At 41.3% G+C, this 144,179-nt stretch overlaps 1 protein-coding gene across 3 annotated transcripts; it reads left to right on the forward strand.

The window, feature by feature from the left end:
* Positions 1 to 33,076: 33,076 nt before the first annotated feature.
* ATP2A2 (ATPase sarcoplasmic/endoplasmic reticulum Ca2+ transporting 2) lies at positions 33,077 to 111,290 on the forward strand. Of its 3 annotated transcripts, none has more exons than XR_016312623.1 (21): positions 33,077 to 33,676; positions 36,318 to 36,335; positions 36,425 to 36,507; positions 40,226 to 40,330; positions 46,120 to 46,258; positions 66,902 to 66,982; positions 68,384 to 68,469; positions 68,588 to 69,052; positions 78,731 to 78,819; positions 80,041 to 80,143; positions 81,723 to 81,854; positions 82,059 to 82,178; positions 82,306 to 82,524; positions 84,381 to 84,716; positions 84,917 to 85,137; positions 85,448 to 85,650; positions 87,096 to 87,181; positions 89,826 to 89,959; positions 92,040 to 92,157; positions 92,249 to 93,843; positions 110,493 to 111,290. XR_016312623.1 is itself a non-coding variant. In XM_089676602.1 (21 exons), exons 1-21 carry the CDS (start codon positions 33,559 to 33,561, stop codon positions 110,504 to 110,506), a joined length of 2,991 nt encoding a protein of 996 aa, XP_089532728.1. In that variant the 5' UTR covers positions 33,078 to 33,558; the 3' UTR covers positions 110,507 to 111,290. The 3 variants fall into 3 exon arrangements, 2 of the variants coding, with proteins under 2 accessions (XP_089532719.1, XP_089532728.1); XM_089676602.1 differs by having other exon boundaries at positions 33,078 to 33,676; positions 92,249 to 92,369; XM_089676593.1 differs by lacking the exon at positions 110,493 to 111,290 and having other exon boundaries at positions 92,249 to 93,951.
* The last annotated feature ends 32,889 nt before the right edge of the window (positions 111,291 to 144,179 follow it).

The following is a 144,179-nucleotide window of genomic DNA, read 5'->3' on the forward strand; positions in this document are numbered from 1 at the left end:
TTCCTGTTGGATGTCTTCTCCCAAAGGTGGCCCAGAGGAAGCAGCCTTGCCAGATATCTGGATGATTGATATCGGGCTCTGCATAGCACCTCCTGGGGGAAGAAGGTGTAAAGATTCTAGGAGAGAGTGGGCCTCCTCCGGCGTGGCAACAGAGTGGCTGTGGCCCTGGTAGTTGAAGGTGAGGCAGAATGGAAAGACCCATACGTATTTAATTCTGTGATTCACTAGGAATTAGGATTCACTAAGGGCTTCAACTGGTGGCGCTTCTAAAGAGTGATCTTGGAGAGGTCCATGAAGAGCTGGTAGCGATGTCCCTAGAAGCTGAGGTGTTGTTTCTGGCCGCCAACAGGATAGTTTCTTTAGTGTGGTAATAGGTAAATGTGATGATAATATCTCTTGGGGGACCCTTTGGTCGTCTGGGACCAAATGCACAGTGTATGCGGTCAAATTCGAGTTGGTCAATGGGAATAGCGGGAGTCAGCTCCTGAAACAAAGCAGTAGCTGTTGAGGTGAGATCCGTGATGGTAAGCGTAGATTCCCGCAGCAGGAACTGTTCTCGAAATCGTCAAGTCAGTACAGCGTGTCCTCCAATTCTTTCTTAAGGTTGCACAGATTCTGTTTATGGCTGTCAATGACCGTGGCCACAGCATCCATTTTATCCTCAAGATTGTTCGTCTGGTTGCCTAACTCCCTAATTTCTCGTGAAATACATTCTGCCAGCTTAGAAGTAGCGGAGTACAATTCTGTCTGTAGCATGGACTTGAAGCATTCCAGGAGCTCAGCATGCCTCAGAGCTGGAGCGGGGGACTGCAGCGGTGCCTCTGAGGCAAAATCCACTTCATCAGCAGCATCCGGCTCACCCACGAGTAGCGGCAGCGGGGGATCCAAAATCAAGGCCGGGGCTTCAGTTGCAGCCTCTGGTGGGTAGGCCGAAAACTCTGGCACGGCCTGCTGAGTGTTGAAAGGCACGGGCGGCCCCCATTTTTTATGCCCATCTGGGCGGTGGGTAGCAGCGATCTGGGGGGGTAGGTAGTGAAGCTGGTGGCCCTCCCTGTGAGTCAGCAGGTCGGTCGATGTGTCCGGTGGGTGAGGAGAACGCCTACCGAGTGGCCATCTTGGATGCTGCTCACTTGCTGATAACTTTTAATACCATATCAGATCAGTCCAAACCATTTCTCCAATTTACCTTATTTACCACCTCTGCATTACTGTAGTAAGCTTTGTCCCCCCTCCCCCCACAAACACACTTTGTACAGCCCTACCATAAGTGTTAACGTTTTCAAGGGTTCAAGGTTTTTTACCTTCATGCATAAAGAAAAAAGGATAAAAACTCTTCTGTGCATAGCAGTTCCCCCACCCCCCACCACACTTACCTGAGCCCCATCCCAATCCAGCGATGTCAACAAGAGCTTCGGTTCTCTGGGGACTCTCACTCCTGATGGGCTGAGGCAGCAGCGGGAGCTGCTGTCAATTACAGCCAATGAGCCAATCAGGAGATGGAGGGGGCGAAGTCGAGCTTTGGCTCTGTGTGTGTTTGGACACACAGAACCGTGGCTCGGCAGCGAGCCTGCTCAGGTGCCCCCCAACACTTACCTGAGCCCCATCCCGATCCAGCGATGTCAACAAGAGCCTTGGTTCTCTGGGGACTCTCACTCCTGATTGGCTGAAGCAGCAGCGGGAGCAATTAGCTCCCGCTGCTGTCAATCACAGCCAGTGAACCAAAGAGGAGATGGAGGGGGCGGAGCCGAGCCTCGGATCTGTGTGTGTATGCACATGCAGAGCTGCAGCATGGGAGCAAGCCTGCTCAGGTACCCCCATAGCAAGCAGCTTGCTATGGGAGCACCGGACAGGAGGGAGGAGCCAGGAGCGGTGGTAGGGGACCCAATAAGAGGAGGATCTGGGCTGTTCTGTGCAAAACCATTGCACAGAGCAGGTAAGTATAGACTTTAGTATCACTTTAATTTTATGTAATATTACATGTTGGTGCTGCAGCCAGGTATTGTGTGCGCTGTTATATTATTTTTTGGTAGTATGGCCAGCAATTGTACATGTTATTAAATCATGTCATATGAAAGATATGTTTGTCTATTTATGTGTAGTGCACCCCCTAAGGAGCCCCTAGTGAATTTGGTCCTATTTTCCCCCTTACAGCACACACAGCCAGGCACACCTTTTTTCCACTGGTTCAGAAAAGAGTCTAGGGGCTCCTTTTAGGGTTTTTAATGAGAACAATTAACATGGATGCGGATAGGGATTGTGGTATACCCTGGAACTGTAGAACTGGATAACTTGAGGACTTTTCAATTTCTAGTTGCAATTCACAGAACTGCTGGCTGCACTGCACTGACTTCTGGCTGCACTGCCCAAATGACTGAAAGTCCCACAGGATCTCCTATGCTGTTGGTGACCTGTACTCCTTCCAGAGTTAAATAAAGCTACACACAGTCACTTTTCCTTCAGCACTGAGGGTCAACTACACACAGGTTTCATCGGTTGTCTCGATATCCACCAGTCACTTCCTAGTGAGGGAGATGTAGACCCGCGCCACTATAGAACAGCTGGATTCTTTTCCCCACCAGCTTCCCCTGGCTCTCTCCTCCAAGCTTCTCCAGATCCAACTTGATCCCAGGACTTGAACTTGCGAATAGGCCCCCCAGATAAGCCTAGATGGAACCTCAATGTCTTTACAAAGGCTTTAGCTTGACCCCAGGACTTGAACTTGTGAATAGGCACTTAGTCCAAGTTCAAACTATGCGGTGCAGGACACTGTATGTAATTCGTATGGTTTGAGACATACATCGCATCCACACAAAACCCTTTTTTAAATCTGCTCCCGAATCACATTAAATGGATGTTCTCACCCATGCGATGTGTTTTCTGACAATCGCATCTCGTTTTGCGATCTGTTTCGGGGTGTCATTAATTTATCATTGACACCCGCACCAGATTGCTTGAATGCGATGCGATTGCAATGCGGTGCGGGAATTGCACAGGATTCGCAATGTTTCCCGCACCGCATTGGTATGAACACAAAGCTTCTCTAGCACTCATGCCCCAGGGGCAGACCCCTGCACTGGAGTCTCCTCCTGCAGGAATGAACCCAGGAACACTGCTCCTTGGTGTTCAAGCATCAAACTACTGATGGGCTCTCTCACCACCTTCTGGACACACCTCATCAGGGTCTGGCTGGAGTAGCACAAATATTCAAGCTGCCTACACTGTCTTTCCTCCCACTAGGTTTCTAGCATCCTCATTAAGACAGGGAAGGTAACAGAGAAGCAGCCTGTGAAGCACTGAGCAGCCCCAATCAATCAATCTCCATTCCTCTGATTACAAGGGAGCAAAACCAAATTTTCCTAGGACCGTACTGTATTCTAGAAAGGTACTACATGTATATTGCTTAATGGCCTTCAGTTGGTGGTTGCATTTAGTCAAGACCTTGGACCTCGGAGAACTGAACCAGGACTTATAACGCCCTAGGTGTCTGGGACAACACTGTATGTTCATAGATTATCATTGTTATAACTGTAAATATTTTGCTTGTGCATTATAACCCACTGCTTACTATGGCCTATCACTTAATCAGTTAACCGAACACATTTGTATTCTTTTTATTGTGAAAATAATAAAAATATTGCAAAAAAATTTTGTTTGTTTAACAATTGTGGGTATAAATATTTTATGAGAGTAGTTGTTCTTTTCCCAAAACAAAGAATTCATTAAAAATCTAGGTAATCTATTCACTAATATATTATGTCGATTTTCAATTTATTAAGGCTATTTTTATTAAAACTATTTTTGCACATTTTCTATGTAAAAATGAAGTACCCTTAACAATGGGTGTCCCATTGGTTGGTGCTGATGTGTTAGATAAAAACTCTAATTTTCATTTATCCCAAGACCGCTGTAAGTGTAGAACCTTTGGCAATGAAAGTTACAGTTCCGGTTCTAGTACACTGCATACAGTGAAGGATAGTAGGTTGCTTGTGCGCAACCTTCTCCATTCAGGTTACTAGAGGAGGTAGAGCATGAACGACCCACTATTCTTCGTTGTATACAGCGTACTGGAGCCAGAAATGTAAGTTTCAGTGTTGGAGGTTTTTATCTAATGCAGAAGTACACACTACTGGGACACCCATTATTAAAATGGTAGTAAACTCTTTTTTTTTCTTCTTTTTTCTTATAATAAAGCTTACATGTAGGTAAAATGAATATTTCCTAAGCGTGCACCGTCGCAATGCACTCTTAAGGAACTGCATACCTGTGTTGTTCCTCTAGAGAACTGTGCCGTGGCGAGGGAGTGAGGTCATCGCGGCTCGGCCAGTCAGACGGCCAGAGCTCGTGAGCCCAGAAGGGAGATCAGGGAAGATGGAAGCCTCTGCAGTGGTGACAGCATGCCACTGGAGGGCTGTGTTTTAGGCTAAAGCCTTCATAATGTGCTAGTATACGCAGTGGTGTATCTAGGTTTTGTGCTGCCCTAGGCAGCTGCAGAGAGAGCCTGACACCAACCAACACCCCCCCGTGGAGAGAGCATAACACTGACCAACAACCCCCCAAAGGATAGAGCTTGACACCAGCCAACACCATCTCCCCCCCCCTTTACTGCCAAGAGAACCTTGCACTACCACCGCCTCCCCCATGCACCCGCCGCCACCCACCTCCCATCCCTGGCAAGAGGGAGAAAGAAACTCACAGATATTTACCTTCACAGCTCTGGACATCCATTGGAACGAGAGTCGGGATCTGCATACACTGTCAAGCAGCCTTCAGGCTCTCTTGGATCCCACCTGGTCCCCATGCGGTGTGTGTCCCTTCTTCTGGGGGGCTGCCCCCTGAAAAATGCCACCCTATGCAAATGCCTTGTTGGCCTTGTGGTAAATACGCCCTGAGTATACGCACATTATGATATTTCCTTGCAGGAGATGTTTTCTTTTTTTTTTTGTTTTACCTGCAGTTCACTATTACTTTAAGGGTAATTAACATTCACAAGCAAATAGGCAAAAAAAAGTTTGTTTTTCTGGAGTTCATCTTAAAAATCTACAGCTTTCATTAACCACTTCAACACTGGTACAATTCTGATACTTCTCACATATATGTAAAAAGTTACAATTTTTTGGTGGAAAATTGGTTAAAACACCCAAACATTATATATTTTTTATCAGAGGGCCTAAAGAATAAAATGATGGGTGCTTCAACTTTAATGAATTTAATTGCACACAAACACTTTATAATACCCAATTATTTGGTAAAATATAAAAGTTGATGTTACGCCGAGTAAATAGATATCTAACATGCTACTTTAAAATTGTGTATGCCTGTGGTACGGTGCCAAACTGCAGTTCCTAAAAACCTCCATAGGCAGCGCTTTAAACACCTTTACAAATTACCAGTTTAGAGTTACACAGGGGGTCTGGAGCTAAAATGATTGCTCTTGCTCGGACAGTCGTGATGATACCTCAAATGTGTGGTTTGATCACCATTTACATATGCAGGCAGGACTAACGTATGTATTTGCATTTGTCTGGGAGCATGGGGAGACAAGGGAAGCTTTAAATGTTTCCTTGTTATACTTATCATTTATTTTATTTAAAACCTTTTTTTTTACATTGTCTTTTTTTTTTTTTGCTTTGTTGCTATCAGAAGGGATGAACATCATCCCTTGTGATAGCATGGGCTTTGACAGGTCCTATTTATGGAGAGATCTGGGGTCTATTAAACCCCAGATCTCTCCTCTGGCCTCCACTGCAGCCGATCAAACACAGATAGGTCTGATCGGCTGCTTTCCTGGCCTCTGATGGCCAGGCAAACAAAGAGCCGAATCCGGAAATGACGAAATCCACGTTGTTTCAGGGGTCACAGAGAGAAAGGAACAACTTTAATTTTTCTCTCTCTCTGTAGTACTGCCGTCACTGCTGGTTGGAGCGGTAATGGGCTCAAGTAGAAGGGAGATCCCGGGCCACTCGAATCACTATTGCTTAACGCAATAATGAACCTAAAAAAAAAAAAAAAGGTGCAGGTTGAGGAGATATTAATTTTACCTACATGTAAGCTTTATTATAAGCTTTCCTGTAGGTAAAAGTATAAAAATTGAGTTTACTACCACTTTAAAAGCCCATTGCCAGCTGTAACTTTTGGTGCAGGCAACTTTCATTCCCATGACGTCATATGATGTCCACCCAGGTAAAGTGGTTAAAATAATAAATATTTCCTGCCATCAAGGTCCTCGTTCAGGCACTTCCTTTTTAATTGAATGATAATGCTCTGTCCCTGTCTCCCATTTCTGTTGCATTATTACCCTGTCAAATGGGTTTCCGATGGAGACTACAAATGGTCGTTTCAGCACACATTAGGTGGGCATTTTCCACTGTTGCCCCTTTCAGGAAATGCTATGCAGCCAACACTCAACCTTTTGCATGTAGACAGAAGGTTGCTGAAGGAGATCAGCAGCACTGAGATGTAACAAGGGATGAAAGCAAGTATATTTTATTTTTAAAAACTGCAGATGTTTATGACATACGTTGCTTTTGCAAATTACCCACTAGCCTACAGGGCACTTATACCCCCTTCCTGCCCAGGCCAATTTCCAGCTTTCAGCGCTGTCACACTTTGACAATTGCGTGGTCATGCAACACTGTACCCATATGAAATTTTTATCATTTTTTTGTGACAGATAGAGCTTTATTTTGGTGGTATTTAATCACCTCTGGGTTTTTATTTTTTCTTAAACAAACCAAAAACCACTGAAAAGTTTGAAAAAAACAAACGTTTTTTTCTTAGTTTTTATTATAAAATTTTGTAAATAAGCGATTTTTCTCCTTCACTGATGTGTGCTAATGAGGCTGCAGTGATGGGCACTGATAGGCTGCACTGATGGACACTGAAAGGTGGCACTGATGAGGCACTGTTAGGTGGCACTGATGGGCATTGACAGGCATCACTGATGGGCGCTGAAAGGCAGCACTCATATATGGCACAGATAGGCGGCACTGACTGGCACTGATAGGCAGCACTGACTGGCACTGTTAGGCAGCACTGATAGGCAGCACTAATGCACACTGATAGGTGGCACTGATTGGCAACACTGATAGATGGCACTGACTGGCATTGATAAGTGGCACTGACTGGCACTGATGGGTGACACTGAAAGGCAGCTCAGATGGGCACTGATATGTGGCATTGATGTGGCACTGATGTGCACTGAAATGTGGCACTGATGTGGCACTGGCAGGTGGCATGGGTGAGCACTGACAGCTGGCACTGATGGACTCTGACAGGTGGCACTGCTGGGGCTACACAGATCATCAGGGCACACTGATCATCAGTGCTCTGATGATCTGTGTACATGTCCCCTCCTAGGTATTCCGTTTACCAGCTCTCCTCTCCTCACGAGCTGTCAGCGTGACAGCTTGTGAGGAGAGAAATGCCGATAACCGGCATTTTGATGTTTACATGTGATCAGCTGTGATTGGACTCAGCTGATCACATGACCGAGCCGATATCTTTAGCTCTTTCCGTTGATCGGTGATCCGCTATGTCTGAGGGACACAGCGCACCGGCGATCGCCGTGCTGCGCACTCCCGGAGCTGCGCATGCGCGGTTAGAATGGGAGGACATCATATGACATTCTCCCAGAATGAGAGAACCGCCTTGTGCCCGTCATTGTACTATATGGTGGGCGGGAGGCGGTTAAATACCATTCAGTAGGGTTCATATCTACTTTAAATATTCTGTTAACAATTTCCATGATTTGTATAACCAGGGTTTTTTTCTTTTCAGAGAATAGGTGCCGGTACTCACCCCTTGTCTCCGTACCCTTACCCACCTCCAAGCATGATCCTCTGCAGCCAGGAACAATAGACCCCCTCCAGCAATGATAGAACTCCTCAGCAACAATAGATCCTCCTCCCCCAGCAATAATAGACCTCCAATGTAACAATACAGTAGGCATCCAGCATCCAAAGAACAAAGGTATACCTCTCAGGCAAACAATCCAGATCAATCCACAACAGGTGCAGGATCTGGCTCGCCCCCACACATGATGCAACAGGAAGAAGGGTCAGCCGCACACCGGAGGATTGATGAATATAGTGTATATTTATTGATCCATAGGACACACAAAACACTAGGATATGAATATCCCATGATTAAGCATGAGATCGTGTGAAATACGTTAACAGGTCCTGTATTCATGTCCTGGTGTTTTGTTTGTCCTATGGATCAATAAATATACACTATATTCATCAATCCTCCAGTGTGCGGCTGACCCTTCTTCCAGGTCTACCAGCAGCCAGCATCATTAGGCCCTACAGCAGACAGCACCAATAGACCCCTCACTCAACAGTAGATCCCTCCCAGCAACAATTGCCCCCATAGCAATATAAGATCCTTCCAGTAAAAACAGATCCCCCACCAGCAACAATAGATCTCCCCAGCAACAAATGATACCCCTAGCGACAATAGATCCCCGGCATCAGTAGACCCTCTAGCAAATCCCAGCTCCTCATTCAGTGCTGGAGGTGCCGGAACTGCGTTCCCCCACATTCCCACTAAAAAAAGCCCTGATTCTAACTTTAAAAAAAGAAGAATCCTTAACAGTATGATATTTAATATCCAAGCAAGTGAAATAAAATCGCCCTGGCATACTGAGCAGCCGTCTCAATAAGAGGGAATACTGTTTGTAAAAATCTTTATCTTTGTGCTGTAATGCTCTTTTATCTCATTTCCCCTAATATTAAAACTTCCATCTTCCAGTCTTATGAGAATGATGTTATCAATGGTTCAGCTTCTCAGTCTCTTGGTGTATGTGATAAAATAGTGCTGAGAAAGAGTTTGGCTTATCCTTATTTGGTTAAACCCTCAGTGCTGTCTCCATGTAAACGCCACCAAAGCACAAGTGTCTTACTCATGATCCTCAGCCTGCTTATCCCTATCCCTGGATGGTGTTCCTCATTACACTAACAAGTACATATTAAATATACAGAAGGGGAAAAAGAATAACAGAATAACTGCTGTGATAAAAGTAAAATTGTCTAAAACATTCAGGGGACATAAAACATGAAAAATATGTTGATGAATTTTCAGTAATTGTTTCTTGTGCTCCAAAAGGAAAAAGCATTTTGGTGTCATTGGTGCTTTTTTATCATCTCTCCCTCTGGAAGGACAAGAGGAGAATGAATTCATTCAGTACATTCCTGCCTATTCAAATGGCTGAATATCTGCCTTGCAGCCTATTTACTGCTTCAGTGATTTAAAGAGTATCTAAACCCCACAAAACAAAATGAATATATTGCTGCTTACCAATCCCTGGATGTGATGGCTGGATAATTGATTCTCTATTTTTAGGCTTTTTTTCCTGTATTTTCACCTGGTGATTTGGCCAGTAACACACTTTCTGTCTTAGGGTGTCTCCAATCTGGATAGGGGAGCAACGGAGACACCTTTGGACAGCAACAATGTCAATCTGTGGAGAGGGTAGTGTTGCACTACCCCCTTTGGGGCCACTGGATTTGTTTTGGATCCCCCTAAGCTCTGCATGGCCAGGCAAACGTTCCCCACACTTTGCACACTGGAGTCAGTAAACAGTCCTCGAGCTTGGTTTTGTGATTTTATTGAGGGGTTAAACTTGGATAGGGTCTAGGGGTATATGGGATGCCGGAGGAACTGTAGAATTTGAGGACAACTCCTTAGAAACGTACAAAGATTTGGATTAGCAACAGTCTTTTCTTGAAGAGCACCAAGGGCTCTTAGGTGTACCTGCCCAGACCCAGATGATTCCTCCTCTCCATCCAGCTGCCTAAAGGGTATCCCTGAGCAAGGGGGCCCAAGAGCTGTTGATTGAACAGTCCCAGATGAGAAGCTAATTAGATATTGCACCTGACCACCCTCTCTCCTTATCTGGCCCAGGGGGTGTAAGAATACTCACACTGTCCTCTCTTGTTAGCTTAGTGGGATGGTGGCTCCTTCCATTTTATATAGGCTGTCCTCTCCAGGAGATGTTAAAGCAGTGGATATCTTCTTCTCCAATATCTTGACTGTAGGTGGGCTACCCTCCAGAGGGCCCCCTCCCAGGCTCCACACTCCAGCCTTCCTCAGTCCATCTTCCACTGGAAACTGCACACCTCCCCCCAGGCTCTGCCACATTTGAGGGTTGCCCCCTGGTCACCATGCACCATGATCTGGGATTCCTACCCTCCTCTTCCAGAAAGCTCTCAAGTTTTTGAAAAGGTGTGAGGGCTCCAGAAGCTCTGACCTGATAGGGCCTCCTAGCCTGTCCAGAGGTAACTGCTGTACCTTACTCCCAGGCTGATTCATCCTCAGCCTGCTACTCAGCCTCTAACTAACATAATATCCTACCTAGCTAACCTAGAGGGCATTACACTTGTACTAGCAGATTTATATGGACTTTACTAGAAGATTAAATCTGAATTCCAGCTAACACATTTTAAGCAGTTACAGCAACATTTTTTTCTTTTGGGATAAAGGTTTTACATAAATGAAAAAAAAGCTGACCATTGTTAGCACCTATGTCAGTGTTATATAGAATTTGAGGACAACTCCTTAGCAACTACGTACAAAGATTCGGATTAGCAACAGTCTTTTCTTGAAGAGCACCAGAGGCTCTTAGGTGTATCTCCCCACACCCAGATGATTTCTCCTCTTCATCCAGCTGCCTAAAGGGTATCTTGTGACTCATTAAGGTGCTAATTAAACTCACTTAGCGCCTTATCTGCATTAAATTAGCCCCAGAACCTGTGTTTGGTTATAAAGGGATGAGGTGGCAACCTTAAGTTCAGAGGCGTAACTTGAAACTTGTGGGCCCCAATGCAAAAGTTGTCCTGGGGCCCCCCCAACTTTCCACCGTGCGTCAAGATGTTCCCATAGCACACCAAGATGTGATACTATCTCTCTCTTCTCTCTCTCCTGCTGCTGGCTGCATGCACATACAATGTGGGGCCAGGTAGGCCACACTCTGAGCTGTCAGGTGAAAGCCCTAGGTTTGTATGTAAAAGAGGAAACTCAGCAGGCCCTCTGACTTCAAGATCTACATACAAGGCCACCGCCTTCACCCAGCAGCTCACAGTATGGCCTGCCTTCCCCCACCTTGTGTGCATGTTCAGGGCCTAGCAGCGGGGGCGGGGTTGTTTACTGTACTGGCCTACTGGCCTGGGTGTGGGGCTGAACAGAGAGTGTGCCACTGCAGATATCACACTTTTTTTTTCTTTTAAACACCTTTCTTTTTTACATTAGTAAACAGCACCCAGTTACATCTCTCATGGCCAGGCTGCTGTGATATGGAGGTGCAGGATATTAGGGAAAAGTAACACCCCCCATTCCTGGTAATGACATGCCCTCCTGCCTCCTCTTGGTATAGACAGATGACCCCTCCTTCAAGAGCCTCCCACTTCAGCTAATCATAGATGACCCCCACCACGTAATGACAGAAGACCTCCCTCCCCCCACCAGGTAATGACAGATGATCCCCCCTCCCTCCCCCAACAGGTAATGACAGATGGCCTCCTTCCCCCTAACAGGTAATGACAGATGACCCCTCTCCCCTACAGGTAATGACAGATGACCCCCCTCTCCCACCAGGTAATGACAGATGACCCCCCTCCCCCACCAGGTAATGACATATACCCCCTCCCCCAACAGGTAATGAGAGATGACCCCCTTCCCCATCAGGTAATGACAGATGACCCCCACCTTCAGGTGCCCTCCTCCTAGTAACGACACATGGCCTCCCAGGGAATTACAGATTCCCCTCCACCACCATCCTGGTAATATCACACTACCCTCATCCCCCATGCTGATAATGACAGATTCCCTATCCAGATCCCCTTCTGCTCATCCTTCTCAAACTGTCACAGTAAAATCTGCAGCCTCTGGAGCCCGCAGTCCCTCGGGGGGCCCCTCAGGAGGTGTTATGGGATTTTGTGAGAATGTTTTTGAGTGTCAGCAGGAGTTGTGGGGAGGGGTGGGGTGGTGTGTGTCTGTTCTCTGCACGGATTAAACCGGTATCTTTTTAACCCCCCCAATGACAGCAGTAACAGCTCCTGGACGGTGGTCTCCTCTTCCTCCCATCCCACATGGAAGAAAAATATATTTGAAATATATTTTAAAAATATTCTTCCCAAATATATTGCCATATATTTGAAATGCTACAATTTTGGCCGTATTCAATATATTTCAAAATATATTTCAATAAATATATATATACAGTGAAGGAAATAAGTATTTGATCCCCTGTTGATTTATTTTTAGATATATTTGTAAATGCATTACAGAAATGTATACTGCATGTTGAAATGCGTTTTTATTACAAAATATATGAAAAATATTTTTAAAAATAAATTTCAAATATACTGTATGTCTTTAAAAATACAAATCTACATTTTTGGAATGCATTTACAAATATATGTAAAAATATATGTTAAAATGACTTTTTTATATGTTAAAAAAAATCTGAAGAATATATTTTAAAAAAATGTATTTTTAAAAATATATTTTTTTAAATATATTTTTCGGATTTTTCTATAAAACATTGATAACAACATAGGAGAACCAGGCATAAATATTCCTACTACAATAGTTACTTGTTTTCTCTCCCTGCCAATGCAAACATATCAGCTGTTGTCAGGCAGGTGTATGACCCCCCCCCCCCATAGTGGGTGACCTGTCTCCTGTCTGATCTCAGGGCTGATAAATGACACACTTTCTCGGCAAAACTGCCAGTTAACAAAATCTCTGCTTAGCTGGTCTGATGATTCACAAACCCCTGCCACAATGCAGAGCCAGGCAGGTAGTCTTTTCTGCAGTCGTGCGTTGGACTGACTATATGCGGAGGTTGGAGGCCGGTAGTCTTTTCAGCAGGCGTGTGTTGGACCGGTTATGGGGGGGAAGTTGGAGGCCGGTAGTCTTATTTCAAGGTGTGCGTTGGACGGGCTATGGGGGGTGGAGGCCAGTAGTCTTTTTTCAAGGTGTGCATTGAACTGGCTATAAGGGGAGGTTGAAGGCCAGTACTCTTTTCTGAAGTCGTGCGTTGGACTGGCTATATGGGGAGGTTGGAGGCCGGTAGTCTTTTCTCCAGGCGTGTGTTGGACCGGCTATGGGGGGGAAGTTGGAGGCCGGTAGTCTTTTTTCAAGGTGTGTGTTGGACAGGCTATAAGGGGGGGTTGGAGGTCAGTAGTCTATTTTTCCAGGTGTGTGTTGGACCGGCTATGAGGGGAGGTTGGAGGCCAGTAGTCTTTTTTGCAGGTGTGTTGGACCGGCTATGAGGGGAGGTTGGAGGCCAGTAGTCTTTTTTGCAGGTGTGTTGGACTGGCTATAAGGGGAGGTTGGAGGCCGGTAGTCTTTTCTGCAGGTGTGCATTGGACCGGCTATGAGGGGAGGTTGGAGGCCGATAGTCTTTTTTGCAGGTGTGTGTTGGACCGGTTATAAGGGGAGGACCCTGTGTATTGTAATGTTCTGCAAACTGCCTTGCCTATTCTCTTTATTATTATTTTGCAATAGAGAATATTGTACAAAAACAGTACAACATGACTGTAATGTCACTAGGTGTATGTGCACCGTACTTTAAGCATCCAATCACACTTTTGTGTTGTGGTAAGATGCATTACTGCAACATAGGTAGACACATGTTCCATGCGTTAGCATGTTGCAGTGCCATCCATTGTCAATGGTAACCCATCGCACCTCTGACACACATGCATTGCAGCGCACCACATTGCACATCCAGTCAGAAGAAATGTCTGATCTTTAGTCTTTTCTGGTGAGTTGGCAAGCCTGTTCAATTGAAAACAATGCAGCGGAGTAAACAGCTGTAAATCCAACCTTGCAGCTAGTAATAAAAAGATCAGAGGAGGTGCACTTTCAGCAACAGAAGAACTTTAAAGCAAAACTTCTATCTCATTAAAAATTAGCTATTTTGAATCCTTATACTGCTATGCTTAGTAAATATTTAGGAAAGTATATCATATTTACTCATTTTAAGCTTTTTTTTTTACAATTTGTCAGCTACTTCCTGGTTTCTAGCCTAGGCAAATGATGGCATACATCCTAGGAGTATTCAGGAGTGGGGGGGGGCTTTCTCAGCTAAGCACACCATTCTACCTGAGCTAAGGGCAGATGAATTCCAGGAAGGAAATGGTACATGAATCATCTGCCCTTAATCAACATGGCCATGACCAGAAATGCTGGGCAAGTGTTTTTCAAAGTGATTTCTCAGCAAAATAAAGCATAGAGACATGGATGGATGGGGGGGGGGGGGGGGAGTTTGCATTGAATATTAAAAATGAATTAAATAGCATTTTTGGTTTGTGGTTCCCAGATGCAGTGTAGTTCCACTTTAAGTCCATGGTGACTGGCATTTCTATAATTCAGTGTTTCCCGTACTCCTTTCATTTGTGTACAACCACCATATCATTTGAGCCTCCTGTACAGTTAAAGAGTCAGTTCACCCAAAAGTGATATTTTAGTTACAAGTGGAGTCTATTGGCCTTAGTCACCCACTGGCTTCTTATGTCTCCCGTAGTGTTATTACCTTACAATAGTTTCTTGCTCTGTTTCCACTTCTACTGCATACATCATCCAATAAAATGAATCACACATCCATACCTCCCAACTTTTTGAGATAAGAAAGAGGGACACGTATTAGCAAATGTTTGTAGTCATAGGACACCGCCCACCACGCCCCCTTATAGGAGAATTAAAAAAAAATGATTAGTCATAACAAGTGCTTTTTTATACACAAATATATATATATCAGATCAAAATGAGGGACAAATGAGGAGGAAGAAGGTTCCAATTGAGAGACAGTCCTTCAAAATCATGGACAGTTGGGAGGTATGGGCAGGGGTGTATATACAAGGCAAACAAGGCATTTGCCTAGGGCGGCATTTTTCAGGGGGGGCAGCACTGCCCCTTGGAAGAAGGGACGGAAGAAAAGATACACGCGGCATGGGGACCTGGTGGGCTCCGAGAGATGCTGTGGGTTTCATGGCGGTGTATGCACAGTCTGACTCTCGTTCCTGGGGATGTCCGGAGCTGTGAAGGTAAGTGTCTTTCTCTCTCTCGCCATGGGGATAGTGGGTGGAGTATGGAGGGTAGTGATAGTGGAAAGCTTGAGTGGAGGGTAGAGGTGCTCTTGGTCAATGTCAGGCTCTTTCTGGGGGGGGGGGCAATTTTTGTGTTGCCTTGGGCAGCACACAACCTAAATACACCACTGGGTATGGGATGTGTCTGCAGGGGCTTGACATCCCACCCAAGATCCACTGTCTACAATATAACCTGAAAGGAGATTTGGTAAGGACATTGTGGAATAGACTCCCTCAAGAGTTGGTTCTGGCCACCTCAGTAGATTGCTTTAAAAAAGGCCTGGATTCTTCTTAGATACACAAAATATAACTGGATACTAACATTTATAGGTACAGTTGATCCAGGGAATATCCGATTGCCTCTCAGGGGATCAGGAAGGAATTTGTTTTCCCTGAAGGAGCAAATTGGATCATGCTTTGCTGGGTTTTTTTGCCTTCCTGGGGATCAACTGTGGGTATAGGATTATAACTTTTTTTTTTAATGGTTGAACTGGATAGACTTTTTCTCTTTTTTCAGCCAGACTAATTATGTAACTATGTAACATTGACCCCTCTGTGGGACGGCCCTTACTCACAACACCCAGATCACAAGCCATCCCTGAGGGCCAAGCATCTTTAAAGTCTATCGTCTACTAACTGTTTTGTGTTCATTAAATGTATCAGGTGCCAAGTCCTCTAAATGAATGTATTCAATGAAAGCAACAAAGCCAATGTGTACTGCTAGCTGTGGTCAAGGATCAGGATGAGTCAGCACATTATTATATATTATTTAGGAATGAAACCAATCTTCCGTTACCCTATTCAAAAACCTAGAGCACCAATTAAATACCTATCTTCAACAATCCAATTTCATCTGAACTCACTGTCACAGCAACGGTCATTGCTCTGCTCACTTTATGTTTGGTGAATGCAAAGGTCTTTTCATGCCAGCATTGCACAACGGCTTTGTTGAAAATAATGGTTGTTCTTCCTTTCAGCAATATTATAAAAGGATTAAAGTGAAAACAAGACATCTAGGATGTCCTACAGAATACAGATCATTTTGTGGGAAAATATCCGAAAATGTTCTCTCCATCCAATGTCTACATCGCTCTATATTATAAATCAGGTATATTTTCTATCTCACAGAAAAATTGTCCATCTGTCACTTTCCAACATTCGGTTACATTTGGAAGGGGTGATAATAGGCTTACATAAAAAAGACCAGTTATTAGTTTTCCTTTTAGCAGACATACTTTTTGTTATGTAGATTTACAAGCATTGAGGTTGATTTACTAAAAGCAAATAGACTGTTCACTTTGCAAGAGAATTTTCCCAAGAGCTCTCTGAATGTGGTGAAGCTCTACTGATTTCCATCATCTAATAATGTGCAAGCAGAAATGCTGTTTTTTTTCCCTTGCATGTGATTGCTTTTTTGTTTGTTTGGGGGTTTCACCACATTTGTTACGCTCTGGGAATATTTCCCTTGAAGAGTGAACAGCCTATTTGCCTCAAAGCGGTATTAAACCCAAAACCAAGAATGTAATATATTGCAGCTTAGCAATCATTAGATGTGGTGGCTGCACTAGTTTTTTCTTTTTTTAGGCTTCTTTGCTCACAGTTTTGACCTGGTGATCAGTCCAGTAACACATCTCCTGTATTCAGGGCCATCTTTAATGCAGGGCAAAAGGGGCAGCTGCCCTGGGCCCTGTCATTGTTCTGGGGCCCAAAGCGGCTGCCCCTTGAGCCCGTGCTGCCCACAAATAGTTTCCTAGTTGTATTGGGTGCAGCTGAACCCCCACTTGCTTTCTCGGCCGGGTTAATACAAGTGGCACACTGTGACAGGGGAGAAGCACAGCTGTGGGCTGCATGGGCTACAGCCTCCCGCTTCTTCCTCTATCAGGAGCTGCAGGACCAGAGCAGCCATGACATGGAGCGGCTTTCTGTGTTCCCCCCGCCCCCACCCTCGCCTGTCAGACTTGTGTAGCACACAGCCGAGTGAAGTGTTCTGGCTGTGTGCTACAGGTCTGATAGGCAGAGACTGGGGAGTGTTGGATAAAGAGCCCACACACACCAAACAGAGCTGCGACTGCTGAAGCTTCTGTAAACAGGTGAGAGAGAACTGTGGCGGGAAGGCGGGGGGGGGGGGGGTTGCTTGTGCAGAGAATCAGCTGTGGGGAGGTTGGAGGTGTAGTGCAGAGGTGCCAGCTGGGGGGTGGAGGGATCGGTGAAGAGATGAGGGCTGTGAGATGGGGGCCTCTCATCCAGAGCATGGGGTGTAAGCTGTGGATGGGGGGGGGGGGGGAAGAGCTGAGTTGTTCACATTGTACAAAGGTGAACTGTGGACAGGAGTGCAGAGCTGAGCTCTGATTTGGCAAATAGGTGAACAGTGGCAAGAAAAGGTGGGCTGTGGACAATGGAAAAAGTTGCGAGCGGTGGATGGGGGGGGGGTATAGAGGTGAGCTGTGGATGGGGGGTACAGAGGTGAGCTGTGGATGGGGGAGGGGGTACAGAAGTGAGCTGTGGATGGGAGGGTACAAAGGTAAGCTGTGGATGGGGGGGTGCAGTGGGGAGCTATGTATGGGGGGGTACAGAGGTGAGCTGTGGATGGGGAGAGGGTACAAAGATGAGCTGTGGATGGGGGGTTACAAAGGTGAGCTGTGCATGGGGAGTACAGAGGGAAGCTGTGGATGGGGAGAGGGTACAAAGATGAGCTGTGGATGGAGGTTACAAAGGTGAGCTGTGCATGGGGGTTTACAGAGGGGAGCTGTGGATGGGGGCACAGAGCCCACATATCGGCTTACATAAGAAGTAAGCAGAGGTGGGCAGAGGAGAGAATCCAGATTTACCAAGTGGCTCCTTTGGGGGTGGCGCTACACTGGCTTTTGCATTCCAGCACTCACACTCTGCAATGTGCGGACACACAACACATGCAGCCTCCACCCTGGAAGTCTACAGAGTCCTGCCTAATCAGCAACAGCCCCATGGTAGATGGGCAGTGCAAAGGGTCAATGAGAATGGTGGCCTAGCTTAGATAGCAGGGTGCCACAGTCAGTGTTGGCAGGGCAGAGGGCGGGGTTCCAGGGTACTGCTGTGCCTGGCCAGGACTGCGCTGACTTGTGTGGGTTGAGGTGACAGTGGGGAAGGAAGGTGACAGAGGAGGAAAGAGAGTTGCTGGCTGCCTCTGGACACTCAACAACAAGCTGTACTGGGAGGACAAAATTTGTCTAAGTCTCATCTGTCCTGTATGACTTCTCTATTCCTGTCTGGTCCTTCTGCTGCAGGCGGAATGACTTGTTATTTATTACAGGCAGCCCATCCTCAGGGATTCTGCTCACATTGTGCTCTGTTCCTACCTAAACTTTATAGTTGTGTGTGCTCCACTCTGCTCATTGCTAATAACAAACTCTAGGAGTGTTCTTCTGTCTATTGGTGGGTCCCCTAACCTCCCCAGTCCATGGTGTGCAGGCACTGAGGAAATGATGTGCTGTAAGCTTCAGCAACCAATCAGTGAGCCATAATGATGTGCTATAACCTCTAGCAACCAATCCATGAGTGGTAATAATGTGCAGTAACCTTCAGCAACCGATCAGTGAGCAGTAATGATGTGCAGTAACCTCTAGCAAATAATCAGCGAGCAGTAAGAATGTGCAGTAATCTCTAGCCACCCATCAGTGAGCCTGGGCCAATCAGTGAGTGTGGACCAGTTCTTTAAGTTTATACTATTACATTTTTTTACACTTCAGTCCATTTAACATGATTTCCTATAGATCTAGTTCACATCTGTGCATCTTGGACCCCAACCAAAATCGCAAGTGTTGCATTTTAAGTATTTTGGGGTCTGCAGGGTTTTTATGTAGTGCTGCTTCAATACGACTTTCCACTTTCTGGCACTCAAGAAGCATCAAAGTCCCATCAAAATAGTGTAGGAACCTTTATGTGTTAAAAAGTTGCATTGTTTTTGGCTAATAGGAAAGTATGATGGTTCATGTAGTGCGACTTTAATGCGAGTTGAGAGCCAGAGAGTGTAAAATCACATCAAAATTGTACTACATGAACCGAAATTTCATAATCTCCAATTAGCTGAAAAAAAAACCAAACATTTAAAACACACGTCAAAAACATATCAAAACTGCGTGTTCACAAATGAAAAAAGCACTGCAAAACATGCTGGAAAAATGCATCAACTGCAAACTGTATAGATGTGAACCCAGTCTTAAGAGTGCCCCCACTCCGGATGAAGAAGTATATAGAGCAACTCTGAACATCAAAATTGTTAATCTGGGTAGAGGGAAATATTAGATGTGCTTGCAGACTAAAGTCCTCTACACACAATGAGAATATCGAACGAATGTTAATCTGTTTTTTTCCTGCATGCTAGTCTCATATCAAATATGAAGAGGTTACGAAAATTCTTGTACGACAATAAAAATTTGTAAGTGATGTAATGTATTACATTGTATTTGTATTGTATTTTCGGATGAAAACTGTGCTGAGTAAACTAAAATTGTACAATCAGGTATCGTACGAAAACAAATTTTCATGCTTGTCTCTTCGAATAATTTTGCATGAAAGCTGTGTATTAACGATCAGATTATCGTACGATCACTCCTAAAGCGGTATATTTCGTACAATTTTCTGATTGTGTGTACTAGGCTTTATATACAGTACTGTGCAAATGTTTTAGGCAGGTGTGAAGAAGTGCTGTAAAGAAAGATTCCTTTAAAAAAATATAGATTTTAATTGTATATTGTTATGAATTTACAAAATGCAAATTGAGAGCAAAAGAAAAATCTAAATCAAGCAAGTCAACATTTGATGTGATTACCCCTTGGCTAGCATCATTTATTACACTTGCACACTTTGTATACTTGCACAAAGGCAGGGAATTTGTAGGGTTAGGGTCAGGTTAAAGGATAAGTTTACCTTTTAACAAAGAGTAATAAATGCACATTTTTTTGCAGGTAAACAAATATGCATTTACTATTTTTTGTTTTGGGAGTCTGGAAAGCAGATCGCTGGTGCCATGCAGGACTCCTGCAGATCTGTCAGTGTATCTGTGTGCTTGTACCTTGTACGGGCAAGCAGAAACACACTGACAAGAAGAATCAATGAACTACCACAGCACTCAACAGCGTCCTGGTAGCTCATTGAGAACTACAGGCGAACAGCTGCAGAAGGATGTTGGAAATTGTAGTTTTCCTACTCACAGAATATTGTGAATGGGTTTCGCTGCCAGAGCCCCGCACGGCCACATTTTTAAAAAATTGTGACCGCTTGAGGGGCGGGGGGGTAGATTGCCTGACAGCTGTCTAAACAGGGGAGTGGGGGCCTGTCCTTTTGTTATATGTTACACCCTGAATACCCTGGGTGTAACATGTTACGAAAGGTGAACTTATCCTTTAAAGTGATTCTAAAGGTTCATTAAAAAAAAATAAAAAAACCAAACATGTCATACTTACCTGCTCTGTGTAATGGATTTGCGAAGAGCAGCCCCGCACCTCTTCTTCTCGGGTCCCCCACCGGTGCTCCTGGCTCCTCCCCCTTGACCAGTACCCCCAATAGCAAGCCGCTTGCTATGGGGGCACTGGTGCGTGCTCAATCCACTGGGTGAGTATGATGGAGGGGCTGTGGGGGGAGCAGCACGGAAAACATTTTTTTACCTTCATGGATAAAATGCATAAAAAAGGTAAAAAAAAACCTTCAGTGTTTAAAAACACTTTAACCCATTATACCAAGCAGGTGCTAAAGATCATCAATTTCATATGTAGGTTGAAACACATTAACTGAATATGGCGGGATTTAGGGGGTGCTGCGCCTTCCCCCCAAGCCAAGGAATATCCTATATTTCCATTCTGAAACACAGGTTCCACCTACCGCCAATGCCCACCACTGTCACCACTAGCTATATCAACTTGTAAACACAATCAACTGTGGTCAGTTGCTAGGAACGTCTGGCATCCTAGCAACCAATCCACATGCATGCTCCACCCCCCCCCCCCCCCCAGCATTCAGAGAAGAATGGACCTGCTGTCAGTGCCCCCTCCCTCCCAGGCTTCCATTGTATCTGCCGGCTGCACTGTGGCGTGAACTCTGATGCAAAGAGGGTAAAGGAATTTTTCAGACCCTGATTCAATGTTGGGAGGGGTCTCTGGGGACCCTGTTATGGGGTCTCTGGGAACCCTAATGTAAGGTGGGATGGTCTGGGAACCCTGATATAAGGAAGGGGTGGCTCTGGAGACCCTAATGAAAGGAAGAAGACTCCAGGAACCCTGATGTAAGGAGGGGGGCTCTGGGGATCCTGATGCAAGGAAGGGGACTCTAGGGAAGTAAAGGGGATTACTTTGGGGACCCCTATGTAAGGGGGACCTATATGTAATGGGGGATAGCTCTGGGGACCCTGATCTAAGGGAGGTTACTCTAGGGACCCTAATGTAAAGAGGGGGGCTCTGAGAACTCTGGTGTATGAGGAAGGGGCTCTGGGGACCCTGACATAAGGGTGGTGACTCTAGGGACCCTGTTAGGGGGTACTCCAATGTGAAGGGGGGACTCTGGAGACCCTGATGTAAGGGGGTGGCTCTGGGGACTCTGGTGTAAGGATGCGGGCTCTGGGGCCCTGATGTAAGAGAGACTTTAGGGACTCTGAAGTAAGGAGGAAAAACTCTGGGGACCTTGATGTAAAGGGAGGAACTCTAGGGACCCTGATGTTGGGAAGAAGGACTCTGGAATCCCTGATGAAAGGGGGGAGCAGGAACTATGGGAACCCCGATGTATACGAGGGACACTTGGGACCCTGATTTAAGGGGGGAGCTCTTGAGACCCTGATGTAAAGAGGAGGGGGGGCACTGAGGTAAAGGGGGGAGCTGCAGACCTAATGTAACCAGGAAAAATCTGTGAACCCTCCTTGATGTAAGGGAGTTGGACTCTGATGTAAGAGGGGGTAACTCTGGGAATCCTGATGTAAGGGTGGCCCCAGACCCTGATGTTGGGAAGGTGACTTTTGGGATCCTGACATAAGAGGGGTGACTCTAGGAACCCTGAAGTAAGGGGAGGGACTCTGATGTAGTGGGAGACTCTGGAGTTTCTGTTTGAGGGGGAACTTTGAAGTTGTGCATTACACAGTCACAGTCTTGAACAAAGTATTAATTGTCCCAGCAGTTGTTAGTTTTAATTATGTTCTTCTTTAAGGTAGACTCAGGCAGACAGAATGATCACTTTGTGTGTGCATAAAAGCATTTGTGATGGAAAGATTTACATTTTTAAAAGTGATCCTTTGTTCTGGGGTTTATGTGCATCTGTGAGACTGTCACTTGTGATGTAGGAAGTAGCAGTATTTTGTGGGTAAAAGAACTCTGGTATATGTGTGCAGTGTATACAGTGCCTAGGAAGAGATTCTGTTTAATCGTCCGCCTTTAAGTCCCTCCTACTGTTATGCAAAATCTGTCCTCTACATCACTTATAAATGACCTCTGAACTCTGCCTTACCTACTACTGGCCCCTGTCCTCTGCCCTGCTGACCCCTGTAAACTGCCAACAATCTAATGTCCTCTGTACACTGCAATACAATCTGCTGGCCCTATCCTCTGTCCTGCTGACCTCTCATCCTCTGCCCCCCTGACATTTCTTGCTGCACTCCCACATCAGACAGGCTAGATCCGGTCTTGTAACTGAAATAGAAACAGCTGAATAGGAGGCCTAAAACTGGGCGAGAAACAGCCAAACTCTGCTACTAAGGTGAGGTTGTAGAAGACAGTTTCATGTCACAGGCTCTACACCATGGCAAGACTGAGCACAGCAACAAGACGCAAGGTAGTTATACTACATTAGCAAGGTCATTTTAGGATTTTACATAAATAGGTTTTACGTACACAAAGTTTTACATAAATAAAAGCTGATCATTGTAAGCACCTGTCAGTGGTAGATGGTGTGTCTCAGCCCTCTAACTGCTACATCTGTAGGACAGCTGGTTCTGTTGAAAAACAACAGACATACTGATTAGGATCACCAAGTGAAAATAAAGGAAAGAAAGCCTAAAAAAAAAGGAATGCAGCCATTACATCTAAGAATTGGTAAGCTATAAATATTTGCTTTTGCGTTTAATAAATCCATCCCATTATGTTTTTAGAAAACAAACAGAAAATGAAAGTAAATTTTAAATGTGTGAACAGCAATACCTCCTGATTGGCTATGTACTACTACCATCTGTAAACCAAGATGTGCATACTGCAGATTTGGACAGTTCTACATGACCACTAACCAAGGTTCCATGTGGCACTGTCTGAAGACTTCTTGCTTGATGACAGTACTCACATGACCCTCCCATGGTAGATATAGGAGGAAGAAGCAGCTGGACTGAGCCTGTATCACAGCCCCTTTTTTTGCAGCCCAGTATTTGGGACTGTAAAGGACCGGTGTTCATTCATATCTCAATTAGTTCAAAACCAACATTTTCAGATGAGTAGAAATATGCTCACCCCTCTAGACACTTTAAATCCTTTAAAAAAAAAACCAAAAAAAAACAAAAACATGTTTGACTACCATAGAAATGCCAGCACGTCAGTATGTCACTTTGCATTATTTTATCTCAGATCTAAAATATTTTCCAATTTGAACATTCCAAACCGTTTCCACCTCTCCTTTTTGAAATGTCACCACCTTTAAAGTTTCTAGGCTATCCAGTTTGTACAGTCGCTATTAGAAAGTATGACTCTGCTAGAAAGTTACACACAGCACTGCAACGTTGTATGTCGTTTAAAAAAAAACACAATGTCACACTTTTGGAATAAGAGTAAGAATAGTCCAGAGTACAAATTTGTTAATGTATTTATTATATTAATTGCAACATCCCAATGCACCTGTATTATGAACTAACATTCATTGAGACACACAGGGGTTTATTTACTAAAGCTGGAGAGTGCAAAATCAGACTCCCTTCTGCATAGAAACCAATCAGCTTCCAGGTTTCATTGCCAAAGCTTCATTGAACAAGCTGAGGTTAGAAGCTGATTGGTTTCTATGCAGAAGGGAGTCTGATTTTGGACTCTCCAGCTTTAGTAAATAAACCCCACAGTGTTTAAAAAAAAATAGCGCATGCACCTTTTTTGATGCGATAGGCGGTGTATTAAAATAAATGGGCTGCCTCAACGCAACGTGCACAGTAACTAAATGGTTAGCACTTCCACCTGGCAGCACTAGGGTCGTTGGTTTGAATCCCAACCATGACCCCACCTGCCTGGAGTTTGCATGTTCTCCCTGTGCCTGCGTGGGGTACTCCGGTTTCCAACCACACTCCAAAGACATGCTCGTAGGTGAATTGGCTCCTGTCTAAATTGGCCCTAGTATGTGTATGAATGTAAATTAGGGACCTTAGATTGTACACTCCCTGAGGGTTAGGGACTGATGTGAATGTACAATATATATGTAAAGCGCTGCATAAATTGACGGTGCTATATAAGTACCTGTAATAAATAAACATGCCACAACAGTGTGAATCCTGCCTTACCCTAGGTTTACACCTAAGTGTTTTCCACAGCATTTTGCAGAAACGTTCTACAGTCCATTTAACATGATTTCCTATGGGACATGTTCACATCGACGCATTTTCACCCCATGCATTTTTTGGAAAGGGTCAGGGACTTTTTTGAATGCAAAAAGTCGTGTTTTATGTTCTATAGACTTCAATGGAAATGCTGCAGAAAAGCATGTAGTGCATTTTTGCCACATTTTAAATCTGCCTAGCAACAAGAAAAAGCCAAACGCAGCAAAAACGGGTCACACGAAAACTGCATAGGTGTGAACCTAGCCTTAGATAGCTGTCACCAGAACAAGTTTCTCCATTGAAAGATTTCCCCACTATTACAGTTTTGGTGACAACCCAAAATCTCTACGTTAGCCCCACTGACAACAGCCACTAGAGCTAATAGAGAGGGTGAATCGCCATTGGGGACATGGACAGCAATAAAAACTAACCATTTCCCTACTATATCCAAAATTATTTTGTAAAAAAGTTTCCAGGTTTTAGATACATTTTACAGGCTCATACACATTGCCATTCCTGGCTGTATGCTGCCAAGATTGGCAAATTTTGACAGTGGGTAGGACTAGGTATTTCTAAATTAGCTGTGACTGCCACATAAATATGCTGATCTGGGCAGTGTATGTTCAATAACAGCTGTGTGAACGAGCCCTAATTACTTCTGTTTACCAGAGGCAACATATGCGGTAAGTACTTAGAACATAGCAAAGCCTGGATCTCAGTGATCATCCCTGATCAGCTGCTCACAGCACATTTGAGTCTCAGCCTTGACCAGTCACTCACAGAATACAGGAGTGCCTTTCAAAGACCATGTCAACCTCCACTTTCATAAATGAACACTGCAAAATGGACACATCAATGTGTATCATACCATGCTCATGATTGTTAAAGGAAAAATCTGATGGACGGCTTTAATACATTATTAATAAAAACATATCAACCGCTCAGATTTATTTTCAACATATTTATTAGAGAAGACTTGAAAGCAAAACAACAAAGAATCAATGTAGCAGTCAGGCATCCCATACACCCTAAAGCACAACACGTACTTCAGATCCATTGACCATCACGAGAGAGCAAAGATGAGACACGGGCAAAGACAAGTATAATACCTCTTCATTTACAAGGTTTTTTCAGGTTTGCTTCCTGGTTGTCTCTGACTTCAATACTTTGAGACACATACCTCATATAGGAATGCAGAAGAGGAGAGTCAATGTAGGAAGCAGTTCAGGTCAGATCTCCTAATCTGCATGCTTGTCATGGGTTAGTGACTTATTAAAACACCAAAGCTGTTGCATCAGCACAATAACTGGGAAGTAAATATTCCTAGTTAATTAATAACATAGACCTTTCACAAATATGCAACACTTTTTTTCATTTTTGATTGTTTTGAGGTTTTTTGATAGAGGTCCTATGTTTTTTTTTCTTCGCCACCTGTATTCCATTGGAGAGATTTCCCTTCACTTCCTGTCCCATTACCAAAACAAATCTGAAGAGAATCTCTTGGGGCCCCTCAAGTCACCAGAACTAGAGTCCCTTGTCACAGATACAACACACGGCCACAGCGACTAGCTAACCGAGGCGTGGTCCATGACTGGGATAAAGAGGGCATGAGGGGGACTTTAAGTATAAACTGTAAAACTGGTCGTGATACCCTTTTCACGGCCCGCACTGCCTCTGGCCACCACTAGAGGGAGACTCCAATCCAGCTGGCTGACCACACACAGGCAGATATGAATCTTATATATAATCTGGTGCACGCAAAGGGTTGGGGAGCAGTCTAGCAATTAGCACACCCTTCTAGGATTCCTCCAGCTATCCTACAAGCTAGAATCCCAATGTTAATCACTCTCCCACTGTCCACACACACACAACAGACACAAAACAAATGGTAGCTTCCCACCACCCAACAATTTGGCCGCAGACTGGTCTGTTGGGCCACCACACACACACAGATCTCAGTCTGGCAGATCTACTACTTTACAATATGCTTGCAATCTGCCAACACACAGTGCAATTGTATACAGATTGGCAATGACGTAGACCGAGCACATAGACACTACAACAACCTCTCTGAAGATATGAGCCCAAGCTTAAAGCGGAGTTCCACCCAAAAGGGGAAGTTCCGCTTTAAAGATAGGTCCCCCGCTCCCCATTAAGGATTGGCACCTTTGGGGAGCGAGGTACCCGCTCCCACTTCCGCTGCGATTGCCAAGGTGATCAGAAGCGGAAGTTGTCCTGCATTCCCTCCTCGTAGTCTTGTGGGACACATGACAGGTCCCAGAAGGCGGGGCCATTCATGAAGCGCAGCACTACTTGCACATGCACAGTAGGCACCCGGCTGTGAAGCCGCAAGCTGTCACAGCTGGGTGCCCACACTGAAGATGCCGGCGCCTGGAATACAGGACGGCCGGTAAAACGGGCTTCTGCGGGAGCACCGCAGGATCGTGGGACAGGTAAGTGGCTGTTTTATAAAAGTCAGCAGCTACAGCTTTTGTAGCTGCTGACTTATTTTTTACACTGTGAGTGGAACTCTGTTTTTAGTACCCAGAAGTCACTTATTAATTTTATGATTTAATATCCCGAAAGTGGGCAGTGCATAAAATACGTACAAAGAAAAACCAGTTACAGAAAATACAAAAAGACAATTGGCTTTTCATTATAAAATAAAAAGGGAATAAGAACAGAAATAAAACTTTTACCAAGATTTATCCTGCGACTGGAGCAACTCAAAGAAAGTCCGCAATTCACCAGTCATATGGAACCGGCTCCGTACGAATCACCCCGTCCATATCTCAGGGTCCTCAATTTATTGAAATATGGATGTGGACTGGACATTAGCCGTTGCCCAATCAACCCTGGGGGGTGTTCCTGTACCAGCCCACAGGATGTTCTGTGTTCTGAAGTGTCCAATCTCGAATGGGCCAGAAACTGTTTGGATCACTGGGTCAGGAATATGATTTCTGGCACCAGCGTGTCAGTCTGATCACGACAGTACCAATCATCGTTCAGCTGTCACAATCAGGCACCATATAATAAAGCACTGTTTTTTAAAAAAGATAAAGCACTATTTTTGGAAATTTTCTTTCCACTGAGGGCACTTGCCAAGGAAAGGAAAACAGGAGATAAGCAGCATAAGAGGGAGATCCCAGCAGGAATAGGAGTCGGGAATCAGCCTGAGGGACCCACCACTCTTCATATGGTGCAACAAACATCAGTCCCATTAAGTGGACAAAAACGTTATTAGCCTGTTACAGGCTAATCTGGAGGTGAGCGCACATCTTATACTCATTAAGGAAGTCACCTGGAATTACTGATTAGATTTGAATCACTGGGAAAAGTCACAAAATTGTTGGTGATATAAAAGTGGTTTTTACACTATTTAAATGTGAGTGCAACTGATACTTAAATAAAGCACTGCTTTTTAAAAAGATAAAGCACTATTTTTGGCAATTTTCTTTCCACTGAGGGCACCTTCCAAGGAAAGGAAAGCAGGAGATAAGCAGTATAAGAGTAAGATCCCAGCAGGAGTAGGAGACAGGATGCAGCCTGAGAGGGACCCACCACTCTTCATATAGTGCAACAAACATCAGTCCCATTGAGTGGACAAAAAGCATTATTAGCCTGTTCCAGGCTAATCTGGAGGGGAGCGCACATTTTATACTCACTAAGGAAGTCACCTGGAATTATTTATTTGATTTGAATCACGGGGAAAAGTCACATTTTTTTCATTGAAGACTGATTAATTTTTATATATTTCTTATATTATATATTTTTTGTATAATGAGCACGGGATGACATTTTGATTTCACATGATTTTCTGTTTTTCACAAGTTTAATATTGATTTTTTTTATATATTTATTGGAAATATGTATTGATTTAATATTCAAAGAAGCGCAACATATTGTTTTTATGTTTTTGAATTATTTGCACATTTAAAGAGGATGTGTTGTATGTTTGTGATCCTGTAATAGCAGTAAGTGGCTCGCAAGTTACATCTTTGTTTTTATAGGAATAGGATTTCTGGCACCAGCGTGTCAGTCTGATCGCGACAGTACCAATCATTGTTCAGCTGTCGCAATCAGGCACCATATAACCGTTTTGTGTGTTTCTCTGGGATGCTACAGAGGCTGCAAATATAGTTTTACGTGTAGCCTACAGTGTATGCAATCAGAAGGAAGTATTTCCATCTCTCTGCAATATTTTAGCTTTTATGCGAGATGAAATAGATTCCTCTTATCGGTTTGTATAACTCAAAGCTGGCAGACCTTTCAGAGCCTTCTCCAGGTCTCCTAACGATTCTTGCAGCCGAAAGGATTAGGATTCTTCTTTTAGGTTCAAGAAGGTGGCAAACATTGGCTACATAGGTGAGAACGTTTTCTTGGCATCTAGGTGACAACTCTAGCCTAGAAGCTGCTCTGTCATTTCAGATGCTAATTGAACGTGCAGGTGAAACTCGAAAAATTAGAATATCGTGCAAAAGTTCATTTATTTCAGTAATGCAACTGAAAAGGTGAAACTAATATATGAGATAGACTCATTACATGCAAAGCAAGATAGTTCAAGCCTTGATTCGTCATAATTGTGATGATTATGGCTTACAGCTCATGAAAACCCCAAATCCACAATCTCGGAAAATTAGAATATTACATGCAATCAATAAAACAAGGATTGTACATAGAATATCGGACCTCTGAAAAGTATAAGCATGCATATGTACTCAGTACTTGGTTTGGGCCCTTTTGCAGCAATTACTGCCTCAGTGCAGCGTAGCATGGAAGCTATCAGCCTGTGGCACTGCTAAGGTGTTATGGAAGACCAGGATGCTTCAATAGCGGCCTTCAGCTCTTCTGCATTGTTCGGTCTCATGTCTCTCATCTTTCTCTTGGCAATGCCCCATAGATTCTCTATGGGGTTCAGGTCAGGCGACTTTGCTGGCCAATCAAGCACAGTAATCCCACGGTCATTGAACCAGGTTTTGGTGCTTTTGGCAGTGTGGGCAGGTGCCAAGTCCTGCTGGAAAATGAAATCCGCATCCCAATAAAGCTCGTCTGCGGAAGGAAGCATGAAGTGCTCCAAAATCTCCTGGTAGATGGCTGCGTTGACCCTGGACTTAATGAACACCAGCAGATGACACCAAATCAACACAGACTGTGGAAACTTCACACTGGACTTAAAGCATCTTGCGGTGTATCCCTCTCCATTATTCCTCCATACTCTGGCTCCTTGGTTTCAAAATGAGATACAAAAGTTGCTCTCATCAGAAAAGAGGACTTTGGACCACTGAGCAACAGACCAGGTCTGTTTTTGTTTAGCCCAGGTAAGACTCTTCTGATGTTTGTTGTTCAGGAGCGACTTGACAAGAGGAATACGACATTTGAAGCCCATGTTCAGGATCTGTCTGTGTGTGTGTGGTGGCTCTTGATGCACTGACTCCAGCCTCAGTCCACTCCTTGTGAAAGTCCCCAACACTTTTGAATGGCCTTTTCCTGACAATCCTCTCCAGGCTGCGGTCATCCCTGCTGTTTGTGCACCTTTTTCTTCCACACTTTTCCCTTCCACATAACTTTCTATTAATGTGCTTTGATACAGCACTTTGGGAACATCCAACTTCTTTTGCAATTACCTTTTGAGGCTTTTCCTCCTTATGGAGAGTGTCAATGATGGTTTTCTGCACAACTGTCAGGTCAGCAGTCTTTCCCATGATTGTGATTCCTACTGAACCAGACTGAGAGACCATTTAAAGGCTCAGGAACCCTTTGCAGGTGTTATGGCTTAATTAGCTGATTAGAGTGGGACACTTTGAGCCGAGAATATTGCATCTTTTCACAATATTCTAATTTTCTGAGATTGTGGATTTGGGGTTTTCATGAGCTGTAAGCCATAATCATCACAATGATGACAAATCACGGCTCGAACTATCTTGCTTTGCATGTAATGAGTCTCATATATTAGTTTCACCTTTTAAGTTGCATTACTGAAATAAATGAACTTTTGCACAATATTCTAATTTTTTGAGTTTCACCTGTATGTCTCTGACTGAATACTGAACACTTATCTGTAATAACACGGAACTAAACTAGATTTACAATTACATATTTCTACTGATTGCATCACATCTCAACTACGGATAAAATGATTCTACTCTTACATTAATGTTACAATAGCCAAAACAAAAGTGAACTAAGAATTTCTTGGAGCCCCTCGAGTCACCAGAACTAGAGTCCCTATTGGAAGATTTCTCTGTTACTATTTTGATGTCAACCAAATGATAATGGCAAACAGGACAAATCTCCCTAATAGGGGCAGATGTAACTATAAAACCCTGACAGGTATTCTAATCAATACCTGAGGTATTGCCTTTAGTTATCCTGTAAACCCTGGTTCACACTGATGTGAATTGTCATGACCATTCAAATTGCATCCAATGATCGGCAAGGGAACTGTTGTAATTGGTGAGAGTCTGACTTTGTAGAAGTTGCACCGATTAGAAAAATAGTTCCTGCACTACTTTTGCCAATTTGTCACACAGATGTCTTTAAGTCGCACCCAAAGTCACACTGCCATCCAACTTTGAAATCATTCAACTTCAAGTTCCCTAGTCATGCCACCTTAAATATGAAAACTGGTCCTCGGTGCTTGAAGCTTAACAACCAAATGTTAGGCACTAGCAACAAAACATCCACAAGAAAGTCTTAAAGTGATTAACAGCAATGGTGCTCAGCAGGGGCGGACTGAAAACTCATGGGGCCCGCAGGCAATAGGGGATAATGGGGCCCCTGTGTCCTTGCCCAAACTCAAAAAAGCCAGTGAAAAAGGTACCAGGGGCATATCATGGGGCCCCCTACTGACCCCAGGCAATGCCCGAGTTTCCAAATGGTCAGTCCGCCCCTGGTGCTCAGACTCCATCAATGGGTGACCTGGAATGGGGTATTTTCACGGTACTAATTTAGCAATCCTTTTGCAGTCATCAACCAAATGAAAATTAGAGCAACTGCACTTGCAAAGTGCAGTCTATTTGCCTTTAGTAAATCAACCCGTGGTTTAGTGGTAAGCACTTCTGCCTTGCAGCACTGGGGTCCTCAGTTTGAATTCCAGCCAGGGCACTACCTGCATGGAGTTTGCATGTTCTCCCTATACTTGTGTGGATTTCCCCAGGCCACATTTTCTGTGGCTACAGGTAATAAAAGTAGCCATGCAAGGTTTACGGTCTGGTGGGGTACATACTTTTTACTAAAGTAGATAATTGTTAAAGATCCTGTCACATATTTTATTCAATTGCGCCCAATTAACAGATTTCCATTTATAGTCTAGGTCATGACAGTGAGTGGAAATCTCTCCGAGGAAAATCTCCTATTGGGGCTTGTTCAGGCAGGCGATAGCCCTTGCTAACTCACTTAAAAGCAATATGTGGTGGAACACTTTTCAGAGGGTGTTTTACAGGTGGGGAGGAGTGGATATGTTGACCCTCAGTGCTTGTTTAAACCCTAAAGATGACAACTCACAACCACATGTATTGCAGTGTAGTGTGGCCCCATTTACTTGAATAGATTACATCTGGCTGTGGTACCAGCTGCCAAATGCAACATATTTAATTTTTGTAGAAGCCAGCCCAGGAGCAGGGCCCCTACCGCAGAGGTCCAGCCCTGGAGCAGGGCCCCTACCGCAGAGGTCCAGCCCTGGAGCAGGGCCCCTACCGCAGAGGTCCAGCCCTGGAGCAGGGCCCCTACCGCAGAGGTCCAGCCCTGGAGCAGGGCCCCTACCGCAGAGGTCCAGCCCTGGAGCAGGGCCCCTACCGCAGAGGTCCAGCCCTGGAGCAGGGCCCCTACCGCAGAGGTCCAGCCCTGGAGCAGGGCCCTACCGCAGAGGTCCAGCCCTATCGCAAAGGCCAGCCCTGGAACAGGCCCCCCGTACCGCAGAAGCCAGGCTTGGTGCAGACCCATACCATAGAAGCTAGCCCTGGTGCAGACCCGTACCACAGGAGCCAGCCAATACCACAGACGCCAGCCCTGGAGCAGACCCATACCGCAGACGCCAGCCCTGGTGCAGACCCGTACCGCAGACGCCAGCCCTGGTGCAGACCCGTACCGCAGACGCCAGCCCTGGTGCAGACCCGTACCGCAGACGCCAGCCCTGGTGCAGACCCGTACCGCAGACGCCAGCCCTGGTGCAGACCCGTACCGCAGACGCCAGCCCTGGTGCAGACCCGTACCGCAGACGCCAGCCCTGGAATAGACCAGTGCCCAGCAGCCGGCGTGCCATGAGCAGGCAGCACATGATGAGAACTCGGACGATGCAGCAACAACCGGCTCTCACAAACCCCGCCCCTCCAACCTCAGCTGAGCGTAGGCCGAGCTCCCCCACTGGGACATTTCGAGCTACGTCACCGTGATCCTGGATCCTGCCGGGGAAAATAGGCGTGGCCCGGTGACGCGTCCTTCCCACCAATCAGAGTCGTCCACATGCAGCGACCGTGAGCCTGGGGCAGCCTCGGAATAAAATGCTATAGCGGCTGTGTCCCGCTGCCACACTAGAAACAGGAGCTGCGCAGGAGGAGACGGCCCGGTGTGCGACACGGCACAGACACAACGAAGGGAGGCCGCGGCCCGGAGACAACGCTTCACGGGACGAACACGCTGCCCGGCGCCGTGCCGTCTAATACCTATTCTATATATGTGTGCCTCGCTCAGTCCCGGGCGCTGAGGTACATCCATTCCCGGCAGCGTAGAACACTCTGGAACGCCTGGTCTCTCGGCCCCGCCAGCTGTGCATGAATCCCGGGCAGCATCTGTAGAAGGCTCCGTGTGTATCCTCCCAGAGACAGCAGTGCCCGGGGTGGGGGGGCTCCTCGTATGGGCAGAGAGCTGTGAGGAGGACACGGCACGGGCCTATTGTGTGTGTTTGTGGACTGAGCACTAGGCGGACACAGACGACGAGGAGAGGAGCCGGCCATGGAGAACGCACACACCAAGACGGTGGAGGAGGTGCTGGCCAATTTCAGCGTGAACGAGAGCACGGGGCTGGGCCTGGAGCAGGTCAAGAAGCAGAAGGAGAGATGGGGCCCCAACGGTACGTCAGCTGCGGGGCCACTCCATCACCTGCTACAATGGAGGAGGAGGGAGGCGGATGCTGAGGGTGTGATGGGCTCTGATCGGTAACCATGGGCACCCCACACGTTATGATCTCCCCTCCTGTAGTGCCCGATCACCCACACAGGCAGCTCCATACCATACACAATTCGGGCCGATCTAGAGATTATAATGTGTATGGAGAGTGTCAGAGGGGAACTTCTCCAAACTGGAGCAGCTGAGCATGGCAGCCAATCACCTCCTAGCTTTCATTGTTGAGGCTTATCTGATAAAGCTGGAGTTAGAAGCTGATTGGCCGCCATGCGCAACTATTTCAGTTTTGATAACTTCCCCTCTAACACTCTCCATACACATTACAATCTCTTTAGATTGACCCAAACTGTGTATGGTATGGAACTACCTGTCTGGGTGATCGGGCACTACAGAAGAGATTGTAATGTGGTGTGCCCATAATTACCAATCAGAGCCCATCAGGCCCTCAGTGTGGAGGAGATTGGGAACGATGGGCACCCCACATGTTACAATCAGAGCCCATCACGCCCTCAGTGTGGGGGTGATCGGGCACTACAGAGGAGATTGGTAATGATGGGCACCCCACATGTTACAATCAGAGCCCATCAGGCCCTCAGTGTGGAGGAGATTGGTAACGATGGGCACCCCACATGTTACAATCAGAGCCCATCAGGCCCTCAGTGTGGAGGAGATTGGTAACGATGGGCACCCCACATGTTACAATTAGAGCCCATCAGGCCCTCAGTGTGGGGGTGATTGGGCACTACAGAAGAAATTGTAACATGGGGTGCCCATAGTTACCAATCAGAGCCCATCACGCCCTCAGTGTGGGGGTGATCGGGCACTACAGAAGAAATTGTAACATGGGGTGCCCATAGTTACCAATCAGAGCCCATCATGCCCTCAGTGTGGGATGATCAGGCACTACAGAGGAGATTGGTAATGATGGGCACCCCACATGTTACAATCAGAGCCCATCACACCCTTAGTGTGGGGGTGATCGGGCACTACAGAGTTGTTGGTGGGTCTGGAGGACATTGTAATGTGTGTTTAGTATTGGATTGCAGGTGATCTCACCATCTCTCTCCTTCCTGGTTTTGGTAATATAGGCCTTATTCACTAAAAAAGAACAAATGTACTTACAAGGTGTATTTTTTTATTTGTTAAATTTATGGATCAGAATGCAACCACGGTGTTTTCAATGGACACATTCACACAGGTGTGTAAACACGCACTGCGTTCAGATCTGTAACACAAAATCCAAAAAGCTATGCCCTAGGATGCACTTTACAGGTATTGGAAGAAAAGGACTATTTTATGTAATATTTATCGATCATTATGCAAGAACCTTTGTTTTAGGCTAGAGAATGCGTAATAAGATCAGTAAAATGTTTTTACACCCGTGTGAATGTAGCCATAAAGCAGATTGTACAGTCAGGTTGTAATGTGTGTGTGTGGTGGAGCAGCCAGTGCTGAATTTCTGGTGACTGCATCATTCTCATCAGAGAAAGAGAGAGATAGGGACAAAAGGGAAATCACAATGAACTGACCCTTGCCCAAGATCTAGCACCACTGGCGTGTACCATCAGCAGCTGTTTGTGGTGTTGCCAGGAAACTGATTAAAAGATCACACAACTTTATTTGTAGACTAGGGACCGGATGCTGTGTTTTATCTCTGGATCAGGGAAGGGTAAGAGAGGGCTCAGACAGCTCCAGGGCACTGACATGGTGCGCCGGCCCCTCTGTAGGGGAAACATGCATCAAAAGAGATCATGTCAGCACTTCCTGTAATGGCCTATCCCGGCATCTCAATGGGAGCCTAGTATCACATCAGCAGAAGATGGCTGCCTGGATGGAACCTCGTGTGTGTGTGTGTGATCGAGTACCAGAACCGGTTTCACCACTTCCCTGACATCTGCCGATTGCTGATCTTGGCTTTAATCCCTGTGTCTTTTCTTAAGAGTTGCACAACATCCTGCCTCCTTTTAATGTAGGAGGTGAATGTCGAATTAGCAGACCTTTTTCTAAAAAAGCACTGGGTGACGAAGTGTACATGCTTTTTCGTTAACACACCAAATAAAGATCATTTTTTTGTTAGTCATTGCTCCCTAGAGATCTTTGTTTTGACACTTTTGGAAGGTTGACATATTATTATTTTTTTGTGTGTGTTTTTTGTATAGATTTCTATAACAAAGAGCTGTGGCTGCAGGTGTCCAGCAACTTAATTTTTTAGGATTCTTTTGTGTACATTTTATTGAGGTTATCATTCAGTGTATTTAAATACTGTACAAATACACAGTGGTTTTCAAATAAAGCTACTGCAGGTAACTAAAATAAACATTTAGGAAGCCTTCAAAACTACAGCAAGACCTTGTTTGACCTAATTGCATAGTACAGTGTGATTAGAAACATACTAAGTTGATAATGGAATGTTTATATTACAGGGCATATAGTTGGTGCCTGGAAAAGAGCAGGCATGTACCTGTTGAGGATCACCTGGGACTTTGCTTATTTATATAACTGACCTATGTTTCTTGAAATTAACTTTTTTTTTTTTTTCTTTAATTTTCTCTCCTATGCTTCTTGAACCTGAACCATTTCGGGAACAGAACTACCGGCAGAGGAAGGTATGTGTTTAATGCAGTTCAGCTTTGCTTTATTTGTGCTTCTGTGTTGTCCTTAAGTCATGGTGACAAGTGTTTATCTTTCTCCATAGGGAAAACATTATGGGAGTTGGTGATTGAACAGTTTGAAGATTTATTAGTTAGAATATTGCTACTCGCTGCCTGTATATCGTTTGTAAGTATCTTGAGAACAAAATAAAATCTCAGCATTTAGCATTGTTAGATAATAAGATAATTGAAATGATAAAGCTTTCCAGAATGTTCTAGAAATCCTGTGGTTTTTTTTTTTTTTTGTTTTGTTTTTTTTTTTAATTCTGGGACTGTTGGTCACTGTTTGTTTTTATAAAGGAAGATTCATTTTTCTCACTCGCTAAATGTTTAATGTCCTAAGCTGAATGACACTTGGTGGCAGGGTGGATGATATGTTACCACATTTAGTAAGTGACTTTTTTTTTTTTTTTTTCTCCTTCTGAGCGCTGATGTATTTCTCTTTAACCCCAAGAGAATTCAGAGAAGATTTTGTGCTCTAATTTTTTTGTGTGCTTGTGCTACAAATGAACAGAAGAAGGTTGCTTTTAATTAGTGATCCAGAAAAAAGTACAACAGCTACAGGAAGTGTGTTTTCTGTTTTCATTGGAAAACTTTCTTAGGAGCTCTGGGCATTTTGGACTCATGTAGACAAACATTATTGTGCAGTATTCTTGCATTGCTATGTAATAGAGGTTTGTGCCAGAATATACAGTGTCTTGTATTCCTAACATTGAATGAATTGGATGTTTATCGGGATCTGTTCAGTTGGATAGGAATGATCTCACTCCTGATGAAACCTCCTTCACCCAACATGCCCTGTGTTGGGAAGCAGTATAGAGAGACATGGCTGTATTGGCACAGCTGAATTCAAGTTGGTCAAATGCCTTCCGTTTCAGTAGGTCCCCATGTAGTGGCAATGCTAGTTTTCCTGGGTGAAATGTTTGATCAGAAGTGTCCTATACAGGGTGAGATTTCCCCTGGATTTCACCAAAACTGTATCATGGATGACTGGTTTAAAGGCTTCTGTAGTATAGTGAATCAGTAGAGAATTGTTGCTACTTACCACAAATTAATGTTGGCCTCCATTTACAAAGCCATCTCAAAATATATAAAATGTGTGGTAAATTTGTATGGTTTCAATAATGCCTTAGTAAATTGGGCAAAATAAAAGGTAACATTTAAAATAACCAAATAATATGGGGAATTAATATCTCGGGTGTTTTTTGTAAATAGATGAGTTTTGTAACGAATGGCAGTGGGGCTACGCTCAGACTCCTGGTGCCTCAGTGTTTCTGTTTTGTACGGGGACCTATGTAAGATACAAACATTTGTTGCAATATTTGGTCTGCAAAACACCTCGAGTCCTTGCAAGCTGTGAAGCAGGGCCAGTTAGCTACTGTTTGTTACAGAGCGAAAGGTAAATGCATATTTTCAGCAATTTTGATTGTGTAGATAAGTAACAGAGAAATTAAAAGTGTAGCAAAGTAAACCTTACACTAAGATAGGGCTATCACGTATTGCATCTTTGAGTATCAGTCTTAATCAGGGTTTGCCTAGTAATGTTAGGTTAACACTATAGAGTTCTGTGTGCCATGTTTGCATGGGCACAACGGCCCATTCATCTAAAATGGTTACCATTCCTGCGATAAATGCAGAAAAAAGATCCCTGACCCTTTTTTTTCTAAAATGGATCTGCAGGGCAGCCATATGGTGTCGCGCCATGCGGTTTCATGTACTCAAAAATGCACTGCATTTTTAAAATGCATGGGGGGTGCCATTTAAGGATTCGTAGCATCCCTGTGCATCCGCTAAAGAGCAGTGCGTTTTGCCCATGGGGAGTTGTGGGTGCAGGAATGCGTGCAATTTACACTCAATTCCATGCCCAGAATGGTTTGAACCTAGGCTAAGATTGCGCTTTGTTACAGTGATGATTTATTCCTACTTGCACAGTATTGTAAACTGGGTTTACTATACAGTGAAGGAGAATGAATCTTCTAATCGTGTGCTATACGTAAAGGATACATTTCAGGATGCTTACTGGCCCACAGCTGGGGCTTCTGTTTTCTGACTTCTAGAAGTAGTACTAGTCACCAGGCTTGGCATATCTCTGCAGCATTACAGACCACAATCTGTTTGCAATTGCATGGCCTAGTGCTAGGTGTGAGCATTGGCTAATTATATTGGGTTACAGCTGTCTTTGAATGCTTTCCTATAAACCATTTCTAAATGTCCACTTGCATAAAACTGTTTTTTTTCAGTTGATAAGGATCGGTTTTAAATCCAACCACATAGTTTGATCTCAATGGGATGGTTTGAAAGGTGGTGCAACCTGTCAAACTTTGCAGTCTGAGTTAAAATTGCAGCGGCTACAAAGCATCATGGCTGCTGCATGTGTACAGTCATTTCAAACTCTGTTAGAATTTCTGTGGATGGATATGGGGTGATAGAAGTGTGACTCAGCTGCCTGTTTTTACCCCTCTCTAGCCACCAGTGTGAAAGAGCCAATAATCTTTGCAGCACAGACTAGAATGGTATATTTTTATGAAATCAAGAAATTTTCATGTAAAAGTTCATCTTTGTAATTAGATGCCTGATCTACTAGATCTTCAGGTTTAGGTGCACTTATTTGGGGCATAGTCTGTAAGGTCTTTTGATCAGAAAAGCTAGTATGGTTGTTTTTTATTGGTTAATTTCCATCAGCAGCTGTTGAATCTTTATTAATGTGTTGCTATTAAAGAAGCAGTAACTGAATTGAGAAATAGTTTGCCTATAGGCATGTTTTATGCAATGGCATGAGTACTGTATAAAGAATTAAAGAAGGTAGGGCTGAAATAAACTGCCACAGTCATTTCTAGCCTGCGCAGTGGGATAAAAGATCAGTCACGTTTAAAGAAATGAAATTGTGTAATTTATAATCCTACATGTTTGTTCTGTATCTCTTAACCATCTTTTGTTCCTTTTTTATAACTAGAATGCTTCTAGTCAGAAGGCTTAGATGTGGACTGTTACATTTTGAATTAAAAATACATCCATGGTCTGATATGCATCAGAGTGTTAATCTACCAAGTCCAACTGTAGGAAAAAGTGTTTTGGTTAGTGGAGAATGGGTTAGAACGTCTGTGATGTTTTGACTCCTCTGTGTAAGGGGCAGGAAATGATGAAAAAAAATCTGTCCTAGGAAAAAGACTGCATAAAACAACCTGTATATTTTAGCTTGGTGGGAGTGATAGCTCTTTGGCCTCATGCACACAGGGCATTTAGCCCCTGTGCATCAATTCAGAATCAAATTTCAAAGACAATGACAGGCAGAAATACACTGCGAATTTGATGCATTGGGGGCAAGTACTCAGTATGCTTACGATCTTCCCCCTCTGTTCAGTAATTTTTAAAAAAATGACTGGAATTCCAAATGTTTATACTGCAAGTCTACAATGAATGGTATGTTCTGAGGTGTGTGTGTGTGTGTGTGTGTGTGTGTGTGTGTGTGTGTGTGGTGTTTTTTTTTTTTTTTTTTTTTTTTTTTTACAGTCTTGTACTTGTGTGGCATAGTGGGGTTTTTTTCGTTTTGGTGTTTTTGTTTTTTTTTTCCCCAATGTTCTAACTGTTTTGTAAAGAGACTTACTTGATTGATCTGTGTCTTCTGACAGCTCTTTTCTATTTTAAAAAATAAAGCGTCAATGATTTCTGCATCTATAAAATTTGGAACCTTCTTGTTCGGTCTGAAATTCTAATGCAAAACAAAATGGGCACTAGCAGTGTTATACATTTCTTACAGCTTAAACAATGCCAACAAATTTAAAAGCTAAGAAGGACAATGCGTGCTGCAGCCTCGATTTGTGCTAATCTTTTTCTCTTTATTTCAGGTACTGGCATGGTTTGAGGAAGGTGAAGAAACAATTACAGCCTTTGTAGAACCTTTTGTAATTTTACTTATTTTAGTAGCAAACGCCATTGTGGGTGTGTGGCAGGTAAGCAAATATTTGTGGTATAGCATAAACTTTGTGTTCTTGCATCCTGTCATACATGTAAACATTTTAAGTACTCATTTGCAAAGGCTATCAGATTTCGGTCCTTAACAGGACACTCAACTGAATTAAAAAAAAAATGATCGGTTAAGATAAAGTGTGGGTTTTTTTTTTTTTTGGTTTTTTTTCCGTCTTGGCTGTCAAAGGCTATTTGCATAAAGTGGCACTTAAGGCAAAAAGTTAAACATTGCAGGCAGGCAGACATCATCCTATGCTGGCCAATCAAGATGGCCAAAGACTGACACCCAAGTGAAGCTGGAAAGAAGATACTGGCAAGGGACCTCGCGAGCGTTGAACTGTTGGCACATATAATTAGATGTGTTCCTTTTAGTTCCGTTTTTAAACCAAAATGAACCAAGACAAGGCAGGCAGCTGGAGAAGACCAAAATGGCAGTTCAGGACCCTGGCTATGTTACCTGAACAGCGGATCACAGTGCAGTCACGCTCGATTTGCTGTACAGTTGTGTATGTGAGATATGAAGATAATTTTTATAAAAATAAGATATAGGTATAAGAGGGGGAAACCGAGGGGACAGTTGCGTTTTACACTTTAGGCTGCAAGTTTATACTTTCACATGACCCCTTTATTCGGGGTTATGCATCTCACTATTGTAGATATGATATAAGGGATGTAGTTTCTTAATTGCCTTTTTAGTTTTAGTAAATCTCCCCTAATGTTTTGGGCAGTTTTGAAGTGTCTTTTAAAAAATTTAGTTTTTATTTAGACCAAAAAAAGCATGGTCTGTAGCTGTATACTGCATCTGTAAATTATAGTGTAGCATTTAGTATATACTTGAACCATCACTAGCTAGCACAGCATTTTTGTGCTTGCTAAAATATCTGCACATCTAGCCATGTCTTGAAAGTTTCAAATGTTGAAGCATCCTGAGACATACTTTAAGACGTATGTCACTTTCTTGGACAAACTTGCAGGATGGGAATTCAGATTTCAGTGGCTATGTGTTCTAGGCTAAAGAGGAAAAAAAAATCCTGTTCCCTACAAGTTAATGTCATAATATGCTAGTACCTTTTTAAAAGGAACCCCTCCAGTGGCATGCTGTCTTCTCTCTGGGTTTGCAGGCTCCGGTCGTTTGAATGGCCGAGACGCAATATCACTCCTGCACAGGTGTATGGGAGTCAGTCATTGCACATCACTCTCAGTGGGCGATGCACTCAAGTATGCTTTCCATTCAGAGCGCAGTGCGCATGCACTGGTGACATTGGCTGTAAAACATGCAAATATCTACTATACGGTGCACTTTTGAGAGATACAGTGGATATAGAAAATAATCACATTTTGTTGCTTTGCAGCCTGAAAACAACAGTTTGTTTTATCCAGCTATATTTAAATACTCAGTTCAACTTATAACATTCAAGTGAAAGACAGAACACCAACATGTATGGGGAAAAAAAAATCAAAAACCGAATCACTGAGTTGGAAAAAGTATCACCCCCTTGTGTCAGTATTTTGTTAAATCGCCTTTTGCTTTAACTACAGTCTTTAGTCTGCTGGGATAGGTCTCTACTAACTTTTCACATTTACACCCTGGTCACACTGGATGTGAATTGACATGCGATTTACATGCCATGTGACTTGAATTTACAGCGGTCATATCGGTGCGGTTCCGACTTGGTCGGAACCACAACAATTTCTAAAGTAGTCCATGCAGTACTTTTTGGTGTGATTTGCATAGACACCTGTGTAAGATGTCTTTCAAATCGCTCCTGAAATTGGCATGTCACTGATGTCGGCACTTCACTGTAAGTCACAAGTTTTCAAAGTTGGGTTTGATGTGACCAGAGTATTAGACTTTGCAATGTTTACCCACTCTTCTTAGCAAAACTGCTAAAGTTCTGTTAACTTTGATGACCGTTTGTGGACTGCAGTCTTCCAGTTATTTAACAGATTTTCAGTGGGGTGTAAAGTATAACTAACGGCAAAACGTTTGATGGAGTGGAAAGTGATAAGAACACCTCTCAGGTTTTATTGCGGTCTGTGTCTCCGTTAGGGAGATTCACCCTCTCGATTTTGTACTGTTTATCATTCTTATTGACAGTGAAAGTAAAATTATTTTGTGTTGTCCCCAGAAAAGTAATAGAGGGGCAATCTTCCAATGGGGACACTAGTTCTGGTGACCTGGGGGTCCCCAATGAATTCCCTTAATTTGCAGGGATTTCCTCTCCCTTCCTGTTTGGCTATGGGGCAGGAAGTTTAAGAGAAATCTTTGCAATGGGACACGGATGACGAAAAAAAAAAATCTGACAAGGGTCATAACCCTCCCTTGCTCTATCCAAAATGGAACAAAAGTTTTGCCTATAGTTCTACTTTAAGTCTGGGCTCTGACTAGGCCGTGCAAGGACATTCTCCTTCAACCACTGTGCGGTCATTTTTGCTGTATGCTTTGGGTCATTGTCATGTTGGAAGGTAAACCTTTCCACTGACAACTTTCTGGCAGAGGGCAGCAGATTTTCCTCAAGAATTTGTCGATATTTTGCTCCATCCATTTTTCCTTCTATCCTGACAAGTGCTCCAGTCCCTGCTGCAGAGAAACTCCCCCATACCTGGATATTACCACCTCCATGCTTTACTGTAGGAATTGTGTGATTTGGATGGTGAGCTGTGTTGGATTTTTATCAGACATATTTAGTGTTGAGGCCAAATAATGAAATTTTAGTCTCACCTGAAAACACCTTTTTCCATGTGGCCTCAGAATCTTCAAGGTGCGTTTTTGGGAAAGCTAAGTCGTGACTGTAGGTGGCCTTTCTTAAGGCGTGGATTTTTTTCTTGCAACCTTCCCATACAAGCCACATTTGTGGAGAATTTGTGATATTGTTGTCACGTGCACACAATGACCGCTATGCCATAAATTCCTGCAAGTGCTTCAGAGTTGCTGTAGACCTCTTGGTAGCCTCTCTGACCAGTTTCCTCCAGGCTCTTTCGTCCAGTTTGGAGCAACGGCCTGATCCAGGGATTGTCTGTGTTGTATCAAATACCTTCCACTTAATAATAGACTTCACTGTGCTTCTAAGCATTGATAAAGCTCTTTTCATGCTGAGCTAATCAAAATGACCACAGTTGATCACAGTTGAAAGTCAAATGGCTTTGTGTGCCATTTGAGAAGGTGATTAGCTACACCTAATTGAGTTTACAAGTCATTTTTAGAAGGGGTGATCTTTTTTTCCAACTCGGAGATTGTTTTTGATTTTTTTTTTTCCTGACATGTTGGTATATCTTTTCACTTTGATGCTATAAGTTGCACTGAGTAAATACAGCTGGATAAAACAAAAACTGTCTGTCTTCATTTCAGGCTGCAAAGCAACAATGTGATTATTTTAAAGGAGGGGTGATTGTTTTCTATACCCACTGTATTCATTTTACCAACAAGTAAGCTATATTATAAGTTTACCTGTAAGTAAAACTGAAAACAAAAAAGCTTGCTACTACTCCAATGATTTGTTAGGTGTAACAGTCTTGTGACATGAAAATCTAACCGTTCATAGAGAGAGAGCTTTTGGTTTTTATTTAATATTCAAAGTTTTAGTATAAAGCTAACAGAAGCAAGTACATGTAAAGACTTCAGTTCAGAAGCCAGAGCAAATTTTTTCAGTATAGTGTTTACAATGAGCTACTTTCAGTTGGTCTTACATTTTCCATCAAATTATGTAACTTCCTCTTGGTAAAGTGTTTTGCAATCTCCCATTTTATAAAACTCTCCTTTTTTTGCCTCTAATGGCCTTTTCTTCCCCCTTCCCCATTAATGAACATATAGTATATTTTAACAAAGTAATAATGTGAACTTATTGCATGCTTTCCCCAAATGAAGATTGTCAAAAAGATTTCGGACAAGTCTGTCATTTAAAAAAAACAAACATGCAGAGTAGGCTTTATTTTATGGTCCTCTTTTGTGTGTTATGTAAAGTCAGCCATCAAAAAGGTAACCTACATGAATGTTTTTTAACGTTATTAATAGTCCATTAATTTTGAATTGGCTGCCAGCAGACAGGTAAATTTGCTTGCAATATTTTTTCTAATGTGATGTGGTGCACTACAACACATGTGGTGTTGGGGTGTTAATTTAACCACTTGCCTTCCTGAGGATTTACCCTCCTTCCTGACCAGGCCAGTTTTTGCTTTACGGCGCTGCGTTACTGTAACTGACAATTGTGCGTTCATGCAACCCTGTACCCAAATTAAATTTACGTCTTTTTTTTTTTTTTTTTTTCTCCACAAATTGAGCTTTCTTTCAGTGCTATTTAATTGCCTGTGCCGTTTTTTTTTTATTTTTTGCCATATATATAAATAAAAAAACAATTTTGAGAAATAACAATATTTTTGACTTTTTTACTATTAAATGTGTTCAGCAAAAAAATTTAAAAAGCCAACTTTCGTCAAATGTAGGCCAAACTGTATTCTGCTACATGTCTTTGCTAACAAAAAAAAAAAATCCCAATATGTGTAAATGAATTGGTTTGCATGAAAGTTTATAGTGTTTTTGCAAATGGCGGTGTATATATAACGGGGTTTTTTTTTTTTTTTTGGTTTTTTTTTGCTTTTTTTCATTTTTACTAGTAGTGGCAGTGATCAGCAACTTATAGCGGGACTGCGGCAGACATTCTGAAACTGGGGGGAACTGACTTGGTGTCACTGACATCCCCAGTGACACCAATACAGTGATCAGTGCTAAAAAAAAAAAAGCACTGACACTGTGCTAATGGTACTGGGCAGGAAGGGGTTACCATGAGGGGCAATCAAAGGGTTAACTGTGTGCTGGGAGTGTTTTACTAGAGGGCGGGATGTGTGTGATTCACTGTAATCGCACTGCTCTGGATGGCTGTGCTGTGCACAGCCATCCACAGCAGTGTGCGCGAGCTGACAGGGAGGAGGACTGTTAGTACACTAAACAGTCGTCCTCCCCGACGGAGATCCTTGTTAATCACCAGGCGCCAGCGAGTAATTACCAGCTGAGCCCGGTGATTGGCGGCGCAGGTAGGGGACGTGCGTGTGTGTATGTGTATATATATATATATATGTGTGTGATTTTGTGCACCGCTGCCACCCTGTAGCAGTATTTCTGCTATAGGGCAGTTGGCAAGCAGTTAAAATTAATATTACAGCAGGTCAACCTTACACACAATGTGCGGAGCCTCAGTGCAGTGGTGTGAATGAGCCCTAAAGGTTCTGTACAATCTTGTGTAATCATTGATGAGAGCTAATGCATATTGCTACAGCCAGATACTTGGTTCCAAAACTTCACTGAACCTGTGGGTTTGCAGACAGCGGAGAGAAGTAATTGATGTTTATGCACAGATTCAAATTGTCTAAACCTATTTAAATATACCAAGAAAACATCTTTTTCCATAATCTCTTTGCGCAAAATGAAAATGCTGCCATATTAAAAAGTTGTGTATAATGAATTATTGCTTTTATTATTTGGAATTGATTACATTTTGGGGGTTGCAAATGTGGGAGCACAGTCTCGTGTGAAATAAGCTCACTTTTTACTGCAGAATGTTCCCAGTTTTCACCACTACTGTAAAATGCATGCAGTCTGCATGTCCAGTCTATAGTAATACATACACTGGAAATGTATGTAATGTCCTGACCTCCCTTGAAGACCCCTTTATCTTAGTTGATCCTGACTGGTTTATATGCGATGGACAGAGCATGTTCACTTTAACATAATTGTAGGAAGCCCACTGTTTGTTTTTCATGTAAAAATATCTTCTTTCAGGAAAGAAATGCTGAAAATGCTATTGAAGCACTCAAGGAATATGAGCCTGAAATGGGTAAGGTGTACCGACAGGACAGAAAAAGTGTCCAGCGGATTAAAGCCAGAGATATTGTTCCTGGGGACATTGTCGAAGTTGCAGGTGAGGCTTCACTTTTGTAGTCATGTTAAAAGTAGGCATTGCAGTTAACAAGGCTTGTTAGTTAGAACTTTTCAAGTGGCAGTAAGCCACATAGTCTACACTGCAGGTTCAAACATAACAAACCGCTTTAGTGTTTCTTGTTAGCTGAATTGCTTGTTTTCCAGTACATCATTACTTTTATTTTCAATGCTTCTATTTGGGACTGATCGTTTTCATTGCTCTGATCCCTGTGTACGCTTTGAATTAATACATTTATTGCCTGAAGCTGAGCATTATGCATGCTTGAAGCTTTAATATGTCTATAAATGTCAGATTGCTTTTAAGAGCAGACATTTCTACGATTTATTTAATGTCTGCCGCACTCATGTTACGTTTCTGATGTATGTGGAGCGTGTTGCTAATACCTTTTATGCTTAGTATTGTATGGACTTTGCCATAGAATTTGTAGAGAGATGTCCATGTAGGGAAATGGAGCACCTCACACAGGGATGCATATCTTGAAATGGAATTCTAGGCCGTATGCCAATGACCTTTTGTATGTTGAAACCTGTTTTGCCTTCTGTGACAGTGGTGAAAATGACTGACTGTCATAGATTTTGTTTTATGATGTCCGTAAGAAAGCTCTTTTAGCGTCACACGTGTATGTGTGTGGGGTTTTTTTTTTTTTTTTACAAATATAAACTTTGGTAGTAATACACTCTGTCCTGAAAGCACACACAGCTAAAGTTGGTGCTGCAGAGCTTTTCAAAAAACTATTCTTTAATACTAGCCTAATAGACAGGTGTTTTTTTTTTTTTTTGTTTTGTTTTTTCTTCTAACCACTCGCCCTCCAGAGGATTTATCTCCCTTCCTGACAAGGCCATTTTTTTGCATTACTTTGACGATTCAACATGAAATTTACATCCCTCCCCCACAAATAGAGCTTTCTTTCAGTGGTATTTGATCGCCTGTTTGGTTTTATTTTTTGCGCTATAAACAAAAGGCTGACAATTTTGAGAAAAAAAAACAATATTTTTTACTTTTTGCTATTAAATGTCCAATAAAAGATGTTAAAAATAAAATCTCGTCATAAATTTTGGGCAAAATGTATTCTGCAACATGTCTTTGCTAAAAAAAAAAATCCCAATACATGTAAATTAGTTTACATGAAAGTTATAGCATTTACAAATGGCAGTATATTTACTGAAATTTGTTTTATTTTTATTTAATTTTTTTACTAGTAATGGGGGCGATCAGCGACTTAAAGCAGGACTGCGGCGGGCATTCTGACACTGGGGGGAACTGACTTGGTGTCACTGACATCCCCAGTGACAATACAGTGATCAGTGCTAATAAAAAGCATTGACACTGTACCAATGGCACTGGGCAGGAAAGGGGTTAACATCTGGGGTGATCAAAGGGTTAACTGTGTGCTCTTACTATGGGGTTTTGTCTGTGCTTTCCACTGTAAGCACACTCCTTTTGTATGGCTCTGCTATGCAATAACATACAAAACAGTGTGCTGGAGCTGACGGGAGAGAACTGTAATGTTTACATATAGTTCTCTCACCCCATCGGTATTACGTGACGATCACCGGGTGCCGGCGAGTAATCGCCTGCCAGGAAATGGTGATCGACAGCCGAGGCCGTGAATGGCTGCACGCGTAAAGCGCGCGGCATGTGTGCGCCCCCTACCTGGAAATGCAAATCGTGTGTGTATGTATGTATGTATGTATATATATATATATATATATATATATATATATATATATATATATATATATATATATATATATATATATATATATATATATATATATATATATATATATATATATATATATATATATATATATGTGTGTGTATATATGTATATATATATATATACATATATACACACACATATATATATATATATATATATATATATATGTATATATATATATATATATATATATATATTACAGTGGGGATCGAAAGTTTGGGCACCCCAGCTAAAAATTTGTATTAATGTGCATAAAGAAGCCAAGGAAAGATGGAAAAATCTCCAAAAGGCACCAAATTACAGATTAGACATTCTTATAATATGTCAACAAAAGTTAGATTTTATTTCCATCATTTACACTTTCAAAATAATAGAAAACAAAAAAATGGCGTCTGCAAAAGTTTGGGCACCCTGCAGAATTTATAGCATGCACTGCCTCCTTTGCCAAGCTGAGACCTGCCAGTGTCATGGATTGTTCTCAATCATCGTCTGGGAAGACCAGGTGATGTCAATCTCAAAGGTTTTAAATGCCCAGACTCACCTGACCTTGCCCCAACAATCAGCACCATGGGTTCTAGAAAAGTGAAACTGAAACTAGTTGACGCTTACAAAGCTGGCGAAGGCTATAAGAAGATAGCAAAGTGTTTTCAGATGTCAATATCCTCTGTTCGGAATGTAATTAAGAAATGGCAGTCATCAGGAACAGTGGAAGTTAAAGCAAGATCTGGAAGACCAAGAAAAATATCAGACAGAACAGCTCGCAGGATTGTGAGAAAAACAATTCAAAACCCACGTTTGACTGCACGATCCCTCCAGAAAGATCTGGCAGACACTGGAGTTGTGGTACACTATTCCACTATAAAGAGATACTTGTACAAATATGGTCTTCATGGAAGAGTCATCAGAAGAAAACCTCTTCTACGTCCTCACCACAAAAATCATTGAACTTTGCAAATGAACATATAGACAAGCCTGATGCATTTTGGAAACAAGTTCTGTGGACCGATGAGGTTAAAATTGAACTTTTTGACCGGAATGAGCAAAGGTACGTTTCGAGAAGGGGTACAGAATTTAATGAAAAGAACCTCTGTCCAACTGTTAAGCATGGGGTTGGATCAATCATGCTTTGGGGTTGTGTTGCAGCCAGTGGCACAGGGAACATCTCAGAAGTAGAAGGAAAAATGGATTCAATAAAATTTCAGCAAATTTTGGATGGTAACTTGATGCCATCTGTGAAAAAGCTGAAGTTAAAGAGAGGATGGCTTCTACAAATGGATAATGATCCTAAACACACCTCGAAATCCACGGGGGATTACATCAAGAGGCGTAAACTGAAGGTTTTGCCATGGCCTTCACAATCTCCTGACCTCAACATAATTGAAAATCTATGGATAGACCTTAAAAGAGCAGTGCGTGACAGACAGCCCAGAGATCTCAAAGAACTGGAAGACTTTTGTAAGGAAGAATGGGCAAATGCTATGTGGTGATTATGATTGGTGTTTGCCTTCTTTTTTTTTTTTTTTTTTTTTTTTTTTTTTCCCAAGTTCAACTTCATTATTGTTACAGGTGACACGAGAGGGCTTTCTTATTTTGTTCGCCTGCATATTTCTTATTGTTTGGCATGTGCGATTTGTGTTTTACCGCGTTTTTCTTTGGCACCTTGTATTACATTGTACAATTTATACCATTTATATGTTTTGACTTTTTCTCAATAAACTTTGTGGAACAAAAAAAGGAAGAATGGGCAAAGATACCTCAAACAAGAATTGAAAGACTCTTGGCTGGCTACAAAAAGCGTTTACAAGCTGTGATACTTGCCAAAGGGGGCAGTACAAGATATTAACTCTGCAGGGTGCCCAAACTTTTGCAGACGCCATTTTTTTTTTTTTCTGTTATTTTGAAAGTGTAAATGATGGAAATAAAATCTAACTTTTGTTGACATATAAGTCTAATGTCTAATCTGTAATTTGATGCCTTTTGGAGATTTTTCCATCTTTCCTTGGCTTCTTTATGCACATTAATACAAATTTTTAGCTGGAGTGCCCAAACTTTCGATCTCCAGTGAGCTCAGAGCTATTGCATCAGGGGAGAGAGAGCATGTGATGGGCTTTGAATGGGAGAAAGAGCTCATTCCTGTGATGGTTAAGGTAAGCAATAACAGATGGGCCTCTTTTAGCAATGTCCTGGGAGTTTTCCATTCAGGCTTCATGAGGTATGTAAACGGCTTACAACTAGAGCAACGGCATTTATTCAATTTTGGTCAAAGCTTTACAGTTTATCTACTGGCATCCCTTATCTGTATAGACAGCTTTTTGGTAAAGATGAACAATAACTTTTTAAGGCTCAGCTCACACTATTGTGATGTGATATATATATATTTTTTTTTTTTTCTTGATTTTGTAGTGTGTCTTTGGTTGCATTTTGGAAGTGGTTTGTGTTTTCTGTGAGGCTAAATCGCACTGTAAATGCATCAAAGTAGCACAAGAAACTTGCCCTGCACAGACTTGATTTGAATGGGCACCATTGAAAATAATGTGATTTTATCTTGTCATGCAATTCTGCATGACTCAAGTTGAATCTGAAATCGTAACAAAACTCGACCGCGCTTTTCCTATTTGTGTACTGTCCAAATAAATGAGGAAAAAATGTAAAATTGCGCAATCATAGATACATTAATAGATTGTCCATATACACCTTCATAAAGTCCAAATAGTGAGCAGTGCAAATTTAATCCACACTAAGGGTGATATATCTGTGCCATCATATACCGTGCTTCTCTCCACCACTAACCAAAGGGTATTTACTTCGTGAAAAAGAACGCCACATTCCCTTTCCCAGTATCAACTGGTCATCTCTGATTTTGCTCCAACAGACCTCCAATACACTTTTACAAATGGATAAATGTAAATCAGATGATTTAATCAGTACTCTTGTGTCTTACAGAGGACTCCGTAATATGCCCAGCTCATGTCAGGGGAGAGATAAGAGAGCCTCTCATAGTGTAATAATATCTTTTTAATTAAAATGAACTTGCAAGCAAATAAAACCCACATAATCATGTAAACAAACATACAGAGGAACACCGATATGCGTTCCAATAACCGGAAGTGACGTAACCCTGAAGTCCCACCCTGCACATTTTGTCAGCGAACATCTGATGTGATCTGAAATTGAACTAGTGTGAACCAGGCCTGCACCCCCATTCATACCAGATCACAGTGCGGAAAAATGAATTCTGTGCATGTCTCCTGCACTGTGTTCCAAGTGTACTGTAGTTTGTGATCTGCAGCAGGTTTCAAATTTAAGTTAACGCCCCAAACGCAGATCGCAAGCATAGTGCTTTTGCCTGCATTGGATCACATGGTATACAGAAGTGTCATGTGATCTAGTTGCTGTACAAGTCCTCATAGTGCATGCCCTAATTTTGGTGTGGTACACAGGAATGCGCAGCTCTCTCCTGTGCAATTCCCAGTGTGAACAAGCCATAAAGGTGGAATGTTGCTAAAATATTGATATTGCTGTCAGTGGCTGATTTGCCATGAAGTCCATGGTTCTTAGTTGGTCAGTGTGTTATGACGAAAAGGGGTATTTCACACATAATATGCACTAAAATCAATACAAAGCTTTATTCCATATTAACAAAAAAAGAACAACATCACATTAGTAGTTTTTGAAACCTGTAAAGTCAACATGATCCTTCATATGGCTTGAAGTTCACAATGCAACATTTCCAACTCGACATGTTTCGCCAAATTTCTGGCTTCTTCAGGAGATTTACAGGTAGTTGCATGTAATTGCCACTAGAAAACTAAAATACAAACCATGAACAATTTTAACTTAAAATTGCAAAAAGTAATAACATTATCCATACAATACATACAAAATCAATGTCTGCTAAATATAGGTCTTTATGGGGTTAACCTGCCGAGGCTGTTCTTACCAGGTGTATCTTGATATGAGAAAAACCCAGCAAACAAGCATCCACTTCTGTATTCTCAAGAGTCCAAGATAAACCAAAAAAGAGAAAAGGCTGCACACCTTTTATCTTCATTTAATGCTGTATACTTACAATATGGGATGTGGTGCTAGCTGATCTCCAGCCCACCTGAAATAAACATAAAAGGGGTATTGTTTACTTATATAATTTATTAGTAACAGTTGTAGCTGATCTCTGGCCAGTATGTCACATTAATCCCAAATCTCCCTCTCCCTACAGTGTCCCCAGGATTTTACTTTTTTTAGTTTACCTAGGAAGGTAGCTTTTACTGTATTTTATTTTTTTAACCTCAGATGCTAAAAAATCTTGTAGTTATGAGCGCCAGGAGGAGGAGTCCATGAGGCACCCTACCTCAGCAGAACTACTAATGTGAGCATGTGTTGGAAATGACTGGGCAGCAGCAACCCTGTCATTGTTGTTTTCCACACTCACATCATCTGTGAACATGGGAACAGCCACAAGTCTCAGTTCCCCACTGAACAACTGTCAATGTCTCCAAACCTGCTCTGGTTTACTTTTCACTGCCTAGAAAACTTTCCCCATGATTGCAGAGGGGCTGAGCTGACAGGCAAGGCAAGTGTGACAGACTGACCAGAGCCAGATTCAGTAGTAGAAATAAATGCATCAAAGCTGTCAAAAGATCATGTTATCTCCGTCCACATCTGGCTGACTTAATCAAAATGTGTTAGTCTTCCTCCTGACTGCTGATGAAAAACAGTTTTTTTTTTTTTGTATTAGCCTGCTACCCTGCCCGCCTCCATTTTCAGTCCTATAACTAAAATGAAATAAGCTCACCAGGTGAATTTCATCCAGTTCACCTGGAACCAGCCAAAGTTCAAAAAGTATATGATCGTCTTAAGAACTGAAAATTGTCAGCCTACATATTCAAACATGCTTTCTTGTGTAGGATTTCTATGCTCGTTGCCACCTTCCAGGTCGTTTCTTGCTTCTGATCATGCTATTTTTCTATTCAATTCTGTGCGATTACTATACACATTGAGCGAAAAATGTATGATGTGTTCACATACAATAAACATTTTTCTAGTTTTCTTTTCCTTTTTTTGGCCGAACAGCTGGAATCGGCTGTTGAAAGGCACTATACTAACAAACAGATAATGGACTGATCGTTCCTAATACAGAAATGTTCTTATCGTGTCTACAGACCTTTCAACTTGCCTGGAGTTAGGCGTTAATTTGTCTGGATATAATCTTTAAAATTTCAGTAAACGATTTACTTGCCATCACTCTGTTCAAGGTGTTCTACATTAAGGAAGTACAGCCAAAGCTCTTTTGGCAGTACTTCTCCTGTGCATCACAGGAGTTCAGTTCATTCTGCACTCCTGTGACCCTTCAACTTCCATTCTTCCTTTTTATTAGTATTTATTGTTGGCTGCAGATTTTTAAAGCTGAATTTCAGGATCTGCAAATATTGTCTGAATAAAAAAAAAAAAAACTGTGTGCATTTTATGCTTGACTCTTGGTGTCCTTTTGTATATTTCTTCAAATCTGTACAGTTACCAGTCATGAAATTGCTCTTGCATTTTTCCTATGTGCAGGGATTTCCTGTGATAGACTTGTCAGTGCTGCTCTTTGTGCGGAGCGAGTGGTCTTGTGTCTGCTCCCTGTAGAAGGAGAACCTGCCATGTCCCCCTCCTAGCTGTCTGCACAGGATATGTGCAGTACTGTCATGATTTCACTACTCAAATAATAAAATTTAAAATAAGTCACCACTAATCAAATACTAAGCAGCCACTTGTGTAACTATGATACCAGTCATTAACAGATACAATTAAAAAGCAGCTCTACTATAAACCAAATACTCCATGACCGTTAGTGAATCATCAAGTGTGATTCTAAACATGCAAATGTGAAAAAAAAATGATAATGTACATATACATAAGGCGCTCCATGTAATCATGGATCCTGAAAAGCAAATTGCATTAAAAAATATAATTCATCAAAATAAATGTAAACTCAGTCCATCCATATGTGAGCATGCTTCTGGAAGTGCTACCCACTTCACAGTATGTGAAAAGCAATCACTCCATAGATGTAATGTGATTCATAGAAAGTCCAAATCCTCACCAAGTGCACCCCACTGTCAGATGCCTCTTAGATATGCCTCCAGATAAGATGGGCCATCGAATTATACATGGTCAAATTCGTCATATATAACTCCATCCCCAGATATCCACTGGCTCAGCAAGAAGCAGTGGCGTATATATAAAAAAGGCTGCAGACCACTTATTTAAACTTCCAAAAGGATTTCCATACAACGCTTATAACTTTGCGATCTACATGGTAAGCAAATTAAGGGGGAAATAAAACCCCACAATCAGGCTCGTGCTTGAAGACGTTCTGTGCAGGCCACTCTGATACGTTTTGTCAGAATGGCATGTTCGGGGGACAGGCTTCACACATGCACTTTATTTGTGAATTTACTTCCACAATTACAAGTGTGAACAAGCCCTGGGAGAGGATTGTAGCTCTTGTCAGGTTGTGTTTTGTGGGGATGTGTGTCTGTATTTTGTTTTTACCTTTTTTTGTGCTCCATTAGGGGAATATTCCTTCACTTCCACTTAAAGGTGGTGAAAAGAAATCCCTCCAAGGTGAAGGAATCCCTGGTTGTCACCATTTGAAGAATTCCCTTCTATTCTGGTGACAACTCAAAATTTTGGGAATTTTCTTTATCTTTCAGTTTTGGTGATAATGGTAAACTGGACAAGTAGGGTGAATCTCTCTAATCTGGTCACAGACCACTATAAAAACTGAACAGGTTCTAGTCCTCCAAAAAAACAAAAAAGGAAGCATTTTGGCTTTCAGTTAACTACCCTATAGCAGATGTACTGCTACAGGGTGGCAGTTCTGTGCAAAATCGTGTTTGTGTGATATTTTGCACTTCCTGGTTTCAAGGGGCGCACGCTTCTGCTGTGATTCGTCACCGCAGAAGCCGATCTGCATGTGCTAGCCAATAGATGAGCACCGGCACATGCTGATCAGCATGGAGAGTGACAGGACACAGCTCTGCTTATGTAAACAAGGCAGAGCTGTGTCCTGTCAGTGGCAATCCACTGGATTTTCTTTTCCTGCCAAGGCTGCAATTGCTTACCTTTCCTAAAGCTGCCAGTTAATGGTTTCTCTAATCCTGTTCCTGACACATAACAAGCATTCAGATTAGGAGTTCTGACTTAAAGTGGAACTTTACTGTATCTGAGCACCACAAACTGAAAACGCTGTTTAAGATGGTATTGCACTCCACGACAAAAATGTAATATATCGCAGCTGCATCAGTCTTCTTTTGTTAGGCTTTTTCCGATCTGTTTTTACCTGGTGATCTGGCCAGCAACACACGTCCTTTTTTCTTTTTTTTTTTTGTGGGGATAACGGTTTTCCATAAGTCAATGCTAATCATTATAAGCACCCCTGTCTGTGTTAAATGGTTTATTTAATCCTTGTAACTGATGCATCTGCTGGAATGCTTCCTCTTTTGACAATCAGACTTGCTGGCCTTACCAGATGAAAATAGAAGGAAAAAAGCCTAAAAGAGAAAAAAAAAAAAAAAAGTGTTAATGCAGCCATCATAACTAGGATTTGGTAATCTGCAATATAGTAAATTTTTTGCTTTTGTGTTTAATACCACTTTATTTAATTTTTACTATTCAAAGCAAACTTATCCATCTCTGCATGCTTTATTTTGTTGAGAAATCACTTTGAAAAACACCCCCAGCATTTCTAGCCAAAGACATCTTGAGTAAGGGCAGATGATTCATGTATTTACTGTAATCCAACTGCCCTTAGCTCAGGCATGCAGGCACAAGGGATTGTTTACCTGAGAGCCCCTCTTCCCCTCCTCCAAATGAAAGGGAAAAATGCCCATGGAAACTCCTGGGATGTTTTGCAGGTAAAAAAAAAAAGTGCACTTATTATTTTTGTCTACAGGAGCCTGGAAAGCATTGCACTAGCAATCAGTAGATCACTGATGCCATGCAGTTCTCCTGTAGACCTGTCAGAATTTCTGCTTGCCGGATGGGTTGTACGGGCAAGCAGGTGTTCTGACAGGAAGCTTCAAAGAACTACCGTGGCACTCCACAGCGCTATGGTAGTTCATTGAAAACTACAAGCTGACCGCCTCTAAGGCTGTCGGGACTTGCAGTTCACTCATTCATGGAAGTCCATGAATTAATGATTCGGCCGTGTGGGCGAAGCCCCGCACGGCTGTGGTGTTTTCAAATTTGACAGTACGGGGAGACTATCTGTCAGAGGGAGACGGGAGTGGCTATGGGAACATGTTACATGTTCCACCCTGAAAACGGGTGGAATATGTAACATGTTCCCAAAATGTTCTGCTTTAATACATAGTGTGCTGTTTTCAGTCAGTTACTCAAATACAGCCGGGTAAGTTGATTGCAATCTTTGTGTGTCTCTTTATGGAAATTTCCTTTTTAATGTTTTTTTTTTTTTTTTTCTAACAGTAAAATTAACTAATGTCTGTTTTTGTATTTGTAATCTCGTGCACATTAAAAATGGGCCCTAGGGTGAATATATTGCACAGTTCTATTATAATATTTTTTGATATTGAAAGCTGAGGGATTCGAAGTAGAATTCCAGGTTTAATTTCACTTTATGGTTGGTTTTGTGCCAGGTTGGTCCAAACAAACTACTTTGATTACAGAACAATGCAGCTGCTGTGTGTGCTGTAATGTATCTGGTAGCGTTACTTACTAAAACACAAAACACAACCCCACTTACTCTACATACTAATGCCACCTATGTTATTTGTCAGTGTTTAAATAGTATTGGTTAAAATTTGCCAGTGTGATAACCCTGAACTCTCATCGCTGAATACATTCTTTCCTGTCTTTTGGCACTCTATGGGCAAACTTCCTTGTATTTTTTGTATTTTTTTTTTTTTTTTGTGCTATCATCAAGAGGAAGTTGAATATGTGCAGTAAAACCTGTTATGTCTTCATAAGGTGTATTTGCATGGTTAGGCACTAGAAATGTACATATGTGAATGTAGCGTCATTGAAGGCCAGAGCTGAGAAGCACGCCATTATATTAGGCCACAGTGACACAGTTGGCGGGGTTGCTTTCACCCTCCATTGGCTGCTTAAGAAAGCTGCATTACAAATCTTGAATCAGCAAGTTTCATTTTTGCTGTGTGCTTTACAGAAATTGTCAAGTTCAGTTTGGTCAAACATAACAGGCCTTTCATTTAATTATTTAGTAGTGAGTTTGTGATTTATATATTCATGGAGTAAAAGGAAAAACAAAAGTAAGTATTGACACGATTTTTGTTTTTTCTCCTTTATTGGCAAATCACTGTAAATATCTTAATTTTCAAGACATTTTGTTTTCATAATTATTGATACACATGGGCCACTAGATTATGGGTGCTTGATGGGTATAACCTGGAAAGAATTAGTGCAGGTGTTTAAGAATGCAAACCTGAAAACAAGCTATTACTTGTAATTGCATAAGGACTCCCACTAGGGACTGCTTATACTGCAGGGACACAGTGCAGAGAAGTTAGCTTCTTTTAATGTGCTGCCATTTATCACACTGGTGTGTGTACATGGGCCTTTTTATTTATTTTATTCTTTTGTGTGTGATTGTGGCCACAACATGCATGTAATACTAATTTTACAAATCTGTTCTGTTTCAAAATAAGAGCTGAGTAAGAATTCTTGGGTTCTTGTGCAACTTATGTAATGCTAGAAAAAAAGCAAATGGATGATTTGATATGAAAGAACATACCTAAAATAAGGTCCAAAGTGCAATTTATACTATCTATCAACTTGGCACATACTCATGGTTAGATGATAAAAGAAATAACTGTAAACCAATGATGTCTATTCCCTGACTGTTTGCATTTAATTAACTTCTTCCCTACCGCGCTATAGCCGAAAGACGGCTACAGCGCAGTGGTCTAGTTCTGGGACGATGTCCATGGATGTCATTCCAGAACAAGGTCCCTGCGCTCCCCCAGTGGCGCTGGTGATCGCTGTGTCCTATGGACACAGCTGATCTTTTAATATGGTAAACGGCCCATCAGTGCTGCCTATCCGTGCCCATCAGCACAGCCTCAACGCATATCAGTGAAGGAGAAAAATTACCTGTTTGCAAAATTTTATAATAGAAACAAGAAAAACTTTTTTTTTGCCCCCAAATTGTTTGCTCTTTTTTTTTGTTTATAGCGTAAAAAATAAAACCCCCAGCGGCTATTAAATACCACCAAAAGAAAGCTCTATTTGCGTGCAAAAAAATGATAAAAATGCCAAAGCTGCATATTAAGTAGATGTTTTAGGAGAGAATTTTTATAGTGCTTGATGGACATCGGGGTGACAGAGTAAGCATGCCACCGAGTCCCCTGCAAGAGACACGTCCGTCACCTTATGTATTGTGAGCACTGCAATCCAAAATTCCTGAAGGGCAGGACCAGAATATGCGGAGTAAAGTACCTTCCTCCTGAATGCATCTCCAGCAAAGGGGATATTTGGGGATCGATTTTATGTAGAAGTTGGGGAGTTTTGTACCATCATGACATTTATTTTATAGGCATTTTCTTGGTATGTGTTAGCAATAGATGCCTTATGTGCAAATAGAAGTATCCTATCTTTTTGTGGTTGGGGAAAAAGCTCTCTGTAAATCTCCCTCCCATTTCTGCAAAAAGGTATGATCACACGATTGAACGTCTGAGATCAGCATGGACTAGGACAGGGCCAAAGTATGCTGCAAGGGGTCCGACATCCTGGCAAAGCTGTTCCAACAGGGTGGGGAGGTGCAGAGTTTGGTTAGGCCGGAATATCGCTCTGATCCAGGAGCCCAGCTGTTTGCATCTAAGGAAATATAGCTTACAACCGTATATGGCCTGAAGTGCAACCTTGGACATCAGTTTGTTGTGGTCTGAGAAGTGGGTCACCTGAAACAGTACGTGATGATTGCTTTTTAGAGATGGTATAATTCTTATGTGACAACTTCTAATGTGACTCTTTTTTTTTTTTGGGGGGGGGGGGGAAATCCTGCTTTGTACAAGTTATGGAAGTGTTACATTAAGAGATCTCTGCTTTTGCAATAAACTATAGCAAACATAATTGTTATATTTGTGTTTAATGTGGCTGACCTTTGTGTTGGTAGCCATGGGTGGAAACAAAAAGGTAGATACAATATGGCAATTTAGAGAGTTTCTGCACACTGGATGTTATCGGGAGTCTGTGAGAAATCTTGCTTTCTGCTTGTGTGCTTGGATTACCTCTTCTCTCAGAAGTATGCCATGAGCTAGAAGTAAAATCAAAAATACCCCACAATACTTTTGTTGGAAATAGACATTGCAGTTTTTCCTACAACACCACTCAAGTAGTTTATAATTAAGTGTAAACGTCCCATTTCCTTTTTGAAAAGACTTAAGAAGGCAGATCTTTCTACAGAGCAAAGCATAAGGCTGGATTTAAACTGTTGCTTTCCAGTCACATGTTGGTGTGCTGTGGTGCCATCCATTCCTAATGGCACCCAATCGCATCTTGCTAATGGACATACATTGCCGTGCACCACAATTCATGGTAATGCACTTCTGTGCTTTGTGTTGCACTCCATTGCAAAAGAAATTCTACATTATTGGTGCGTTAGTCAGCCCATCCAAATGGCCTTCTTTAATGCTCGTTGATGCGTCTCTGCGCACTACAACAGTGAGAACCCAGCCTTAATCTCTGAAAATATTTGCAGTGCAAATAGTTCAGCTGATAGGGATTTTTTTTTTCCTCTCAGCGGAAATGGAAGTTATACTTTTAAAGTACTTTTTTGCATTTCTGCACAAATTCTTGCCATGTTACAACCGTATGAGAATGGTTTTACAATAGTACTTTTTTATGTTTAATCAGTCTTTGAGCTACTTTAAAAATGATTTTCCCTAATCTAAGATGGTACTATTGGTACCATAATGCTCCTCTCCCCTAGTGATCAGACTGCTATATGGTAACTTTGCAGCAAGGTGTGAGGCTGCTGTAGGAGCTCATTTGTGTTGGGCATTTGTGAACACAGCTAAGAACTGCACAGGTGCCAGAGTATACAGGATTGTAACCTCTCTGGATCAGCTTCTTAAGCTGGATATAGGCCAGCAGATTGAACAAAAAAAAAAAAAAGTGACCGATCCCTGCAAAAACACAAGGATATGTGTGTGATGCAGGAATCTGCCCTGCCATACTATTGTATTCTGACAGGGGCACCTCCATCAGAATACACTGATCAAATGCTGGTTTTCCAGCATGAAGGTTCATCATTAACTTTTATTGAACAGAACAGAGTGCACACAATACCAAAAGTGTGTACCTGTCTTCAGTCTGGAAAGTGGATGCTGGCCTGGGTATTGCCCAAACAGAGATGGTATCATCCTTTAGTAAGGGAGTAACTGTGACCCCTGTGTGAGAGGTAATGGACTTTCTTTAAGTGTTACATTTACTGCTTACATATTACTTGGTGTGCACACACTTTACTTGGAGGAAAAAAATATGCTTCTTTTAGTGTATTTTTTTCTTCTTTTAATTATATTTTATGGTTGTGAGTGGATAGACTTTTACGAAGCCAATTTACATAAAATTTAGGTACATATGAAATATCTAACTGTTTTAGGCTTTGTTGACACCGTACGTGCAGAAAAACTGATGGAAACTGACGCACAGATTTCACTTGCAAAGACATCAGTATACATTGGTTTTCATGAGTGCTTCAGTGAGTTTTCTACACATTGCAGATTCCTGCATAGATAAAATCTATATGTGATAATCATGTTGTGGTTTGAACAGGACATATAGAGAACAATTGATTTCCTTATACCATTGCAGAACGCGTGCAGGAAAACGGATGTCTCTGCACCATGGAGTGATCGAGCCCTAAAAGTCAAATATTTCATTCCAATATCATCCATTGAGGGACACAGCTTTGCTGCGGTCTATAGGCGCAATTGACATTAGGCACATATAAACTGAAGGCCAGCCCACTAGAGGCTACAACCCCTCCTACATCACACCTGCTTAGTTGCACTTAGGGGGAGATTTACTAAAATTGGTTCACATAGAATCTGGTGCCGCTGTGCATAGTAACCAATCCGCTTCTAACTTCAGCTTGTTCACTGTAAGCTTTGACAGTAAAACCTAGAAGCTGATTGATATGCACAGCGGCACCAGATTCTGTGTACTCCAGTTTTAGTAAATCACCCCCTTAATGTTCTCGGGTGAATGGATGTCACCTTCTTCTCTGCTTTTTACTTTTCACTTGAGTTAGAAGATTTTCAGCTCTCCAGCGCTACTGGTTAAATCATGCTGCATATAATACATCGTGAAAGTCTTTCCATTTTGCCAACAAGTGCAGGTTTTTTCAGTTCATATACTGGTGATCCTTCTGCAATTGTCCTGTGGTCGATAGTGACTCCTGGTTGTGTTTTCAGTTGCACAGGACTCTGCTATTAGGTTAGAGCAGTATATCTAAGTTTTCGGGAGCAGAACTGCAGCAGTTTCATCTGTCTCTATCTCTGAAGATCAATGTGTGTGAGTGGTCTAAGTAGTTTTCATTCCTGTATGGATCTCTTTTATGTACCTGAGGTTTTTGTGTGTGATTAATGCACATAAACAGCTCTAGCAGCGGAACACTGTCGAGGGGGATAGATGCTCCTTTCTTGGCTTTCCTTTAGTTTTAAAGTATGTCAACTATCTTTTTTTTTTTTTTTTTTCCCCTCTTCTGGGCTCCGTATGTGGCTGCTGAGCACTGCATATACTCAACTGCCATTTATGTTGCCACTGCACTGTGTTTATTACTATGGCAGCAGAGCACTGCTTTTATCCCAAATCAGTTTAAATTTCCACACCACTCTGCTCTGTGGCTGGGATCTAATGACACAGCAGGTTAGGAGCTAGTACTTGCATCTAGCCCTTTGCCTGTCTGAGTTGGTAACCAAGTAGTCTTTAAGAGGAGACTGTGTGCTGCGTAGCATTTAGACATGCGTAGCTCTCTGCTTGCCTCTGCTTCTTTTTCCTTACAGTGGCTGTTAATGAAGTAGCAGTTTACAAATTGCCAGCTGCCAGAAGTTAAAGCGGAGCTCTACCCAAAAGGGGATGTTCCACTTTTAAAAGACTGGTTCCCCGCTCTCCATTTAGGATTGGCACCTTTGGGGAGCGCGAGGGGGGAGCAGGTACCCAAAATTGACAAATACCCGCTCCTCCTTCTGCTGCGATTGCCTAGGTGATCGGAAGTGGCAGTTGTCCTGCTCCCTCCCCATAGTCTTGTGGGAGACGTGACAGGTCCCAGAAGACTACGGTACCATTCAGAAAGCGCAGCGCTACTTGTGCATGCACAATGGGCACCCGGCTGTGAAGCCGCAAGCTGTCACAGGCAGGTGCCCACACTGAAGATGCCGGCACCAGGAACACCAACCGGCTGGTGAAACGGGTTGCGGGGAGGACACCGTGGGATCGAGGGACAGATGAGCGGCTGTTTTTTTTTTAGAAGTCAGCAGCTACAGTATTTGTAGTTGCTGACTTTATTTTTTTACAGTGTGACTGGGACTCCGCTTTAAATATGCAGTACTGGGGATGCTACACAGCGGGTTCTTCTAGCATACACAGTGGGCTATTCTGCAATGGAGCGTTCTAACAAACCTTTCCCTTTTTTACTGCAGCAGCCCTTCTGCTGACAACCAGGGTACAGCAAAGAAAATGCAATCCTGTGATTTATATTGTTCTGTCTGCATTGATTGTGGTCTTGTCCATACCTCCTTGTTTATGAGTATTCTTGGGATTTCAGATTTTGCTCCATGTCTGAAATGAATGTAAGAGTGGTGCCCCTTTGGCTGCAGACTTCCTGCCAGCTCAGGACCTATATGTCACTCTGTGCAATGTCAAGCTTTAAGCTGGGAAGGATTCTGCCGCCTTCAGTTTTCACTGATCCTATTTCAATCTAATGGCACCAGTGGCTGTTCTCAAACTCAAGCCATGTGTACCACTTTAAAATTGGTGGCTTCCAATGTTCCTTCCCCTAACGTTGTGTCTGGGCCTAGATGTTTCGTCAGTGTTTCCTCTACCTTCGGCTTTGTCTTTTTACTGTTTTGGAAATGCCCTGATATACATCTCTTATCAAAGAAGAGGATTTTATCTAGACATGGTCAGCATTCTTAACCACTTGCTCTCCAGAAGATTTACCCCCCTTCCTGACCAGGCCATTTTTTTTGCATTACAACTCTGCGTTACTTTAACCGACAATTGCGCGGTCATGCAACGCTGCACCCAGCTGAAATTTATGTCCTTTTTTTTTTCCCCCACAAATAGAGCTTTCTTAAACATGTCCAATAAAAAATGTAAATTAGGGCAAACATGCTACATGTCTTTGCTAAAAATAAGTCCCAGTTCATTTAAATGAATTGGTTTACGTGAAAGTTATAGTGTTTACAAATAGCTGTGCATATATACTGGAAATTTTTTTTTTTTTTTTTTTTTCTTTTCTACTAGTAATGGCAGTGATCAGCGGCTTATAGCGGAACTGCTGCGGGCATTCTGACACTGGGTGGAACTGACTTGGTTTCACTGACATCCCCAGTGACACCAATACAGTGATCAGTGCTAATAAAAAGCACCAACACTGTACTAATGGCACTGGGCAGGACAGGGTTAACCTCTGGGGTGATCAAAGAGTTAGCTGTGTGTTTCACTGTGTTGTTTACATACAGTTCTCTCCCCCGGCAGTATTACTTGGTGATCACCGGGTACCGGTGAGTAGTCACCGGCCGGGACCCGGTGATTGGCGGCTGAGGCCGCGAAAGGCAGCGCAGGTAGGGTGCGCGTACGGGTCGTGCATGCCCCCTACCCGAAAATGTGAAATCGCGTATGTATACACGATTTTGCGCACCCCTGTCGCCCTCTAGCAATATTTCTGCTATAGGGTGGCGGTTAAGAGACCTGGCAGCCTTTTTCATGGACTTTTTATCTAATTGATTGCTTTGACAAGAGGATTGTCGCAGTGACCTTTTTGTGTGCACCACGACGGTAGGTGCTAGCAGAATTGTCAACTCCTTTCCTATGTTCAAATCTGTAGGCCACTTTGACATACAGAAATATTAAACCTAAAAGCAAACACTTCAGCTTACCAGTTCTTAGATGTGATGGCTATATTTTTCCTTTTTTTTAGGCTCGCTTTCTTCTATTGCCATCTGGTATTTCAGTCAGCAAGTCCTGTTTTGCAACAGAACAAGCTCTCCTTCAAATAGATCAGTTACAGGGATAAGAGCAAACGTTTAACACCGATAGGATGTTTACAATGATCAGCTTTTATTTATATACAACCTTTATCCTAAAAGGAATACAAATGTCTGCTGTAACTGCTTAATAAAGTATTATATGCAGTTTGGTCTCCATTTGTTATTGTATTTAAATCTAATAGTATAGTTAACACCACCCTCACCCCATATTGACAATGCTGCTGACTGTTGTGCCACTTGTGCTCCTTCATCCAGAGTAGGGGCAATCTGATACAGGAGGCGTGTTTGTGTTACTAGCCAGATCATCCGGGGAAAGCCAAGGGAAAAGCCTAAAAATAAAATAACAATGCAGCCACCACATCTGATTGATAAGCTGAAATATATACAATATTTGGTTTTGGGTTTAAAAATGCTTTAAGTGTTGGTTAGCAGAGCAGCATGGCATGTAATCCTTGTTACACCTTCCTCCCCTCATGGGAGACAGGACCTTCAGCTCTTTTGCTGGACTAAATCATTGAAGTTGCAATGGGGGATGTGTCTACCTGCTTATCCAGCTATGCAAAGCTAAGGAACAATGATGTTGATCAGCACCTTTTTATCCTGCAAGGTGGATTCCAGTTACAGGACTCTTAAGTCTCCCTCACCTCCTTGGGTAAAGGCAGTTGTAAGCTTCCGTTGAAAGCCTGCAGATAATCTGCCATCGCATAGAGGTCCGCACTCTCCAGCTTTATCAGAGCTGCGGGTATGCCTGGTGGTTTTCATGCAGATTTTGGAATCTCGCATTCATAAATTATTCAGACCCCCTTTGCGTTGTTCAAATTTTGTTACTTTGCAGCCTGATACTACAGTTGTTTAAATTTTATTTTATTTTTTTATCATTATTCTACGCTTAGTACCCCATAATGACAAAGTGAAAAACTAATTTTTTTGCAAATATAAAAAAAGGAGAAACTGAAATATTGCATAAGTATTCAGACCCTTTGCAACAACACTTGAAATTTTTAACTTTGGTGCCTTCCATTTCTCTTGATCGTTGCTGTGATGTTCCTACACATTGATTGGAGTTCATCTCTGGTAACTTACATTGATTGGAAATGATTTGGAAATGCACATACCTCTCTAAAAGGCATCACAGCTGACAATGTGTACTGTATCAGAGCAAAAGCCATGAGGTCAAATGAACTGCTGCAGAGTTCAGATACAGGATTATTGCAAGGCACAGATCTGAGGAAGGCTACCAAAAAATTCTGCTGCACTGAGGGTTGCCAAGAGCACAGTGGCCTCCATAATTCTCAAATGGAAGAAGTTTGGCACAACCAGGACTCTTTCAAGAGCTGGTCGCCTGGCTAAACTGAGCAATCGGGGGAGAAGGGCTTTAGTAAGAAAGGTGACCAGGAACCCGATGGTCACTTGCTGAGCTCCAGAGATCCTGTGTGGAGATGGGACAGTTCCAGAAGGACAGCCATCACTGCCTCCACCAAATTGGGCTTCGTGGCAGAGTGGCTAGACAGAAGTCTCTTCTTGTTGCAAAACATGAAAGCCCATTTGGCGTTTGCAAAAGTTGTTTTACAAGCTCCAAGCGGGTTTTCATATGTGTGCTGCGTCCAGGGTAGAATATCTGCAGCTATACGTGCAATGGGTTTAGTCGCAGATAACTGCAGTGCTTTTAGCAGCAGAAAATTACATACGTCACCCTTTTTCCTCCTGAAAATGTTGGTATTCCTTCTCATGTTGGTTCTCATACATCCTCATGTTGGTATTCGTTGTTTGCACATGTGGTCTAACAATAATTAGTAAGCTGTCAAAAGCAGAATCTGACATTCTGGTAAAGTTGAAAAATTTATCGGGATAGGTTCTGATTTCCTGATGCTTCAGGACAAAATATCCCCTAGTTAGGCAAATTAAGGGAAAATGGGGACATCCCCTGACAACCCAGCATCTCTCTATTTGCCTCAGGGCTGGTTCACACCAGAATGCAGTGTAGAAAAGGCAAGTTTCCCGCACTGCAGGTGACCGCACTGCCCTTGCAATCTGCATGCAGGTGCCAATTAATTAACAGCACCCCGAACACAGCTCACAATGCAGTCCGTTTGCAGGCACCAAATAACATGCTACTGTAGTACCATGCAGTTTTAAAAGTAGTGCTGTGCGTGTGAACTGGCCCTCAATCTTCTCTTCAAGCAGGTACACAAGCACCGACTTTGCTCTGTACTCCGTTTCAATTGCACAATCTCCTTGCTCAGGAAACTACCAACAAAGTGGAAGATGAGGTGTCTGGGGTACAAGAATGGGGTATTGAGGGGAAAAAAGCCTGAAAGCACTGACACCGCTATCTGCAGCTAAATGCAGCTATCTACATTTAAACTCCATTTACAAACCGCAGCTATGTGCAGGAAATATTTCAGCTTTTTCAAGTGCAGATTACTAGCATTTAGCTGCTGTCAGATACAAAAGTCCGTGTGAATGTAGCCTAAGGGGACTGGCCTTTAGTATCTGTTTTCTAGTGTCAATTTCTCCTGCTTGCTTACTATCAGTCATGTCCCTCCAGGGAGATTTTTTTACAGGCACAAAAAATTCTCATATTTAAGCAAGTGTTGTGATTCTTTTTAAATGTACAGTTCAAAATATTGCTAAAATGTTTTTTTTTTTCCTGTCTCTTTTTAGTTGGTGACAAAGTACCAGCAGACATAAGGCTAACTTCTATCAAGTCTACAACATTAAGAGTAGATCAGTCAATCCTAACTGGTATGTAGGATGAGGGGTTTTGGGGGGGGGGGGGGTTATGTGTGTGTTTTTTGTTTTAATTCTTCCCCTAGATTAGATATGTCCCTTAGTTTACATATGAAAATAACCAATAACTGACCTGCACAATAAATGAAACCATCCAAAAAACTTTTTTTTCTCTTTTCAGTGGTAGCTTGCTGACACTACGAAGTGATCACTCCACCTTTTAAACCTATAACCAAAAACCAGTGCAGCACTACCCTATTATAATTCAACAATCATTTCCCAAATGATGACAATATAAGTGAATAACCAAACGACAATAGTGTCACATATATAGTGGTTCATGTATCGGTGCATACAATAAATGTGCAATAAATATATATATATATACACACAAACATGGAAAAAAAATCACGCAACGCATTGCGAAGAAATAACCAGTAATGGCAAATAAGCACCAAGCCAATAATGTGTTGCGTGTGTTTGTTTTTTTCTTAAATTTCACCCTCAAACGTGTTAACTCTACACCCAGTGCAAACTTAAAACTTCTCACCTTTGGCCTCTATATAATCATGAGGTCTATCTGGCATGGATCCTCCACATGGGTGTAAACTGATAATCAGGTCTCCTTTACAGCGATCCAGTTCTAACACTCACTGAATGTGAATATTTTTAACTTTTATTTTCTACTATAAAACCAAAGTGTGTGCAGAAATATATGAATGTATATATTGATATCATGTGAGAATTGATTGTTGATTTATAATTGGGGTAGCACCGCACTGGTTTTTGGTTATGACCTTAGTTCACATAGCTGAACTTCTGAATGTATTGATTCCCAGAATTACAGGAAGGTTTTTCTTGCAGAAAATTCCTTCTAGCTTTTTCTGTTAGTGTTGAGGTGTACACTCTACCTTGACAACTGCTGCAGTGATAAAGTTGTTATCCTCTGTTTCATGTTTTGGGTTTTTTGTGCATTGGCTGCATGAAGTTGCTAAGATATAAGGTTACAGTCACACTTGAGCCAAGCATATTTGGTTGTTTTTTTTACCAGGTTCCTTCTTTGTGTTTTTTGGATTTTGTACAGATGTTTTTCTTGAGCATCTTTTGCCAATGGAAAGCTAGTTTCCCAATGGAAAGAATGTGTGATGCATGCATTTCTGCATGTTTTTCAACATTCCTATTGAAGTCTGTTTGGGCCCAAAATGCTTGAAGCTTATGTACTTTTTCGAGCTTGGGTGCGAATGGGCAAACATGAAAACCATGGGATTTTTTATGTAGTGTTTTTTGGAGCTTTAAGCTACAAAATAATTGGTGTGAATGGGGCCTAAGATATTTACTGGTGTTAAAAACTACTAGCTTTGCTTAAACATTCTTTTATTAACAATTTATTGGGTGGATAAACCTCTTGTTTTCTAGGTGAGTCTGTGTCTGTTATCAAACACACTGACCCTGTCCCTGATCCACGTGCTGTAAATCAAGACAAAAAGAACATGCTCTTTTCTGTAAGTACAGCTGTTGTCCTCTGTAGATAAACTTGAACCTCTAAAGTTCTTGCTCTTATTTTTTAGTCCTGTCACATCATTTAGTGCACTTTTTGTAATTTTAATTTTTTCTCCCAAGGGTACAAATATTGCTGCTGGCAAAGCAATTGGAGTAGTTGTAGCAACAGGAGTCAACACTGAAATTGGGAAGATTCGAGATGAAATGGTAGCAACTGAACAAGAGAGGACTCCACTGCAACAGAAGTTGGATGAATTTGGGGAACAACTTTCCAAAGTTATCTCTCTAATTTGTATTGCTGTCTGGATCATCAATATTGGACACTTTAATGATCCAGTTCATGGAGGCTCTTGGATCAGAGGTGCCATCTACTACTTCAAAATTGCTGTTGCCCTTGCTGTTGCTGCTATCCCTGAAGGTTTGCCTGCGGTTATTACCACTTGTTTGGCTCTGGGTACTAGAAGAATGGCCAAGAAAAATGCTATTGTTAGAAGCTTGCCATCTGTTGAAACATTAGGTTGTACATCGGTTATCTGCTCTGACAAGACGGGAACTCTAACCACTAACCAGATGTCTGTGTGTAGGGTAAGAGAACATCTATATAGTATTAAACTGTAATGTATTTGATCATAATGGTGTTGTATTCCCACTTTCCATGTGCTGTGGCATTTTGGGGAAAAATGTGTTGCCATTACTATGAATACGACACTGGCATAATTTTGCCTGCACTGTCAAAGTCACCTTGAATGTAAGCTGTGTTTCTTGGGTAGGTGGGGGGGAATTGAGAGAAAAAAAAATCCAATCGTACTGTGCCAGTCCGCCAAGCCTGTGGTGCATTGTCTTGTTAAGTGAGTCATGGATGACTGGTCAATTTTATGGTTCTATCCCTCACAGCATTCTAAACAGATGAGGATGTGACCAAGCTATTGTGAGATAAATAACATTTAACATTTTGGCTTTTTTTTTTAGCTTAGAGGGGCAAACCCTGGCAGAATAGTGATTTGGAATTAATGGATGTAGTTTTAGCTTGTATTCAAGCCTCTACTTTTATACTGTGACACAGAATTGTGATCATAAACAAGAAATCTGTAGCATCGTAGGTTACATAATTGCATTTCAATTCGTAATGAAACAATGAGTAACTGATGTGCTGTTTTGTTTGACCTAATCCATAGTAAGTGAAAAGGTTACCTTTCCTCTGACAAAAGTAAATGCTGATCAGTATTCAAGAAGAGACTAGTTGCAGTGTCGTTTCATAACGGCTGTAGTCAGACTTACAGGGTTGTTCTGTGTTTCCGAGGAATGAAGCCAAGAGACCTTGGCAATAAAGTATTGGATCCTGTCAGGCTTAATTTGTGTCTCCTGCTGTTAAAGTGGTAGGCAACATGCTTTGGTGAGGAAAGCTAGATTATTGTTTTTGAGAAATAAGGTTTTTGAACCATTTTGGGATTGTTGGTGAAAATGACTTCATTACCTTTTGTGCTAGTAAAGACATGATAATATAGAAGAAAATGAAGCTTTGTTGGGAATGTTTAATGCAGTTAAATATGCTGGATTTATCAAGGAAATCTTGAACAGAGGGGCATCATTTAACAGACTTCTAAAGAATTTTACATTTGCTGTGCACTGTCTGTTGCTAGCAACAGTTTAAAGAGTAAAACCGGCCATAGATGGATTGAAATTCGGCTGGTTCAGCAGAAGGTAGGCAAATTTTGATCCATGTATGGTCAGGCTAATTGTGCTAAAGTCAATTGCTCAGTCGTCTTCAGTACAACAAGCTTGTCTGTTTTTTTTGTTCAGTCACTGCCAGTGGCTAAGATCTAGTGGTCATTGTATTCGGATGGCCGGGAAACCTCCTGCTGTCAGAATATAAAATTGCTGGAGGAATTCCATATTGGATCGATCAATTTTCTTTCCTGCATCCACAGATTGCATCCCTCCCCGCCCAGGTGATCTATGTACATTGCAAGGATTTTAACAAATTTTTTGTTGCAGATTTCTACCTTTTTTTTCGTTCTGAAGAAATAGCTGTTTTGTCTGTGTTCATCTGCAGAGTGAATGTGATTGGGAGTGACTTAATTGCCAATCAGCTGCTGCACTTGCAGGGTTCGAATGAGGAAAGTGGCAGGATCTGATTCGCTTTTTAGATGTATCTCACCAAAAACGTTTTTGTTGCAGAGGATGCCCAAAGTCTGTCTTAGTGCGGACTTCTGGGAAAATCAGTAAGCCAATCACACAAACAGGAAATTACATTTCTGGGGGCGTTCTGTACACCTTCTGTGTACAGAACACCTCCAGGTTGCCATATTGCATTGCATTTTACATTAAATTACTATGCTGCAGATTAAAAGGGAAAGGTAATTTTAATAGCTTTCAATTACAGTATGTATGACTATAGCAATTGTATATGCTTTATTATTATTTATTTATTGCCATTTTTTTCCCCCATGAAAATAGTGTTAACCTTTTAATGATCAGGACCTACCTTGGTAACCAAATTAGTATTTTACTTTGAGCTGGAAAAGCTATTGAATATGACATTATTATATTATGACTAAGCTAGTGATTATGGCATGAGGTGAAATGGCAAAAGGACTTAATTTGCCTATATCCTATAAATCTTCTTTTTTTTTTTTTTTTCTTTACTAGGGTTCTGTAAAACCCTGGGTTCCCCAAAGGTTGTTAGGGGTTCTTTGAGCAGCCTTGGGGCAATGGAGCTCTTCTCCCACCGACCCTCGGTGTAATGGGGCTCTTGTCCCGCCGACCCTCGGTGTAATGGGGCTCTTGTCCCGCCGACCCTCGGTGTAATGGGGCTCTTGTCCCGCCGACCCTCGGTGTAATGGGGCTCTTGTCCCGCCGACCCTCGGTGTAATGGGGCTCTTGTCCCGCCGACCCTCGGTGTAATGGGGCTCTTGTCCCGCCGACCCTCGGTGTAATGGGGCTCTTGTCCCGCCGACCCTCGGTGTAATGGGGCTCTTGTCCCGCCGACCCTCGGTGTAATGGGGCTCTTGTCCCGCCGACCCTCGGTGTAATGGGGCTCTTGTCCCGCCGACCCTCGGTGTAATGGGGCTCTTGTCCCGCCGACCCTCGGTGTAATGGGGCTCTTGTCCCGCCGACCCTCGGTGTAATGGGGCTCTTGTCCCGCCGACCCTCGGTGTAATGGGGCTCTTGTCCCGCCGACCCTCGGTGTAATGGGGCTCTTGTCCCGCCGACCCTCGGTGTAATGGGGCTCTTGTCCCGCCGACCCTCGGTGTAATGGGGCTCTTGTCCCGCCGACCCTCGGTGTAATGGGGCTCTTGTCCCGCCGACCCTCGGTGTAATGGGGCTCTTGTCCCGCCGACCCTCGGTGTAATGGGGCTCTTGTCCCGCCGACCCTCGGTGTAATGGGGCTCTTGTCCCGCCGACCCTCGGTGTAATGGGGCTCTTTTCACACTGAGCACAAATGCGAGGAAACGTTAAAAAGACAAAATGTTCGGTGTTTTTGTTTTTTTTTTTTAGATAGAATGTAGAGGGATTGGAAGGTTTGTCTGTGTCACTATTAGGGAGATTCACCTTATTTGTCCTGTTTACCTTTATACTTAAAAGTGAAAGGGGAAAAAAATAGCCAGAATTTTGGGTTGTCGCCAGAACAGAGGGATGGGAAATGTTCCAATGGGGACACTAAATCTCATGACCCTGGTGATAAACTGGGATTTCCTCAATTTGAAGGGGGTTTCCTTTCACTTACTGTTTTGGTTATTGGACAAGAAGTGAATGGAAATCTCCCCAATGGGACGCAGATGGCAAAAGAAAAAGAATCTGACGGGTTATATAACCTTTTCAAAATGGGGGGAAAATGTGATTTTATTATTTTTTTTTTTTTTATTTTATTTCGTACCTTTTGAATGAAACAGAACTGCTCTGACTTTTTTATGTCCAATACAAAAAACCAATACCAAATTCTTTATTCCTTTTATTCTTGTGGCTACCACAGTACCATGTGGTTTAGTGCGGCATGTTTTTAAAAGTAGTGCATGCATTACTTTTTCCATGTTCCAGAATGATTTGCAGGCTATTCAAATGAATACACTCCAAAATTGCATTGGTGTTTTTGTTTTGTTTTTGTTTTTTGTTTTTTTAAGGTTCTTTTGTATGAAGGGAGAACTTAATTCAAATTTACCTGTTTTTTTCCTAAATGTTTGCATTCAAGGCATGTCTTTTTTTTAAAGTGATTCTAAAGGAAAGATTTAAAACATACATGTTATACTTGCTTCCTCTGTGCAATGGGTTTGCACAGAGCAGCCCTAAACCTCTTCTTTGTGCGTCCCCCACTGGTGGTCCAGGCTCCTCCACCCCTGCAAAGTGCCCCCAATAGCAGTCCTGGGGGTGCTCGTGCAGGCTCTCTCCTGAGCTACACTATGTCCATTTACACACAGCGTGGTTCAGCCCATCCCCACTCTTTATTAATTGGCTCACTGACAGTGATTGACAGTAGTAGGAGCCAATGGCTCCCACTGCTGTGAACCAATAAGGAGAGCGAGAGAGTCCCAGGAGAGCCGCTGCTCTCATGCACATCGTTGGATTGAGATGGGGCTCAGATAAATATAAGGATTGGGGGGGGAAGCTGATGGTTTTGCACAGAGCAGCGCTGATACTTTCCTTCTCGGCTCTCCCAACAGCACTCCTGGCTTCTTCTTGACCAGTGCCCCCAGTGCTATGGGGGCACGTGAGTGCTCACTCCCGAGCCCTGCTCTGTGTGTGCCTAGGAAACATAGAACTGCAGCTTGGCCACGCACCCCGCTCCTTCCTCTGACTCATTGACAGCAGTGAGAGCCAATGGCTCCTGTTGCTGTGTGTCTGTGTCTGAGCCAATGAGGAGCAAAAGACCCAGGACAGCCGAGACTCCTGTACACATTGCCAGGTTAAGAGGGGGCTCAGTTAAGTATTGAGGGGGGGGCCTGAGGTGGGAGCAGCACACAGTTTTTGGTTTTTTTTGGGGGTTTTTTCCTTCATGCATAGAATGCATGAAGGTAAAAATCCTTCAGCCTTTAAGACCACTTTAAAGTTGAGAGCGGCTGCAGTATATAGTGATTTTCTGCATCCATTCAAACATCTTTGCCCAAATATAGAGCCTATATTTTCCTGCCAACAACAACCCAAATAGAGGAAGTGTTTGTCTAAAGTTACTCTGTGCCAATAAGTAATAGTTTTGTTTTTTTTTGTTTTTGACTGCTAAGTTATTGTATTTGTGTCCAAAGTAAAGACATTCAGTATTTATATTCCAAATAATAATTTTCAAGTTTTAAGTGAAACTTGTACACAATGACGCAGTTGCCTTTTACAGGTCCGTTTTATCTAAAATAAAAATAAAACAAACACATTTTGCCTATTGTTCTAAATGTATAGAGTAGGGGAGGGTTTATAACCGCTGTTGGTTTATTTTTTGCAATCTGTGTCCCATTAGGGAGATTTACCCTTACTTCCTGTCCCATAGTCAAAACTGGAAGTGAGAAAATTTCTGCAACTTTGGGACCCCCATGTTTCCAGAACTAGTGCCCCCATTGGAATATTTCTAAGGACAACACAAAATGTGAGGTTTCTTTTACTTTCACATTTTGATAACTGTAAAAAGGACAAATGGAGAAGATGAATTGTCCATACACAAACAACAATAAAAACCTGACCGTGTTTTATTTCATCTCCACTCTGTCCAAAGCTAAAAATAGTTATGCCTTTTAGTTATACTTTAAGGCCAATTTATAATGTTGTGTTTTAAGCCATACATAGCAATGCACTGAAAGCGCTGGAATCCATCTTCCCCATAACAAACATTGTGTCCCCAAATTTGTGCTGCGTCTTGAAAAAAAGCAGCATTTTTGTTTTCCTGCATTTCAGTGCATTGGAGGCCCATAAAAAGCAATGGTAACCCATCAAAATGCATACAGCATGTGTTTGTTAGATGCATTGGCCACTTGTATTAACAAGTTGGGTCAATAACTGTTAACTCTACCAGCTCAAAATCCTACACATAAACACACTGAAAATGCATATTGGCACACAATGGAAACGTGATGCATAACAATATACATACACACTCACACACACAAACCTAAATGGGCCCCTAATCTAAAGTTCTTTAACCCCATGTAAATCTATAAAGATATCACTGTACAAAGGGAAAAAGAAATCACTTATGTAACTCCTTCATTTCTGTGCAAATTTTAGTTTGAATTCTCAAGCCCTATAAACAGGCGCTTTTTCAGCAGGATGTAAGGAGAAACGAAGGGGGACCAGTGCTCCACTTGCAATTGTTCTACAATATTTCATATACAGTCAGGTCCATAAATATTGGGACATCGACACAATTCTAACATTTTTGGCTCTATACTCCACCACAATGGATTTGAAATGAAACGAACAAGATGTGCTTTAACTGCAGACTGTCGGCTTTAATTTGAGGGTATTTACATCCAAATCAGGTGAACGGTGTAGGAATTACAACAGTTTGCATATGTGACTCCTACTTGTTAAGGGACCAAAAGTAATGGGAAAATTGGCTTCTCAGCTGTTCCATGGCCAGGTGTGTGTTATTCCCTCATTATCCCAATTACAATGAGCAGTTAAAAGGTCCAGAGATCATTTCAAGTGTGCTATTTGCATTTGGAATCTGTTGCTGTCAACTCTCAAGATGAGATCCAAAGAGCTGTCACTATCAGTGAAGCAAGCCATCATTAGGCTGAAAAAACAAAACAAACCCATCGGAGAGATAGCAAAAACATTAGGCGTGGCCAAAACAACTGTTTGGAACATTCTTAAAAAGAAGGAACGCACAGGTGAGCTCAGCAACACCAAAAGACCCGGAAGACCACGGAAAACAACTGTGGTGGATGACCGAAGAATTCTTTCCCTGGTGAAGAAAACACCCTTCACAACAGTTGGCAGATCAAGAACACTCTCCAGGAGGTAGGTGTATGTGTGTCAAAGTCAACAATCAAGAGAAGACTTCACCAGAGTGAATACAGAGGGTTCACCCCAAGATGTAAACCATTGGTGAGCCTCAAAAACGGGAAGGCCAGATTAGAGTTTGCCAAACGACATCTAAAAAAGCCTTCACAGTTCTGGAACAACATCCTATGGACAGATGAGACCAAGATCAACTTGTACCAGAGTGATGGGAAGAGAAGAGTATGGAGAAGGAAAGGAACTGCTCATGATCCTAAGCATACCACCTCATCAGTGAAGCATGGTGGTGGTAGTGTCATGGCATGGGCATGTATGGCTGCCAATGGAACTGGTTCTCTTGTATTTATTGATGATGTGACTGCTGACAAAAGCAGCAGGATGAATTCTGAAGTGTTTCGGGCAATATTATCTGCTCATATTCAGCCAAATGCTTCAGAGCTCATTGGACGCCGCTTCACAGTGCAGATGGACAATGACCCAAAGCAGACTGCAAAAGCAACCAAAGAGTTTTTTAAGGGAAAGAAGTGGAATGTTATGCAATGGCCAAGTCAATCACCTGACCTGAATCCGATTGAGCATGCATTTCACTTGTTGAAGACAAAACTGAAGGGAAAATGCCAAATGCCCCAAGAACAAGCAGGAACTGAAGACAGCAGAGGCCTAGCAGAGCATCACCAGGGATGAAACCCAGCGTCTGGTGATGTCTATGCGTTCCAGACTTCAGGCTATAATTGACTGCAAAGGATTTGCAACCAAGTATTAAAAAGTGAAAGTTTGATTTATGATTATTCTGTCCCATTACTTTTGGTCCCTTAACAAGTGGGAGGCACATATGAAAACGGTTGTAATTCCTACACCGTTCACCTGATTTGGATGTAAATACCGTCAAATTAAAGCTGACCATCTGCAGTTAAAGCACATCTTGTTAGTTTCATTTCAAATCCATTGTGGTGGTGTATAGAGCCAAAAATGATAGAATTGTGTTGATGTCCCAATATTTATGGACCTGACTGTATATACTTTTTTTACAAAATTGTTTAAGCTCGGAGTATAGAAAAGATAGTATATCAACCTTTATAATATTATATCTTTTAAACTGTCATTAGGTCGGCCTAGCCCAGTGGTGGGCAACCTTTTTTTTTCAACTGAGCCAAATCTCGCCAAAACCACGATTGAAATTTATTTTGAGAGCCACATTTTTAAAACTGAAAATACATCCCACATATAGTAATTCACCCCCCATATAGTAATTCATTCCCCATATTGTGTCAATTCACTTACCTTTGCTCCTTGCGTTCCTCTCGCCGTGTTCCCGCGCCGTTCCGGTCTTCAGGGCGGACTGTGAGAGGAGAGGAGTTCGTCACGCTGCCCCGCCTACATCCTGGCAGCCAATGTTTGCCACGCTCTGCGGGCCGGATTAAAAGGTCCGCCGGGCCGTAGTTTGCCCATTGCTGGGCTAGCTGCAGAGTCCTGACTTTTGGGGTGGCCGCCCGAGAGGAGGGAGGGGAGCGGGCGCCCGGCACACAGAAGAGCCGCATTAAACTGTGTAAAGAGCCGCATGTGGCTCGCGAGCCGCGGCTTGCCGACCACTGGCCTAGCCGCTGTCCCTGGATCTGCCTAGCTACATACTATACTTGTATCATTTCTGTAAGTGTGTATAAACTGTGTGCCTGCAGCAGCCATTAACCTACATCTTACTTTTTTAGTTTTGAGTAGACTGGGGAAGGATGAGAACTCGCTCCAGGTTTTACTGTGATGGGAGGTCTGCTAGACCTGTCTGGACAGGCTGTGGGGGCAATCCTCTCTAATGGCAACAAAAATGATTTTATCCCGGAACAGAAAAGTAACGAGAATCTTTTTAAAGTGGTTGTAAACCCTTACATATACCCAGTGAAGTGACTGGCCTCAGGTGATGCACAGAGATGAAACAAATCCTCCTGCATAAGTTACACCTGTTTATCCATAGCCATCTGTTCTCTACATTCATTCAAAGTGCAGAATTTACACAGGCGCTCTCGGCTCTGAATAGCAGGGGTAACTGAAGTCACACTCAGTGAGGAGAGCTCTGAGAGCTGATTGGAGGGAAGGGATATACACAGTACACAGGAACAGTGCTGAGGCTGTCAGTCACAGGCTGTGCCCTTCCCTGTCACCATTTTTCTTGGTGTCAGGAAAATTCATCAGAAGTGATTCGTGATAAGAGGAAGGAGGCAGCAGACCGACATGACCCTTGGTGCTCTGGATTGAGACAAGTACACACTGTAGAGAGATATGCCTTCTTATTTCAGGTTTATAGCCACTTTAATGGAGCCCTGGATAGTAGTAATACCTGACCAAGGATCTAGCTCTTCCCTGCTCCATCTGAAACGATAATTATTTTTGGGTATAGATACTTTAACCACTTGTCTATCCGACACTTATACCCCCTTCCTGCCCAGGCCAATTTTCAGCTTTCAGCGCTGTCACATTTTGAATGACAATTGTGCAGTCATGCAACACTCCACCCATATTAAATTTTTAGCTTTTTTTTTTGTTTTACACAAATAGAGCTTTCTTTTGGTGGTTTTTAATTGCCTCTGGGTATTTAATTTTTTGCGCTATAAACAAAAAAGGCCGTGGTAAAAGGCCGCTGTGATTGGCCTTTTACCACATCATGTGATCAGCTGTGTCCGTAGGGAGGACGCGTTTTGGGAGGACGTCATATGAAGCCCTCCCAGAAATGGACAGCCGCGCTGTAGCCGTCATTTGGCTATAGCGTGGTTGGCAAGTGGTTAAAGTTACCTCCTTTTATGCTTTTTAATCTGGTCTGAAAGACTGAGTTAATTAGTTTTTTTAAGGAAGAACTACAGGCTAAATACATAGTTGAACAATGTTTTACTATTTGACAGTGAAGACTTATAATTCTATACAGTTCGACTGGTGAACTGTTAATAATCCTGGCTAAGCAATTACCTGGTGGTCTGGATCCCTCTACCTGACTTGTGGAACATGTAACTTGTTCTTGTTCTCAAAGGTGAACTTCTCCTTTAAGACATATGTGATTCTGTTGGACCTCAAGTCTGCTGCCTTTGTATGTGAAAGGAGTCCATATCCTATGGTATGGGAGATCAACAGTAATTTTAAAAAGTGTACGCACTAACCTACTTGAGTACAGGGGATCATGGATATTTGTATTTTTTTTCATCTGGTTGCTGTTATTAGCATTTCTCAAGCAGGATACATTTTTAGACAAATGGGAATAGGTTTTGCAACTAAACATGCTAAAATGTAAGTTTATTCTTAAAAGGTGAATCTAATAATGATGTTTTTATCTTCCTACAGATGTTTATTGTTGATAGAGTTGAAGGTGATAATTGCTTTCTGAATGAGTTTTCTGTAACGGGCTCCACGTATGCTCCCATGGGAGAAGTGTAAGTTCCTTTTTAAATCTTTTACTTTCTGGCAAATTAATTTGCTTACCTACACCTGAATATAGTTTAATGTCGTTCCTTGCTGTTCTTTTGAGAGCAGCTCTGGCTGTTTCTCTCGGGGTACTTGCTTATTAGTGTGGTGTTAAACCCAAAAGTAAACATTCATTATATTGCAGCTATTCCTTTTAGGCATTGTTTCCCTTCTTTTCACCTGGTGATCTGGCCAGCAAGTCTGTTGAACAAGCTGTCTTGCAGATGTAGTAGTTAACGGGTTGAGGCAAACCATTTACAACTGACGGGTGCTTACAATGGTCAGCTTCTGGTTGTTTATTGAGAACCTTTATCTCAAAGGGAAAAAACCTGTTGCTTTACCTACTTAAGTATTAGCTGGAGCTTGGCTCCAATTTGCTAGTGTATCCAAATTTGCTAGTCCATCAAATGCTCCTCTCCCCCCAGACTGACAATGCTGCTGTTCAAAGCTGTCCCTGTGCTCATTCGTCCAGAGTGAAGGCACCTTAATACAAGAGGTGATTTACTGGCCAGATCACTAGTTTTTGGTAAATGAGGCCTGTGACTGATTCAGCCATAATTGTCATCACAGGGCTCAGTGTGTTTGCCCTGCATTGTGTATTAAAGAATATGTAAACCTAACCTTTCATATTCCTGATATGTGCCTGCTGTACCATGTACTTGTATGAAAAGGTATCCAGTTCTTTGTATTGCTTTTTTTGTGTGAAATCCCTGGTCCTTCTGCTTTCCTATTACATATTTTCCACGTTAGGCAGGAGAGCACAGCAACTGAACCTGCCCTCCTCCAATGATCAGATATCTGCTGACAGCCCCCATCACACAGCCATTTAGTGTGCTGCTGTTTCTTCTCCCTGAGCTCCTTATCCAGCTGAGAGCAGGGGGTATGAGATCACTTGTAGAAAGAAAAAAAAATGTTTTTTTTTGTTTTTTTTTTGTTCATGTATACCCAAATGTTTTGCTTTTCATTTCTATTTTAAACTGAATGGATTGTTTTACAAGGTGAGGGTTTGCATATACTGTAACAGTACCTCATACACTGTTTAATCTGCAAACTCAAGGCCTTGAGTAAAGCTACCCAGAAATTAAATTCAAGTGAGAGACTTTTATTTAATTATTTTGTACTTTCATGCAGACATGCAGTTGGTAATATTGAGAATTTGTTTTTTTATTTTGTATTTTTCATTTTAATAGGTTGAAAGATGACAAACTAGTGAAATGTCACGAGTATGAAGGCCTAACAGAGCTTGCCACCATCTGTGCACTTTGTAACGATTCATCTTTGGACTTCAATGAGGTTTGTATGCTAGAATTATATATAATTTTATGCGTGTATGCATGATTCTGTGCAAAATGTAAAGTAATACACAATTTTGTAAATTGATTGCATTGCTGATTTCAATAAAACAAAGATAAAATGCTTTTTTGCTATACTGTAATGCATCCAGCGGTACTTGCTATCATAGTGTTTTAATAACATGATCTCCTAACCAAAGGCAATAGATTAGGGTATCAGTGTAAGTGCCAATTATGTTGTAGGTTTAGTATGTGCCTGACTTTTTATTAGAATGCTGCAATTTTTACATTTATTTTAACCATTAGCCACCCGGCGGCTTGAAATGTGCTCCTGTATTCCGGGTGCACGCCATTTGGCGTGCTCCCGCACATGCGCGGTTTGCGCGGTTGCAGAGCGACGCAGCAGTGCGATCTGTCACCGCCCGTGCACTTCGGACACGGCCGATGACAGATCCGAGTACCGGCTCCCGTTGCCGGTACCATGTGACCTGCTGTGACCAATCACAGCAGGTCACATGACAGTTGTATACAATGGATGGCTTCGTTCATGATGCCATCCATTGTATACTAGTGCCTAGCTGTGAATGGTCACAGCTAATCACATGCACATGTCATGTGATTAGCTGTGACCAAATCACAGCTAAGCACAAAAAAAAAAAAAAAAAAAAATACTGATCACTTCCCCAAAGTAGTACAGTGTTACTATGGTAACATTGTACTATTTTGGTCATAGTAAAATATGAAAAAAAATCTTAAAAAAATTAAAAAAAATGTAATAAATTAAATATTATAAAAATATTAAAAAAAATAAAAAAAAAAATATTTTTTTTTTCATACTGTCACCAGTCAGTGTCGCTGTTCACCGCCATGCCAGTTATATGATGACGCTGTACTGCACTGGTGACAGTATGTAAAAAAAAAAAAATAGTGAAAATAAGTTTTTTAATTTTTTAATTTTCCGAAAAATTATGACAAAAAAATACAACTTCAAAAAACTCGACATGCCTCTTATGAAGTACGTCGGACTGTCTACTCTGCAAAAAGGGGTCATTTGGGGGATATCTGTACTGTTCTGACATTCTTGGACCTCAAGATATTAGATTGGCTGTCAGTACTTCAGGATTGATCAATATTCAGATCTATACCATAGTTTGTGAACTCTATAACTTTCCTACAAACTAAAAAATACATCCTAATTTGGGTTATTTTCACCAAAGACATGTAGCAGAATACATCTCGGCCTAAATTTATGAAGAACAATTATTTATTTGTAAACTTTTATAACAGAAACCAAAGAAAAATGTGTTTTTTTTTTTCAAAATTTTTGGTCTTTTTTTGTTAATTTAGCAAAAAATAAAAACCCCAGCGGTGATTAAATACCACCAAAAGAAAGCTCTAGTTGTGTGAAGAAAATGATAAAATTTTAGTTTGGGTACAATGTTGTATGACCGCGCAATTGTCATTCAAAGTGTGAGAGCGCTGAAACCTGAAAAATGGCCTGGGCAGGGAGGTGTAAAATTGCACGGTATTGAAACGGTTAATAACAAATTTGTGTTTTTTTTGTCTTCTATTACATTTAGGCAAAGGGAGTTTATGAGAAAGTTGGAGAAGCTACAGAGACTGCTCTTACTTGTCTGGTTGAAAAAATGAATGTATTTGACACAGATCTAAAGGGACTCTCCAGAATAGAGCGTGCCAATGCTTGCAACTCGGTTAGTCTCAAGTGGGAGTGGTGGGTTGTGTGTTGTTTTTTGTTTTTTTTTGTTTTTTTTCCTATGTGTGGGGTTTTTGTTTTTCATAGATGATGATTGCAAATCTCAGAACCCCATAACAAAAGGCTTGCATTTCTGCTGTGCTTTGTACTGGTAGTGGTTAGTGTGTTTCTTTGCTTCTACAACTAACTTGTTTATTTACAGGTTATTAAACAGCTAATGAAGAAGGAATTTACATTGGAGTTCTCAAGAGATAGGAAATCTATGTCTGTTTACTGCACACCAAACAAACCAAGTCGCACTAACAACAGAATGTTTGTCAAGGTAAATTATTCTCTTTTCACACAGATTTTATTCTGTAATAAATTGTATTTCCTATATTTCTATTTGCTGCGATATTTTTGTTTTGTGTCGTAATGTTTGTTATACTGTCAATACTTAATTTTTGTAGGGTGCTCCTGAAGGTTTAATAGATCGTTGTACTCATATTCGTGTTGGAAGTGCAAAACTACAGTTAACACCTGGAATTAAACAGAAGATTATGAGTGTGATCAGAGAGTGGGGCACAGGCCGAGACACTCTGCGCTGCTTGGCTTTGGCAACCCATGATAATCCCCCACGGAAAGAAGAAATGAATCTCGAGGAATCTTCCAATTTCATTACTTATGAGGTAAAGTTTTATATGCATGCTTCTTTTTGTTCTGTATTTATTTTGTTAATTGAGTTATGTAAACCTATTTAACCTTTTTAATATTGTGGGTTTTTTTTTTTATGCAGGTTCTCATTTTTGTTGGCTTTTTTAATTGTAAAATTCAATAAAGGAAATTTTTTTAATGAGTTTTGTGGTGTATATAATACAGTGTTTTATTATGGTGATTTTAACCATAATCAAACACAAAAAAATACTTACCTTCCCTCTGCAGTGGTTTTGCACAGAGCAGGAGCAGACCTGATCCTCCTTATCGGGTTCCCTGCCGGTACGCCTGCCCTCCTTCCCCTCAAATCCCCAACTTGTTTACTATGGGGGCACTTGTGTGGGCCTAATCCTTAATCCAAAGCCCTGCAATGTGTGTCCATAGACACATAGAGCGCAGCTTGGCCCCGTCCCTCTGCTCTCTCCTCACAGGATGTGATTGACAGCAGAAGGAGCCCAGGCTCCCACTGCTTTCTCTGTCCAGTGAGGTGAGAGAACTGCTGCTTTTGGGCACAGCACTGGATTAGGCTCATGTAAGTTGTGTTTTTTTTTTTTTTTTGTTTTTTGGGGAACTGGGAGGGACCCCTATTCACAGAAGGTTTTTTTTATCTTAAAGTGTTACTAAACCCAGGACCATGAATTCACTATATCTGGTCTCTGACAGTACACAGAACATGGAAGTGCAATTATTTTAGTAAATATAAACTGCTAAATACCTTTTCTAGTGCAGTCTTGTGACTTCTATCAGTGTCCAGCTGAGCACATGTTAAAGCTTGTAGGAGGTGTTTTCATTCTGCTCTATTAGGATGCAGAGCCTCCTGACCACTGTCTGGACAGTTCTGATTGTCCCTATGCTGATCACATGCACTCTCCCAAGGAAAAAAAAACCTCTCTAGCATTACACACCAAACTAAGCATGTGCAGAGTGACTACACACCATGTCTTAGCAGGAAATAAGAGGGGGACACTGGTAGAAGGGGAGGATCAGAGAAGTCAGGATTAAACGGCCTTTTTACACAATGCAAAGGATTAACCCCTTTAGGTTCCACAGTGAGGATAACAAGCTTGCTTTACTGCATATACAGACTGATTTTACTGTTGTGGGTTTAGTAACACTTTAATGCAGAGAATGCATTAAAGTTAAAAAAAATAAATAAAACCTTTTACAACCAATTTTAAATCGTCATGCAACAAGTAAAACTTATTTAGTGTTATACCAATGAGAACATTGTGATATTGAGTGACAACATTTTGTGATAAATACCAAAACCTGATGTAGATGTGGGGATAGTGTTGTGGCAATTACCATGCGTTTAGAAGGATCCCATTACCTAATGAATATGGTTGAGGTGTAATATTAGAGCTGGATCTAGAAGGTATCGCCTTGTAGTCAACTGTATGGGGCATGTGGTATCAGGATAGGGATATGGGCGTAGAATAAAGGAGAAGGGCAGTTGGGAAAAGGCAAGAAGCAGCTGAGAAGGTAAAGTGATGTCATTGCTCTGCCTCTTCAGCCAATTGGAAACATTTTGCATTCATTCAAAAAAATGCAAAGCATTCTCTGGTGCCTGTAAGTGGAGATTAATGAAATAGTGGTGTCTACTTCAGTGATTTCCAGCTTCTAGGGGCATCAGTCAGATATTATATTGATCTAAGCTTGAGCAATGTAATTGTATAAAAACATAGAATTGGAATTATTCTGAAGCAGTAGGACTATGATTTGAATTTAACAGTTAATGCAACTTTTATTTTTATTTCTGTATTTTATTTAAAAGTAATTTCTTGCTCTGGTAAAGTTGATTGATTGTCTTTTAATGTGCTTCCTCCTTCAGACCAATCTGACTTTTGTTGGCTGTGTTGGAATGCTGGACCCTCCTAGAACCGAAGTTGCTGCATCGGTGAAAATGTGTCGTCAGGCTGGAATCCGCGTGATTATGATTACTGGTGACAACAAAGGAACAGCAGTTGCAATTTGTCGACGTATTGGTATCTTCCGTGAAGATGAGGATGTTTCTGATAAGGCTTTCACAGGTCGCGAGTTTGATGAGTTGTCTCCTGCTGTACAAAGGGAAGCTTGCATGAATGCACGCTGCTTTGCTCGTGTAGAACCTTCACACAAGTCCAAAATTGTTGAGTTTCTGCAGTCTTTTGATGAGATCACAGCCATGGTAAGTAAATGAAGAGAAGACATTGCTATTTGATATGGTTATAAATATCTTTCATTATTCTATTACAACTGTGGAATATTGGTAAGCTTTGTTACGAAGTGTTTTCAGATGTTTCATTTGGCAAATAAAGCTTCCCATATCAATTCTGTTTCATTATATCTGTAACTTTAATTATATTGATGTGACTGTTTTGGTTTTAGACTGGAGATGGAGTCAATGATGCCCCTGCATTAAAAAAAGCAGAGATTGGAATAGCTATGGGATCTGGGACTGCAGTGGCCAAAACGGCTTCAGAAATGGTGCTGGCTGATGATAACTTTTCTACAATTGTGGCTGCTGTTGAGGAAGGGCGAGCCATCTACAACAACATGAAACAGTTCATTCGGTACCTCATCTCTTCAAATGTCGGAGAAGTGGTTTGGTATGTACTAGTCAAAGCCTGCTGATTTGTTGACACTGTTTGCATGTGTTTTTATGTGAGTTGGCTGACTTTCCCTGAAAGTTTGTCTTTTATATGCATCCTGCTCTTTATCTGTAGCTTTCAGGATCGATATAGATATCCATCTTACAGTTCATCTTGGAGCAAGCAGAAAGTATAAGGGCAGGTTTAATACCCAACCACTGTATAGACTTTGCACAATGTTTTAAGTAATATGATGTTTTGGGAGGTACAAATATCTTGTAAAGTTTTAATAGCAGATATTTTAATATGTGCATTTCATTCCATGCAGCATTTTCCTGACAGCTGCCCTTGGATTTCCTGAGGCATTAATTCCTGTCCAGCTGTTGTGGGTTAACTTGGTGACGGATGGTCTTCCTGCAACTGCACTGGGTTTCAATCCACCAGATCTGGACATCATGAACAAGCCACCCCGTAATCCTAAGGAACCACTCATAAGCGGCTGGCTCTTCTTTCGCTACCTTGCTATTGGATGTGAGTATTTTTTTCCTTAATTTTGGGAAGAAAAAGTTGATGCATTTGTGTATTTAGACCTTTTTGGCAAACTTGTTACTGAAATGTTTTAGCTCCTGTGCTATGGGCCTTCTCATCATTGGAAAGGTGCAGTTAGTGTGGGAGGTAACCTACCTATTTAGTCCATTTAAATAATAAAAAAAAGAGGGTTGGCTCTTTTTATGTGTCCCCAATAAAAAGCTAAGACAGATCTTGTTCTAATCTGGGCTAGATGAGGTCAACATATTACAATGGGCTGTTGAGTAAGAAAAAACACCGTCCTCTGAAGTCATGTGTTTTTAAACCAGCTTTTTATACTTTTTGGGAGCAATATCCTCAACCTCCAGGATTAGATGCCTGTGAGGTATTGTACTCTTGTATATCCAATATTGCTTATAGGGTGTATTACTGTGTTTTTATCTTGTACCAATTACTCAAAGTATTATTGAACAGAGTCAATAGTTAATAAGTTGTATGTCAGTATTCTCAAATTACATATCTAGTAGTAGTTGATCACATTCAGCTGGGCTTGTTCTGTAATGTTGAAGACTTTTCATAGTTTGTTCAAGCTGCTTATGTTCCAATGTGACATGTCAGGAAAAAAGTCCAGCATTTATATCCAAACAGGTCACACTGACACCATGATCATGTTACCATGGAAAGGAAGATGTTGTCTAGTGAGGGGATGGGAGGTGTGAAATGTGTGGAAACCACCATGTATTAATTACAGCCCAATGCTTGTTATCACAAAGGCTTCATATGTGCTAATCCACGATTTGCATGAATGAAGGTATACATTTTTGTCAGAACACTGGGGCAGAAATGTTAAAGAGTAGTATATGTTGAAGAGATGGTGGTTCCAGTTAGATGTGTAGTGGCTTTTTTGCCTGTGGAGGAGTGGCTTGGACAAGCTACAAAATGTCTTCATACATTACAGAACAAGTCCAGTTGAATGGCAGTAACTACTACTAGATATACCATGACCTGGATAAATGAGAACCTTTTGCAGACATTATCAAATCACAGGTCTGAATTAAAAGTATCTATTTTTGCAAGTGTTTAAAAGGTTGTTGACAGCTCAGTCATGTAATTTGCAGTCTAGGAAAAGATGCCATGAACTTTGGCTACCTGTGAATTATGAATGTTTGACCTAATTAGAGACTGCATTGAATTTGTATTTAATTAGACCCTACCCATAAAAGGAACAGCATAAAGCAAAGCCTACTTATGTAATGAGCAAATATATCTACACCTATTTTCTATATAAATATGTATTTATACCCTGTATACAAAAACACCTTTTGATAATATTTTTTACATTTAGCTGATCATTTTCATGTGTAAAAAAAAAAAAAAAAAAAAAAAAAAAGGCTATGGGCTGTCTTCAAATCATGTGTAAAAATTCTGACACACTGTTTTGCCTTTAGGTTATGTTGGTGCCGCTACAGTTGGTGCTGCTGCCTGGTGGTTTATTGCTGCTGATGATGGACCAAGAGTGACTTTCTATCAACTGGTACTAATCATAATTTTAGTTCTATGGTGGAAGATTTTAAGTTTTGAATATAGATTTTGTTCATGCTTTTTAGTACTGAACAAGTACCTATAAGAATGTTTGTTTTTTTGTGAAGTGATCTTCATGTTACTGTGGTATTTTTACTTTTATATCTACTTTGGTATGATTGTATGTTTAAAGCTGGCCAGTTTGTTTTTGGAACAGTTTGATTTTTACTAAAAGTTATTGGGGTCAAATTGAAAATTTATTTTTGACACTAGTCACAAAAAATTTGAAGAACCAGGAGGGAATTTTTTTTTCTTGAATGAAATTCTGTGGTTTATTATGTGTAAATTGTGTGGTTTTCGTTTGGAAAGAATTCTACATATTGTATATGTTTTAATGCACATGAGCACAAAAGAAATTGTGTTTCAGGGATCAGGGATTCCATTCAAATGGCAGGTCTGGGTGAAAGTATATCTTGCTGTCTGTTTCTTATTAATGATTCTTGCATAGAAAGGGAAGAGGAAAGCAGACATTTTAACAAGACTTTTACAATGAAAATATATGCAGTCTCATTACTCACCTTTTATTGAATCCAACAATATACTGTAGCCAGTTTCTCATCAGTTATTTATTTTCTTACAGGTAATTATATATCAGACAATATATGCAGTGCCTTACATACACAGTGGGGAAAATAATTATTTGGTCCCTTGCAGATTTTGTAAGTTTGTCCACTTACAAAGAAATGAAGGGTCTTTAATTTATCATACCTGTAATTTAAATGATAGAGACAGAATATCAAGCAAAAATCCAGAAAAAAACACAATACAAATGTTATAAATTGAATTGCAGTTCAGTGAGTAAAATGAAGTATTTGATCCACAAGCAAAACATGACTTGGTACTACTTGGTGGAGAAACCCTTGTTGGCCAGTACAGAGGTAAGATGTTTCTTGTTGTTGGTTACCAGGTTTGCACACATCTCAGGAGGGATTTTAGTCCCCCTTTACAGATCTTCTCTAAATCCTTAAGGTTTCTTGGCTGTCTCTAGGCAGCTCGAAGTTTCAGCTCCCTCTGTAAATTTTCTGTAGGATTAAAGTCTGGAGACTGGATAGGCTTCATGACCTTAATGTGTGTCTTATCAAGCCACTCCTTTTGTTGCCTTGGTGGTATGTTTTGGGTCCTTGTCATGCTGGAAAACCCATCAACGACCCATCTTCAGTGTTCTGGCTGAGGGAAGAAGATCCTCATCCAAGATTTTACAATACATGGCCCTGCCCATTGGCCCCTCAATGCGGCAGAGTCAGCCTATACCTTTAGCAGAGAAACAGGCCCCATGCATAATGTTTCCACCTGTGCTTGACTGTAGGGATGGTGTTCTTAGGGTCATAGTCAGCATTTTTCGTCCTCAAAAGACGGCGAGTCGAGTTAATGCCAAAGAGCTAAATTCTGGTCTCATCTGACCCCAGCACTTTCTCCCAATCCTCTGAATCCGTTTGATGTTCATTGGCAAACTTCAGATGGGCCTGTACATGTTCCTTCTTGAGGAGGGGGACCTTGCAGGCTTAGCAGGATTTCAATCTATGGCGGCGTATTGTGTTCCCAATGGTTTGTTTGTTTGGTGACTGTGTTCCCAGCTGCCTTGAGATCATTCACAAGCTCCTCCTGTGTTGTTCTGGGCTGATCCTTCACTTTTCTCATGATCATCCTCACCCCATGAGGCGAAATCTTGCATGGAGCTCCAGACCGAGGGCGATTTGATGGTTATTTTGTATTTCTTCTGTTTGCAAATAATCTCTCCAACAGTTGTCTTTCTGACAAAGCTTCTTGATGATCATCTTGTAGCCCATTCCAGTCTTGTGCAGGTCTACAATCTTGCCTCCGATGTCCTTTGACGGCTCTTTGGTCTTGTCCTTGGTGGTGAGGTTTGAATGGAAGAAAGAGATTCTGTGGACAGGTGTCTTTTTATACGTCTTCTTAAATTGACAGGACTAATCTGTGTACCACATGAGCACATAGCCAGTCTGTGGTAGCCAGAATTATTGGTTAGTAGGGAATCAAATACTTATTTTACTCACTAAACTGCAACTCAATTTATAACATTTGTATCATGCTTTTTTTTTTTTCTGGATTTTTGGTTGATATTCTGTTATTCTAATTTAAAATACTCAAGATAAAAATTATAGACCATTTCTTTTTAAGTGGGCAAGCTTACAAAATCTGCAGGGGATCAAATTATTTTCCCCACTGTATTGTACAGTCACATCAGTCCCTGTCCTTGAGGAACTTACAATTTAAGATCCCTAACTCACATTCATACATGTAGATCTTGGGGACAATTTAGACAGGAGCCAATTCTAACCTATCAGGGTGTCTGGGAGGAAACCCATCACACACTTTTCTCAACTTGTTGTAGGCTGCTCCTACCACATTGTCTTGTTGGTCTTTAAGCCTGTAGGCCTTATTTGTGTTATAATATTACCCCCTGACACTGGCCGTTCTAGCTCAGGCAACTAATTGTATATTTGTCATATCTGTGTATCTCTCTTGTAAATGCTTGAAAATCTTTAATAAAAACATACTGTAAGTGAAAATATATGTAATTTAATTGAAAGATTTAACTGGTTTTGTCTGCTAATTCAGATTCTTTTTCCTTTCAGAGCCATTTCCTTCAGTGCAAAGAGGACAACCCAGATTTTGAGACTGTTCAGTGTGAAATCTTTGAGTCTCCTTACCCAATGACAATGGCTCTGTCAGTCCTTGTCACTATTGAAATGTGTAATGCCTTGAACAGGTAAATTTAACTGAACATTGGTGGTTATGTATAGTTCTCTCAACCAAATTTTATGTATAGCCAACATACAGTGCCTCCAAAACCACTTTAAATGTCCAGCACAAGACAGTTTTTCTGAAGGTTCATATTTATTTAGGCTTGCAACCCCCACCTTCTTCCTCCAAAGTGGTGCTATAAGCCAGGTGATAGGTCAGTCAGGTACCAAGCCTATCATGAGGGATGATGGTGAAAGTGTATTACCCCAGAAAGGTCCGCTAGGGTTCCGGCTGTGACAAGAAGCATGGTCTGGAACTTTGTGGGTGCCTTCTGTACACCAAATATCTTGTTCAGTATTGCCTTTCCCAGTTCGGTTTCATTTTGAAGTGTGTAACACAAAGTTTCAATTAATGTTGATGCACTTCCTGTGTGGAAGACAGATGACTTAGGAGATTGGCAGGTTTCCTTTCACAACTGACCTTATGCAATGGTACATGTGGTCCCACAATGATTTACTGTATGCTCTCCTCATATGACTGCTGTTTGTCCCCCACTATATATGGAAATTAGGCTTCAGGACCAAGCATATTGTAATTACATGTATTTACTATATGTTTATACAACCCCAACTCCAAAAAAATTGGCACACTGTAAAATCTACATAAAAACAGATTGCAATGATTTGCATTAAAAACAAGCATGATTCTGTGCATGGGCTCAGGAATACTTCCAGAAATCACTGCCTGTAAACAACATGGTCTATCATGCAAAGAAGCCATATTTGGACATGATTCAGAAATGCCACAGTCTTCTCTGGGTCAAAGCTCATTTGAAATGGTCTGTTGCAAAGTGGAAAACCGTTTTGTGGTGAGACAAATCGAAATTTTACTTTTTTCGCAACCTAGGGAAGCCAAGTCCTCTGGACTAAAGAGGAGAGGGAGCCTCCAGCTTATCGGTGATCATTTCAGAAGCCTGCATCTCTGGTATAGGGTGCATAAGTGTGTATAGAACGGGCAGCTTGTACATTTGGAAATGCTGAAAAGATATATCTAGATTTTAGAGCAGCATATGCTCCCACTTTAACAAAGTCTTTTTCAGGGAAGGCCTTGCATATTTCAGCAGAACAATGCTAAACCGCATACTGCATCTATAACAACGACATGGCTTCGTAGTAGAAGAGTCCCGGGTGCTTAACTGGCCTGCCTGCAGTCCAGACCTTTCACCAATTGAAAATCTGGAAACGAAAAATACAACCAAGACCCAGGACTGTTTAGTGGTTAGAACTCTAGATCAGGCAAGAATGGGACAACATTCCTCTCCCAAAACTCCAGCAATTGGTCTCCTCAGTTCTTAGATGTTTACAGAGTGTTAAAAGAAAGCTACACTGTGGTAAACATGGCCCTGTCCCAACTTTGATGGCTTGATTTGATTCATGCTGCCATCAATTTCAAAATTACATTATTTTTTTTTTTTCTCAGTTTAAAATATTTTCTATGTTTTCTATTTTCTTTTGTGAATAAAATATGGTTTATGAGATTTGCAAATCATTGCACAGCATCCCAACTTTTTTAGAATTGCGGATGTAAAATACCAATACTGTAGAGGGTCTTTGCTTAAACAGTTGTCAAGAATGTGTGACCATTCTCATAGGAGAACATCTTTTTTCTGTGTTATGTACTGTCTGTAAAGGTTCTCTTTTAGATATAGCTAGATGTATTTGGTCATATTCAGCTGGACATGTTCTATAATGTTGAAGACATTTCTCTACTTTGTTCTGTTTAAAACAGCTTCAGCATTCCTGCATTATATATTGCATAACATTGTTACTCTAGAAACCTGGGTCTTGAATTGCAGTCCATACATATTCCTTGTTGATTTGTTCTTCTGATAAGGGATATATTGCTTGCAAAACTGTATTTTTTTATATTCTAAATGACTGGAGTTATCGAATTTTCACATAGCAATTGTTGATTTTCTTTAAAATGAGTGTGATTTTTCGTTCTTAGGATTTTTATTGTGTTTGTTTTATTGCTGTATTTGAGTGACTTTGAAGTACACTAAACAAAGCATTAAGATCCATTCTTAAATTTTTTTCTTTTCTCAGCTTGTCTGAAAACCAGTCTCTTCTGAGAATGCCTCCATGGGAGAATGTGTGGCTTCTGGGCTCAATTTGCTTATCCATGTCCCTCCATTTCCTAATTCTTTATGTTGAACCGTTACCTGTGAGTACACCTGTCTTTTGCATCATTTGGGTTATCTCACACTTTGCAGAAATGTTCTCACTGTTTTAATTTTGTTCTCCACTTTCTATAGCTCATCTTCCAAATCACTCCATTGAATCTGACTCAGTGGTTGATGGTGCTGAAAATTTCATTACCGGTCATTCTTCTGGATGAGACACTTAAATTTATTGCCCGTAACTACTTGGAACCTGGTAAAGAGTGTGAAAAGCCTGCCGCCAAACCGTGCACTTTTTCAGCATGCACTGAGGGAATTTCTTGGCCGTTTGTGTTCATTACCTTACCTCTGGTTATCTGGCTTTATAGCACCGACACTAACATTACTGAGATGTTTTGGTCTTGACTGACATTTTTACAGAATGGAAATGTTTAACTTAACCAATTCATTTTTTTTTTTTAATTGTTTAAAGCAACTGTCTATTTCTGCTGAAATTTCACATGAACGTAGAGCTGGTGAAGGCAAGTTTTGTTTCTCATACTAGGTCTTATTTTGCTTCCCCAAAACACACACACCTCTTGACTCCATTCTGGACAAGAGGTGCCTCACTTTTTTTTTTTCTTTTTTTTTATTTTGTTTTATACATATACACTTAGTGTTCATGTACAGAGAATTAACACTATTTTATGCAAATATTTTTTGTAGATGGGAAAAAAGCATGTACAGTGTTCTGTTTCATAATATTCATTCTCATTTAAAAAAAGGAAAAAAAAAACACCCAAACATAAGGAAGCGAAAAGGAACTTTAATTTGATTCAATGGACATTATCTGCAGAAAATTAATAGCAGATTTAGGGAAAGTGATTACATGTCTAAAAATACAAAGCATGATCTGTCTTTCTGCATGGTCATTTGGATTTGGTTTGATATCATTAATGCTGTCTCTTTTAATGGGCTTTTTATATAGCCGTAAGCCATTTTTTTTCCTGCACAAAGCAGATAACTGCTACCTCAGTCAGTATTTTTGTTTTCTAGTCTCTCATTTCATTTATATTTTTGTTTTCTTTTTGTTTTTGTCTGTTTACACTGTTTTCCATAAGAGGTATGCCTGTTGCTTGTGCAGCTCATTCTACACCCATCTAGTTAAAATAAAGTTTCCTCCCGTAGAGTTTTAAGTTTATTTATTTAAATGTCTAATGTATTTTATTGTAAGACATTTTTTCATTTCGCCAGTGTTGCTCATATCATGGGCTATGCTTCTCATCCTAGAAAAAAATAAAAAAAAAAACATTTTAATGGACAGAGAAACCAATGTGTTGTCTTGAAAACTGCTTTATCACCCAAGTTCCTTATCTCTTTTTTTCTGCATTAGAACATACTGTGTGAATGTGATCAAATAATTTGCACTGCAAAGATAAAGCTGGATCTTATTTCAGTTGTTGGCACACAAGCATCCACCTATTATCATTGCAGGTTATTCTACTAACTTGTATTACCAGAGTTGGGGAGTTTAACTTTGTGTATTTAATTTTTTTTAACTTGTAAATAGAACATGACCAAATGAACATATTGTATAGATCTATTTTTATTTGAAAGTGACACTAATGACCATCGTTTAACTGTTAGAGCATGTTTTCAGGTTGATTTCCGTCAGCCTCCAAAGTTTAGATCATTAACCGTCCTAATTGTGGTGTTTTTCTCCAAATGCATTCCAACACTCATCAACTAAAGTGAGTATTTATTGCCTTTGAAACACTCCGTCGTAGCCAGTTCATGTAACGTTGCCAGAAATAAGTCTGTATTGTTGCTAAAGAATAAAAGTGGTTAAGTTTCCCATTGCTTTGAGTCTGTCCTCCACACTTCATACACATCCACTTAACAGGCCAATTACCTTTGATAACTCAAAACACCCAGATGACAGAATAAGTGTAGTTCCACAGGATCCAATAGGGATTTTATTATGGGTCTTCTAAACATACAAGCCAGTATTTCCAGTATTTTGGCTACTTTTTTTATTTTATTTAATTAAAACTGATAAAGAGATTCTTTGCAATCTTTCTAGGACCAGTTCTTCTTTAGATTCCCTGCTGTTGTCAAAGAAACTTTCAACTATTATTCACCGCATAAAGAGAATTTCAGTTTACTGATCTAGACTTTTAGGTACAATTTTTACAATGAAATCTACTTTTGGTTAAAGTTAAATGCCTGGGATTTTCTTCAGTTCAGCCCCTTTTAACACTGATGGAATGCAGTTTGACTCCACTTAAGTTGTAGCGCAGTGTGCCTGCAGGTTTTGTGCAGGTTATCTGTGCCTTCCCGTAGAGTTCTTTGATCTCCCATGGTATTGGTGTGCTTTCTGAAAGTCCTGCATACAGGACTTTCAGAAACTGAACTAAATCCAAAGGTACTGTGCGCTACACCCACAGTGCGCTCAAGCCGCACTTAATCAGTGTGAAAAGGGCCTTAGATAATTTGGCTTGAAAAACCTTGAGCTGATTGCCACATCTCAGAGTTGAAGGCAATGGGAAATGTCCTGATCTAGTAAAACATAGTTTCGTATGAGAAGATCTTCTCATCCAACTGCGGACTTGAAGAAGTCTGTAAAATTTGCCTTAGACACAGAAATATGTTACACACCACACTAGAAGTCTGCAAATAAGATCATCTTAGTAGATCAGTGAGCATCAGGTACGTCTCATGTTATTATTCCTTGATCATTTGAAATAGATGCTAAATCTCTGGCCAGTCAGCGTTGCTCATTTAGGCTCTGTTTTCGCACACTGCCAATTAATGGGGTGCATTCATGCACTGCACAGAATGCATGTGCACTGGTGGAGTAATAGTGTGAAGTAAATAGTGCCTTTGGGACACGCACTAAAGAATCAATCCACCTTAATAATCTTCCTCCATTGTTTTTCTCAAAGCTGCTTTTATCAACCTTTTCAACAAAGAGGAACCCTTTTAAAATAACTTTCAGGTCTCAGGGAACCTCTGCTAAAAAGTACTAGATCTACAACTCATGATACACTAGTGTGAAGGTCAGTGGGAAGAATGCTCCTTACACTTGTGGTCAGTGGGATGAATTACCCCCTGACAGCTGAAAAGATCAGTGGTATCGGTGGAAACTTATCTGAGAGACCGAAATTGCTCTAAGAACCCCTAGCAACTTCTGGAGGAATCCTAGGGTTCTGTGAAGCCCTGCTTCAGAGTGATGTGGGTGCACTTGTCAAATCTGATGTTGAAGCAGTACGTTAACATTCTGTGTTATTGTGACTTTCTTGAACACTGCTCCTAATACAGGATTGACTTTGTATACCCAGCTTATTAAGATGTTGGTTCATTGATGCATTAAAAAAAAACGAAAAAAAAAAAAAACATGCTTTTACATAAAGTTCAAAAATATAACTATATTTTCCAGGTCAAGTAGTCCTAAGCACATGGCTCTATATGTATTAGCCTCAACAGAATCAATGTAAATGTGAGATGGAATTTCACAGAGATGTCAGTGTCTGAATTGTGCATATATTCATAGTTTTCAGTGGATGTACATTAAAAGCTGTCTTGTGTAGTATTCTTCTGCATTGTGGGCAATACTTGGCAAGGCTCAGAATGTATGCGCATAACTGTCTTATGGGAGAATAATAAACCTTTAGTCTGACGTTGGGCAGGCTATGGAAGGAGTGTTTAACCAAAAAAAAAAACCTGTCTGCTTTTATAGGGCCCAGTGGTATTTTTTGTGATTGGATGATGGTTGTATAAAAAAAAAAAAATAGATGACTTTAATTCAAATAATGAAAATCAAACAAATTTATATAAAATATATATAAGAACATATGAAAAATTAGCAATGCGAAAAATCCATCATTAAAAAAACAGTCATGTGTATAACTAAACCACAAATGCTTAACCACCTGCCAATGCCTCTTTGTAAATCTACTGTGAGCAGGCAGCAGGTGCAGGCAGGATCACCTACATGTACACAATAGGCTGCCTTCTGGGTTTGGGGCACACGCATGCACGCCTCCTGCAGACCCTTTCTTTGATTGGAAACTGCATGCGTTTGGCAGCTAATTTCAGCCAATGATTTTGGCTAAACTCAGCAGGTTGGCTGTGTCCAATCACACACAGAGTTCTGTGTTTATAAAGACACACAACTGTGTACAGAAAACAGCTATCTGACTTCCTGCAAAACTGGGACAAAAACAGCTAGATAGTAAAGTAAAAGTAACACACATTACATATTGTTAGGCAGACAGTTTGACAGCCTGTGTCATTAGTACAGTGACAGTGTACAGTATTAGCACTGATCACTATATTACTCACTATTGATGTCAGTCAGTGTACCTCCCAGTCAGCATCAACTACTGCCAGATTGCCCACCACACTTATCACAGTCCTAATATAAATTGCTGACCACCGCCATCGCTATAAAAGCATCGGAGTTGTGTAAATTCCAGTATATATACACCATATACTGGCCTAAATTTATGAAGAAATTTTATTTATTTTTTACTTGATATGTTTTATAATGGAGTAGAAATATTTTCCCCACAATTCAGTGTTTTCTTCATTTGTATAATAAAAAATAGAAAACCCAGTGGTGATCAAACACCAACAAAAGAAAGCTCTAATTATGTGAAAACAATTATATAAATTTAATTTGCATACAGTGTTGCATGACCGCACAACTGCCAGTTAAAGTAGCACAATGCTGAATTCCAAATAAATGCCCTAGTCAGGAAGGAGGTAAAGTGGTTGTAAAGGCTAAAGGTTTTTTTTTTTTTTTTTTTTTTGTTTACCTCAATGCATTCTCTGCAGTAAGTTTAAAAAACCTTTTCGGTGCAGCTTCCCCCTGAACCTCATTTTGATCCAGTGCTGTGCACAAGAGCAGTGGCGCTGCTGTCTCTCCCTCACTGAACTCAGCAAGAGCAGTGGGATCCAATGGCTCCTGCTACTGTCAGTCAAATACCCGCTGAAGCTCCTGGCTCTTCCTGCTTTGAGTATCCCCCCAGCAAGCCACTTGGCAAGAGGAGCCAGGAGCTGCAGTGGGGGACACCAGAAGAGGAGAATCGGGGCTGCTCTGAGCAAAATCATTACACAGAAGCAGGTAAGTATAACATTTTTGTTATACAAAAATAATCCTTTACAAATCATTTGAATCATTAAGAGTAAAAAGACACCTCTTGCTGCCTTTGTTGCTGCTCTTCGCAAGATTGGGGAAATGTTAATATGACATAAATGGGAAGTGCACACACCAAGTGCAGTAGAGTTAAAAGCTTGAATATTAAAAGCAAATGCAAAATTAGTCACTCACAAAAGTAAAAAAAAAAAAAAAAAGCATGTACTTGCCTCTGCCCAGCACGAACGGCACTCTTTCACACTTGTAGTCATGGATAGCAGAACTGTCAGATGGAAGGATGGCTGCAGTTGAAGGACGGACCAGAGCACTGTACACAGGCACAGTGTGTTGCAGCAAATTTCCTGGATGATGCCACATGTGGGCAGTGCCAGTGGGTAGGGCTATGTATTTAGGAGGTCCTTTGAAACCAATATAGCCTTGCCCCGTGCACCACCGGCATGAGATGACATCCAGAAGATTCCATGCAACACTACAGAGCTTTGGTCTGTCCTTCAGCTGCAGCCATTCTTCCATCTGACAGTGATGTTTAATTCCAATAAAGGTCTTATAGCAATGGAAGATGTAGACTACACCTAACAAAACATGTGTTTAACTGTTTCTGGACCTGAAATAGCTAAACACAGAACAATAGTTGGCTCTCTGTAACACGGTTGTTTCCAGTGATGTTTATCCTTAGATGATTGTAGCTTGACTGCATAAACATTCCAATTTAGCAGCAGGCCTAAATCTGTGTATATTTTTCATGATGCACAGTGGGTGCCTCAAGAGCCTGAATAAGGCTGCAGGAAAATTCTATTTAAAAGTTAATTGTTCTGTATAAGGATTTCATTTCCAATAATCAGAAGGGTGACCTTATATTTTAATCGCTTGCAATATCCAACTTTTACTTTTTGAGTTTCTAGCCTGTGCTTTGACACCCATACATAGATAGTCCTCCCTGGTTACAAAAAGGTATTGTACATCTGTAAGGAACAATAAAGCGTGTGTGTGTGTGTGTGTGTGTGTGTGAAGGTTTGTTGCTGACTGCAAGCAATCAGAGTTCTTGTTTAATTTCCAAACCTGAACTGCAGAATGACGGTAGGAATGTTGGTAGCTATGGGTAACAAACATTTTTTTCTTATTGCACAGGTAAAGAGCTAGGCCTTCACAAAAACTGCCCCAATTTGGAAAACCAGTTTTAATGTATGAAGCTGGATCAAAGAAAAAGTTGCGTTATTGTCCATGGCAACCACTCAGATGTAATTTTCCATTCCCATATTACTAACACCTACACTCTTCCTTTCTTGATAATGAAGGCTTCAGCTCTAAACAAAAAAAAAAGAAAAGAAAACCCTAATGTGCTTCTGCATAACAGTTCTGCAGAATATGTGTACAACTTCAAGAGAACACCAACATGTACTGCACATAATTGTGCTGATTTACTAAAGAAGTTGAAAGTCTTAATACGTTGTGTGAATAATAAATTATCCAGTCATTTGCAGATGAATTAAGTAAACCGGAATTTACTTTTCACGATTGCATAATTCAATAATTACACAACTTGTATGAAGATTCTCAACTCCTTTAATAAATCAGCCTCTATGTCAGGGGGCCTCCAAACTTTCTAAACAAAAGGCCTGTTTGCTGTCCTCCAGATTTTAGGGGTCTGAACTGTGGCCATTGGAAGCAGAAAAGGTCCTGACGTCAGTGAGAATAGACTATGCCCCATCTCTGGGGCCACTGAGAGGAATGGTGCCCCATGTTTTGGTGTCAGTGGGAGGAATTGTGCCCCATGATTGGTGTCAGTGGATGAAATGGTGCCCCGAGGGCCTCATAAACACAAGCAAAGGGCTGCTGTTTGGAGACCACTGCTCTATGTGAGAACTTTTCCAAAACCCTTTTTATTTGTGTCAATATTATTGGTTCTGGAGATGACTGAATCATCTGAAATGACTTTCCTCCAAATGATCTCATATTTCACTAAGGAAGGCCAGCTCTGTGGGTGCTTGTTCACTGTATTTGTTGGTTTCAATTGAGCACACATCTATAAAGTGAGGAAAATAATTATTTGATCCCCTGCAGATTTTGTAAGTTTGCCCACTTACAAAGAAATGAAGGGTCTAATTTTTATCATAGGTGTATTTTAAATGATAGAGACAGAATATCAACAAAAAATCCAGAAAAAAAACACAATACAAATGTTATAAACGGAGTTGCAGTTCAGTGAGTAGAATAACATTTGTATTGTGTATTTTCTGGATTTTTGGTTGATATTCTGTTTCCATCATTAAAAATACACCTAAGATAAAATTATAGACCCTTCATTTCTTTGTAAGTGGGCAAACTTACAAAATCTGCAGGGGATCAAATACTTATTTTACTCACTGAACTGCAACTCAAATTAGAAGTATTTGATCCCCAAGCAAAACATGACTTAGTTCTTGGTGGAGAAACCCTTGTTGGCCAGCACAAAGGTAAGATATTTCTTGTTGATGGTTACCAGGTTTGCACACATCTCAGGAGGGATTTTGGTCCACTCTTTACAGATCTTCTCTAAATCCTTAAGGTTTTTTTGGCTGTCTTTTGGCAACTCAAAGTTTTAGCTCCCTTGAAAAATTTTCTATAGGATTAAGGGCTGGAGACTGGCTAGGCCCTTCTTCTTTTTGAGCCACTCCTTTGTTGCCTTGGTGATATGTTTTGGGTCATTGTCATGCTGGAAGACCCATCCGTAACACATCTTCAGTGTTCTGGCTGAGAGAATACAATACATGGCCCCGTCCATTGGGACCTCAATGTGGAAAGGTCAGCCTGTACCTTAACCAGAGAAACCGCCTCAAAGCATACTGTTTCCATCTTTATGCTTGACTGTAGAGATGGTGTTCAGCACTTTTCTTTCTCAAAACACGACGAGTCGAGTTAATGCCAAAGAGCTTGGTCTCATCTGACCACAGCACTTTCTCCCAATCCTCAATCATTAAATGTTCATTGGCAAACTTCAGATGGGCCTGTACATGTGCTTTCTTGAAGAGAGGGACCTTGCTGGTGCTGCAGGATTTCAATCCATGGTGGCGTATTGTGTTACCAATGGTTTGTTTGATGACTCTGGTCCCAACTGCCTTGAGATCATTCACAAGCTCCTCCCGTGTAGTTCTGCGCTGATCCCTCACTTTTCTCATCATCCAAGATTTGCATGGAGTTCCAGACTGAGGGCAATTGATGGTTATTTTGGATTTCTTCCATTTGTGAATAATCACTCCAACAGTTGTCTCCTTCTCACCAAGCTTCTTGCTGATGGTCTTTTAGCCTATTCCAGCCTCATGCAGGTCTATAATCTTGTCCCCGATTGTCCTTTTGCCATCTCTTTGGTCTTACCCATGGTGGTGAGGTTTGAATGGAAGAAAGAGATTTTGTGGACAGGTCGTGTGTGTTTTTTTTTTTTTTTTTTTTTTTACACATAACGAATTGTCGTTAGGAGCACCTTCTTAAACAGACAGGACTAATTTGTGTACCACATGTGCACATAGCCAGTCTGTGGGAGCCAGAATTATTGTTGGTTGGTAGGGGATCAAATACTTATTTTACTCACTGGACGGCAACTCCATTTTATAACATTTGTATAGTGTTTTTTCTGGATTTTTGGTTGATTTTCTCTGTCATTTAAAATACACCTATGATAAAATTATAGACCCTTCATTTCTTTGTAAGCGGGCAAACGTACAAAATCTGCAGGGGATCAAATAAATATTTTCCCCACTGTATGTTTTACGGGAATATCTCATGGTAGTCAATACTGCTAATCGCTATCCTAGATCTGTCTGATCAGATATGTATTTTTTTGTTTGCACTGACTTACTTTGACGCCGAGAGGCCGCATTTTTGCGTACAAAATGTAAACAACCGTGTCGAGAGGGAGCTCCCTGCGCGCTACTGGCCGGCCACATTTACCGACACTTCACGGCAAGGTCCTGATTGCTACTTGTGTTTGGGAGCTTTCCGATCATGTGACCGCCAGTCACATCAGTCACATGACTCTAAGCCCCGCCTCGTGGCATCACAAACCCTTTAAAGGGCTGGGGGGGGGGGGGCGGCGGCGCCAAGATGTTAAAATGGCAATTTCCCATCAAGCTTTTGGTTGATCTAGGCACCTTAAGGAGGAACTTCACTCTGTCAATCAACATTGACTATTTTTAATCCTTATGCTGCTAACATTAGTAAATTGATAGGAAAGTATATCATATCTACTTGCTTTAAATTTTTTTTTTTTTTTTTCATTTGTTCTGTTACTTCCTGGTTTTGTTGCCTAGGGAAATGACATCAGACATCCGTCTTCAGGAAGGGAGGAGTGGTTTTCTCAGCAAAGCACTCCCTCTTGTTTCTATACCTGAGCTAAGAGCAGATGGATTCAAGGAAGTAAATGCTACTTGAATCATCTGCCCTTATTCAAGATGGCCATGACCAAAATTGTTAGGGTTATTTTCAAAGCGATGTCTCAGCAAAATAAATCTTAGAGACATTGTTGGATGGGTGAGTTTTCTTTGAATATTATAAGTGAATGAAATAGCGTTTTTGGTGCTTAGATGCAGCATAGTTCTGCTTTAACAGTATCCGCTGAGTGTAACAAAAAAAAATGGCAGGGTCACTTGTTGGTCCTTTTGCCTTGCAGTGGCAATCTATTATAAACTAATGGGTTGCCCTAGGCAATGAACATGACCAGTATGAAGGAACCCTTAAATTAGAACCCCAGCAATTTTATTCACTTTAAGTGGTAGTAAACTTTCTTTTGTGAAAAATTCCTGACAGGGTCTCTTTTGTCATAAATGTTTCCTGCCTGTCAACCATCATGTACACTAAGCCTCTCGTGCAGCTCCACGAACAGTTATGGCCCTGTTCTGTGCTGCTGCGATGTGACTCTGTGTGCATGCTTGGGAGTCACATGACAGCAGCCCAGCCAATCAAGCAGCTGCAGGCACAGAACCTGGAAGGAAAAAGTTGGGAGTGTCGAATTGATTACACCTCAGTGCTAGAGGGCTCGGTTTGACAGGCAAGTATGTAATAATGTGCTAATATGCTGTGCATACTAGTATATTATGACATAACCCACCTGGGGGGGGGGGGGCTTAAAAGCAGAACTGATAGTGGACTTTACTACCGCTTTAAGTTTTTGGGTAGAGTGCTGATAGTCTTTTTGTTTTGTTTTTTTCTCTTCATGAACTTTACCTCTTTCTGTTGCCTCCTGCTTGTGCCAGAGAGGCAACAGAGGGCAAGGGAATGTTAGTGGTGTCAAATAATGGAACCAGTTTAGTTTTTTTTTGTTTGTTTTTCTTGTTGCACTTTACCACCTTTCATACATTTAAAAGAGAGAGCTTTTTTGGTCATACATCTTTTCTGGGTCACAAGAGTGCACTTTTGCACTCCTGTGTCCCAGAATCAGGTGACATCCCACTGTCCTCACCATATTGCCAGGATCCACCCAGCTCCCTTGTTGACAGTTGGCTCTATCTTTCAGTGCTTAGGTGGGAGCTGGATCAGCTTCACTGAACCTCTCCTGCCCTGATGACAGTCACTGTCCTCCGCTCTAATCAGATCGAGAACTGAGTGATCAACAGCCCTTTGATTGCTCAATTCTAGGTCTTAGAGATGACATGGGACAGCTGCAGCATCACACCAGTGCTGCAGTATAGAGGGATGTATGTATGTTAGTGTGTGGGTTTTTTTTTTGTTTTGTTTTTTTATAACCCCAAAATTCTGCTTTTAATTGTTATTTGTAGCCCTGCTGGAGAAATTCTACAAATTATCCTGTCCTAGTTACACAACTTAGAACGAAACTGCGAAGAAACACTGGAAAATGTAATTTTACCCCTTTTCTATCATAAAAAAAAAAAATTGTGGCTGGAGTTCTGTTTTACTCTCTCGTTCTTTATAAACTTGTGGTTTAACTTTAAGTTGTATTTATGTCTTAAGCCACAGTACAGATCATGAGATGGTCCTAAAAGCAGATATCCCACTTTTACTGTTTGTTCTGGTAATTGTGGGATATTAAACATGATTCACAATTTAAGAAATGTTTAATGTTCAGTCTTGAGGAAAACATATCACAGTATCCTAGCCAAAAGGTGCAATTACAGATACTTTTTTTTGCTCTTCTTTTAGCTCCATCTGGAATTGTTTTTAGTAAACTTTAAGCTGCACTGCTGTTCCGTAATGCATTTAGTTACAGCTGCTGCTACAGTTAGCTACCTTCTTTAGAAGTGCAAGTGAAAGCGTTTTTGTTAGAAAGAGGTTCAAGCCTACTATGTCCATAAATGGTTAGAGTAAAAGCAAGCATTCCTAGTGACCAAGCTCTGTTTAACTGCACAGTCTGATACATTGAAGCTGCCAGGAAAGTCGTGTATGACTTTTTCCATTGCATTTCATCAATCTTTCATACTATTTTACCTAATTACCTCCATTTTAAGTAAGAAAAATGTCCTTTAATTTCAGACCTATTTTAAAACTTCTGTCTTTTAATGTTTTCATTAAACTTTAAAGACAGAGTAAACAAGTTGATAAAATTCCATTGAGACGAGCCTTAATTCTTTCATTATGGGATTTAGGTATCAAATTTGTACTAAACTGTGCAATGGAAACTATTGTAGATGCAATCAAAAGGTCCAAGGTAAATGTAAGTCATGGTCCGAATAACATGCACTAGATTAGGACACTGGCTTGCAGCTGTAGTCTCTATAATAGCAGTAATAACATCATGTTTTGATGTGTTGCAAAGCAACAGGAGGGATTTACTAAAAACTGGAGCACTCAGAACCTGGTGCAGCTGTACATAGTAGCCAGTCGGGTTCTAACATCAGTTTGTTCGGTTACGCTTTGACAATAAAACCTGAAGGCTGAATGGTTTCTATGCAGAGCTGAACCAGATTTTGCACTCCATTGTTAGCAAGTCTCCCCCGGAGTGATAAGGCACTGGAAGGAAAATCATCTTCACCAATAGCTTTTCACCTAAAGGCTGCTAACTGTGCTAGTGCTGAGTCACTGTATTTTAAGAACTATAAAACATCTTGCAGTGTATAAAGGATAAATAATGTTCCTTGATGACTCGACATTTTTATTGCATTTTTTTTAACCGCTTCAAGTCCAGACACTTTCACCCCCTTCTAGTCCAGGTCAGCTTTCAGTGCTCTCACAATTTGAATGCCAATTTAACAGGCTTGCAACACTGTCCCTAAATGAAACCGTTATCTTTTTTTTGTAGAGCTTTCTTTTGATAGTATTTGATCACCGCTGGGGTTTTTATTTTTTGCTATATAAATGAAAGACCGAAAATTTTGAAAGAAAAATATGCATTTATCTTATACAATTTTGCAAATAAATTATCTTTCTTCATAAATCTAGGCCAAAATGTATTCTGCTACCTCTTTTTGTAGGAAAATAACCCAAATCAGTAAATAGAACAAAATTTAAAAAAAGTTTACATTTTTCATTTTATTTATTTTTTGTACATACCATTACCCTATCAGTGCAGTATCACTGTACTACTTAGGAGGGTGATCAGGGTTTTTTGTTTTTTTTTTAAGGCTAGATTCACACATGTGCGATGCGGATTGAAGCTCAGGTTTCACAGCTAATTGACACAGTAGTTTTCAGCAGCTCAGGTCAGGTTTACATTGGGTTCAAGTCAGGATTTTATCCTGTTCACAACTGATGACATGCGCGGTTTAGAAACTGTTCCGGTAGAAGTCAAAAGCCTGTAATTTGCACCTTTGCCTGGACTGCACAGCTCAGAAATGGGACAGGACTCTTTTTCAGTCCACACTGCCAGTGCACTGGACATATGGGAACAGGCACCATAGGAAGAAATGTTATTTCACATGTCATGCGGATTCGATGCGGGTCAATTCGCACTCAATCTTCATATATGTGAACTTACACTGTGATTGCTTTTACAGCCATGCTCGCTGTTAAAGCTTACTCTCACTGGCTGCGTTCCTGCAGCCATTGAGAAATACTGTGAGAACTGTGATTGGTTGCAGCTTATCACATTTTACAAGGCTGCTGTGCATAGCCTTGTACTATGTGATCTCTATGATTGATCAGAGCTGATTGTAGTAAACAATGATGTCAGGAAATTACATCTTGTTTACTATGGTGCATGCGATTGCTGATTGGCCAGTCAGTGACCACATGGTATGAGGGCTGTCCACAGCGACCTGGTACACCAATCCTTGTTCTGCTGTGTCTGGTGGACACAGCAGGCATAGATCACACCGTTGCACACTCCCAGGCCGTGGATGCAGGGGGAAGTTTAGAAACGTCCACCCGCATCAGCTTTGTTCCTGTCTGGCTGATTATGTGCATGGGCAGGATGGGAAGAGGTTAAAGTGTTACTATACCCACAACAGTAAAATCAGTCTGTATATGCAGTAAAGCATGCTTGTTATACTCTCTATGGATCCTAAGGGGTTAATCCTCTGCATTGTGTAAAAAGGCCGTTTGATCCTGACTTGTTCAAATGTCCACGTCTTATCTCCTGATAAGACAGACTGAACCATAGCCATTCTGTGCATGCTCAGTTTAGTGTGTATTGCTAGAGTTTTGTTTTTTTTTTTTTCTTGGGAGAGTGCATGTGATCAGCACAGGGCCAATTAGCACTGCCCAGACAGAGATCTGGAGTTTTGCATCCCCAGAGAGCAGAAAGAAAATTCCTCCTACAAGCTTTAACATGTGCTCTGCTGCACACTGATGGAAGTCACAAGACTGCTCTAACTGCTGATGAGAAAAAGTATTTAGCAGTTTATATTTACTAAAATAATTGCACTTCCATGTGTGTACTGTGGGAGACCAGATATAGTGAATTCAGGGACTGGGGTTTAGTAACGCTTTAAATTGGTGATGACATTTTATATGCATACTGTTCCATATCTTTATGCCCGCATTTCTTATACATATGTATATTCTATAATGAGTAGTTGTCTATATATTGGCTAATCCAGCCAGTCCCCCTTTCAGAACTACTAGAGAGAGGAGGAAAAAAAAAAGTTACTCTGTATGGCTATTTTCAGTCCGGTTAGCTTGAATATGTAATGAGCAGTTATGGATATTTTAGCCCAATATGGAAACGTATAAGATTTCTAAGTTTTTCGTAGGTGATGAAAGCTGACACCTGGTCGGTTGTTATACACAACAGAGATGCTTTTACTTTAACCAGTTTTTATTGCTGTGGTCTGTTGTATAATAAATAAACATATTGCCTTTGTTAATCTATCATCAGAAAATCTAGCTATTAAACACTGATATATTTGGTGAAGTCCATCTCACATATTTACAGGAGAGGCTAACTGCCCTATTGGCAACTATTTACAAATACCTGGTTTAATATCATGAGACATGAAGGGGTTGATATTCTAAAACCAGAGCACTCAGAATCTGGTGCAGCTGTGCATTATAGCCAATCGGCTTCTAACTTCAGCTTGTACAATTAGGCTTTGACAATAAAACCTGGAAGCTGATTGCTTTCTATGCAGAACTGCACCAGATTTTGCCATCTCCAGTTTTAGTAAATCTCCCCTGAAGGGAAATATCTATCCTGTGTATGTAGCATTGTGATGTCACATGACCTAACCAAATGAGACTGACATTTTGAATACAATCATGTATTTAACATTCCACCATGAAAATTGATTTAGGGGAAAGTATAGTCTATTTGTTCAGACACCAGAAAGCTCTTGTTTTCAATAGTGTCATTTGTAATTGTTTGTGGACCCAAACATACATTTACCATGATATTCTCTGCTGTAGATGTGAAGTACAGGTGCTTTGTCTGGTAAAAGTGCTGTGATGGTGTTATGGTGCCATTCAAGCACATTTTTAGTTTTTGCAAGTGTGTGTATAACTAGTCAGGCCAGAGCTAAATGCTTTTTATAGATAAGTGGTGCACAACCCCTGTGATGATGCACATTTACCAGTATATCACTCATTAGCAAGATAGTAAGTAATATGTCCCATATTGTCCAACTTCACGTCATAGCTTATCAGGGAACTTTAATTAATGGCCTGACTCCAGTGGTTGTGCTCCTTTATTATAGGTTGTAATCCAAGTTACACGCTTTTATTTTATTATAGGTACTTATATAGCACTGTAAATTTACACAGCTCTTTACATATATTGTACATTCATATCAGTCCCTAATATATATAATGTAATAAATATATTTATATATAGTACCAATTATAAAAATGTGCTTCACTGACTTTTGAGCGGATAGAAGATAAAATACATATATGTTTTTAATTAATCTAGTTTAACTCAAAATGCTGTGGTTGATGTTTTAAACATTTTAGGGGAATGATAATTTGAGATTTTTGTTCACAACCAATGTCATTGACATTTTTCTGTTGTGAGTTAAATTAATATATGGCAGCTTGTATACATCTGATTCCTGTATGACTAAGGTCACCATGTCTCACCTGTGAAAATATTGAAGAGATCCTGAGAATCTACCACTTGCTAATAGTCTGGACAAATGCCATAACAAATGTGTGATAAATTACCCATTTGCTCCTTTTCATTCTTAACACCTCACACCTCTACTATTCAAACTGGGGAAATTAACGCACTTTTTTCACCTACACATTGACTAATGAAAACGTTTGCCATTTTGAAGTTCACTGTGCACCTGAATGCCATTAACCTTGGTGGTGTTGTATATTTAGGATTACACAACATTGCTGTTATGTTTTTAAATCAAGATAATCACTGTGTTATAAGAAATGCTAGAATAGAATTTTAGGGATATCTTTTACTTTTATTTACTATATAATAGTTCTTGAACAACTGCTGGAGAGTAAAATCTAGGCCATCTATAATAGCACAATGTCATAGCATTCCATATTTACAAGGACATGAGGCGTTGAACCAGAACACCAGGTTTCCTTTCCTCTTAAAACCAAGCTGGCCAAAGCAAACTATTTCCACGGCAGAGCAGTCTGGCTGCTGGGGATGCTGAAATAAAGTGTAGTAGCTTTGCTACATACAATAGGCTGCATGGTCTTCTTGCATTGGTACAACCAACTTCCCTTCTGCTCTGTAAAGAGAGAATGGCTTGTTTGGCATCTCAGCTGTTTTGGAACATCCTTGTATTTTCATTAATAGTACAAAGCATTCTTTGATTGGCTAAGATGGAAAAGCGGATGGATGACATCACAACCTTTACCTCAGCCAATCAGAGAATGCATTATATTCATTCATAAAAAAACAAGATTGTTCCTGAAAAGTGATAATGCCATCAAGCGATGCTCTTTCTGACAGCAGAGGGGAGGTCCCTTATACCAATGCAGAAAGACAACTCAGCTTTTACAGTGTGTATCAAAGATTCTAAAATCTATTACAATGTCCTCACAATGTGACTAGATCGTTCTGCCAAGCTGGCACAAATTATTATTATTATTATTATACAGTATTTATAAAGCGCCAATAGTTCGCTCAGCGCTGTACATTACAAAGGGAGACAGAACATGTGACAGAACAATACCAATACAATGCAAAACATGAGGGGATCGAGGGCCCTGCTCTTTCGAGCTTACAATCTAGGAGGGAGGGGGTGGTGGCACAGGAGGAGATAGCTGTGGGGGATGGAGTGGTAGGAAGAGTGGAGGAGGTCGGCAAGTTAGCAGGGGGTGGGGTAGGCTTCCCTGAAGAGATGGGTTTTCAGGGTGCGCCTAAAGGAGAGGAGAGTAGGTGATAATCTGATGGGTTGGGGCAGGGAGTTCCAGAGGATGGGTGACACCCTGGAGAAGTCCTGGAGGCGGGCAAGTTTCCTTTCACTATTTAAAGTGAAAGGAAACTTGGGGTTCTGGTTTAAGTGGTCCTTGTGCCCATTACTACTTCTGTTGCATCCTCATACCAACTTAAGAGAGCAAGTTCATAGAGAACCCTTCTTTCATTGTGTTTTGAAGAGAAATTCAGGTTACAAGCTAAGGTGGAAAGGGGTGCAGGGCAGCAAATCTTTTGTTTCTTGCCTACATGGCTCTAGGTCAGCAATTTGTTCTAAAAGCACTCTGGAAATTACGTATCCAAGTGTGCCTGCATGGTTTGAGTATCCAAAGGCTCCTCATAGGCTTCTTTCAATGATATGCAAAACAGCAGCTGAAACAGAACTTTGAGGAGGAAAGCATTTGGGCCTTTGCAAAAAATGGATCATGTTTTTGGCAGATTTATATGCTTTTCTGTACATATCTCAAGTACACATTCTTGCAACCTGAAATTCTCTAATAAAACACTTCAATCTGAGTGTCTACCAAAAGCATTATTTGAAACTGTGCTTACATTTTGTCATACTTGGCCTTTTTATATTTTACTATTACATTTATGCTTACTGAACACAAACCTAAAGTGACAGTATATTATTCCCATAGCTGTTAAGTTTATCAAAATGTAGACATTTTTATTTTAATGATGAAGGCTCCTTCCTTTCCATGTTATCTAATTCACATTACAGGTAGGTCAACATTCAGTAGATGGTAGTGTGCACCCAAATTACTCCTACAAACTTAATCAGATTTTCCTCCTAAAGAATATGTTAACCTCACCTTGTAAAACAATCCATTCAGTTTAAAATAGAAATGCAAGGCAAACCATTTGTGTATGCATATAAAAAAAGAGGAAAAAGATATTTATAATTTTTTTTTGTAAGTGATCACATACCCTCTGCTCTTAGCTGCATAAAGAGCTGGGGAAGGAGAAACTGCAGAGCAATGATCTTTTTAGTGAATGGCTGAGCAGTAGGGGTTTGTCAACAGAAGTCTGATCATCGGAGAAGAACACACTGAGTTCCCAGCACAGCTAGAAAACTGACCACGCCGTGCTCTCATGCCAGGTGTGGTCAGTTTTTAATAAGTAGAGGGACTGGCAGGAACACCAAGGATTTCACACAAAGGAAACAATACAAAGAGAACAGGATACTTTTTCATACAAGCACATGGTACAGCATATTCTTTAAGGGGAAGTATCCATTGAATTACTGTAGTAAACCCAAATATGAAAACATTTGTGGCAGTTTTGCTGCATAATATAAAATGACATATTGTGATACTTCCCTTTTTTATGTAGTCTAGAAAGGTATGACATAGAGTAGCTTTCAAATGGCAGCTGGAGCTTTTAGATCATAGGCCTCTAGGCTCTGCAATATGATTTTCTGTTTTACAATTGAAACCCTGTCATTCTACAGCCTTCTAAAAGCTGATATGCTATTTCTTTTTTTTCCTTTTCAGAACAACTGGAGTAATCCCCTCCTTAAACAATTGTGCAGAGATGTAAGATTGCTTTGTTGCGTGCATGTGTGTGTTTAGAGGCAGTTAATGGGTACAAGAAAAGGCATGTCTATTGGGCTTTGAAAATTTGCTAAACTGAAAACAATACACAGCAGCAGAATTAGAAAATTCTGTGGATTTTATTTATTCAGTGCACAGTGAAGATGCAACATTTTATTGAATGCATATTAATCTTTTTGCTGTTAGAGGGGTGCCATGAGTCCTATGTAGTATTAGGACCCTCTAACATCAAATGGATAAGGAAGAAATCTTGAGCAGCCACGTTTCTGTGTTTCGCCATGTAAGATGTCATTGATTCATGTACAATATCATTGTAGTGCATGCTTTCAGTTGTAAGTAGCCGAATGTCTGTATTGTATCATTTCCTTTATAAACAGCTATGTACAATATGCACTTGTTCTATTTATAAACTCAATCAAAAGGTACAGATGTTGAATGTTTAAAATGTAAATCTCCAGATCACCATTTCATAAGTTTTAGGTTTTTTTTTTAAACTTGTTTTAAGTGTGCAAATATCATTTTTGCACTGTAATAATGTAACTTATTAAATTAATTATAAAGCAGATAACATTTTGGTGCAATACGACTTATTGTGATGCTTCTGTTACAAGAAAACAATGTCAGTTACTGCAAACGCATGTTTGGCCTTTAGGCAATTGTAAATAAATTCAATTGTTGCTGACATGAGCATCATACAGACATCATGGTTTCAGGTAAATAAAAGTTTGTTCTACTATAGACTTTTGTGACTGGGTTGTCTTTCTTGTGCTACTGGGTTTTAATGTGTTCCTATAGTATCTCAGAGCTGGCCTAGTGCGCTTTTTATAACATGAGTCATCTACATGTGATGAAATTACACCCCCAAACTTAAAGCAGAGTTCCACTCACACTGTAAAAAAAATAAGTCAGCAGCTATAAAAACTGTAGCTGCTGACTTTTAAAAGAACAGCCACTTACCTGTCCCACAATCCTGCAGTGTCCTCCCCGCAGCCTGTTTCACCGGCTGTCCTGTGTTCCAGGCGCAAGCATCTTCAATGTGGCCCACTGCACATGCCGAAGTAGAGCAGCGCTTCCTGAATGGCCCCGTAGTCTTCTGGGACCTGTCACTTGTCCCAGAAGACTATGGGGAGAGAGGGTAGGAGGACAACTTCTGCTTCTGATCGCCTAGGCGATCGCAGTGGGAGAGGGTACCTGTCAATTTCAGGTACCCGCTCTCCAAAGGTGCCAATCCTTAATGGGGAGAGGGGGACCAGTCTTTAAAGCAGAACTTCCCCTTTTGGGTGGAGCTCCACTTTAATTCCCAACCAAAGTCTCCCTCCTTATCTCTTAGTAGACCCCCTATCTCAACATGTTATCATTTTTGACTGGTTTTTACTTGGAAATTCATTTTATAAGCATTTCTTTGTCATCTATTGAGGAACACAGAAATGTGGAACAGTCTAACATTTAGATTATACTGTCATCTACAGTAGGTTTGGACACTAATAAAACAAAAAGCATTAAATCAGCCCCTGAATACTCTCACATCCAACTGTCATACATCAGTTTTTTACTAGTCTAGGGAGGTTGGATACTAATCCCGAATTTGTTTCTGCAATTTTCGGTCTTCAATCAAGATAGTTGTTTTCACCATGGATATATGAGGATATTAGTGCATCTGAGGTCTTTTTACAGCAGCTTTCAGGATTGGTGTATCCTCAGCAGTAACTCGAGAGGCAGTGCCTGGATCCTGCTGGAACAAATATTGCGAGGATGGCCTGAAATGTGACCCTTAGGCACTGGTACAGATCTTGGTGGACTGTTACCCACAAAGCGATCTCCAGGTCCACAGCTGTGGCACAGCCTCTGGTGTGACCCAGTCTCCGAAGACTAGCTTGTGAGTAAGCCTATGGTTGTGGAAAGAATCTGGTAAGTTATCCTCAGGCACTGAACTCTGCAATGTAGAGCTTTTCAGACCTTGAGTACTAAGTGCTGATTCACACATATACGTTCTGGATTTCAAGGTCCGGTTTTAGTGCAGATTGCAATCTATATGTTCAGCAGTTCAGGCACAGTTTTTGTGACACAACTGCAGATTGTACTGTTCACAGGTTCAGGGATGATTTTTATGCAATTTGCAAGGCTTTTTTGGTTTTGCTGAGGTGGTGAGGAAAGAGGGAAGAGAGCAAACTGTGCTGAAACCTGATCCTGAACTGTTCACAGCTGAAGATGTGCGATTCAGCAGCGGTTCCCATAGAAGTCAATAGCCTGTAATCTGCACCCGAACCAGACTGCACTGCTCAGAAATCAGACAGGACTCTTTTTCAATCCTCACTAAATCCCCACTGCCAGATGTACAGTGGGGAAAATAATTATTTGGTCCCCTGCAGATTTTGTAAGTTTGTCCAGTTACAAAGAAATGAAGGGTCTATAATTTTTATCATAGGTATATTTTAAATGATTGAAACAAAATATCAAACAAAAATCCAGAAAAAAACACAATACAAATGTTATAAACTAAGTTGCAGTTCAGTGAATAAAATAAGTATTTGATCCCCTACTAACCAACAATAATTCTGGCTCCCACAGTCTGGCTATGTGCTCATGTGGTACTCAGACTAGTCCTGTCAATTTAAGAAGGTGCTCCTAATGACAACTTGTTATGTGTATAAAAGATACCTGTCCACAAAATCTTTCTTCCTTTCAAACTTTATGGGCAAGACCAAAGAGATGTCAAATAATGTCAGGGACAAGACTGTAGACCTGTGCAAGGCTGGAATGGGCTACAAGACCATCAGCAAGAAGCTTGGTGAGAAGAAAACTGTTGGAATGATTATTCGCAAATGGAAGAAATACAAAATAACTATCAATCACCCTTGGTCTGGAGCTCCATGCAAGATTTTGCCTCAAGGGGTAAGGATGATCGTGAGAAAAGTGAGGGATCAGCCAAGAACTACATGGGAGGAGCTTGTGAATGATCTCACGGCAGTTGGGACCACAGTCACCAAACAAATCACTAGTAACACAATAAGCCGCCATGGATTGAAATCAGGCAGCGCTCACAAGGTCCCCCTCCTGTACAGGCCCGTCTGAAGTTTGCTAATGAACATCTAAATGATTCAGAGGATTGGGAGAAAGTGCTGTGGTCAGATGTGACCAAAATTGAGCACTGGGACATAAACTTGACTCGCCATGTTTGGCGGAAGAAAAATGCCGACTATGACCCTAAGAACACCATCCCTATTGTCAAGCACGGAGGTGGAAACATTATGCTTTGGGACAGTTTCTCTGCTAAAGGTACAGGCCGACTTTGCCGCATTGAGGGGCCAATGGACAGGCTATGTATTGTAAGATCTTGGATGAAAACCTTCTTCCCTCAGGCAGAACACTGAAGATGGGTCGTGGATGAGTCTTCCAGCATGACAGTGACCGAAAACTGCCAAGGCAACAAAGGAGTGGCTCAAGAAGAAGCACATTAAGGTCATGGAGTGGCCTAGCAGGTCTCCAGACCTTAATCTTATAGAAAATGTATGGAGTTACCAAGCGACAGCCAAAAAAACCTTAAGGATTAAACCTTAAGGATTTAGAGAAGATCTGTAAAGAGTGGACCAAAATCCCTCCTGAGATGTGTGAAAACCTGGTAACCAACTACAAGAAACGTCTTACCTCTGTGCTTGCCAACAAGAGTTTCTCCAACGAGTCATGTTTTGCTTGGGGATCAAATACTTATTTTACTAATTGCAAAATAACATTCGTATCGTTCTTTTTTTCTGGATTTTTGGTTGATATACATAGGTGTATTTTAAATGATAGACCCTTAATTTCTTTGTAAGTGGGAAAATGTACAAAATCTGCAGGGGATCAAATAATTATTTTCCCCACTGTATGTGAACAGGAACCATAGGAAGCAATGTTATTTCACTTGTCATGCGGATTGGATGCGGTTCAAACTGCATCTAACCCACATGTGTGAACCAGCACTAAGGTGCAAAGCATTGTCTCCCAGACACATGGCATGCCTGGTGGGACCCAGCCTCTGAAAACTTGGTGAGGGAGCCCTTCAGGCCCAAACATAAGCGTATTTTCGTATAGCTTCGGAATCCCTATCTGCACCACCGCGGTTTGGTATGTGACCCTTACACATCCAGCCCTGCATTATAGCGTTAACCAGACCTATGATACTGTTCACATACAAGACACACTCCAAGTCTAGAGCAGTCTTTCTCAACTGGGGTGCCACAGCAAAATGTTAAAAAAATAACATACAAAATGAGGTAAATCAAGTAGCTTGCGAAGGGCTACTCGCCCACGTCTTACCAACCAAAGACGTCATTCGTTGCTTTGGTGCACGAAGTTCCCCTCACCTGTTTTCATAGCTGTGGAGAGGGAGTTCCCTGTGGTTCTCTCCCCAGGGTTCAGGAGGTTTGATTTCACCTTCTCTTTGCCCTGGCAGAGTATCGTGAGGCAGGACTGACCTGTGCTGAGCAGCTTTCTACTTGGTCAGCCATAGGTGGTGGGCATGGCCAGGAATGTGGCCACCTGTTTCCCCATCACACAGGATCCAGCAGTTGAAAATGGGGAAAAGAGAGCAAACTTGCAAGTCTTCTACCTCCAGCCCTGTGGTAAGTGACTGATGGGGAAAAACTTCCCCAGCAGGAATGCTGTCCGTCTGCTTATTGATTGCCCTGCTGTTACATACTGCTTACTTATTTGAATATTGTACAAGGCAACTCTGCCTCACAAACTACTAACCACTGAACTCTTTCACAAAGTACATTTTAGGCCTTGTTCACAGGGGTGTATGTAAGCATATATTCATGCGCAGGTCTTATTTGCCCCCAAGGGGTTGCACAGGTCTCCCATGTATCTACATACAGTCAGTCCTATTCATACCAGTTGGGACATAGTGGCTGGCTTCAAAGACTCCTGTGGTGCAGGTACAGGTGCATGTTCCCAAATGCCTACATTGAGAGTATGCTGGTATAGGTGAGCGACAGCCAAAACATTCCTTAGCACTGTCCTAATACAGACTTATGTTGTAAACAAATAAAAGGGGTGTATCTGACCAGGCCTGTTAGAGACTGCAAATTATTGAGAGCAATGGGTCTATGGCAGGCCATAGGTGGGCTAGTTTTTTTTTCTTCCTTAATCAGTGGACCTTGAATATGTGGATGGAGCAATCCTCCCCTCTGAACTATTATATCCTGACGGGGGAAGGCTTCCCTGCCATCCAAATACACTGATCAGCGTTGAAGGCTATAGCCTGCAGAGCTGATTGAGCAGGGAAAATCCGATAGGGTACTTGTACAGAAGTCAGTTGGTAGATCAATTTCTGTACAATCACAGGGGCCATATGTGGATTGAAATTTGTCCGGTCCCTACTGCACAACTACTGTAACATGAAAATGGAGATAAGATTATGAAAATGGAGGTTGTCAGTACAATATATGACTACATATCTACTTCAGTTGTTTTAAAGTACACCTGGCATGAGAAAAATATGGTAGCTGCCTTTCCTTTACTTCTTCTAAAATGGCTAGTTATCTGGCTGTTTATACTAACCCTCTGGGTTGCTTTGATGCCCTAACATGGAACAAAAGTCCAGAATAGGCAGATTTTATTAATGTCTGCTTACCTGAATATTCAGGGACACAAGGTGGGTGATTTACTAAAGCAGTAGAGGATGTTCGGCTTGCTGTGCTGAATTCAATCGCCCAGTTATGCGCAAACAAAAATCCTGTTTTATGTAAAGGATGAGGTCTACTTTCAACAAAAAATAATAAATGTATATTTTTTTGCTGGTAAAAAATCTGCATTAACTAGTCTTTGTTTTAGGAGACTGGAAAGATTGCAACAGTGATCAGCAGATCACTGGTGTCAGGTAGGTCTCCAGCAGACTGTCAGTATAAGCTCGGGCAGACAGTTTTACACTGACAGGAAGAATCAATTAACTACCAGGGCCGTGGTTGTTCATTGAGAACTACAAGCCGACCACCACAAAGACTGTCGGTAATTGTAGTTTATTGATGCACGTGCTCTCTTTGAATTGTGGCAGCAAGTACGGGGAAATGCTCCCCGTCTCGCTGTCACTAGGGGGGGGGGGGGGGGGAGTCTGATGCTGAATATGTTACATGTTACACCCTAAATATGGATGTAACGTTCAGAAAGGTGAACTTATCCTTTCATTTTTCCTTGCACATGATTAGGTATTCTTTGCAAAGGGAATTTTCACTTCACCTCATTCACTGAGCTAAGTAAAAACGCACTTTGCAAAATAAACATACTCTACTCCTCCAGTAATCAACCACGATGTATTAAAGCCAGAGGGTCAACATAACAGCCAGGGAACTGGAGAGAACTTTCCTCCCTCTAAAAAATACTGTTGACCCCTTGGTGTGTCTAACTTCAGCATTTTGGCTGACCCAAAACAAGCATGCAGAGCAAGAGTCAAAGTGAACTCAAAATTTGCATACTTGTTCCCTGTCAATAACTCAGAAGCCATTGGAACAGCATAAGCTAGTAGTTTCATGGCTATTATGCTGATTTTGGGTCACAGGGAACATACATACAGAACAAGAAGACTGGCCTAATGTAAGAACTCCATATCTGCATATTCAAGAATACAATGTCCCTGAATATGAATACTATGTGGCCAGTATTTTCGCAATGAGAGGGCAGCACAGTTCCGTTTAGGTGAAGCTCTCCACCAAGAATTTGAAAAGTAAAAAAGGAATTCTGCTTTGTCTTAATCTGCTTTACAGCACTGATCTGGCTTCACATGACAGATTCCCTTTAAGTGAACCAGAAATAGTAATAAATTAGCAAAAAACCATGCTTGTAAGAGAGAATGGAAAATGAACTCTGACATTTTAAGCAGTGACAGACTAAACCCGGCATATGTACAGTACCAGTCCTACTGCCACTTATGAAGAGATTTACAAAACTTTTTTTTTACATTGGTTAGTGTTTTGGAAACCTCATCAGTTTTATTTGCACACATTTACTGTCAATTTATCAAGAAAAAGGTTAAATAATGGAGTGCATAGGTAGGAGAAAACAAGGTCAAGGGCAATGTAGTCAGAATGAGTATCCATTTCTTCAGGCCAAAAGAGGAGGTTAGACTGAGAAATTTAGAAGTAGCAGGAGTGTTAGCATTAACAGAGATGCTGAAGTCTCCAAGAATGAGAGGGGGAAAATAGATGAATGCAATGTACCTCAAAGGAGGAAAGTGACAAAGTAGGAGGTGGATGAAGTACCTGAAAGGTGCTATGTGGGGGAGGCAGGTGAAATAGTGTCAGAATTGTGGAGCCAGGTTTACGTGATGGCAAGTAGATTGAAAGAGTTGGTGATAAAGAGGTAGTGGAGAGAAGTAAGCTCGTTATAGACAGAGCGGGAATTTCAGAGGATGCAGGAGAAGGGGAGGCTAGTTTTGGCAAGAGGAATGGAAACTAAATTGTGTGGATTCCGGTTGTTGCCAGATGGTGTGGGGTAATGGGAGTATTGGGCAGAGTTAAATGATGGAGGTCCGGGGTTTGGGGATATACTGTATCTCCAGAGGTTAGGAGAAGCAGAAGGTGAGGGAGGTAATATGGGAGTGCGATTTTTATGAAGGTACATGCCCCGGTGTCCTGGAGGTTTTATTAGCATGTGGGTTTAGAATTAGCAGGAGTTGGTGAGTGCAGTAATAGGAAGAAGACAAAAGTGGGGGTTATATACACAGATTGTGGGGTGGAAAAGAGGGATCCCATACAAGCTCCCCAACAATCCTTTTCCTCTCTCTGATCACTACCTTATTAGCTTCACTCTTTCCCTGTCTTCTACCTTCTCTCCCTCCAACCGCCTATCAGTTACTCACAGAAACTTCCACCACCTTAACCCTTAATTTCTCTACTCTGCTACTGACCAACTCCTGTCCTGCTCCAAACTAGCTACTTCTGTCTGTAACAGTTCACTGTCATCCATCATAAACACAATTGCCCCCCTCACTACACACAGAATCAGGTCCTGGCCTCTACAACCTTGGCAAACAGATAACAGCAGAAGTCTGAAAAAATGTAGCCGTGCTCTTGAGCACCTGCAGTGCAAGAGTAGGTCTCAGAAAGATTTCATCCACCATAGATCTGCCCTTAAAAAATACTACTCCTTCCTCCACGTTGCCAAGCAGAGGTATTTTATCACTCTCATTAACACCTCATCCAGTCCCCATCAACTCTTCTCTACCTTCAACTCTCTACTTCGTCCTCCACTGGCTCCACCCACTACTTCAATCACTATCCAGGAAATTGCCAATCACTTCAAAAATAAGATTGATACAATTTGTGAGGAGATCTCCGCTGTACAGACATCTCCCCCACTTATCACTTTATGTCTACAGGTACACTCATTACTTCCCCCATTCAACCCCACTGCTATAGGTGAGGTTTCTAAACTTGTTTCTAATTCCCACTTAACCACTTGCCCCTGTTACCTGTGACCTCGCAAAGGCTACGATCACCCTCTGACTCTATCCTACAATCTCTAACTCACATCTTCAGTCTCTATTTCTCTTCTGGCATCTTTCCCAACTCTCCAAAACATGCACTAGTCACCCACATACTTAAAAAGCCCTCACTGGACCCCACCAACCTTAACAACCTAAGCCCTATCTCCTTGCTCCTCTTTTCCTCCAAACTCCTTGAGTGACTAGTCTACTGACTGCATGACCATCTTACTGAAAATAACCTCCTTGATCCTCTTCAGTCTGTGCTTTGCTTTCAACACTCCACAGATACTGCTATCCTAAAACTTACAAATGATCTACTAACAGCTAAAACCAATGGACACTATTCTGTACTCCTACTCCTGGACCTCTCTGCTGCCTTTGACACAGTGGACCACCGCCTCCTAGAACAAAAACCTCCACCCCATTGGTCTCTGTGACTGTGGTTCTTTCCTACCTATCTCACAGCACCTTCAGCTTCAATGACAGTCTCACTTCCTCCTCTTCTCTTCCTTTCTCTATTGGGGTCCCCCAAGGTTCTGTTCTTGGACCTCTCCTATTCTCCATCTACACCTCCTCCCTGGGTCAGTTGATAGCATCCCATGGCTTCCATACCATTTCTATGCTGACGATACCCAAATCTATCTCTCTACCCCACAGCTCACCACATCAGTCTCCACATATCACTATTCTACTAATGGACATATCAGCCTGGATGTCATACTACTTCCTCAAACTCAATCTACACAAAATTGACCTCTCCCACGTGCCCCTTCCCCTGACTTCTCTGTGAAGATTGAAAGCATAACTATCAACCTGTCCCGCATGCCAAGGTGCTAGGTGTTATCCGGGACTCTGAACTATCCTTCCGGCCCCACATCCAATCACTATCCAAAGCTTGCTGCCTCAACCAACACAACATCTCTAAAATACGCCACTTCCTAATCTCTTGCCTTACTACAACTCCCTTCTCATTGGATTACCTTTACATAGGCTATTCCATCTTCAGTCCATCATCCACCTTACCAACCGTTCAACGTCTGCTACTCCACTCTGCCAATCCCTTCACTGGCTTCCGCTCTTCCAACAAATTAAATTCAAAATACTAACAACAACTTACATAGCCATCTTCAACTTTGCCCCCAGTTACATCACTATTTTAGTCTCAAAACAACAACCAAATCGTTCTCTTGGTTCCTCCCAAGACCTCCTGCTCTCTAGCTTCCTTGCCACCTCCTCCCATGCTCACCTCCAGGACTTCTCCCGAGTCTTTTCCATCCTATGGAATTCCCTACCCCAATCTATCCGACTGTCTCCTAGTCTGTTTACATTTAGATGATCCCTGAAAACCCATCTCTTCAAACAAGCCTTTCCTGCCCCCACCTAATATCTGTACTTTATTTTCTCCATCAACTCATCCCCCACATTTATTTCCTTTTGTATCAATTGACCCTCCCTTTGAAATTGTAAGCTCTAACGAGCAGGGCCCACTGACTCCTCCTGTATTGAATTGTATTGTAATTGTACTGTCTGCCCTCAAGTTGTAAAGCATTGCACAAACTGTTGGCGCTATATAAATCCTGTATTATGACAATAAAGGAGTGGTTGTGGAAGTACTATGCTTGGATTTTGCAAAAGTGTTTGACACAGTTCCCCACACATGGCTAATGTGTAAGGTAAAGTCTACAGGCTTGGAAAAAACAGTTTGTAAATGGATAGAAAACTGGCTAAAAGACCATATTCAGAGAGTAGTGGTTAATGATTCATACTCTGAATGGTCTAGGGTTGTCAGTGGTGTACCCCAAGGTTCAGTGTTGGGACCCTTACTTTTTAATATATACTGCTCAAAAAAATTAAAGGAACACTTTTTAATCAGAGTATAGCATCAAGTCAATTAAACTCCTGGGATATTGATCTGGTCAGTTCCAGCTGCTTTGGTGTTAATGAAATTAACAACAGGTGCACTAGATGAGATGACCCCCAAAATAGGAATTGTTTTACAGGTGGAGGCCATTGACATTACAGAGGTTGCACAGGCAATCCAACTCCTTCAGGATGGCACATCAATACGTGCCATTGCCAGAAGGTTTGCTGTGTCTCCCAGCACAGTCTCAAGAGCATGGAGGAGATTCCAGGAGAAAGGCAGTTACTCTAGGAGAGCTGGACAGGGTTATAGAAGGTCCTTAACCCATCAGCAGGACCGGTATCTGCTCCTTTGTGCAAGGAGGAACAGGATGAGCACTTCCAGAGCCCTACAAAATGACCTCCAGCAGGCCACTGGTGTGAATGTCTCTGACCAAACAATCAGAAACAGACTTCATGAGGGTGGCCTGAGGTCTTGACATCCTCTAGTGGGCCCTGTGCTCACTGCCCGTCACAATAGAGCTTGATTGGCATTTGTCATTGCACACCAGAATTGGCAGGCACCACTGGCGCCCTGTGCTTTTCACAGATGAGAGCAGGTTCACCCTGAGCACATGTGACAGACGTGAAAGGGTCTGGAGAAGCCGCGGAGAACGTTACGCTGCCTGTAATATTGTTCAGCATGACCGTTTTGGTGGTGGGTCAGTGATGGTCTGGTGAAGCGTATCCATGGAGGGATGCACAGACCTCTACAGGCTAGAAAACAGCACCCTGACTGCCATTAGGTATTGGGATAAAATCCTTGGACCCATTGTCAGACCCTACGCTGGTGCAGTGAGTTCCTACTGGTGCACAACAATGCCCTGCCTCATGTGGCGAGAGTATGCAGGCAGTTCCTGGAGGATGAAGGAATTGATACCATTGAATGGCCTCATGCTCGCCTGATCTAAATCAAATAGAACACCTCTGGGATATCACGTTTCAGTCCCTCCAATGCCTCCAGGTTGCACCTCAGACTGTCCAATAGTTCAGTGATGCCCTGGTCCAGATCTGGGAGGAAATACCCCAGGACACCATCCGTCGTCTTATTAAGAGCATGCCCCAACTATGTCAGGCATGCACATAAGCATGTGGGGGCCATACAAACTACTGAGCACCATTTTGAGTTGCTGCACTGAAATTTCAGCAAAATGGACTAGCCTGCTGGATCATTTTTTCACTTTGATTTTCACGATGTCTTTGAATTCAGTCCTCTGTAGGTTGATAATTTTCATTTCCATCAAACGATGGGGAATCCTTATGTTCCTAACACATTACTCAGTCCATATCAGTATAGATATCCAGCATGATATTTTTCCCCATTGAGGTCTGATGTGTTTTCAAAGTGTTCCTTTAATTTTTTTGAGCAGTGTATTTATAAATGATATAGGGTCTGGGTTTAAAAGTACCATTTCAATCTTTACAGATGACACCAAGCTGTGCAGTGGAAGAACGTCCTTACAGGATGTCTAGTAACTTACAAGCCGACCTCAATGCTCTGTTTAATTGGGAAACTATAAGACAATTGAGATTTAATGTTGATAAACGTAAAGTTATGCACTTGGAGGCTAAGAATATGCATGCATCATACATACTAGGGGGGGGGTACAACTGGGGGAATCAATGGTGAAGGATCTGGGAGTTCTGGTAGATCACAAGCTTAATAATGGCATGCAATGCCAAGCTGTGATTTCCAAAGCAAGTAAAATCCTCTCTTGTATTAAGAGAGGTATAGACTCCAGAGAGAGATATATAATTTTATCCCTGTACACATCATTAGTTATACCTCATCTGGAATATGCAGTTCAGTTTTGGGCACCAATTCACAAAAACGATATCGGGGAACTGGAGAATGTGCAGAAAAGGGCAAACAAACTGATAAGAGGCATGGAGGAGCTCATCTGTGAAAATAGAGGAGCTGAATTTATTCTATCATGAGAAGAAGAGATTAAGGGGGGATATGATCCACATGTATAAATACATAGATGGTCCATATGGTTCACTTGGTGTAGAGTTATTAACTTTAAGGTCATCACAGAGGACAAGGGGGCACTCTTTACATCTGGAGGAAAAGAGATTTAATCTCCAAATACGGAAAGGGTTTCCCCCGTAAGAGCTAAGAAAATGCGGAATAGACTCCCTCAAGAGTAGGTTCTGGCCTGGTCTCTTTCCTACACATAACATAATTAGATACTAACATTTACTGTATAGGTAAACTTGATCCAGGGAAAATATGATTGCCTTTTGGGAGATCTGGATGGAATTTTTCCCCCTGCAGAACAAACTGTATCATGTTTTGCCAGGGATTTTTTCCTTTCTCTGGATCAACTGTGGATATAGGATGGTGTATATGGGATTGTAATTTTTGTTTCCTTTTTATTGGTTGAATTAGATTAACTTTTCACTATTTGTATTTTTGGCTTAGCTCTGTTCTTCCCAAGAAGCTCTTCTCCCCCCACCAGCTCCAGATGAGACTCCAGCTTGCAACTGGGACTCCACTGCAGTGTTGCAGGCTTGGGCTTGCAGAGACGGGCATCAGCAGTATATATGCTGAGATCCTTCATGACACCAAGATACGCTCTGTCATGAACTTCCACTGGTCCCTGGAATGAGGGCAAAGCCGCAATTCTCCCTCCAGCCAGTTTTGGCTGCTGCTCTGTACTAGTAATGAAGCCAGAGCCTGGTGTGTATTATTTTGGTGGAACTGTTAGGCATGCAGGGTAGCCAGAGTTTACCAGAAGGACTCTTACTCCAGGAGCCAGCGGGAATGTTAGACAGCGCACTCATGCTGAGCCAACAGCTAAAGTCTACCTGTTAGAAAAGACAGGAAAGCCTGGCATGTGGAAGGCTGTGGACCGGTACTGGCCTATGGCCCGATGGTCGAGAACTACTGCTTTAAATATTTTCAACTGTTATTAAGGCTTGTGTAAAGAAAAGCAGTGGTAACAAAATTGGGTTTTGCCAGTCATCTTTTGTGTACTACTATTTCATGATTTGTGTAACTAGGGGGCATGACAGGGTATTTTCTTTGCTTACGTAGTTTTTTCTAAAAGGTGTCCCACTTTTCTATCTCAGAGTAATGAGAGATGTGTGCACATATTTGCAGTTCTGACATACAAACATATATTGCTTTTCTACTGCATCTGGAGTTCTTCTTTGGGTCTCTGTCTTTCTCTAGACAGTTTATACTTTATTTCCAGCAGACTCAAGCAAATGATTTTTTTTTTATAAATCATAATAGGTTACAACAAAAACTTCCTAAAATAGCTGACATTTTTTTATCAAAGTGCAGCAGAGAGCAATGTCAGTTCAACATGCCCTCCAGTCTGAAATAAAATAAATGAACAGGGCTTTGTGAATGGGGGTTAAAAGCTATTCAAATATAGTAACTGGAGCTTGAATTCCAAGACGCATTGTTTACTGCTCCCTGAGGTGTGTGGTGATCTGTGTCCCTTACAGCTATTAAATCAGCCGCTTCACTTATTCCTTGCCAAGGTCATGCAGGTTGACACCATTCTCAAACATACCAGTGTCTTCTAAATGCAAAACAGCAATGACAGACTGGAAAAGCAAGCCTGAAATTATATAATCAGTAGAAAATAACTAGCTGTAGTATGTTGGAAACTCTAAAGCTGGACATGAATTAAATCTCAGATGATTCCTGCTAAATCGGCCAAAATACGTTCTGCCGGTGGCCACTGGCACCAACTTTGATTTTTCAGTCAACTTTTGCAACTCAGAAAATTGTTAGTTAGCCTATTGGGATAAGGAGCACCTAATAAAGTGTCCCCTGTTGTAGTCAGTAGCAGCTTACTAAATGAGAGACATCAACCTTTTAGACCCCTTTTACACAGGCTTTCCAATCAGGTCTGCCTGTCAGTGTTACAGGTGGACCAGACTGGAAGCTCCATGTAGGTCTATGGGCAGGGAAATGTACCTCCAAGTCCATCCTGATCTGAACCTACATGTGACAGATCAAAAGTAGCCAGATGTAAACAGATACAAGTCAATTTACATCAAGCATCCCATAGATCCTGCATGGGTCTGCCACAGTCTGCTGTCAAAATAGAGACAAAACAATTAACACTGAACTGGCATCTGTCCCGTTCTGCTCCAGTTCAGCAAAGGATCTGTTCACAAATCCCCTGCTTAACAGAGCGCTCCTGTGTGAAAGGACCTTAAAGTGTTACTAAACCCACAACAGTAAAATCAGTCTGTGTATGAGGTAAAGCATGCTTGTTAGACTCACTGCGGAACCTAAGAAGTTAATCTTCTGCACTGTGTAAAATGCTGTTGGATCCTGACTTCTCTGATCCTTCTTCCAGTGCCCCCCTCTTATCTCCTGATAAGACATATCGTGCGAAGTCCCTCTACACATGCTCAGTTTAGTGTGTATTGCTAGAGAGGCCAGATCCCCTGAAAACCTTCAGATTGTTGGGTGAAGAGGAGTTCATCTAGAGTCTGGGGTAGTACAAATGGAGCTGCTGGCTAGCACTCCAACAGAGACTGTGTGTCAGAGAGAAGAAAAGCTGTGAATAGTTCGGGAAGTTGTCCTCAGACTTCAGTTCCCTTGGGCATCCTATACACCTCTAAACCCTATCCAAGTTGAATCCCCTCAATAAAACAACAAAACCAACGCTCAAGGCTTGATTTCTGTCTGTGGATGAAAGCTGAGTGGAGAATGCTACCTAACTAACTGTGCAGAACTATAGGGGGACCAAAATTCAACAGCAACTTCTACGGGAGTAGTGCTACACATAGATTTGGTCAGTAAAAAGGCTATGGGGGTTGTGAAATCCAATTGTATGTGGCCAGATTTTGAGGGGCCTGTTGGGAGAATGCTTATTGTTTTTTTACAAAGCTTTAGAGAAGTTGATAAAAAAGCACTTTGTCCTGAGAAGGTCACACTAGAGGGTCTGCCCTAGTAAACAATATGTTTACTCTTTGTATTTAGTTGAAACTAAGGAGACAGTAAGGTTACAGTCATTTCAGTTATTTGTACATGGTACACACAGATGAAGCCCATGGTTTGGAGGATACTATCAGGAATCTAGAAGTTGACAGTAAACAGATCAGCTCTTATGTTATGTTTAGGAAACAAAAAACAGCAACATTTGGAAAAGAAAACCATATTCATTGCTGTTAACAAAACCCTTCCTAACAGTAAACAGTGTCATCCGTACACATTCCTGTGACTCGATTCAACCTTTGATCCATAGTGGCCTTAGAATTTTATCACTAAATAAAACTACAGGTGAAGTTCAGATAAACGTCAAAAATGCTTTCCAGTCACACTGACAGTGCGACCAATTTACCAGCAAGCAATTTTTCCTATAAATCAACTGTTTATCCAGTGAGAACAATAGAACTGCAATGTGGCAATGCTCCATGATCCCAAGTGGCATTCCCCTAGGACAGCCGTTCTCAAGCAGGGTTGCTAGGGGTTTCTTGAGCTGTGGCTGGTTGGCCTGCCATTTGATGGTGCCTGCATAGTTCCAGGGCCAACACCAATTGGTAACATCAGCACCATAAAACCTATAATCATTTTATTTATTTAAGGGGGCATTCTTCCCATGATATATTGCTTTTTTAGCAAGACCTGAAAAGTATCTCAATGGTTCCTCTAGGGCTGTGGCCTCCAAACTGCAGCCCGGGGGCCTTTTTGCACCCCACTGTTGGCAACAGTGGGGCATAGGTCCTGCCACTGACACTGCAACGACAATGGAGAACTATTCCTCCCACCTGCACTAATGATGAAGCACTATTCTTGCCACTGACACCAGTGATGGGGGCACTATTCCTGCCACTGACACCAATGATGGGGCACTATTCTTCTCTCTGACACCAATGACAGGGCAACATTCCTCCCATTGGCACTAATGATGGGGCACTATTCCTCCCACTGACACCAATGATGGGGCACTATTCTTCCCCCCTAATACCAAAGATGGGGTATTTACTCCCACTGACACCAGGACATTTACTACTCCCACTAGCCACAGTCCAGCCCCCATAAAGTTTGAAGGACAGTAAACTGACCTTTTGTTTAAAAGGTTTGGGGACCCTGCTCTAGAGTAAAGAGGTTGAGAAAGGGTGGTCTGGGGGATCTTTGAGATGTGTTTATCCTATATCCTTATTCCTTTAGATTGTAATTGTACTGTCCCCCTTTATATTGTAAAGAGCTGCGCAAACTGTTGGCGCTATATAATAATATTTTTGCAAAATAAAATATCGTAGCCAGAAATTTGTGCCATCAAAATAAGTATCCAGCACAAGACTGTAAAGATAAAGTGCCATATGAGATTTCATTTTTTAGGTTTTATTTTCTCCATTGACCAATAATGTGAGAGAATATGAGAGAATACTACAGTGACCACCAATATAAGGGGAAATGACACTGATCACCAATATGAGGGCACTATTCTAATCACCAATTTAAGAGCACGCTGCTAACCACCAATATAAGGAAGCACTACACTGACTACCAATATAAGGGGGCACTATACTAACCATCAATTAAGGAGGATGCTGCTAACCACCAGTATAAAGGGGCACTACACAAAACACTAATGTGAGAGAACACTAGTGCAAGTACAGTGTCTCACTTCTCTACGAACTAACCATGGGGACGCTACAGTGACTACCAATGTATGGAGCACTACACTGACCACCTATGTAAGGGGGCATTTTTCCCATAACCCCCAACTTACAGAGCCTTGAAAAGTATTCATACCCCTTGAAATTTTCCACATTTTGTCATGTTACAGCCAAAAAACATAAATATATTATATTGGGATTTTATGTGATAGACCAACACAGTGGCACATAATTGTGAAGTGGAAGGAAAATGATAAAATATTTTCACAATTTTTTACAAATAAATATCTGAAAAGTGGTGTGCATTTGTATTCAGTCTCCTTTACTCTGATACCTCTAATTAAAATCTAGTGGAACCAACTGCCTTCAGAAGTCACTTAATTAGTAAATAGAGTCCACCTGTGTGTAATTTAATCTCAGTATAAATGTGAAGCCCTCAGAGGTTTGTTAGAGAACATTAGTGAACAAACAGCATCATGAAGGCTAAGGAACACACCAGAAAGGTCAGAGATAAAGTTGTGGATAAATTTAAAGCACGGTTAAATTATATAAAATATCCCAAGCTCCCAACATCTCACAGAGCACTGTTCAATCCATCATCCAAAAATGGAAAGTATGGTACAACTGCAAACCTACCAAGACATGGCTGTCCACCTAAACTGACAGGCTGGGCAAGGAGAGCATTAATCAGAGAAGCAGCCAAGAGGCCCATGGTACCTCTGGAGGAGCTGTAGAGATCCACAGCTCAGGTGGGAGAATCTGTCCACAGGACAACTATTAGTCGTGCACTCCACAAATCTGGCCCTTATGGAAGAGTGGCAAGAAAGCCATTGTTGAAAGAAAGCCATAAGAAGTCCCATTTACAGTTTGTGAGAAGCCATGTGGGGGACACAGCAAACATGTGTAAGAAGGTGCTCTGGTCAGATGAGACCAAAAATTTAACTTTTTGGCCTAAAAGAAAATTGCTATGTGTGGTAGAAAACTAAAACTGCACATCACCCTGAACACACCATTCCCACCGTGAAACATGGTGGTGGCAGCAACATGTTGTGGGGATGCTTCCTTCAGTAGGGACAGGGAAGCTGGTCACAGTTGATGGGAAGATGGATGGAGACAAATACAGGGCAATCTTAGAAGAAAACTTGTTAGAGTCTGCAAAAGGCTTGAGACTGGGGCGGAGGTTCACCTTCCAGCTGGACAACGACTCTAAACATACAGCCAGAGCTACAATGGAATGGTTTAAATCAAAGCATATTCATGTGTTAGAATGACCCAGTCAAAGATAAAGATCTAAATCCAATTGAGAATCTGTGGCAAGAATTGAACATTGTTGTTCACAGTCACTCTCCATCCAATCTGACAGAGCTTGAGCTAATTTGCAAAGAAGAATGGGCAAAGATTTCCTCTATAGATGTGCAAAGCTGGTAGAGACATACCCCAAAAAGACTTGCAGCTGTAATTGCAGCCAAAGGTGGCTCTACAAAGTATTGACTCCAGGGGGCTGAATACAAATGCACGCCACACTTTTCACATTTATTTGTAAAAAAATTTAAAAACCATTTATCATTTCCCTTCCACTTCACAATTATGTGCCACTTTGTGTTGGTCTATCACATGAAATCCCAATAAAATACATTCACGGTTTAGGTTGTAACATGACAAAATGTGGAAAATTTCAAGCGGTATGAATACTTTTTCAAGGCACTGTAAGGGGGCAATTTTTCACTGATCACCAATATAATGTTAGATTGTAATTATTTGTGTTTAATTAATAATAATGTAAATAATGTAATAGGAGTGGTAAAACTCCAAGGTTGGCAGGAACTGAGCCAGAACATTTTTTTGGTGCAATCAGTGACGTAGCCTGGGTTGTCAGCGCCTCAGGTAAGGCAAGTAATTTGAGCCCCTAACCCGTTGAATTTTAGCACTCCCTCTATCCCTATACCTCTTTCTTTTTTATTCCAATATGTCTTCTCACACCTTTTTGTTCTCCCTGTCTACCAATTATTCTCTTTTTTCCCCCTTTTCTCTATCCTTCTTCTCGCTCTCTTTTTGTCCATTTTTCTTTTTTGTTCTCTCTCTCCTAATTTTCACTTTCCTTTCTCTGTCACTCACTTGTTCTATTTCTCTTTCTTTCTCTCTCTTTTTTTTGTTTCTCTATTCTTCCTCCTCTCTCCCATGTATTCTATGTTTGTTTTCTTTCTCACACTTTATCCCTCTTTTTTTCTCTCTCTCTTACTCTGTTTTTCTCTCTGTTCTCCTTTCTTTTCCTTTTATCTGTCTCTCTCTAGTTCTTGTTTTTTCCATCTCTCCTTCTATCTTTCCCTTTTCTCTGTCTCTCTATCCATCTTTCTTGTTCTTGTTGAGCCTTGGCCATAGCCCCCCCCCCCCCAAAACAGCATTCTAGCATGCTTCCCATGTACTTGTCCAGGACTGGTGGCTGTATTATACCTCTACTGTGACAGGTGGGAGAGTGTGTGTGTAGTGTGTGTAATGTGTGTGTAATGTGTGTGCATAGTGTGTGTATCGCGTGTATGCAATAGTGTGCGTATCGTGTGTATGCAATAGTGTGTGCATCGTGTGTATGCAATAGTGTGCGTATCGTGTGTATGCAATAGTGTGTGTATCGTGTGTATGCAATAGTGTGTGTGTGTACCATGTATATGCACATGCAGCCCCCCGCCCTTATCCTCCTGTCGCTATGTATGTGTTGTAGCAGTTGAACAGACCTGCTCAGTGCAGCCAACTGCAGCCGCTTACTGTGTCCTGCTGGTGGCCGAGAATGAGTTGCTGCCACCGCTGCCAAAGATGATGGTCTCCCCGGCCTCCTGTTCACCCTGCCACCGCCTCTGTCCACGGCATTGCCCTTGGGTCTCCAGCTCTCCGCAGCCTATACAGTATCACCCAGATGCTAGCCAGGGACTCATTTTTGTGCCCCTCTAAAACTTGCACCCAGGGCTCCCAAACCGGCTGCCCCCCCCCCCCCTCATGTTACACCACTGGGTGCAATAGTGTACTTGGCTCAAACAGTTCACCCTTTCTAGGCCTGCACATCTCTAGCAGAGTAAAAAATGCGTTCCTCCTACTCATCTAGGGTGTACTTGGTGCACCAGAGCAGACTTGGCAAACTCTTAACCCCAGCATGCCTTGTGTGGCTGTGATATCTGAATTTGTAATGGTAATATTAAATCATCCAGTACAATTATAAAGCAGAGAGAAAAAAGTATAAACCCAATCCTGGGAACAATGCCAGGGAGATTTCAGTGCTGGCGTCCTCTAGAGAAGGAAAAAAAATGGGTGAGTGAGCTCATTAGACTTAGCTATTATGAATATACTGTTACCAATACGAATCTGATTAACAACAAGTGATTAAGGGGCATAAACGGCAGATGCAGTCAGAGGGCAGCAGAATCTCTTAGTGCATGTAAAAAGTTGTAAAGCTGCTTTTGTTGTCAGCAGATTTCCAATGTGTCGGGCACATGCTCATTAACCAGCATTCCACTTAAAGTAAAACCAAAGACAAAACTTTTTTTTTAGCTGTAGATAGTGTGGAGAGGGGTTAGGACACCTGTCAGTTCTTACTGCCATCTGTAGACCCGTTAGGGAGATTCACCCTCTCTCATTATTACCATTATCATCAAAACTGGAAGGAAAATAAAATCTCAAATTTTGAACACTATTAGAGGGGTAATCTTCCAATGGAGACACTAGTTCTGGTGACCCTGTTGACACCTCGGGATTCTGACTTTCTGTTTTGGCGAGTGAAGGGAATTCTCCCCAGTGGGGTACAGATGGCAAAAAAACCCTCCCTTACTCTATCCAAAATAGATAAAAGGTGTTGCCTTTAGTTGCACTTTAAGCCTGGGTTCAAATACATGCGGCTCTGCATATCGCATGTGATTCGCACAGGAACTGCACCGCATTCCTGTGCAAATCACATGCAATTTGTGTGCGGTGCGATTGAAGCCATGCATTTTGTATGACTCTATTCGCACCACACCCGCACTAAAAACATGCAGGACCCTTTTTTGGTCCGCTCTAGAATTGGATCGCATGGGTATTCACACCTATGCGATCCGATTCTTCACATTGCACTGCTTTCAGGGTGTTGTTAACTTAACATACACATCCACAGCGGTTTGCATGAACGGGGTGCAATTCTGATGCGGTGCAGAATTTGCACTGAAAACGCTGCAAATTCCGCACTGCATCAGTGTGAACCAGGGCTTAGTCATTGCCACCAAACTCTGAGCTGCCTGTATCCCAATGAACCTTCTCTTTAAATAACTTCATGTTCCACCTTTATTTTTACTGCACCCAAGTGGTGTTTGTTTGGCTTTTACAACAACCTCCTCTAATTAAAATGTGTCTTAGTTATTTATGGAGTTTACAACTATTTATAGCATATTATTTATCATTATATACATATAATCCACATACCTTATCAAAGTATAGGTACAACATTTGAAAGTAGGAAAAAAAAAATAATATCCATGAACAAAGAACCTCATTGTATATTTAGAACAAGTCCCATTGTGAACACTGTGACACCAGTATAATTACCGAACTTTAGTCATTATATTTAAGATACTGCAACCTGTACATTTAAATTGTACTTGAGCATTCCCACCGATGTATACATTGTCCACACCCAGATGTACTGGAATCAAGTCACGTCCTGTAAAATATAATGTGTACAGCATTAGAGAGGAACTGAATTCTGGAAGGTGTGCCCCAAAAAAGGCAGACAGAGGCAGACAAAAGGCAGGGCTGGAGATATTTTTTTTTCCTGGGGGAGATGGTCAGACTTGGGCATAAAGAAGAAAATAATCAGGTGACACTTACAGCGCACTGCAGTGAAGTAGTGAGGGGGGGGAGTTTACAATTAAAGCCAACTCACTGTGTACATGGTAACATATGCAGTCATTGTACCCAAAAATATTCTGTAATCACTATGCTACAAGCAGGAGTCTAACAGACACATATAAACCTAAACATGGTCATTTGTAAAACATGAGACTTCCATTACATATGTATTCTGCACACATCCTCTCTTAAAGAAGTATTTAATTAACATTGCCACTGGCTACTGAACAACCAGCAACTTTTGCACAAAAGATCATAAAAAGTGCAGTGGTCAGACATATTAACCACTTGAGCTCCAGAGGATTTACCCCCCTTAATGACCAGGCCTCTTTTTGCGCTGCACTAATTCAACTGATAATTGCGCGGTCATGCAATGCTGCACCCAAACGAAATTTACGTCCTTTTTTTTCACATAAATAGAGCTTTCTTTCGGTGGTATTTGATCACCTATGCGCTTTTTATTTTTCACGCTATAAACAAAAAAAGGCCAACATTTTTAAGAAAAACAATATTTTTAATTGCAGCTATAAAAAATATATAGTAAACTCAAAGTTGGTTATAAATTTAGGCCAAAATGTATTCTGCTACATGTTTTTGGTAAAAAAAATCCCAATAAGTGTATATTGATTGCTTTGTGTGAAAGTTATAGCGTCTACAAACTATGGTATAAATACTGCAATTTACGCCATTTTTCTGCTATACAACGCTGCGCTAGTTTAACGGATAATTGCGCGGTCATGCAATACGGTACATAAATGAAATTTACATCCTTTTTTCCCCCACAAATTGAGCTTTCTTTCGGTGGTATTTGATCGCCTGTGCGGTTTTTATTTTTTGCGCTATAAAAAAAAAGGCTGACAATTTTGAGGAAAAAAAAACAATATTTTGGACTTTTTGCTATAAAACATGTCCAGTAAAAAAAAATGCAAAAATCAAATTTAGTCATAAATTTCTGCCAAAATGCATTCTGCGACATGTCTTTGCTAAAAAAAAAAACCAATACGTGTAAATTAATTGGTTTACGTGAAAGTTATAGCGTTTACAAATGGCGGGAAAGATACTGGGATTTTTAGGGTTTTTTTTATACTAATAATGGCGGCGATCAACGAATTATGGCGGCGACCAGCGACTTATGGCGGGACTGTGGGACTGCGGCAGACATTCTGACATTGGGGGGTACTGACTTGGGGTCACTGACATCCCCATAAACACTAATACAGTGATCAGTGAAAAAAAAAACACTGACACTGTACTAATGGCACTGGGGAGGAAGGGGTTAACTTTATTTTGCAGGGAAGGGTTATAGGAGTGAGGGGAGTGTTTTACTAGGGGGCGGGGGTGTGTACTGGACGGGACAAGGCTGATCGAGAAAGAGAAACTGTTCTTTCTCGATCAGCTCATCCTCGAGCTGACAGGGAAGTGACAGACAGCACAGCTACTGCAGCTGTGTTCTCTGTCACTGTTTGCCGCCGATCGTCGGGACATAGCCGCTAAGGACCGGCTGTGACCCGGCAACTCACATCTGCGGCAGTGATCGGCGGGACAGATAGGGCAGCGGCGCGCCTCGCGCACGCCCCCTATTTTTTTACAAAACACACGTTTTAAAATGTGGTTTTGCCTGTGAGTGCCGCCCTGCCGCCGTATATGTACAGTGGCTGGGCGGCATGCGGTTAAAAAAAACAGCATAGAGTATACTGTAGAGTACAGTGCTTAGTGTACAGGGGTCAGGAGTATGTAACGGACAGAACATAGAGGTCAGAGGAACACAACACACAGTGTCAGGGTCAGGAGCGTGTAACACATGTCACATAAGGAACAGGAATTCGTAATATACAGTTGTGTTCAAAATAATAGCAGTGTGTTGAGAAAAGTGAATAAAACTCAAAATCCTTCTAATAGCTTTTATTTCCATACACACAAATGCATTGGGAACACTACACATTCTATTCCAAATCAAAACATGAAGAAAAATATATCAAATTTGTGTTGTTCCTCTAAAAAAATTGAAGAAAAGTGAATATTAGACTGTTCAAAAAAATAGCAGTGTTTGTATTCTTCTTTACAAACTCAAACATTCACTATATAAACCAAAAAATGTTTGAAGATTTTGCTTTCCTTTGAATCACTTAATGAATATTTAGTTGTATAAGCACTGTTTCTGAGAACTGCTGTACATCTGTGTTGCATGGAGTCAACCAACTTCTGGCACCTGTGAACAGGTATTCCAGCCCAGGATGATTGGACTACATTCCACAGTTCTTCTCTATTTCTTGGTTTTGCCTCAGAAACTGCATTTTTTATGTCACCCCACAAGTTTTCTATTGGATTAAGATCCGGGGATTGGGCTGGCCACTCCATAACGTCAATCTTGTTGGTCTGGAACCAAGATGTTGCACGTTTACTGGTGTGTTTGGGGTCGTTGTCTTGTTGGAACACCCATTTCAAGGGCATTTCCTCTTCAGCATAAGGCAGCATGACCTCTTCAAGTATTCTGATGTATTCAAACTGATCCATGATCCCTGGTATGCGATAAATAGGCCCAACACCGTAGTATGAGAAACATCCCCATATCATGATGCTTGCACCACCATGCTTCACTGTCTTCACAGTGTACTGTGGCTTGAATTCAGTGTTTGGAGGTCGTCTGACAAACTGTCTCCGGCCACTAGACCCAAAAAGAACAATCTTACTTTCATCAGTCCACAAAATGTTGCGCCATTTCTCTTTAGGCCAGTCAATGTGCTCTTTGGCAAATTGTAGCCTCTTCAGCACATGTCTTTTTTTCAACAGTGGGACTTTGCGGGGGCTTCTTGCAGATAGCTTGGCTTCACATAGGCATCTTCTAATTGTAACAGTACTCACAGGTAACTTTACACCTTCTTTGATCTTCCTGGAGCTGATTGTTGGCTGAGTCCTTGCCATTTTGGCTATTCTTCTATCCACTCGAATGGTAGGTTTTCGCTTTCTTCCACGTCTTTCAGGTTTTGGTTGCCATTTTAAAGCATTTGCGATCATTTTAGCTGAGCAGCCTATCATTTTCTGCACTTCTTCATATGTTTTCCCCTCTCCAATCAACTTTTTAATCAAGGTACGCTATTCTTCTGAACAATGTCTGGAACAACCCATTTTCCTCAGAATTTCAGAGAGAAATGCACTGTAACCAGCATGTACAACATTTGCTGCCTTCCTTCCTTAAATAAGGGCAATAATTGCCACCTGTTTTTCAAAGAATGAATCACCTCACTAATAGAACTCCACACTGCCTATTATTTTGAACATGCCCCTTTCAATTAGTGATTCAATTACACAGAATCAGCAACATGCATGTCATGACTGTTGGGTCTGTTGGATTTCTATTACTCTACTACACCTGCTAGTAAATTATTTGCCATGTAGAAATATCATTTCTACCAAAAACAGTGATTGATCAGGTTAGTGATGTCTAACTGCTATTATTTTGAACACAACTGTACATGATGCAGGGGTCTGGAAGGCACATTTTGTAGAGGTCAGGAGTGCATAATGCACAGAATACTGGCATCATACATGTGGAACACACAGAATACAGGTGTCAGAATACAGAATACAGGTGTCAGGAGCATGTAATGCACAGAATACTAGGGTCCAGAGTGCTTAATACACAGAATGTAGGGGTCAGGAATCAGCAACACACAGAATGCATGGGTCAGGAGTAAACAACACACAGAATGCAGAGGTCAGAAGTAAACAACACACAGAATGCAGGGGTCAGAATACAGAATACAGGTGTCAGGAGCATGTAATGCACAGAACACTAGGGTCCAGAGTGCTTAATACACAGAATGTAGGGGTCAGGTATCAGCAACACACAGAATGCAGGGGTCAGGAGTAAACAACACACAGAATGCAGGGGTCAGGAGTAAACAACACACAGAATTCAGGGGTCAGGAGTAAACACACAGAATGCAGGGGTCAGGAGTAAACAACACACAGAATGCAGGGGTCAGGAGTAAACAACACACAGAATGTAGGGGTCAGGAGTAAACATAGAATGCAGGGGTGAGGAGTAAACAACACACAGAATGCATGGGTCAGAATACAGGTGTCAGGAGCATATAATGCACAGAACAATAGGGTCCAGAGTGCTTAATACACAGAATGTAGGGGTCAGGAATCAGCAACACACAGAATGCAGGGGTCAGGAGTAAACAACACACAGAATGGAGAGGTCAGGAGGGCACAATGCACAGTTGACAGAGTACAACACAAATCCTCCCCATTACAGATTCTCCATAGTATAGCTTCTTCTCAGTACAGATCTCCTCTTTATGAAGCCCACTCACCAGACCAGGCAGTTCAGAGCGAGCTCAGTGAGGGTTAGTCCTCTATTGACTGTCACGTGACCAGATCCAAGGTGGAACTCAGGAGCTCCTCCTTTGACCTGAACTGCTGCTGCCTGTATATGAGGTTTCACAGGTGGCAGGAGTAATGTCTGCGGGTTTTCAGGTGCATGGCGACTGTCAGCGCTAGCTGCTGCACAGAAGATGCTGTGAGAGTTTTGGCCCCCTTATTTCCCTTATTTGTATTTATGCCCCTGGTCTCCAGTGTTTCCTGTGGTCTCTCTGCAGCTGATCTTTTCTCGATTGCTGACATTCCATGCCTTATTCGGTGTTGTGTCATTGTGTGGAGGTGGCCATCTTCTTGAGGGCAGGATTTTGCTTGCACATATCAGAGTCTCCAACAATGAGAAAAGTGAGCAGTACAAAACTGACAACAAATTCCACTCCAAATTTCCTAAGACTAGTAGTCAGAAGTAGCATTATTATTATTATTATTATTATACAGGATTTACGTATATAGCGCCAACAGTATGCGCAGCGCTTTACAATATAACGGGAGACAATACAGTAACAATACATTTCAGTACAGAAGGAATAGGGGGCCCTGCTCATGGAGCTTACAATCTAGAGGAAGGGGGAGGTGATACAAAAAGTGATAGCTGCAGGAGATGATCTGGTGGAGTTGATTCAAGTACAGTTCTTAGGTGGAGGTGGGATAGGGTTCCCTGAATTTTTTTTTGTAATCAATCTTTATTAACATTTTCTAGTAATACAAAGTAGGCAATATTGTCGGCAAATGTATGCCTAGGCTTCCCTGAATAAGTGAGTTTTCAAAGATCGCCTGAAGGCATCCAGGTGGGGGCTGACCGGATATACTTTAGCATAGATTACACAAACAAATAGGGGTCATTTACACTTGTGGTCGGGGGGGGGGGGGTATATAAAAACAGGCGATTTACCCCCCCTCAACCAGCCCTTTAATCTGGGTTGTACATATTCTGCAGTACAAATTATCCCCCCCATAAATGGGGCTGCACCACAACTGCAACTACGTGCATTTAAAGCAATTATCGCATAATAGAGTGACATTTACAGGTCTAAACTAGACAGGACCTGGACAACTTTTCAGAGGTTTTTGACAGGAGTGAGGACCAACCGCAGATCACTTTTTGCCATATGTATACAACCTGTATATACAAATAAACATTTAATATATGAAAACAAAAATCTTGATCACTCTGGGTTAACTAAAGAGATAGTACAGCAAGTGACTGATTAACCCTATGAGTGAAGAGTCCATTTCATAGAAATTTCAGTTTGAGCTCTAGTACTTTGTAAACAGACTATTTCTAACAGGCTGTAAGGAGATATTAAATCACTCTAGAGCTCCATTGGCTGGTTGAAAAACAAATGCTAAATATTAATATAAACTATACAATATGATATATTTTATTGAATATTTTCATAAAAATATGTTTAAATATGTCTAAACTTTTTTTTGTCCTGACTATAGTAAACAAAATTGGTACAAAAGCACTATACACCCCCTTAAAGCAGCATTGTTACCCTGCTTATTAGATGAAGGCTACGGGAGATCCTCTTACTTTCAAAGCATGGAATGCCTTCAGCCTTTTCTAACAGTTACACTTGACTCTGCAAATATTTAGCTTCTAACACGTTTACATCTCTGGAAGCCAAAGGCAGAGAGAGTAAAACAAAAACCTAAGCATGTCTTCCTTATTTGGTCCTCTATAGCTTTATAGATTCCTGTGCATGCCGGCTTCATAGAAGTGGACCAGACCGAAGTGCATTCAAACCTCCAAGTATTCATATACATTATGCTCAGCAGTATTCACACTAATATTACATTGACTGGAGTCTGGATACAAGAAGAAAGGGCCCTTCCTTTTATTCAGCTTAATTGTTAGCTAAAATCAAATCATATTAAAGTCAAATATTTAGTAAAATGCATTACTTAGAAAAAAAACTCTCTTTGGAAGTATCAAGCAAGATTATAATCTTCCAGGAGAATGAGCAAATACAGGCAAGACATGCTTTTATATTCTGTCTGTACAATTCTGTTACCTTGAAAATATTAATAATAATAAACTTTATTTTATACAGCTCCTTTAGGCCTCTTTCTCACTGACGGTCCGATCGGGTCCACCTGTTAGTTTTTCAGGTGGACCCGATTGGACCATCCATAGACCTCTATGGACCGCCGATCTGATCCTATACGCCAAAAACAGATGGATAGGGATCCATTCCCCATTTATCTAGTGGATCGAATCGGATGGCAGTCAGATGGAAATGGACAAGCGGTCCATTTCCATCCGACCGCCCCATAGAAGACAGTGGGCAGTGCAGAGCAGACACAGACCTGTCATCTGCCTGCTCAGCGGGGATCAGCAGAGAGATCCTCTGTTGAGCAGGTGGATCCGCTGATGGGTCTGCCCCATCTGAAAGGGTCTTATAGTTAGCTTCTCAAAGCGCTTTACAAAAAAAACACAAGAAATACACAGGATAAAACAAAGGAAAAGGGACAATTACATGAAAGCTTGCCTTAAGAATAAAGTTTTTTATATTTGATTTGAATGAGTTTGGAGAAGATGACACTGATGTTCTTTGGAAGTGAATTTCAGAATTTTGCGGCATATCAGGAGTAGGTTCTGTCTCCCATGGAGTGTAGGGGAGTAGGAAGGACACACAGAAGACCAGAATTTGAGGAGCAGGGGTTCCCACATGGAAGAAAAATATATTTGAAATATATTTTAAAAATATTCTTCCCAAATATATTGCCATATATTTGAAATGCTACAATTTTGGCAATATTCAATATATTTCAAAATATATTTCAATAAATATATATGTGGTTGAAATGTGTTTTTATTACAAAATATATGAAAAATATTTTTAAAAATACATTTCAAATATACTGTATTCTTTAAAAATACAAATCTACATTTTTGGAATGCATTTACAAATATATGTAAACATGTATGTTAAAATTACTTTTTTATTTTAAAAAAATCTGAAGAATATATTTAAAAATATATATTATTAAAAATATATTTTTAAAATATATTCTTCAGATTTTTGTAACATATAAAAAAGTAATTTTAACATATATTTTTACAAAAATTTGTAAATGCATTCCAAAAATGTAGATTTGTGTTTTTAAAGACATACAGTATATTTGAAATGTATTTATAAAAACATCTTTCATATATTTTGTAATAAAAACACATTTCAACATGCAGTATATATATATATGTATATAGGTTATTCAAAGTTCAGACAGATAATGGGGTACCAAGCCATGAAGAGCCTTATAGGTGAGCAAGGGGATCTTAAAGTTTATGTGAAACCTTATGGGTAGCCAGTGCAAGGCCTCCAGGATAGGGGTAATATGGTCAATGTACCAGACCTAGTGAGGAGTCTGGCTGCAGAATTTTGTAGTCGATTAATAGTGGCTTTAGGTACACCAGCAAGAATGGTATTGCAGTAGTCAAGTCAGGAGAACACAAATGTATGGGTCAGCTTTTCAGCTACAGTGTATGATAGCATAGGACGCAGCTGAGCAATGTTTCTCAAGTGGAAAAAAGATGTTCTGACAACATTTTGAACATGTGGATCAAAGGTTAAACTAGCAGATCTTATACTGCTTTCAACATACCCTCATTAGGTAGATTAGTGGACCTGATCATTATCCTGTACAAATAGACTGCCTTTCAGTTATTGGGAGGGCCATGATTAGAAATAATGAGCCAATCTACAGCCTGCCTGACAGGCCCCCATCCCCCAAGATGTCTCCTTATATACTCCCCCTGCGTCCCCCAACACTTTGCACCTCCTATATCTACAATACTCAACATTCTGCACCCTGCATCCCTCATTATCCTACATTCTGCACTCCTTCCATCCTCCATTACACCTCAAGCTGCACTCTGTGCATCCCTCACCCACTACTCTCTGTACCCCAATTTTACCTCACTCTGCATCCCTCCATTACACTTCATTCTGCATCGCCCACTATCTAAAATTCTGCGTCCCCTGCTCCCCCCCCCAGTACACCTCACTACACCAAATGCATCCTCTACTACGCTCTCTATACCCACTGCATCCCCCCATTATCTGCACTCTGTGTCATGACTACTCTTCAATTTGCACCACCATCACACCTCACTCTGCACCCAGTTCATCCTCTTGACACACAGTGCCCCCTACTGGTCACATCTGGGCTGTTTGCGTCTTCAGGATTTGAAGTGAGTCCTCAACTAGAGGGGATACACCTGTGGGCCTCTTCTGTAGTAGTTGTTATGGTGTCCTGTGCTGCTGTGTGCAGTTCACAGGTCAGAACTTCTCACGTTGGGAGCTCCACCTGGATATGTCCTCCCACCCCACCAGCTGTTGTAGTCCAAGACAGATGAAGAATGAGAGAGAGGAAGGACCAGGCAATGAGAAAATGGAGGACTGTGAGACGGCCACAAGCAGCGGGCCCCAGCGGGTCAGCAAGGGGGTCCAGTATAGGAGGGCTGCTTGTACCACCATATCGTAGGGTTTTTGATACTATTAACTTTCTATTTCTGTTCTGGTAACAATTGTGACATTTTTGGATTTCCCTTCACTTTTTTTCTTGACGACAATGGTCGCTAGGAAAAAAAAAGAAGGGGTTCTAACCTTTCCCTACTCTATCCAAACTAAAAAAACATTTTGGCTTTAGATGTACTTTAACAGATACCTTTTGATCAAACATCTCTGAGGAAGCTGGTGCGTGTGTACGTATATATTTTGTATTAAAAGCTACTATTTCACAGTACATTCCCTCTACTATATTTTTAATAAAGCTATCTCATATTTCTGGCACACATAAATGGTTTTCTGGGATTACTACTATATCAAGGTGTGACCTATTTTATATCACTTGAAAGGTCTGACAGTCTGCCAATTTTCCACCGCACCCTGCCTTAACGCATACAAAAATCTATCCTCTTAATCATCTGAAAGCTACTGGGATTATCTAGCCCAATTTTTTCTCACTATAATTAGGAAAAACCCTTTGGGATTGAAGACAGATTAGAAAAACTATTAATAAAAATTCAAGGTTACTTACTTTACTTTTCTTGAATAAGTCAGTGGAAATATCACAGAAATAGAAGCTTTACGTATAAAAGTAATCAAAATCAGATGTTTATGCTTGGGATTAAATTATTAGATGTCTACAATACTGAGGTCATACATAATTCCCAAACATATCTGTGCTGAATATTATTGCCTCTTAGATTTCAAGTAGTTGTTTTGATAAAAGGTGCAGATAGAGGTTGATTTACTAAAGGCAAATAGATTATGCACTTTGCAGGTGCAGTTGTTGCACTTTGCAAGGGCATTTGCTCCAGAGCTTAGTAAATGAGGGGAATCTCCACTGACTTCCATCAGCCAATCATGTGCAAGCAAAAATGCTGTTTTTTTTCCCTTGCATGTGATTGGGCATTCTTTGAAAAGTGAAGCCTTACCTGATTTACTAAGCTCTGGAGCAACTGCACTTGCAAATTGCACACAGTCTATTTACCTTTAGTAAACCCATCCCATAGAATTTGAGTATTCTATTCTCTTATCCCAGCCAGCATTCTCCAACTGGTTCAAATAATATGTATGTATGTAGTAACAAGTAGAAAGCACAAGGAGGTAAGTGAGCGCTAAAATGGCTAGCTGCTGAAACACCAAAAAGGTACCAAAAAAGCCTTCCAAATTATCAATATAAATGTGGGTGCAGCGCTAAATATATATTACACACAATAAAAAGTGTCAAATGCAATAATCACATGAAACCTTAAATAAATAAATGAATAAATATCACAGTATTCGGCTGAATATAAAGTGACTGGTGGTGTGCAACAAGGTGGTATTATAATAAAACTATAAAGTGATTAAGTGATAATGTAAATCTTAGTCACTGTGAAGTGACCACTGGTGCTAAATAAAGTGCCAATATTATTCGTTATATGTCCATAAAGGTGATGTATGGAAGATCCAGTGATGATCTTCAATTGCTGGTGATCGATAACATCTATCCAACGGTATGATGATGAGCCCGGTAAAATAAGAATTGCGCACTCACCAGATGTGCAATCAAATCAAGCATTTAGAGATATACACTCTCAGTAGGTCAGCTAGAGGTCCCTTTAAGGATATGTATGGTCTGGTCTGGAGTTCCCTCACTGCTTCCTTTGCTGTCAGCAATACCTCTGCCGTTCTCCTTATGCAGCTCATATGGCTCTGCAAAGAACAGATCCAATAATATTTCATGGGAGGTTGGGGATCTGATTCCACACACTTCACTTCCTTCGGTTTCAACTTCAGAATAAAAAGTCCACCATTCAGTAGTAACAAGTATTTAAAGTATTTAAAGAGGAAATCAACAATTTTATCTCATTCTTGTAGTTTACTATCAAAAGCTGGCCATATACTAGTAGATTTTCAAATGAAAGCTCATAGGAAAATTCTCAGTACATTTGATGGCTTGATGAATGTTGTTCAAAAGTAGTTCAAATTCCATTTACTTTAAGATTCAATTTTGGAATTAATGTACTCTCCCAAATGAAACCACATACAATGTTAGAAATTCATTTGAGAAAAAATTTCCATCCCTCTCCTTCGGATTTTGTAGCCACTACGATTAGAAAATTGAACAAACACTCTTAAAGTAAAAAATTTTGAACAAAATTCAACTAATGGATGGCTGGCTAAACTAAGGTGACAACCAAATCAAGGGCAGGACAAGGAATACCTCACTGCCTCTGTCATCAGCAGTTGATTAAAGTGGAACTTTAAATTAATCATTAATTTTCCAAGATTACTCAGAAAAATTAGTACTGTAGCTTAAAACATGCATCTCATCAATGGAAAATGCTGGAATCTTGAGGGGTTCAAAACCAGATAGCCACAAAGTAAAAAACAAAAAAATTATATGTATCGGAAAATTGTTATTAAATACTTACTATAATTTTCCTTTCCTGGTCTGTCCTCACGTCAGCACACAATGGGTTAACCCCTCCCTTTGGATCTTCAGGATCACCTTTTTGCGGAGACAGGCCACTTAGGGAGGGAAGAAAATTGTGCTGATGTGAGGACAGACCAGAAAAGGAAAATTACGGTAAGTATTTAACAATTTTTCATTTCCTGGTCATCTTCTCATCAGCACACAAGGGGATATACCATTGCTAATCTAGGTTGGGATGTAAAAAAGAAAACTCAACCAGCCTGGCTGCTTGCTACAAATTCTTTACTTAAGTCGGAGAGGAGCTGACACCACCGCCGCTCCAAACATAGAAGACTTGGCAGAGATTACGTCTAATCTACAGTGATGTGCAAAGGTCTCGCATGAACTCCAGCTAGCGGTTCTGCAACTGTCCTCCACCGGTACTTATGCGACGGATGGCCATGAGGCTGCCATCCCTCTGGTGGAATGAGCTCTTATACTCTGTG

Source organism: Staurois parvus, unplaced genomic scaffold, assembly GCF_062004578.1.
Source record: "Staurois parvus isolate SC_StPar_1 unplaced genomic scaffold, SC_StPar_1.0 ptg000014l, whole genome shotgun sequence".
NCBI classification, from domain to species: Eukaryota; Metazoa; Chordata; class Amphibia; order Anura; family Ranidae; genus Staurois; species Staurois parvus.

Coding starts and splice junctions, on each gene's coding strand:
- ATP2A2 (XM_089676593.1), top strand. CDS start 33,559: ATGGAGAACGCACACACCAAGACGGTGGAGGAGGTGCTGGCCAATTTC. Junction 82,179..82,305: donor ACAACAGAATGTTTGTCAAG/GTAAATTATTCT, acceptor TAATTTTTGTAG/GGTGCTCCTGAAGGTTTAAT. Junction 92,158..92,248: donor TTTATGTTGAACCGTTACCT/GTGAGTACACCT, acceptor CACTTTCTATAG/CTCATCTTCCAAATCACTCC.